The sequence below is a fragment of the Nothobranchius furzeri genome, chromosome 10 (genome assembly GCF_043380555.1).
Source record: "Nothobranchius furzeri strain GRZ-AD chromosome 10, NfurGRZ-RIMD1, whole genome shotgun sequence".
Lineage (NCBI taxonomy): Eukaryota > Metazoa > Chordata > Actinopteri > Cyprinodontiformes > Nothobranchiidae > Nothobranchius > Nothobranchius furzeri.
Window position 1 is genome coordinate 49,352,650 of NC_091750.1, and position 142,742 is coordinate 49,495,391.

General features: G+C 41.8%; 7 protein-coding genes and 1 long non-coding RNA gene across 30 annotated transcripts in view; 3 read left to right on the forward strand and 5 right to left on the reverse strand.

Moving 5' to 3' along the window:
* Nucleotides 1–232: 232 nt before the first annotated feature.
* zc3h12b (zinc finger CCCH-type containing 12B) lies at nt 233–7,565 on the reverse strand. Of its 2 annotated transcripts, none has more exons than XM_054730626.2 (6): nt 7,429–7,565; nt 2,859–3,655; nt 2,611–2,750; nt 2,263–2,497; nt 1,925–2,031; nt 233–1,820 (listed from the first exon to the last, which is right to left on the reverse strand). In XM_054730626.2, exons 2-6 carry the CDS (start codon nt 3,491–3,493, stop codon nt 397–399), a joined length of 2,541 nt encoding a protein of 846 aa, XP_054586601.2. In that variant the 5' UTR covers nt 3,494–3,655; nt 7,429–7,565; the 3' UTR covers nt 233–396. The 2 variants fall into 2 exon arrangements, with proteins under 2 accessions (XP_054586601.2, XP_015816542.3); XM_015961056.3 differs by lacking the exon at nt 7,429–7,565 and adding an exon at nt 6,560–6,675.
* A 1,380-nt stretch (nt 7,566–8,945) lies between these two features.
* Nucleotides 8,946–14,142, reverse strand: LOC107386576 (APC membrane recruitment protein 1). 2 transcript variants are annotated; one of them, XM_015961052.3, is made up of 2 exons: nt 13,920–14,142; nt 8,946–12,320 (listed from the first exon to the last, which is right to left on the reverse strand). In XM_015961052.3, the coding sequence occupies exon 2, from the start codon at nt 12,212–12,214 to the stop codon at nt 9,179–9,181; it is 3,036 nt and encodes a 1,011-aa protein (XP_015816538.3). In that variant the 5' UTR covers nt 12,215–12,320; nt 13,920–14,142; the 3' UTR covers nt 8,946–9,178. The 2 variants fall into 2 exon arrangements, with proteins under 2 accessions (XP_015816538.3, XP_015816539.3); XM_015961053.3 differs by lacking the exon at nt 13,920–14,142 and adding an exon at nt 13,732–13,868.
* Nucleotides 14,143–15,287: 1,145 nt separating this feature from the next.
* gab3 (GRB2 associated binding protein 3) lies at nt 15,288–26,037 on the reverse strand. The gene is made up of 10 exons (XM_015961057.3): nt 25,839–26,037; nt 23,440–23,740; nt 20,258–20,414; nt 19,723–20,168; nt 19,558–19,607; nt 17,875–18,121; nt 17,489–17,579; nt 16,153–16,237; nt 15,903–16,022; nt 15,288–15,747 (listed from the first exon to the last, which is right to left on the reverse strand). Exons 1-10 carry the CDS (start codon nt 25,908–25,910, stop codon nt 15,631–15,633), a joined length of 1,686 nt encoding a protein of 561 aa, XP_015816543.1. The 5' UTR covers nt 25,911–26,037; the 3' UTR covers nt 15,288–15,630.
* A 2,169-nt stretch (nt 26,038–28,206) lies between these two features.
* Nucleotides 28,207–29,148, reverse strand: LOC139072220 (uncharacterized). Its single transcript, XR_011521810.1, has 3 exons — nt 29,102–29,148; nt 28,372–28,527; nt 28,207–28,290 (listed from the first exon to the last, which is right to left on the reverse strand). It is a non-coding gene; the product is annotated as an uncharacterized lncRNA (long non-coding RNA).
* Nucleotides 29,149–29,209: 61 nt separating this feature from the next.
* On the forward strand, nt 29,210–38,636 carry aifm1 (apoptosis inducing factor mitochondrion associated 1). 3 transcript variants are annotated; one of them, XM_015961058.3, is made up of 18 exons: nt 29,210–29,420; nt 30,263–30,393; nt 32,231–32,336; nt 32,416–32,439; nt 32,654–32,755; nt 34,956–35,077; nt 35,164–35,294; nt 35,964–36,054; nt 36,174–36,258; nt 36,327–36,403; nt 36,535–36,643; nt 36,723–36,830; nt 36,925–37,013; nt 37,088–37,228; nt 37,440–37,582; nt 37,925–38,049; nt 38,193–38,380; nt 38,462–38,636. In XM_015961058.3, exons 1-18 carry the CDS (start codon nt 29,333–29,335, stop codon nt 38,531–38,533), a joined length of 1,932 nt encoding a protein of 643 aa, XP_015816544.1. In that variant the 5' UTR covers nt 29,210–29,332; the 3' UTR covers nt 38,534–38,636. The 3 variants fall into 3 exon arrangements, with proteins under 3 accessions (XP_015816544.1, XP_015816545.1, XP_054586603.1); XM_015961059.3 differs by having other exon boundaries at nt 34,959–35,077; XM_054730628.2 differs by lacking the exon at nt 32,654–32,755 and having other exon boundaries at nt 34,959–35,077.
* A 1,192-nt stretch (nt 38,637–39,828) lies between these two features.
* On the forward strand, nt 39,829–48,495 carry LOC107386581 (glycine receptor subunit alpha-2). Of its 2 annotated transcripts, XM_054730630.2 has the most exons (10): nt 39,829–39,989; nt 41,037–41,164; nt 41,831–41,898; nt 44,203–44,426; nt 46,771–46,853; nt 46,939–47,076; nt 47,154–47,368; nt 47,451–47,609; nt 47,904–47,999; nt 48,083–48,495. In XM_054730630.2, the coding sequence occupies exons 1-10, from the start codon at nt 39,931–39,933 to the stop codon at nt 48,353–48,355; spliced, it is 1,443 nt and encodes a 480-aa protein (XP_054586605.1). In that variant the 5' UTR covers nt 39,829–39,930; the 3' UTR covers nt 48,356–48,495. The 2 variants fall into 2 exon arrangements, with proteins under 2 accessions (XP_054586605.1, XP_054586604.1); XM_054730629.2 differs by lacking the exon at nt 39,829–39,989 and having other exon boundaries at nt 40,947–41,164.
* Nucleotides 48,496–51,057: 2,562 nt separating this feature from the next.
* On the forward strand, nt 51,058–55,344 carry nufip2 (nuclear FMR1 interacting protein 2). 3 transcript variants are annotated; one of them, XM_015961061.3, is made up of 4 exons: nt 51,058–51,301; nt 52,598–54,229; nt 54,596–54,628; nt 54,795–55,344. In XM_015961061.3, the coding sequence occupies exons 1-4, from the start codon at nt 51,154–51,156 to the stop codon at nt 54,845–54,847; spliced, it is 1,866 nt and encodes a 621-aa protein (XP_015816547.3). In that variant the 5' UTR covers nt 51,058–51,153; the 3' UTR covers nt 54,848–55,344. The 3 variants fall into 3 exon arrangements, with proteins under 3 accessions (XP_015816547.3, XP_015816549.3, XP_015816548.3); XM_015961063.3 differs by lacking the exon at nt 51,058–51,301 and adding an exon at nt 51,509–51,644; XM_015961062.3 differs by lacking the exon at nt 51,058–51,301 and adding an exon at nt 52,058–52,193.
* Nucleotides 55,345–75,717: 20,373 nt separating this feature from the next.
* msi2b (musashi RNA-binding protein 2b) overlaps nt 75,718–142,742 on the reverse strand; it is a 337,759-nt gene continuing 270,734 nt past the window's right edge. For 2 of the 16 annotated variants that reach the window (XM_015961064.3, XM_054730632.2), the window contains 5 exons: nt 135,786–135,860; nt 110,194–110,313; nt 93,853–94,032; nt 86,740–86,894; nt 75,718–76,004 (listed from right to left, as the gene is read on the reverse strand). In XM_015961064.3, the coding sequence (XP_015816550.1) occupies nt 75,951–76,004; nt 86,740–86,894; nt 93,853–94,032; nt 110,194–110,313; nt 135,786–135,860 (584 nt within the window). In that variant the 3' untranslated portion in view covers nt 75,718–75,950. Of the gene's footprint in view, nt 76,066–83,112; nt 83,185–86,739; nt 86,895–93,852; nt 94,033–110,193; nt 110,314–135,785; nt 135,861–142,742 lie in introns of all 16 variants that reach the window. The other 14 variants (XM_015961067.3, XM_015961066.3, XM_015961071.3 and 11 more) reach the window with 14 other exon arrangements.

Genomic DNA, 142,742 nt, shown 5'->3' on the forward strand with positions numbered 1-142,742 from the left:
CCTGTGCTTGCTGATTCTTATTATTTACTGAACATGCACCTCCATAGAGCTTCGTATCCAGTCGGTCAAAAGTTGAGGCACACTTAGACGTTCACTTCTGATGAACAGGAGCAAAGATGCTCCTGTCCAGGTAGCACGAATGTGTTATGAAAGACTTCTCTAAAACACATAAATCAAGGTGTCCCTTTGCATCAAATTTACAACACATTTCATATAAAACATCCTCTGTATTTTTTCTATGTGCCATCTTTGCAATCTGGACACTACAGGTCTCAGCAGAGACACGAGACAGAATGAGTAGCTCCTGAGGGCGGGTGTTGCACATGCAGCAACATTAAACAAGCGCCTAATTAATAATCAGATTCCTCCGGTCCCTCGTCAGACATCTACAGCTGCTCAGTGGCCTGATTTCAGTCTCGTAACAATGACAGCAGCCAGTTGCTGTGGATCTGTCAAATGTGGGTTCTTCTCCATGACGGAGTGGACAATGTAGGCAGGAAAGATGTTACAAAGGTTCCTGTAGGTTTGATACTGGTGATCTGGTATAACATACCGCTCTTGGTGTTCTGCTGCAGATGGGGTCTCCCACGGCGAGTTCCAGATTTGTTCCATTTTGTCTGGCATGCTGCGGACCATCACCCGCTCGCAACATGGCATCAGGCTGTTACTGAGCGGATATGAATGATATCCAAAAGACTCGTTCCCGCAAGGCAGAGGGTCCCAGCTCGCGTGCTGCTCGCGGCACAGCGGCGGTCGCCTCTGCCTCATGGGGTTGCTGTCGTACAACCTCGAGTCCGAGATGCTGTCCATGCGAGTCATACCTAGAGAGCGTGTTGGCTGCGAGGACAAGGGAGGAAGGACATTCTGAGTGAGTGGGTAGTCCCCGGGACAGCTGGACCGGGCTCCCACTGCAGCATGCTGAATATGCAGCGCCAGATGAGATCCAGGATGCTTCCGGAGACACTGTTTGGGCTCCTCGGGTCCATAACTCTGAACTCTAGAGAGCGCTTCGTGTCGAAAACCTTGAGAGAAAGCCTGCATCCTACTCTGTGCAGGAGCTTGCTGTTGCCCTTTGAGGCTCTCCTCCAAGCTGCTGTCCACAGAGCTTGGGTACATGTCCCCATAAGAGGAGAAGGAGTCACTGTTGGAGTGGCTGAGGCAGGATTCAGGGCAGTGGCTGGGATTCCTCTGGTACACATGCTCGTGCTCCATGCTACAGAAACTGTCTACGTTGTGCATGCTGCTCATGCTCATGTTAGAGAAGTCACTGTGGAGTGAGTAGTATCCATGATCGCTGACAGAGTCGTACTTTGGGAACTGTTCGCTATATGTCACTGAGGCGCCGTGACTGTTGGTAACTAAAATAGGGGGATACTGGACACTAGACATGTGCTCCAGGGAACTGTGTCCAAACTGCAAAGAACCTGGAACTGGACTGCTGGCAGATCGTGTGTTCAAGGCCCCAGCTGCGTGGCTCTTGGCAGGCTGCATGGTGGGCACGCTGAGAGCAGACACGAGGGAAGGCACTGAATTTGTCTCAGACTTCCTAACAACAGAGAGCGCCTCTGGAGGTTCGCAAGCCACCGAGCGAATGCTAGGATCGGACTGGCGCTTGGGTGCCACACGCTTGGCTTCAGAGTTGCCCTCGCCCTTCACAGCTGCTGGACCTATCCCACATTTAACTAAAGCCCCCTCGCTCATCGTTTTGACTGCAGATAATTTGGCAAAGGCTCGCAGTTCATCGGCCACAGACCGCAGCGGCTGGTTCACACGCTCAGGGTGGTAGTACTTGCACTTATGTCCGTATGTGCACTTTTTCCCTGTTAAAACAGAAACAACAGTCTGTTGAGTTGTTGAACATGACTCAATAAAAACATTCTGGGGGAAAATGCTTATTGGGAAACTGTCTAAAGGGTAAACTCACCATAGGGGCAAGGTTGCTTCTTGTGCTCTGGAACCACGGGTCGCTTGCGGAGGAAATTTTCAAGGCTTGGCCCATGTCTTCCCAATGGATCATCAGGTGGCATGAACCTACCAAAAACCAAACCATCGGAACAATTTACTCAAAAGCATCAACCAAATATTTTTGCAGCAAACAGAATAAACAATATCTCTCTTTTTGATGGAATTGCTGATCTAATGATGCCAGATAGCCTCCAACAAAAGAAATTTATAGCAGCAACTAACAAGTACACAAAATACTCTCAGCTGTATTAGATGTGAATGTGTTGCTGTAGCTGCTGGTTAAAGCAGAATCCTCACTTGTCATTAACAAATGAATACATCAGGAGACGCTCCTCTATGAACTTCTTCCACTCTGGCTTCTCGTTTTGAAGGTCCCTGTAGTTGTCATTTGACACGATAATTCCATCAGAATCAAACGCCAGCTTCACTATGAAGCGATCATCATAGCACACCACTCTTCTGCCCTGAACTCTTCGAGATGGGGTGAAAACCAGGATCTTCTCCTTTTCAAGTTTGCGCAAAATTTCTTGGTCTGAAAGACAAAGATGTGAACAACTCAGTAAAACAGCCAGTCTACAGTTGTTTCAGCGTTTTATCAGATGACCTAAATGCTGTACATGGGCCGGCAGCTGTCTCACTGAGTACCTGTGATGAGGGCGTCGGGTCTTGATTGCTCCTTTCTCCAGGCTGGGACAAACACAGTGATGTCTTTGTGTCTTTTCTCCAAAAACCACTCTACAGCGAGCTGGATACCACGGCAAGAGAACACCTCTTTGTTCCCGTGGCTAGAAAACACAACAACAGGTGTAAGGTCTGCTGACGACTAAAGGAACGGACGTCCATCCGACAGAAGAGCTAATGTGTGTCGATGCTAATGTTTTGGAGTTTCTTACCTCATTGCCACGTTTGAACCGTCGATGACGATGGGCCTGAGGTTATCAAAAGTATCCACGGAGTCGTCTTCCACTGAAACGTCCGGACTAACGTTCTCCTTCACACAGGGGGATCGCGGTATTACCGTGGCTGTGCTGCTGCAAGGTTGCGTCTCCGGCTCCACTTTGTTTCCGAGCCGAACCAACTCAGCAAGGACATCGTTGATCAACGCCGCAGCCCCCAACTTGCCGAGCACCGCCTCCACCTGCTCTCCCGAGTAACCCAACTTCAAAGCAAACTCCATCTTTGATTGGTACTCCCTCTCACTGGCAGATTTGATGCCCGGTGTTGCGCTGGAGTCCTCTTCTCGAAAATCTTGCACAGTGCTACTTTGGGAGAAGCTAGGCCGGTCGAGGCATGGGGAGCGGCAGAGCTGACGGTGGGGTTTTGTAACAGCCAAGGGCTCCCTCCTCTTACAGCCGCTGCTGCTGCTCACCGGAGCCCTCCACGGCTGGCGCTCCTCTGACTCGCTCTCCGAGCTGCTCCCATCCTCAGACTCATCAGCGGCATGCCAGACCTCTCTCGAGTCAATGTTCTCCTCCCTGCATGGGCGTTTTTCCATTTTGAGCTTCTCCACCATGGACCATGCTGTCATCACGTTTGTCTCAACACCTCAGCTTTCCACGCCATGCTTCCTCACCTCCACCACAGCCAGGGAATCATACTCAGTGTTGAACTTGAGCCCTTCTGGTTCTTTACGTAGAGCCAAAGTAAGGTGGTCTCTCTTATGTGAGTAGACAAATCAAGTTATGTAATCCTGTAGAAAAACAAAAACACAAGGGTCCGGGGACGATTACAAACAGATCGTTTCTTTGTTTTTACTTTCAAACTTAAGATATGTTTGGGGAAAAGAATTAAAAGTTTGAAAATATGTATGTGAATTATAAATAGAAAATTGCATTTATAATTATGTTAGTACACAAAGCATTTCAGCAAGACCCAAAAAACACGGACACGCTAATCTTCACCAGAAGGTCTGGACCTTTTGGATAAAACCAAACAAACCAGACCAGTATGACTCTCCCTTCAGCAAACTGGTTTTAAAATGAAAACCAGTTAGGTACAAAATGTGCTAATGCACCGCAGAACAAGCAGACCCTCTGTGACCGCAAAAACACCTTTCTGGTCTCACAAACAGTCACACATGGAGCGAGTGCACGAGTTAGCATAACCTGAGATAGAGTGGGCTGAACAGAGGACCGCTGCGCCTCCAGCCTCTGACAGACAATCGGAACTAAAACAGAATTCCACAGGGAGCACGACTGTTTCATGCTCAGGCGGCGCAGGGCTGCAGAGCAAACCAGCAGAATAAACCATGCAACACTGACCGAGCACTCCACACACACACACACACACACACACACACACACACACACACACACACACTGATGACCCAAACCATTTCTAAGTAGTGCATTTATAAGAGGAAACATTTGAATTCACTTTTCCTCGTCTTGCATAAAGTAGAGTACAGCCAGCGTCAAGCTTCAAGAGGCACAGCCCATGATGTGGGTTGCTTAGCAACACAGCCTTGTCATCAGCTAACTCCTTTTACCAGTCACGACTACTACAAACACAGCTCATCATCTCTTTTCATACAGCCAGAAAATGCAGAACACTTTCAGTCAAAGTACAACTCCACTTCAGATACATGGAGGCAGCAAATTTGATGGAGAAAAGAAAACAGATGATTTTTATGTAATCAGCATCAGAATTGGGGGGGGGGGTTACCTTGACTGCAGTATTCTGATCATGGCTCCTATTTCACCACAATGTGAGTGACAACAACCTCAGCAGATGCTGACATTAATGTTATTTTAAGGGTTTAGTCAGCATCTAAATAAAAATATCTTGTTTTTTAAGGGAAATTACAGCTTTCCTGGTGATTCCAACTTGTATGATTATTGCAAGGAAGAAACAGCTGCTTGGATGTCTAAACAAGCTCAGAGGAGCCGTTGTGGAGTGCTGGGAATCAGTGACAGGCACACAGGAACAGCTCACACTGCCTACTGCTATTTGAGTCATTTTATGACCGTATCAATCCACGTTCAATGTAGCAGAGCTCTTTCAAAGTGTTCCCTTCCACCTCCAGATTCACAAGCTTACTCTCAGCAAGGCCTCTGGACCATCTCCGCACACGCATCGTCTCGTGTGGATCTGCTCCATAGCAACAAGTCGAGCAAGACTGTGAAGCCATTTTTTACACTGCTGACTCAACACAGACACGAACACTACGCTCATACTTCCACTGTTACACGGGTGGTTTTTGATGGATACGTTTTTGAAACAAAAACTTTAAAAAAGTTACTTTCAGACACAGTGCATGTGGGAAAGCCGGACACGTCATCGGTGATGTGGTGTCTGCATCATTCCACATCAGTTTCACTTTGAATAATCTGCTGAGTTTTTACTGAGAAATGCAACCAGTGCTTCTGAGTAAGAGGCCTGAAAAGAAACAAATCACATCTTGATAATGTGAAGAAAGGATTAAATGGATTGTTTTACTCACTGATGTTCATTTTCTAATCGACACAAAATGCAGCTAGAATAAAAACAGCAGGAGACATTTGTGGATAAAAGTCACAATAGATGAAGCATCAAACTGGAAAATAAGAGATATTTCATCTGGGGAAATATCACATTTAATCTTGTGAACGTTGCTTATTAATTTGCCTTAAAAACACAAATTAAAGTCAAGGTAAACTGTCGTCCAAGGATCCGACCGAGCCAAGCAAAATATTATGATCCTATTAACTTTTTGGCAGATGATGGCACTCTGCTCCCATCGTCTGACTCACTGGCCCAGTGACATTTCTGCTGCTATGACTGGAGGGCTGAATGCTCGCCTCTAATCTTTCCTCTACAATCATTGATTTGTTTGTCAGTCACCCTCTCTCTCTCTCTCTCTCTCTCTCTCTCTCTCTCTCTCTCTCTCTCTCTCTCTCTCTCTCTCTCTCTCTCTCTCTCTCTCTCTCTCTCTCTCTCTCTCTCTCTCTCTCTCTCTCTCTCTCTCTCTCTCTCTCTCTCTCTCTCTCTCTCTCTCTCTCTCTCTCTCTCTCTCTCTCTCTCTCTCTCTCACACACACACACACACACACACACACACACACACACACACACACACACACACGGGAACTTTTAAACGTGGACATTTTTGAGTCAAAGCAAAACCCAAACATGTAGAACTTCTAAAATGTGGTTAAATCATCTTAAATCTCATGTTTTTAGAGCAGATTACGACAGATGGTTTCGTTTGTTCATCAATTTTTAATCTTATCTAATCTGATGAAGAATCAATACAGCATACATTTTCACTGACTTACTGCATCATAAGTTTCCATTAAACAAAAATGAATCACTACTTCACAACACAAACTAATCAAAATCTGCAGTTTTTCTTTATGCATGGATAGAATAATCATAACAAACTTAAATGTTTAATGTTTCAGACCACTTTTTGTTACATCCCTTCAACTGTTTACATGTTCCAAGTGCAGAACAACTCCAAACAACCTTTGATCTACATGTGTTTGCTCAATTTGTTCGTTTTAATCTGCTAAATGAAAGTACAAAAACGTGTCTGTTTTGATTTAAAGTTGTGTTTTCCCTTTAAGAGATCCAGCTAGTGTGCAGCAGACATTTAAAACAAACATTACACTCACCGACACCGTCGCTTCTGATTCGGTTCGGGCCGTTTAAAGCTCTACAATAATCGACATTAATCCAACAAGTTGACACGTCAATAAAACACCTGAAGTGATGTTTATCTTTAGCTATCTTGAGTTCATAATAACGGAATGGATACGTTAGACAACACATGACAAAAAGATTTCACGGCACTTTTCCAACACGTAAAAAGTGCTGCACGCAACGTAACATCCAGGACAGCATTTGATAAGAAGAAAATAACAGTTTGGACACCTTCGGGCCCGGGATGCGGTTAGCGTACGCTACGAAGCTATTTTAACACCACTCAGCCAGCTGAAGACTGCAGTGTCAACGTCTTAGCTCAATAAGTTGAGGTTAATTTGAGTTAAAGCGCTGCTCACCGGTTACAAATAGACACGGCAATGCTTATTTAGAGACACCGTTAACCTATCATAGCTTGTCAGGCAACACGGTGTTTTGTCGAACTGTGGTTCCCCCATAAAGAACCGCTTCCCCATCAGCTCCGCCCCGTCCAAAAGGCTAAGTCGGGGGCGAATTTGCAGCAAGCGCGCGCTTCTATCACCGGATGAACGGGGCGGAGTCGACGGGGAAATAGATCTCTAACGGGAAACGCAACTCGACACAACACCAGTGCTCTCTAGTTAACGGGTAACTTAAACGCCTAGTTGCTAATGTTAGTTAGCCTCAGTTGCTGAGCATCCGCTAACAAATTAGCCGGGATACTACCGTAAGCCCAGATAAAGTTGACGGTGATTCAATAAATCAGACGACGCTGAATCAACATCAGCAGATCACGACTCCACATACCGTGCGCGCACATCAGTGCCATGGTTGACTTCAAGCGGCGCTCTTCTCATCTCACCTTGTTGCTGTCATCCTCCGCGCCTGGAACAGTTCTGTTTGCTGCCATTGGCGCTGTCGCAGTTTGGTCCGGGTTGCCAGATAACGCGAGGGAAACAAGTAAATGACAATAAAAAGACTACGAGGTCAAAATACCTTCACTGTTTTAGGATTCATTTCTCCTCATCTCATTTTGAGTCTGACAGGCACGATTCAAACTAAAACCTAAAAGAGACACCATTTTATACCTGTGCACACGCTGCCTGCTGAAAAAGACAACAATATTCAGTTTAGCGTTTTTTTTACACGTGTTCATTTATTTAGAAAATAAATTTTATGACCTTAACAAAAGGTTTACACTGGACCAAATAACTGATTGAGTCACTTCTGTTGTAAATGGTAGGAAGAGCTCAAGGTTTATGACTTCCATGTGCATAATCACTTCAGCAGATTAATCTGAAACCACCATTTTAAACGCTGATGCAAATAATATCGATGTGCAGATTCAGATTTTTCGACTGTTGGACGTTTGTGTAACAGCAAATTAAAACACAAACAGAACAAAACGCACCTTTAGTCATGTTTATTTAGTATAAGGCAGTACTCTATCCAAACAAAACTGATGTTTAAAGAAAGCGTGACTTCAAAAATAAATCTGAAAACTCAAAACAATACTAAAATCCATTCTGTACACATTACAGTCTACAAATTGCAAATGGTAAAATACAAATTCAATGTTTGATTATTATGCTATCACACTTCATTTTTTCCCCTAGTGATACAACTTCTAGTCATAAGAATTTAAATTCAAAGTCACACAAGTTGTTCATTCAGCACACTTCCAGTAGTGTAGCTTTAAAGTGCATCGTTTTGGTAAAAGATTAGCACTTTAATTCACCAAAAAATGGAGAAGAAAAGAAAAAACAAGACATCTTGACAGACCAGTAACAAACTCCATAGCTTATTTATGAGCTTATTCCCAACTTTGTTTCACCACATTTTAAAAATAAAGATTTCTTAGGATCTCATCTTAATCATTTTAGCTTTTTCTGAATTTGCGTGCTAAACGAGCTAAACAAATACCAAAGTTTCTATTATATGTGAAGGACTACAGCTGAAGTTCATGATTATACATCATCAGTCTATCTGTACATTTCCTGTTCTCATGCTATTCAAGACCCAGCTAAAGGATCAGACCATGATAGTGTCGAGAATTTTCTAGAATTATAAAATTGGGGTCTGGGGTTTTCTAATTGTCATATATAAAATAAAATAAAAGGATTTGTTAGGCAAAATAATCATAACAGTAAAAGGCACCTCACTTACAGAGGGAAGAGTGGCAGTGAGATGTTGTAAACATGAACATTTCAAACATAAAAATGTATGTCTATAAAGGCAACGAATGGAGAAGCATTTGGACCGCCTTGTTTGAATGTGCAAGACAAATCAGACTGATGATACATGTACCTTTAGAGCAAAGTGTGGCGGTAGGGGAGAGACCCAGATGTGGAGGAAACACTTGGGTAGAAAACATTCAGAAGCCTTACGACGGGAGACCGTGGGCAGCCATGTGTGCAACTGGTTCTGTGCAAATGCTAAAACAGACAATCAAGCATCCAAGCCACATGAAGTCCTGTTAGAAACTCCACATGAAGTTTGTTTCACTTCCTGTTTATCACTAATCAAAACTAACGGTGGTGCAACAAAAACATCAACTCCCTTTGGATGAACGGTTTAGGGTTTCCATGAGATCCATCCTCTGTGACCAACCCTCAGTCGCAGCTTGCCTCAGGATGTTCACTGCAGGCCACAGGGATCATCACATCCACCAATATCTTTGACTCACCAAGGATGGCCATGCCGTCCTTAGTCATGCCTGCCTTTAAACCCCGATTACAGGACAAACCCTCCCTGCCCACCACTGGTCTGCCTTGATTGCAGGATGGCAAGTTAGAACTCTGACAGAAAAGATCGGTGACATCATCTGAATCCTCCATTAGTCCAGAATAAACAACGGAGCTATGGGGTAAACGAGAAGGTAGATGGCACTGTCTGCTGTATAGGTCTGTGCTCTGTGTAGCTGAATCACCACTCGAGTTGTCTGACACATCCGAGCAACAATGCTGCGATTTAGACTTGCTGTCAGGTGAGCAGGGAAAGAGCTTGTGCCTTACTTGGGGTTGACCAAGACCCTGGACCTTTTCGGTGAATTCTCCATCTGTCAAAGGAAGGCTTAAAGCCATTTCTGACCTTGTTTGCCACGATAAGGCCATAATGCCGTTACTGTCTCCAACCTCAGACATAGACAGGACTCCATTCTTTCTATAAAACGGTGAACATGCTCTCTCAGAGCCCTCTTCAGATTGAAGACGAGATACTAAAGCAGCTCTGTTCTCCCTGTGTGTGTCAGGCATCTTCAGCTCCAGGCTATCTGTGTCCAGAGACCTACTTCTCCTGTCCAGGGACAACGGACTCAGCATGGACTGGCTGACCCTCGTAAGGCCCAGGTGCCGTGGCAGGCTAGCGACAGCCCATGTGTTACTGATCAGGTTCTGCTCATACAGCTCCAACATTTGGTAGTCACTTTCAGCAAACGCGTACTTTTGTAGGTAGCTTCCTTCAAACTCCTCAAACGGTGAAGAAGGGTCTTCTTCGAGCTCCATGCGAATCTGATTATCGTATTCTCCCTCGTTGTGCAGATCCACAACATCAAACGTGACTATGGTGGGTAAGGCCTCCATGTTTGGAGTGAAGGTGGCGTTCGTCTCCAAGTCACTCAGCATCTCTGAGTGTTTCGTGTAATCCACAAGTGCCTGTGAGAAGCACACAGTCTGCCCGTCATCCACGTAACTGTTTGAGTCTGCAGACTGGGAATTTATATTTCTGTACGGTAAAGCCACAGGCTTGTTTTCCTCCAGATGTTGCTCCTCGGGTTCACAGAAGGTTTCAAAGTCTGGGTCAGACGTGCTTCCTAACGACAAACTCCCTCGCCCCTCCTCGCAGTCGGTACTCGTAGATTTTGTTCTTTTCTCAGTGGAAGCTGAAACATTTCCCTTTGCATTACATACATCTGGTTTGGCGTTATTCGTGCTGGCTGGTGTTTGCAGTTTTGAGTTCAAATTGCAGTTTTTGTTCGCTCTGATTTCCTGCAGACCCATTGCATTTTGAGCCAGCGCAGATGACTTGCTGCGTGTGCTCGGCAGCTCTAGAAAGTCGTCTTTGTACAACTCAGCGCTGATTTGTAAGCAACTCATTTCTGTAACAAAGACAGAGTCCGTCACATCTACTGGCTCAGCTAGGCAGTCACCGTGATATGAACTGGGAAGTTGTGACTTGTTCTCATAATGAGGACTTATGAGACTCTCGTCAGGGGCAAAAAGCTCATAGAGCGCGTCCCCGCTGTAACTGTCCCTGGGTAACCTAGCTGCCCTTAACCGGTCACTTTTTTCTTGCCCCTCATCAGGCCCGGGGGTGGTGGAATCATAATAGCCCTCGTCGCTGTTTGGGACAGACTCCTGATGCTCACTTTGAGGAGTTAAGATGTCAGCCATGGAGGAGGTGTCCACACCCCCAGCCTGCTGCGTGCTGCTGCTGTTCATCAAGTCCACGTTGTGAGAAGTTGTCAACTCAGCAGTCGTGTCAGTCTGCTCTGGATCACAGGCACAGCAGACCTCTTCTGATGCATTGTTCTCCCAGAACTCCCCAATACATGTTTCATCCAAATCCTCAGGCGAGGCCATTTCTTCTCCTCCGCCCTGATAAGTCAGATAACACGAGGCCCTCTTCCCTCCATTTCTGCTCCTTTCTCCAGAAACGGTGCTCTCTGTAAAACTATCATCCTCTTGATCTGCAATTATGTCCCCACAGCCAGTGAGGGAATCAAAGCTCTTCAATGATGCAACATCTCCAAAAATTAGGTTCAACTGATCGGATGAGCTGGCGGGTGTTTGAGACTTCAACGTGAACTCAGATTTCTCCTGGAGTTTCAGACAAGGCTCGCTTGAACGCCTGGAAGTCTCCACATACCCACCAGGAACTACTGACACTAAATCAGCATCTTCAAGCTGATCTCCACACACCTGATCATCACGCTCAGACTTTGGACTTTCTTTCTCGACACTATTCTCTGATGCTTTTGCATCCTTGTGACTACATTCAGGACCAATGGTGATATTACACATTACATCTACAAAATCAGGCACATCAGGTTCAGATCCCAGGCACTCTGTGGCATAATGTTTGGTGTTGAGTTGGATAACAGGCACCTCTTTCTTGCACTGAGTAGAAGGCTCAGTTTTATCTGATTCAGCATTCCTCTGACCTCTGTGCTGCTTAAAACTTTGAAAAAGACTCCTCAGACTTTTTCTCTGCCTGCCAAGAGTCAGAGATTTCCGGTCAGTGGTGTGGTGACTGCACTCATGAGGACAGCTGCCGTGGAGCTCTCCAGATGCACCGCTCTGGCTGTGGGAATCAAAACCTCCAGCTGAGACGCAGCCACCACCTCTCTGACAGTGGTCGTGACTGACCTTACTTAGCCCGTCATACGTTCTACTTTTGCAGACTCCCTTCTTGCACTGATTTTTACTCCTCCCCCCAAAAAAACTTGGTAAAATACAAATATTTTTACGAACTCCAAAGAATGTCAAGGCAGTCCTTTTGAATTTCCCGGATTTTTGAGACTTCACAGTAGTGTTCACTGGATCTGACTGAAGCTCTTCCTTGATGCCATCAGAGTCGGATTGCTGGTCGGCCCTTGGGGGGGAAGCCTTAGGGCCACTCGGTAACTCTTCCAGCTCGCGAGAAGCCATGGTGACTACATTCAGGAAGGCGAGTGTCTGAAAGAAGTCATACTATCTGAGCCTGAAGAATCAGCTGACGGTAAGAGTGAAGTTAGATTGTCCTCCATCTTCAGCCCTATAATAAGAAAATCAGAACCAAAATCAGTAAAAATGCAACAGTTTCAATGAGTGAAGTCAAGAATTCTATTATGAAAATGTTTTATTTTCATCTTTGGCATCCTCGAAGTGCACATTTTCCTCAATTGTTCACATCTCCACTTCCTTGCACATTGTGCAAACTGCATTTCTAGAATTTAGATTTCCTCTATTTAAATACCTACTATGAAATGTCCACAGTTTTAGATCTACCAATAGAAACACCATATGTTTGGTTTTGTTGAGAAACAGATCTAAATATTGAGACGTCTTTAAAAACAAATAAAGGGACCCAGGCAGCAATCACATATGTGTAATATTAGCAAAGCGCTAAAGAAAAATAGCTTAATAAAAAAAGGTTAGTTTATAATTACTTTATTAAATGTTCTGTTTCATCTATCTTGATATTTACATCATTATTTTGGTCAGCAGGTCGGGAAAATGGACATAATGGCATTAAAGTGAGAGAGTTTACATACTATAGCATGAGCATAGGACAAAATGCACTGCTACTGACTTAAAAAAAAACAACAATCTCTAAAGTTCACACGGTTCAAGTGAAAATTCTTTAAAAACAACTTTACAATTTTGTCAGTTTTGCATAACAATTAGTTTCATAGAATTTTATGGTAATTTATGCATCTAAATCAATATCTCCAAAAGGGGGCACTCCTGTTTCATATCAGGTCTTAAGATCTTTCTATTTCTATTCTCAGACAACCAAATGTGCATGAACCTCACAAATTCAGGAGGTTTGAGATGTGTTAAGACAATGGCAATCTCCTCCGTTCTTGGATGTGTTTGTACTAGCCCTTAGCTCATCAATCCTCTTCGACACAAACCATTTCTCTAAATAGAGGCCAGATTTACACAGAGACTGGTTAAAATATAATTTTATAAGAGTTCCGATTTAAAAAAAACAGTTGCCATGTAGCAGGATCAATTTAATTTAGATTCCTTTAAAAACCTACAGAGAAAAGAAGCCTTTTTAATGTAATAGCTACAAGTCATGCTTGCAAACAGATTAAACAATGGCTACCTAAGGTTTACATTTATTATAATGTGACATATTGTGCACATTTGGTTTGACTAAACGTTTCGTCTAATTTTAGATTTAACACCTTTAGCCAGCAGGTTAGACTTGTATGTTTTAAAACTTAGCCTTGTGGGATGTTTTAAAGGACAGAGTAGCTCGTGAAGCAACAGGCTAGATGCTATTAGCATAAAAAAGTAAGTAAAAGTCCAAACTTTTCACGAAGAAAACAACGAAACAACCGGCAGCTACATTTATAACGTACATCATTTCACAAACACTACAATTTACGACTGAAAGAAAACTAAATTCACACCACTAAGCTAACAGAGGTGGAATAAAACAACTTAGCAACAACCTGCTAGTGGAGGTGGGACAGCTTGTTTCGTCTCCAAGGGTGATAGGAAGCTAACTTGTAACTTCTGGCTGCAGCTGGCTGCGGGTCGAGCCAGGCCGCGGAGCGGAGCAGCTCCACCGGTTCTGTCGCCTCCAGCTGGCGCTAAGCTAGCCCAGGTGACCGATAACACCAGCGGTAATCACACTCACCAACGGTTCCTCCATAGTAAACAGTCCACAGACAGCGGTCCCCCTCGGATTGTGGCTGTAGCTTTGAGTCTGAACAATGCTCGCCTTAAGCACACCGCAGCAACAGCTGCAGCAAGAGGAACGCGGGGATTAGCCGAACCGTGAGTCCAGCACCGGTGTTCCGGGTCTGGTTCGGGCAGTGCAGCCCGAGTTCTCCTCAGGTGGTCACAACAAAGCAACAGCGTTTAAAACAGGGTGATGACTCCCGATTTGTAGATGACTCCCAAACCTCCATTCCCGGAGACTCTCTCTGCGCATGTCAGTGACGCAACACGTGTGTTACCATGGTACCCACGTTTAACAGATTAATTCAGATTCATGAAAAGACAGTGAAGGACGAAATGTGTTCCTCGAGCCAATCTCAATAAACGACTTAAAGTCAGCTAAAATCATTCAGTAGTGCAGCTGAAAGGTCAAAGGTCATGTTGCTCATGCTTTCAGGTGGCTGGAGCTCCAGCCTGAAGGAAAGCACGTGAGTAATTTGGTATGTTGTTGTTTACTTTAGTTCTGCATCTGCTTGGGTCTGTAACTTATGGCCCTGGAGTCACACGTGGCTCGCCGGACTTTCTTTTCAACGCATCATCGTAACTTTGGCTCAAATCATTTAAAACAGTCCTGCAAAAGTTCTGGCTCTACACCTGTATTTTATGTATTTATTTATTTGTTTTTTTCATCAATTGAGGGGAAAATGGCTCTTTTATTGCAACTGTTACAGACCCTATAGCGCAAGTGTCCTCCAGAGCTGCGATTCCTAAACCTTTTAGCTTTCAACTCATAAAATAAAAGCCACAAACATGCTAAACAATGGTTGGCCATTTAAGAGGGTGGTCAAGTTTCTGAGTACACTTCAGCTTAAATGTACCAATGGCAACTATATTAACATTTATGTTCAAGACCCCCACCTGATGCCCTGTTCCCAACAATGGGAACCAGTACTTAGAGAGAGGCTGCTGTTGGTCTATTTTCAAGCAGATCATAGTCGTCTTCTCATCAGAGCAGTTCCCAGACTGGATGTCAGGATGGTCACCAGTTTAGAGATTGGCCGTTTTCAGCTGCTTTCACCAGATCAACTGCTTCCCCTCCTATGATGAAGGGAGGAGGAGGGCTGTTTGTTCTCTTTCTAATTAGCAGAAAGTTTGTCTTAAAGTTAAGTCCCTGCAGAAAAAAAAACATCTTTGTTTTCAGTCAGCCTTCTGGACATAACCTGAGCCTTATTTACAGAACATGTTCAAATAGGAGGGAGCATGCTTAAACAAGGAAGCAGAAACCGTTTCAGTAAGCTGCATGAGCAGCCGGAACCGTTTCCTGTCTAAAAAGAAACCCAAACACTCAGAATTAGAGTTTTTATATTACATTTCCATACATATACACATTTTGCTTTCTTTTTAAAAACTGATTAGACCTTAGGCTACAGTGAACAGGAAAATCACAGTGATTGTGGCATAATCAGATAATATTTACAACTCAGTTCTGCAGAAGGTTCGTGCAGTTACCAGTGCAACATCTTGTTTTCTCAACCTAAATCAGCGCCCGATTGCTCCGTTGTCCTTTGATTTCAGTGTTTTCTTTCAAAGTGCTCTTTGTGGTTTCTGATCGTCGTGGTGCTTGTGCTCATCACCGACCTTCTTGAAACCAAAGGTTCATGATCGTGCGTCAGTCCCATGGCATTTATTTATGCTTTTGACTGCCGAACATCTGTCCACTCCATTTTGGTGTTTTGAAGGGCCTGAGTCTTTTTCTCATCCACCTGCACATAGTCCACTTTGTACTCATCAGACAGAAATGGCTTCTGGAAGACACGGAGAGCACAAGGGGAGATGATTGTGAAGATTTTTTAATAAAAATAGTAGCACATTTTTCACATTATGTCACAGTTCAGGCCTCAACGGAACTGAATAAATAATACTGAGTGAATGTTTGTCCTTTGTCTGCTAATAAATATACCTTCTGCACTGGGGAGGGGGATGCAGAGTTGAAATCCAGAGACAAATAATCCAGGTTTGAGCTTTTGGTCCTGGGTTGAGCTGGACCATCGAAGATGAGACAGGACAGCGGCCTCCGTTCCTGACAGAAAAAAAGAAAAAACAAGAATATCTCAATTAAAATGAAAAATGTTTGTTTAGCAAATTACTTAATTCCACCATCAACAACAGTGTGTTTTTTATAAACAGTGTGTTTTGAATCTAGATTTTACCGAAGCAGAACAGTTTATAGCTTCATCTCTTGAACTGTCCCCATTCTCGAGTCGTCTGTCAAGAGGTGAGAGGTTCACTGCGAGGCTATAATTACACAGCAATAAAACACAAAAAGAGTTTTAGTCGCATTAAAAATAACTTTAAAGGTGTTGAACACTCATGTAATCTAGTGATGCACCCATATAAAATCTTTGGGCCGATACCGATATCCAATATTAAGATCACTGTTATGGCCGCTAATCGATATTTGCAGATACCGATGTACTGACATTAATGCTTCTAAAATCAGAAGATTTTGTATTTTGGGAAAATTATTAAAGCTGAATTAATGTTATTAAGTACACACACCATACACATTTACAGTTCTGAGAGGATTTTGTTCACCGTTCACATGACTAAACAATTACACATCACCCCCTCACCCTCTGAAACAGGCTAACAAATGGAGACGAAATGGAAAAAATACCGGTTGTTAAAATCAGCCAGGTTTTATTTATTGAACAAATGCCGATATGTTAAAAAATGACTAACATCGGCCGATACCATATTGATGCCGATATATTGACTATCCTTAGTTTAATCCATACATTTGCTGCTGTCTCTGGTAGGAATGAATGCCTTGCAAGTCGTACAGGGGGGCAGAAGTGCCTGGATCAGCATGGACAAGTCTCCTGCAGCAGAGAGGCAGCAGACAGCAGGATTTGGAGTCTTAATTCATGATTTTTGGACATCTTGCCTCAGACTGGATAAACGCTATGCAACTCCACCATCACATGGATGTTTTACCTCCACAAATAACACAAGGCTGGAGGAGCTTCTGCTGGGTGGTTGAGTTGCTAATGCTAATGGTTAGGTTCTGCTAGCCAAGACGTTAAATGCCGTTTCCTGGACACTAAACCCAAAACTGCCTTCTCCGTCACAAGCCAAGATGGGTGAGTCCAAGTGACCGCTTGACATAGATCTGTCAGGCTTTTCAAATCCTAGAGTTTCACCGTCTATTTTCTATCAGAAGCTAATGCAGAAGATAGGTGTAGAAGGTTTTCATGTCCAGCCTGCATGAAAAACTCAGAGTAACCAATTATAATAATAAATAATCATTTTTCGTGTTCCACACCTTTAAAGTTACAGACAAATAGAAATTGTATAATTGCTAATTGTATAAAATTGCTAATTAAAATGATCCGGATGTCTTGTTGTAATTAATTTAGTTGTAGTTAATGTTAAAGCACCTTTAACTACATAAATCTGGTTATTTGTATTTTCAGGAATAAAATAGACTAAATAGCTCTATTAGGAGTCATTTATGGTTCATACATGTGTGTCGTTTTGTCTCACCATGATTCAATAATCGCTCTGCTTAAAGGAAGATGAGTGGGACATTCGGTGATCGTCGAAAGGCCCCTCAGGTCCAGTGGTGGAGGTCGAGCTGTCGAGCGAGAAAGGTTTCTAATTTAGGCAATTTCTAACAAATCTGTGGATCAGACTTCTACACAACCTTTTCTTCTGGCCTCTCTCATAAATCAGTGTTGTGGAAGCGCACAGTTCAGTTGATCTTATCAGTGAGACATTTTGAAAGATGCTTTTTTTTGTTTAGCTTTTTCCAAAAAGAGACGAGAGATTATGAGTCTAATGAGCCAGATTATACGAGTGAAGTTTTGTTTGTTTGTTGTTAGAATTAAGTTACAAATCTCCAAAAGAGGACCCTTCAGGCCTGATCTCACCTCTCCGTAACCGAGGCTTCAGGTGCCGGTGGATGGGAGGTGGAGTGAGATCTTCAGGTTGGCACACCAGTGGGCTGAGAGACGAGGAAGACTCAGCACAGCTGTTGGTACCGAGGAAGCTGGCAGTCAAGGGGCTCATGGGGATGTAACTATCACATTCGACAGATGTTAGAGAGGGGGAAGGAGACGCCATGGGGACGTACGACTCATCCTGGTAGCTTTGAACTTGTCTGGTGTTTGAACAAGGCTGCAGAAACACAAAATACCATTGAGAGGTGTGTTTTTAGACCGATTTTCGTTAATTTCATGCTTTTTTTTTTGTTTAGCACTCGCCAGCTTCATTAATCTCATGTGTTAAACTTAACAAACTTATCAAGCAGTGGTGCCCACAACGGGTAGCCACGGGGGTCATGGCCACCACTAGAAAATTGCTGCCACCCCTCAGTGAAGGGCCCCTCTTGCAATAAATCATATTCATGATCGCATGAACCATAAATTCATCCATCTTCTCTAATGAAGACAAACCCCCAATAAAAACAGATAATTAATGAGTAAATGAATTAATAAATAATAATTTAAAAACACATATATAGGTCGCTGCTGCTCATAATTTCCTAAGTGTATTTTTTGTGGATGTTTTTGTGAAGGCAACAACATAAACTCTTAAAATCCTAAAAAGTAAATTTTGAATTAATGATTCAGATAACTGCTGAATTGTCTTTTTCTCTCATGTTTGTGTCTAAAATTAGTGGTAAATGTGTATTTTTTTTAATTGAAAATGAATGAAGGGGCATTGCTCAGCTACAGGCTAAACTCTCCCAGAGTTAGCATAAGGCCCGAGTCATGCTTCTGCGTCTGCGTCAGTGCGGGGACACGCAACACCATTATCCATTCTTGCGAGCCTGCTGGAGAGCCCAGCAAGGACGGACGGAGTCAAGCTCTCTTTTCTAAACATCTGTCCGTAAAGATGGAGAACGCAAGCTTGTGATTGGTCAGGCCACCGCTGTCTTTACACCGCAGCTATTGCGCTCTCAAAAACATAAAGAGAGCCGAGGATAACTAGCGGCAGACACGGAGAAGCTTGAAGAACACCTCGCGAAAAACTCTAAAAATATGAATGTTTAATTCCCCCGTGACTGGAGGAGTGAAAAGATGCGCAGCAAACGTTTTATTTGTGGACGGAAATGACAGGAAACGTGGGTTTAGAGGTGGCGAGCGCATGAAGAGGTGGAGGAGAATGAGAGACAAATTTGTCTGTGTTAAAAAGTCTCTTAAATACAAAAAAATCACAATATAAACACACAATCTTGGACCAGATACATGACAGGATACCACAGAACAGCGCTACGCCCTCTACTGTCCTGGCGGGGAATTGCTTTGCAACACTCCCCAGGAGATGGAGAAGTATGAGGGCAAAATGTCTCCGTCTGTGTGTGTGCGTGCGTGTCTCTCCCTTTCGGAGCTGACGGAGAAGCATGACTCAGGCTTAAGGCTTGATTTGGTGGGCCACCCCAAATCTTTCACTGGCCACATCTGAACCCCACCCCCACATGAAAAATTTCTGGGGGCACCACTGCTACCAAGCACAAATTCATATAAAACACAAATTGATCTTCTCAACAAACTGTTTGGTCATAAAGGTACATTTCAAAATAAAAGTCCATCTGCTGCTGTTGAGCTTACCAAATTAATACTTTGTCTCCTGGTCCTCATAAATCTGCTGTCAGTGTTACCTATAAACCAATAAAAATGTGATTAACATAATTTTTTGCTGTTACACTCAGCTGGTTTTTATTTAAATTAAATGTAGCATCTTGATGCCTTTGATGTTTTAAGTGCAAGCCTCACTTGTCCTGAAGTGGTCCAGACAGGACAGCGAGGTTCTTCTGGAACAAAACGGGGCACTGACTGGGAAGCTCTGCACAGTCGGTGTCACCGACCTTTGAACTCTGCCATCGTTCAGCAGCTCGAGCAGGTGATTGGGTTTGGGTGGGAGAGGAGGTGGAGTTTGCAAATCCCCACTGGACTCAAACGCAGCAGGTGTGTAAGGTTTGTCAAACTGGAAGACGCTGGTAGTGCAGCGAAGCAGTGGAGAAGAGGAAGAGGACGGTAAGCCTGGGAAGGTGCAGGGAGCGCTGAAGGGAGGATGGGTCATTGTTCCTTGTGGGAAAAGAGACGGACTGGGAATGGTGTGAGAGATGGAGGAAAAGGACGACTCGATGAGGATGTCCTTGGTGGCTTCGTCTGATAACCTCTGCTCCAGAGAGATGTCAGAAGTGGAGAAACTGTCCCGTCTACAGACATGAAATAAATGAAAACAATGTTTTAGTTAACCATGAACAACAGCTGTGGCTTTAACGTGTGTTTTCTAGGTGATACACACCTACTGGTGCTCACACTCCCTGTCTGACACTGAGACAGGAAGAGGTAGTCCTGTGGATGACCTGAGTCTGACTGGCTTGCTACAGAGACTCGGTCAGAGCTGTCCACAGAGGGCTGATTGGAGGTGGGGGTGAGAGAAGAGCCCTCTTCTGTGCTCTCTATTAGAACACACACACACACACACACACACACACACACACACACACACACACACACACACACACACACACACACACACACACACACACACACACACGCACACACACAGAAGATGTTTTTATTTAATCTAATTCCCTCAAGGTCATCAATCTGTGCTAAGCTGCACAAAAACAGCTTTACATTTGCTCTAAATCAAGTGAGTGGCATTAAAAGAGGAATTTGAGGTTTTTTCCCTGTTAGAGACACACTTGTATCCCTTTCCTCTTTTTTGTTTAGCTATTCTGTCTCTCTTTATGTCTGTTTGGCCCTCTTTCAAAAATGTGCCTCATTCCATTTCACTCAAGGCCTTGGAATCAAGGCCGCCCATGGACAGACGCGTTATCAAAAAACCTTCACAAGGCTTTGAATGTTCTCAGAAAGCATTTCCTAGCAGATGTTTCAGCTCTTTTGTGAGCTCAAAACAGCCTTTTTGTGTGTTTGCAAGACTCAAGAATCACTTTTCTTCTACTTCTGCTGAAAAAGTTTGTTTTAACACTAATTTACGATCAAATAATCCAATTCATTAATCTATGTTAGCATGTGGAGCATAATTTCTGCCTAATGGCCCCCCATGTGTGTGTGTGTGTGTGTGTGTGTGTGTGTGTGTGTGTTTTGCTGATTGGACATGAGATTCAAGCAGTTCCAGTAACTCTAGACCGTTGGTCTATCTCCTTCATGCAGGCTGACTGCTCTCCAACTGACAAAATGCCTGTGTTGCATTTTAATTTGATGAAACAGCAAATCAGCAGCATCTTAACAGTCATTTGGGTCTCTGCAGGAACAGGTTGAATGTTTAAATGAGACATACAAACTTTTTAATAGATTCCAGCTGAATTTGGTCACATGGCTCCCTGCTATCTTCTCTGATGCAGCAGAAGCATGTCGAACGCGTTTAACTGATGGAAACATCTTTGTTGCTTGGGTGATGACTGGATCACAGATAAAACGTGAGGCCTGGTTTTGTCTCACCACGATTAAACCCCTCACTGCTTTCAGCAGAACATGCATCTGTAGTAATTTCAGGGAAATGCTGTCTAGTTAGTCCATGAGTCTAAATAGAGCCACACGCATCCAGTGATGGTGTCGCTGCAGCAGAGAAGAATGATAGGAATCTTTGAGGTTTTAACCACAATTTGATGACGCCTGATCGTGAGCAGCTGAGTTATAGAAATGTTTATCATCTTGTTTCACAGAATACTGTTTAGCCCTTTTTAACAGAGAAACAGATCTTTAATTAGGGCTCCGTTGAATTCTTAAAAACAACAAACACAATATCAGTTTAAAGCTGCAATTTGGAGTTTTATCCCTTTCAGGAATAAAGCATGATTTTTAGAAAATCTGTAAAAGTGATTTAATGTTTAGTTTTTATTTTATTTTTTTTTTGCAACATGAATTGAGTGCTACTCAGCATTAGCCAATAGCATTGGACATCTGCTTACATACAAAATGTGTGTGAATGTTTGTGTAACCTAGATATGTGAAGAATTGGTAATATTGATAATGGAAAAGGAAGTTCATAAAATATTTATTTATAAATGAATAAACATCAAAATGCGAGAGAGAGAAAACGTGTTTTAGCTCTGTTGGACGGCTTGAGGTGCACATTCACAAACAAGAGGCGTTGCTTCCAGCTATCATCATGGAAGTAGAGTGCAACACATTTTCTTCTGCCTCTAGGTGGTGCACTCTGACAAAAACTCAGTTTTTCTGCTTTAAAGGTGTAGTATGTAAGCATAAAGTAAGATTTCTACGGTGAAATAATCCCAAAACATGCCTCAACCATGTTGGAAGAAAGGTCATACTGAGACATATTTAATTCGCAGCTGGCTGGGGGGTTATCAGTTTTTCTCCTTTCAAAATAAAGTGAGCTACTGTTTACCATCAGTGAACGGTGCAATGTCTCCTGCAAGCTATTGCTGCAGCGCTGACATTTTTAATTTGACTATGGCCGGCAAAAAGTTACAAAGTTGTTTAAAGATCCGAAGCAAGTAACAAAAGTGAGCTGAAAGTTCTTTCTTGTACCCCTAAGAAGCCACACCATCTTTTTGTTTTACTCTTATATCAGGTGAAGCAGGCTAGAGGCTAACATTGAGCTAACTACGTTAACGGTGAATTAGAAGCAAAAAGTTGGCTATAAAAATATCTCAAGCTACTTTTAAATTACAAATATTACAGTTAAATGTGTGTGTGAAGTGAACAATAAGTCAAAAGTGGCGTTTTACTGCCTTTAATGAGTCGTTCAACGCTATAACAACAAGCTAACAGCCTGACGGTAAAAACAACACTTCCTCTATGCTGGAGGCATATTACCGTAATAAGTGTAGTAAGTGCTCCGTAACATAAAACACCCAAGAGTGCTAGCAACAGATATGACGATGTATTTATCAACTTATCAACTTACTGTGTATGACTCATCTTGGCTCATCATCTAGAATGTTCTGGTGCTGATCTGTAACTGGTAACAGCCACCAAACTCACAAAACCAAAGTGAGAGAGAGAGAGATTGCAGTAACCAAATTTGACCACAGGATGTCATCTTACTTTATTCTTACATACTGCTCCTTTAATGTCAGTTAATGTCAAACATATTCCCTAAAGTGCACAGGATGCAAATCCACATCTAAACTATCTGTCCCTTTGCATAAAACTGATCCAAAATGAACAGAAAGTTGTTGGAATAGCTTCACCCATTCACATTGTTTTCCTGCTACAAAACACTGTTTTCACAGATCTTATAGTTGTGTAAATGTTGACCAAAGCTGGTGTGAACAAACACTGATCACCACAGCTGTGCGTTCACAGCAGCAAACAGTGTGTGAAACCTGACCTGTTCCTGGTAGTAAACAGAAAAGCACAGTAAAAACGCAGCTCTGACCTCTCAGATCGCTGCTTCCTCTGTGGTAACAAGTAACACAAATGATTAAGAAGCTCCTAAAGTGATGTTTTTAATGTGGGTGTATTTAGGAGCTGAATTTCAAACTCTACCTGCCTCCTCCAGGCTCCCAAAATGACAAATCTGACTGATGCTTTTGATCCAGCTGTTCATCTCCTCCTCCGTTTTGGCCACGAGGTAGAAGATGCGAGAAGATGTTTTCACCACAAAGAGGTGCTTCCCGTGAAAGTCCCGTTTGATGCGAAGCTGCCCGTTGAGCATCTCCACCTCGCACTCCTTCAGGTCGATGGTCCTGATGGGTTTTTTGGAGTTTTTGTTCTGGTAGTATTCCAGCACATCAGGGTTTCCACACATGCGGCCCCGTCGGAGGACAAACCAACGTTTTCGCCATGCCTGCAGGTGGAACAGACAAAATTTAAATGTTTATTAGTCTGAACTTATTCTCCAGTGAGTGATGCACGTTGTTCGGTTTAAAAAAGCTAACATGAAGATAAAAATCTGAACACTGCAGCTTATTTTGCAACAGGATATTTTTTGTTTTGTTTTGGTGAATAAGAGGAACCTCAAGTCTGATTTCCCAGAAGTACAAGTAAGAGGAAGTGCACTGTATTTAACAGAAAATGTTTATCACAATGCAGGAGTTATTTTTAATATTTTGGGTCAAAACTTTGAACTGAAAATTAGCTGAGAAACCAAAAACCTAATTTAAAGCTCCAATAATCTGCTACTCAGTGTCATCTCAGACACAAATGAGCATTTTTTAAATTATAAAAGCAATTTTTTACTATATTTTAAAAACCATTGCATTGTAAAATGCTTTAGAGAGCAGAACGCGAACATGTGATCATTTCTCATTTGGTTTCTGTGGCTTTTTGTGTTTCAGGGCGGATCTTCTCCAGAACCTTTTGTGGTGTGAAAACTTGTTTTTGTTTTTCTGCGTGTGGCTGATCCACTCCTGCACAAATCAGTCAGTAATTTATGCTTCTTTACCACGAAATGGGTAGACCCAACATGCTTGCTGCTAATAACGCTAGCAGGTTTCAGAGGAAACCATAACTACAGATGGCAATTTGATCCAGCAGGTGTTCCCAGTATGCAAAGTCTGAGCTCTTGGGAAAAGAAATGTTTTCTTTATGTTGCATAAAGTAGAATGTAAATGCAGAAAAACTGGTGTTTTTTCTTGTTTCTTTTATTTGAAAGACAAAATTTCTTGTATTAACAGAAAAATTATAAGTAAATTTAAAAATACATTTTACTGTGATTCTACACTCTAAAAACAAAAAGTTGAATTAATTTACCAAGTTAGGTCAACTGGTTCTACTCAATGCAGTTGCTTAAATGGAAAGAATAATAAACATTTATTTTAACGTAACTATGCATATTATTCTTTACATTCACGCAACTAGGTTTAGTGGAACCAGTTTCTTTTTCATTTCTTAGAGTGTAATTCTCTTCTTTTCTGCCATCATGTGACTTAAGTTCGCTCTGGTCAACATCTTGCCAGTGCTGGTGACAGCTGAATCATTTCAAGTGGGTCATTTATACATTTGCAAAAATGCCTCACTCAGATGGATTAAACTTCCAGCAGGTATCAACTGAACGGGAATATTTAATTAAATGATCACTTACCAAAGTCTTAAAACCAGCTTTTTTGTTGTGTTTTCAATTCAATTCAATTCAAAAATACTTTATTAATCCTAGAGGGAAATTGATCATGACAAGAGTGTTTCGGCAAAATCTGATTGTTGCATCACAAAGAATTCAGTCTTGTGCACCAACAACCACAATATTAGTGATGAATTGTGCAGAAACACAGCACATTAATGTCATTTGGGCTGAAATATTTGAAATTTTCATACTGTCACATGCCAGTACCTGACATTTGAATGAGGCAAAAAGACTGCCTGTCTACCCAACTGTCTGAGTAGAAGAAACACACACACACACACACACACACACACACACACACAGAGAATGAGCAGTCTTTGCATAGCATGTCACAATAAGCTTCTATTTCCAGTCTCAAACCCATACTCCATCACACACACACACACACACACACACACACACACACACACACACACACACACACACACACACACACACACACACACACACACACCCTTTCCTTGCACTGCTGTTGTCAAATGGCCTTCCACCTCCTTCAGAGGAAGTGCAAGCAGCCGTCACAATGCTGGAGACTATTTCTGCTCAAGTGTCTGACTGCTGCTGACTCTACTTCCCATGTTTCACAATGCACACACTCATCACACAAACAAATGGCATGTTATCACATGACCCCCGACAAGCACACAGCACTGAGGGCTGGATGCTCTTCAGCTGAGACACAAACACACACCGGAGTTGGATCTATCGGTGTCGGGATGTAAAGATGGCTGAGTTAGAAATGAGCAACTCCCACACAGACACAAGGTTAAACAGCTGCTCTGACAGAGGGCAAACACAGATGCCTGATGGCTGCCGTACTCACAAATCTCTTCAGTTTCTTCTCTGGAGGAGATTTGATGAGCCAGCCCGTGCACACCACATCCCCAGAGCTCATCTTGACTGCAGAGTGTGTGGTTCTGACGGCAGCTGCCTCTCCTCCTGCTGCTGCTGCTGCTGCTGCTGCTGCTGCTGCTGCTGCTGCTGCGAGACTGAGAGCATATCCTGTGTTCTGGTATTCGGCTCAGCCACTCCAAAAGGAGGAAGTAAGACCGATCACACTCACTGACCAAGAGAGGGAGGGCGGGCTAGACTCGGTTAGAGGGGGAGAGAAAGAGAAGCATGTTTAGTCGATGGAGCTTTTGCCTCAGGGAGAGTTAATGTGGAGAAAAATGCACAAATAATAATAGATTTAGAGCCTCGCTGATCTGGAACAAGAGGTCACATTTATGAAGAAGTCCCTGATTCTACTCTACTGCTGAAGAGTTGTATAATTTCGTTGCACATCCAGTGTGGTTTTTGAGTTCTGCAGAAACAAGAAAAAAAACAAGGTTTTACTGATTAAAATTACAGCTTTTCCCCACCTAATCCTTAAATATGAACAGAAACAAATACATGAAGTTGGAATGTTGGTGCAAACAAAGGTTAACAGCATGCCACATGCTGTATAACTTTATTTTCTGCCTGCCATCTGTTAAACGGCATGCCATCTGTATGTACAGTCTATGGTTAAAAGATAGCATAAATTTGAATTATTTACCAGACAGATTTCCAAGGAAAGGTATCTCGTTCTTGTGTCAACAGGCTGCAAACGTTACTGTTTATGTTTTAAACTTCACAGAGACTGTTTACATAAAGGCTGCTCAAATTTTTATTAATTTTTTTGCTTGTAATCTGACATCTTCCTCAATGTCTCTACAACAATAAAGCCTCTGTGCAAGACGTCTAACGGTACAGCTAAAATGTAACATTTTTGTCTTGCTGTCTACAAAATGAATGCATTTTCTTTTAAACATGCAGCACAGGTAAAGGCTTTGGTTCCCCTCGAACCTGGATCTAGATTCTGCAAGGGCGGATCTAGAGAGGATCCAGGGTGGGTCATGCCACCATCACAGCAAGAATGGACCCCCCTGTGCCCCCCCCTGCTGACGCAGACTCTAAACATTAACTCATTCACTGCCAATGAGGACTAATGTCGTCATTTTAAATCCAACCGTTCACTGCCAATGACGACTAAAGACGTCATTTACATTTTTTTACTGTTTGGGCATCGGAACGAGCCCCCGCACCGAGAGAACAAACATCTCAGCTCTGAAGCCGATCTTCATCTGCATACATCACACGTCACATGATCAAGAAGCAGAAAATCCACACGTTAGGAGTCTGCTGATCACAATTCAACAACGGATTATGAAGGAACGGATAACGCTCTAAACACACAGATTCTTCCTGATGTAAGAGGTGAGTCTCCGCTTTGTTTTGGTTGTTTTGGCATCGACATCATCCTAGCGCGCAACGTTCTGTCACTCTTAAAAAACAGTAAAAACGGCGAGAAATGCTGGCAGTGAAGGCCTTTAGCGATCAGGAAACGGCTGGCAGTGAATGAGCTAATTAGCACAGATTTTTTGTGATAATTTATTCTAATGGAAGGTGTGGAACCAAAGCATGAGAATGCATTTATTTAAACCTTTTCACTGCATTTTTGAGCATTTTTACTGTTCTTTGAAGAGTCACACAACATGTGAACACCAAAACTACCAAAAGAAGGAGTAGACTCTATTGTTACATCAGGAAGAATCAGCTTGTTTCCCCCATCTTTCACAATCTGTTGTTGAAGTGTGAGCTGCAGAAGCTTCTCTGGTTAGCGCCTCGTTTTAGGCATAGCAGCGTCCCAAAAGGATCTCCTAATACATGGATCGTGTGCTTCATGATCACATGACATGTGACACACATGGATGAAAATCACCCATAGAGCTGTGATGTTTACTCTCAAGGTGCGGGAGCTTGTTCCCAGACCCGCCTCGTTAAAAAAACGCAGTCGGACGACTTTAGTCGTCAATGGCAGCGAATGAGTAAAGTTGAAAAGGCACGCTGAGACAAATACTTTCACGTTGCTGGGGATAATGCTGTGTAATTTTTGCAACGTTTTATTTTGAAACGTATTGAAATGCTGCTGTATCTAAGCCAACTGTGGAATTGTTGTATTGTTTTAATTACACACTAAAATTTCAAATACTTAAAAGCAATGATTTTAATGTTTTCTTACAAATGTGCCTCTAACAGAGCAGCAAGCCCAGCTTGCTCCCTAATATTCATCTAGAACCTCCCCTGAGTGGTACCAGGCTGGTACTACCAGCAGACTGTCCTGAACCATAATGAGCCTCACCTGTTTCAATTATTCTTCAACTAATGTCACTTTTTATTCTTCTCCTGTTCTCTCCTCTTGGTATTTTCTTTCAGCATGGATTGCAACGTCAGCTTTTCCACCATCTACTGATCTGCCATAGAAATACTTTGTAAAGCACTTTCACTTTGTTGTTTTTATTAAAAAAAGGAATATGTAAATGTGGACCTTTTACCATTCCAGTTTTTCATTTCCAGTATTTTTACTGTCACATTTCCTCCTCATCTACATTGTGCAAGTCGGTCCAGATGACATTCAGACTTAATCACAGGGTCGTGTCTCATTGCTCTGAGGAACAGCGTCTTCTGTGTTTTCCCCAAATACTGAAACACTAATAAATACGAATAGCTTTATTAAAATTAAACTTTGGTTAATGTTCGTGTCCTATTTTAGAAGACCACAAAAATAACTAGAATTAAAAATATTTAAATGTTATTTTGCACAGCACTATAAAGAACACGGCCTGCATTCATTATTACAATTTATATTTTTATTTACTCAGGATACAAGACAGTTCCTTCTACAACGTGTCACCTTTTAAAAAAATGTACATGCAATTTTGGTAAAACTTTATTTCTCATATCTTCATCCCCCTATTTGTTTTGAATTTTTTTTATTGGGAGTGTTGATTGACCAACTCTAGGGGGCAGCAGCACGAAAAAGCTTCCTTTACCTGCAGAAATCTCTAGAAGAAGAATGAGTTTACGGCAGTCACCAAAGAGCCTTAAAGAAAGACTTCCTAGTAGACACCACTATACATAACGTTACAAATACAGACCTACGTTACGTTAACTGAACATTCAGATTTTAATCACAGCGCTGTTGTTTTCTGTTCTAATATTTAAAATAGTAAGGAATAAAATATAAAATAGAATCATTGAGTTTTTATGAAGTCAAACGTGTACCTCTGCCAATTCGACGCCATCTTTCTTTTTGTTGCGTATCCCCATTTAGGTTCCCCGTTAGTGACGCATCTTCATCTCAACATACTCTTTGGAGTTACCCATCACTCCACTGAAACGTATGACCTGTCTCTGGCCTTGGCGTGCATTGCGGTGCTGTATTTTCTGTAACTAGCTTTCTGTCCGACCTGTGGGCAGGTGAAGCGGGCGCTGTTAAGGCGGAGCGGAGCCAAAATGCTAACAAGTAGGGCTGTTTGTCGCAAGCTAGCACCTCTCATTAGAACCTCTTCAACAGTGTGCCGGCAGAATGTGAGAAGAGCGGGTAGGTGGAGGAGTTATCTTGTTGTCTTCTAGTTAGCTGGCTAATATCCAAGCATTAGCTGTATGAAATGACACCGCGGTGAAGTTAAATGACAGTGAAATTACTGAACAGTGTTTAGGTCGCGTTAAACTGGCCGGACATTAATTTAGCCTCAAAGTTAATTATTAAGTGTTCATTTACAGACATATTTACAGATTATAATCTACCCTGTGCTAGTTGGCAGTGTGCCTCTGCAGGAGTTGCACCATTCATTTGTGTGGCCTGTCAAGATTTTCTCAACATGGTTTCATGGGTCAACTTTTATCATAAGGACTTTCCCCACTGAGGGAGAGAAAGGGAAAACAAGCGCATGTGCATTAATGTTGCAGGCAAATTAGGTTCATGAAAGGTTTGATAAATTAAGTAGGGTGCTTGTTGTCAATATATTTAATTTGCAACTCTTTTTTTTTGAGAAACTTTAATGAATCAACATTAGAATAAAACTGAGCTGATTAGCTCATCCAGAGAATTATGTGGATTCCACGTTTGTATTTTGGTTTAGATTTTAGTGAGTTGGTACATAATTCAATATGCAGCATATTATTTATCTAAGTTTATATTTTCCTAACATTTGAGCATAAAATCTGAAGAAACTTTTATTTTCATGTCTTTGTTGTGACTGTTTTCATGCTTTTTTAATTTATTAAGCAAATTCATCTCTGATGTTTTGGTTTTGATGTAAAGCTTAATTGTCATACAGTCACATTCTAATAAATCCATAAAACAATAATGTTCTGTACAGTTAAATGTTTTTAAACTGACTTCAACCAAAGTCATGCGTTTTGTTCTTGTTGTGTCTGCAGGGTTGAACAATGCCAGAATACCTGCATGTGTGCCTGCAGCGCATATGTCCACTGGCCCGCTGGGGGGAGGTGGAGACAACCTGAAGTACGCCCTGCTGGTCGGAGCAGCCTTTGTTGGTGGTATAACTTATGTGAGTAAATGTAGTTCTTCATGCAAATGCTGTGCAATGGGATGTTTTGACAACAGAATTATTGCATCAGGTTATTTTTTGTTTTAAGCTTAAATTTCGCTAACTACGCTGATGCAGGTGAGTCTGTTTAGAAGCGCCTAATGATGAAATCCACCTTAAAGCTACATTAACAAATCTGCGATACAAGTAGCCTAAAATATTTTATTCATGCCTTTTAACAACATTCTAACATTGTATAGCTGTAATTATGTTGTGGAAATTAAAACAAAAACATAAAATTAAGTGGTTCTCTTGCATTTGTGGAAAAAGCTCCGCCAATAACACGGCTTGATCCGAAAGCAACTATTGGATCATCCGATTGTCGGTCCTCCACTCACTGCGGGTTTCTGACATCAGGGGGATGTGGCCTAGGGGGGAGGGTTGACAGGAGGGGGTGAGGGTTCTGCGACTGTGTTTGTGATTAAAAGCTAGCTTGTTTAGCATATTTGCCATTGCAGCTTTAAATGTTTGCTGAGTCTTGTGGCTAACACACTGCCATGTCAAAATAAAATCCTTCATCGTGTGGGACAACTTAGTGAAGTGATGGTTCGGATCTTTTTAAGCGGGTTCCTGCAGAATTCTTATGAACAATCAGTATCTTACTTGCTATAGATGGCTCTTTGAATAACCTAACCCTAGGTCTGCGCTGGGGACTTCAGCGGAGTGGGACAGCAGCGGAATGTCGCTGCTCCAAGTAGAGTCCATTATAGTCCATTTTAGGGGTTGATCCAAACCAGATGCAGCGTGGGACTTTTCAGGAGGCAGCCTGAAGATGGGATTTGGTTCTATTTATGCTGTGAACCGCTTCTGGGATGCATCAACTTCTAGGGGTGCACCGATTGCATTTTCTGACTCGAACTTGAGAAAAAACCTGACTTGCCGATACCGATTTTGTCCCAACTAAAATCAGATGACATCAATGTTTCAATTTCCTTTTATTGAGAAACCCAATATGAATACTCATGAAACAATACCAGTTTCAACTGGACATGAGGTAATGTTCTCAAATATAAATGAACATCTTTAGCTTTGCCGTTTAAACTACAAAATCATATTCGTTCCTTTAGACCTTCATTTTTCTAATTTTGAAAGCAAAACGTGCACCTGTTTTGACACACCTGTCCAAAAATAAATTATTCTAGCAATGATTTGCTTTAACATTAACTAAGGGTGCACCAATTGCAGTTTTTGGCTGATAACCGATCTTGGGAAAAAAACACGAGGTTGGGGCCGATGGATCGGAGCACCCCTATTAATTTCCACAATTAACATTGGGCTAGATAGGAAGTCACACACAGTATCAGTGTAAAACGTCTGGTAATTTTCAAAATAAAAGTCTTTTGCAGAGATGCTATATCTTAAATGTAGATTTTTTATTACCCTCTTAGGAGTTTTGAAGCTTCAAAAACATTATTACCACCATGAATGAGTGAAATACAAAAATATTAGTGACTCACCAACTGATTAAAGATTCTGGAAAGCAACTGTTGGAAGGTAACAGGAGAGAAAGTGGGTGCAAGCCAATTCCCATCAGGTCAGTTGTAAACTGGGCCATGGACATCTCCTTCAGTGGCAGACGGAGACATCCCAGATGTAAAACAGACCGTAGCTCATTCATTCTCACTGCAGCAAGAGTGTGTAACTCCACAGTTTAACTGGTACTGGCATTATCTCCGTACCTGTGGAATATCTGCATGTCCGTGTCCTTTGTGATGTTTCCTCTTGGAAACTCGATTTTCCATTTTATTCATTGAATGTGTGCAAGTGTTGCTGCTGACCTGGTGTTGCTTTATAACAGGCAGTAATAACCCTGAAGGGAGACCAACGGAGATATGAGACGCGTTTGTCAGAAATATCAACGAGACGGCAACGGTCAGCCACACCGGTCCAGACAGAGCCTCCAGGTGAGCAGACCTACCTGCTGAGAGAAGCTGACAACTCATGTAAAAAAAAACTTTTGATGATGATTATTCTGTGTTTTAGCTGTTGAAGCCACGACGACAGAGGGTGAGTGACTTCTTATTGATGAAGGGGTGGATCAGCTGACTCTAGCAGCAGCACACACTTCAGCTTCCTCTGTGTTTGCACATAAAACAGCAGGTTTTGGGACGTAAAAGTGAACTGCTTTAAAATCTGAATCGGTGTAAATCTTGTAACTATCAGCACTGTTTTCCTTTCTTTCTCCTTTATTTTTGCACATCTGAACTCTCTCCCGTCTCAGCCGTCTCTGAGCCGAAGCTCGAAGCTGCGCCTTCACCGGAGGAGCCGAGACCCCCACCCGAGGTCGCCGCAGCTCCCAGTGAAACATCACCACAACCTCCAGGTTTTATTTAGATTTAAAACTCAAATACAACATCCCGTTATGCATGGATGTTGAGTGGTTGTTGTGTCCAGACTGAATGTTCCTGCATGAACCGTGACCTCACCATAAGTGAAACCTTTTTCCAGTTTCCCTTCAGCCGCTGGAAACTCGAATGCCGTCGACACTTCTGTTTTCTTACTGCAGCTGTTGAAATCTGTCAGCATGTTCTGCAAATCTGCTGGCTCATTATCATCTCTTCACTTTATTCTGCATTTTTTAAGAGGAGAGGCGTATTGCTACTAATCTCATGACTTTATTCAAATTAGTACCTGCTTAATTAAGCTCATTTAAATGGTAAAATGTTTTGTGATGCACTGATTTGGTGTGGTAGAAAATCTGCATTTTTGTGTGATTTGATGGTAGATTTATCATTTTTTATGTTAGTAAAGCATAAATAATGTGTTACTCCTATAATAATCAGAAACTAACGCCATGTTCACACGTAGCCATGTAACAACTTCCCTGCCCATCTAGGAAAAACCACTGGTCATCACCTCCTCGTTTTCAGCAAGTACATTTGTGGGCTTGCCAAGCCTGTAGGGGGCAGTAGTTTCCCAAATCATTGGCGTCTTTCCTAAACAACCTTTCTCTAATGTGGAATAAGTAAGTGGCGGGCAGTAACCGTCGTCCTTCATCTGCGTTCTTCTACACAAAGCAGTAAACGAGCTGGTCACAAGTGAATGTAAACACAAGCGTTTGTGTCGCCGGCGAAACCTAAAAACGTGATTATTTATGTCTGCAAGCAAATGCTGACAGCAGAGAATTCGCAAATCTCAGTTTATCTTCACTTTCACGTGAATGACGGGCCAAACCGAAGTAAAATATCTACATTTTGTTGGATGACCTACTCCGTGTATACAGAGTCTGGCTTTAACCAGATGAATGAATACCTCTTTAAATGTTCAGGGACAGTGTCCGTTAATAAACATTTAACAGTGTAAATGTACCCAATTATAGCCAAAAGGTTAAATCCAGCAGCAGTGCCAGGGCCCCAGGAGATAACGATGGCAAGCCCCCAGGCCCGCTCCAGGGCAGGCTGGGCTCGGAACTCAACGGCCTGGGAGAAGAGGTCGCTGAGACCCGACAGAGCCCAGAGCGAGCAGGCAGGTGCCAAAAACCAGCCCAGAGCGAGCAGGCAGATACCAAAAATCAGCCCAGAGCGAGCAGGCAGATACCAAAAATCAGCCCAGAGCGAGCAGGCAGATACCAAAAATCAGCCCAGAGCGAGCAGGCAGGTGCCAAAAACCAGCCCAGAGCGAGCAGGCAGATACCAAAAATCAGCCCAGAGCGAGCAGGCAGATACCAAAAATCAGCCCAGAGCGAGCAGGCAGGTGCCAAAAACCAGCCCAGAGCGAGCAGGCAGATACCAAAAATCAGCCCAGAGCGAGCAGGCAGATACCAAAAATCAGCCCAGAGCGAGCAGGCAGGTGCCAAAAATCCCAGCACCAGACACGAGAGCTGCAAATACGCATCACCCACCAGCAGGAAATGTGACAGGGTGAGGGTAGGTCAAGATGTTGTAGGGCCACAAGATGTCCCAGGAAAGTGGAGGAGTCCAAGACCCTACCTGACAGTCACACACAAACACTGTCACACACTCCCACCCTCATGCTCGCACGTAAACACATTTAACCTACAGACACACAAGAATACACACCATACACCCAAACACACTCTGGTCCTGGTACTCCTGCCCAGAGAGTTAACCCATTCCCGGACACTAGAGATGGTCTCGTTCTTACTGGGGTAATGATGAGCAGGCAACCCGGCGTAACGCAGGGCAAAGCGACCCGCCACCCCAGACCTGACTAGATGGTCAGCTCCCACTCCTTGCCTCTAGCCCCGGGCAGCGAACCGAGAACAGAGGTGCTTGCTGTTATGGAGTGCACGCTGCAGGGGATGGGGCAGTGCAGACATCTTCTGGACCCCCAACTCCCCTCGTACCCTCTAGATGTGAATGTGCCCACCCCCAAGGTGTGCATTTGTGCCGAATGTCGTTGGTGGAAGTGTTTAAATAGCAAATAAAAATTGAGGCACAGGCCGCCACGTGACTGCAGAGAACCAGATCCATCTTTTCGTGTAAGCAGTAAACAGATCATGCTCTAATTTTTTAACTCTGTCTCTTTCTTCCTATCCTGCTTTCTTCTAAACCAACCCCCAGCAGCAGACTCCACGCCCGCTCCACCCCAGCTGCCCTCACACGCCCCCTACCTCCTCATAGGTGGAGGCACCGCCTCGTTCGCCGCTGCCCGGTCCATTCGAGCCAGGGATCCTGGTGCCAAGGTCAGTCCCGACTCTTCTCTCAAACAGAATATATCTGGTTTTTCCTCTAGTTTTATCTGTTGGATGTTGTTTTGTGTTGTTTCCAGGTACTGATAGTGACCGATGAGCCAGACCTTCCGTACATGAGGCCGCCTCTTTCTAAAGAGCTGTGGTTCTCCGATGACCCCAGTGTGACCGAGACGCTGCGTTTCAAGCAGTGGAACGGCAAAGAAAGAAGGTGAGTTTGATGTGCTTTTAACAGCGTTTGAGATTCCTGCATCTTTTCTGTCATTAATTTAGACTTCATACTAACTAGAAACACTCGTGTTAAAACGTTACAGCTTTTAAGTGCAGTGGGGAAGTGTTTAATCACATTTTTGATTACTTTAGTATAAAACGTTAATTTAATCGGTGACTTTTGATGTAAAAACCACAGTTAATCAGTTTTCTAGTTGTGTATTTTCTACCTTGTATGAGTTTATATGAACTATTAGCCAAATATTTTATGGTTTCTATTAGGGCTGTCCCAATCAGGTTTTTTTGTCCTCGAGTCCGAGTCATTTGATTTTGAGAATCTGCCGATACCGAGTCCTGATCCGATACTTTTGATACATAAAAAAAAAAATAAGAAAAGGAAGAAACAGTTCCAGAATGTTTCTTATTTTTTATTTAATTACCTTTTTATTTTAATTTTTAACAACAGATCACTTCTGTGAGGTAGCTTGAACAATCAAGTAATAAATAACATAAATTCTTCACTTTTGGGCTTTATTGCAAATATAAAAAGTCTAATATAACAACTGATAGCACTTCAACTTAAAATACCTGGCAGGGGGCTATTTTGCCTCGGCCCCCAAATGAAAATGAAATAAGTCCACCCTTTGGGACTGTTGTGTTTTTCTGACAGCATCTACTTCCAGCCGCCATCTTTTTACATCGATCCAGAACATTTGACCGGTGCAGAGAATGGAGGCGTGGCGGTTCTCGTTAACAAAAAGGTTAGTTTATGGTTCTGTCCCTTTTAGCCCCAACTGATATTTGTTGTTTTTTTATGTCAGTTCGTATCCTTATTAAAATTCACAAATGTCAGCTGTTGTTGGCCAAAAATCTGTTTTAGGTGGTGCACATGGACGTGAGAGGAAACAAGGTCAAACTGGACGATGGCACTGAAATTTCATATGAAAAGTGTTTGATTGCCACGGGTAAGCAGTTTTGTGTTTAAAGGACCACTTTTGGTAAAAATTAGTTTAATTTAGAGTTTTGTCTCCAGGTGGCGTCCCAAGAAATCTGCAGGTGATCGAAAGAGCCGGAGAGGAGGTGATGAAGAGGACCTCTTTGTTCCGCAAGGTGAGAGTTTGACCACCAGAGGGCGATTTAGATGTATCCTCATTCTATTAGATGGAGAAACTAAAAGCTCTGAATAAATGTGTGCAGTTAATTTATTTAAATATAAACATAAAACACACATTTTTCCTCAGATTGAAGACTTCAAATCACTGGAAAACGTCTCAAGGAAAGCTGAGTCCATCACAATAATTGGGGGTGGTTTCCTGGGCAGCGAGCTGGCCTGCGCCCTGGGCAGGAAAGGTGAGACTGAGGAAGTGATGGATCACATCAAACTGTTTATCTTGGTGTTTTTGCGCTGATGTCCCGGTTCTGTTTCCAGCTGCTGAGTCTGGATTGGAGGTCGTACAGATGTTCCCTGAGAAGGGCAACATGGGAAAGGTGCTGCCTGAGTATCTGAGCAACTGGACAACAGAGAAAGTCAAAAAAGGTTTGATTGGACATCTTCCAACCAGTTTGTCAGCTAAAGAAGTTTTTCCTGACTTTTCTCATCGACTCTCATTTTCTTTCTGTCCTTCCTCCAGAGGGAGTAAAAGTCATCACAGAAGCTCTGGTGAAATCTGTGTCTTACAGAGACGATAAGTTAGAAATCCAGCTGAAGGACGGTCGACTGGTAGGTTACGGTTTTAGCTCCAGTCTGATCGGGACATCAAGCGTCAGGGTTTTATGGATTTTCTGGTGTTTCAGGTAAAAACGGATCACATCGTTGCAGCTGTTGGGCTGGAGCCAAACGTAGACCTGGCTAAGTCGGCAGGGCTGGAGGTGGACTCTGACTTTGGTGGCTATCGAGTCAATGCAGAGCTTCAAGCTAGGTCCAACATCTGGGTGGTAGGTTCAGTTACCAGTTTAAACCGGAAATAACGTTTGGTTAAGTAGCCCTCTAAAGAACAACCGGTGTTTCACAGCTGTTTTTGTAACATTTGGCTACGGTGCCCTCCTCTGGTCAGATAATGCCACCATTTTCACACATATAGTTGAATGTTTCTGCTGTCTTCATTTTTCATGCTACTCACCCTCTCTCTCTCCTGTTCCGAATCAGGCTGGAGATGCTGCTTGTTTCTATGACATCAGATTGGGACGCAGAAGAGTTGAACACCACGATCACGCCGTAGTCAGTGGGAGGCTGGCTGGGGAGAACATGACTGGAGCCAGCAAACCGTACTGGCATCAGTCTATGTTCTGGTGGGTGTAGTACTATTAGCTGTTTCTAACGTTGGTGCGTTTTTACCTTTGAACGCCTCACTTTAGGGACTTGAGTGGATTTCCTAAAATATGATGCAAACAAACCTGGAGGTGTAAAACTGCACACGCCTAAATCTTGACATATTTCCTGTAGTCGTTCTGTTTAGTTTGGGAAAAAGTTTCCAAAATGAGAAATTTCAGCAGTAGAAATGAAAACCCTCAAATGAAATGAGGGTTTAAGCCGAGGATGAGTGCTTGTTAGCGCCTGGCCTTCCTGACACAAACCTGCCTGTGAGTCCCGCTGAGGCGGTGAGCGCTCTGAGACTTTGTGTTCCTCCACAGGAGCGATCTGGGACCTGATGTTGGCTACGAGGCCATCGGGATCGTTGACAGCAGCCTGCCAACAGTAGGAGTGTTCGCCAAAGCTACGGCCAAGGACACACCTAAAGCTGCAACTGAGAAGTCAGGTAGAGGAGGGCAATGATAGCATTATTTTAGCATGCATGGATGATCTGTTGCCAGTTGTGTTGTTAAAGTATGTAAAGATGTTCTAGGGATAACCGAATGGGTTCCAGTGTTGTGAGTCAGGCTTGTTCTGGTCGTGTTTTAGGGACGGGGATCCGCTCAGAGAGTGAGACAGAGGACACGGCCGCCAGCCCAGTGGCCTCTGCAGCACCCGCTCCAGCTGTGGAGAACAAGGACGAATACGGAAAAGGAGTCATCTTCTACCTGAGGGACAAGGTGGTGGTGGGCATCATCCTGTGGAACGTTTTCAACAGGATGCCCATCGCTAGGAAGGTACGAGTTCATCTCTGAGTTACTGAACAGAACCACTAATCCCACCTCGTTGCGCTAAGCTGTTGACATTCTGGTTTCTAGATCATCAAAGACGGAGAGGAACATGCAGATCTGAACGAAGTGGCCAAGCTGTTCAACATCCACGAGGACTGAGTCGATCACCCTAACCTGAACTCTGGCAGCGACTGCCTTCTTGATTTAAACATGGAAACCAAACAAGAGGATCAATGTAAATTAAACTATGTTGATATTTTCATATTTGGAGTTTGTATCTGCTGCTCTTGTTGTCCTTTCTGTTTTTGGCTGTTTATACCTTCATCCCCCCCCCCCCCCCCCCCCCCCCCGATCAAAGCAGCTCTTTCTAAGAAAAGCTGCAATAAAAGCTATTTTTAAATGGGACTGAAGCCGTTATTTCCCCCCCCCGGATGACGACGGCGATGAGCAGATATTTTGACCTCTACTCTGAGCTGTGATTGGCTCCATGGTTGTTAAAGTCTGTGTGGTTGAGCTCATCTGTCCTGGGGAGTTTTAATCAGAGCTGCACTTGACGGGTGACGGCTTCAACCACATTTGAGCTAACGAGAACTTTTTTGTATCACCGCGGCATCGTGGGCCGTCCGGCCGTGAGGCGGCACCTCTCCAGCGTGCTTTATGGTGCGAGGGAAGCACTTCTGGTCTAAATCCAACGCACACGTCGACAAAATGACACTGAAATGAAGCTTGGCCTACTTTTCTTGTCCCGGGGTCAAAATGAGCAAGCATGCAGAAATGTTTTCTTTCTTTGCGTCGTCTCCTCCCACTTAAGGCATCTTGTTATTACGACAACTCTTGTGTTTTCTCCTCTCACACTCTCTTGATCTCATTTGACACTGGGAGCTTCGGAGCGAACTGTGGAAGGAAGCTTTCAACTGTGAGGCAAACACGTGCAGCCACAACATCCCAGCGCGTTCTTTTGACATTAATTTTACACGAGCAAACCGCTGAACTGCTGCCTCCTGTGCGGAGGAATAATAGGAGCTTCCACATCTGTATCTGAATTTTACTGCCCAGTGCTGCTGAACGTGAACACCGTCTGGATGTGTGCAACATGTATTTGAATAATTTAGAACATAATGCATGGAGGATAAAATACTTAAATAAGTCAAATTACAAAGACTGATATTAAAGTTGTGTATGATTATCTCATAAATAAAAAATAATAATAAATAAGCATTTTAAAAGAAATTATACAATAGTTTAATGTATTTCTTTGTCATTAAACTAGATTTTATTTTATTTTCTGTTGGAAAGCTTTTAGACTTCAGCCGGTGGAGCCGCTCCGCTGGAGAAAATGGTGCTGTGTCTTTAAGGGCTCTTGCTGTAATTCAGCTATCACATGGCCATGAAAAAGAGATCAAGCTTGAAGTCATCCACAAACAGACGGCGGAAAAAAAACTTGAATTCTGAATAATACAGCAGCAGCTTCCTGTGTTTTCCACCTGATTCTCAGCCCAGAAGACGGAGTCGGGTTGGAGAGCTACAACAACTTCTGCTTCTCTCTTCATCTTAAAATGCCTCTGAACAGTTTCTGCTGGCTCTGGGCTTCGTCTGTCTTTTTTCTACAAGGCAGGTGAGAAATGATTTATCATAATTAGACCGGTGAGGCATGTTTGTGTTGCATTTGATCTGATTCGACACTTTCAATGTTCAGATTTAACATGATGAACTGAAGAGTGCAGGAGGCTTGTCAACATCCCTGCTGAATAATTTATTAATCTATAATTACATCAGGAGTATGGGGTACCATTTGTAAAGACAGAGTCATAATTTAACAACAGTATAATGCATTATTTAGACTGATCATATGAGAAAAGAATAGGAGTTAATTTTTCTGTAATTTTCATATTATTCACCCATTTATAAATGTTCAAGTTTCCAACTAAATATTTAGTTAGCAAGCTAAATATTTTTTGTGAGACCTAAATATTTAGTTTATAAAATATTTAATTTACTAACCAAACATTTCATTTGAAGCTAAATATTCACTTTGTAAACAAAATGTTGAGCTGCAAATTAAATAGTTATGTTCCTAAATAAAGATTTAAATCCCAGCTAAATATTTCTTTTGCTAAACATTTAGCATGCAAAATCAATATTTATGTTTATCCCAAAAAACAAAATTTTACCTGAAATTTAAACATTTATTTTGAAAAATAATTTAACGTGGAGATAAATATTTAGTTTGCAAACTAAATATTTATCTCCAAATTAATTATTACATTAAATAATGATTTTACTAAATAAATATTTAGTTTGTAAAATAATTTTAAATATAAAATGTTGCTTGCTAACTAAATATTTATTTGGGAATTTTAACATTTACAAAAAATATGACATTAAAAATTAACTCCCATTTTTTTTCTCTTATAATAGTCTAAATAACCTAAGTTTTGACTCTTTGACTTTACAAATGGCTCCCCAAGAGGTGAAATGCATGATTAATGATGTGAAAAGGACTAAAAATGAACTTTAAATGGATAGTTTGGTATTCCGTTCTATACTCTACAAGCCCTATACCAGAATTGAATCCAGTTCAAATTTAAATCCAGATGTTTAAAAATCGACAAGCTTTAACAATGAAACTAGATGGTTTTTGGCCCGACCCGTCGTTTGGCAGGTCGGGACTCTGTAAAGAGATGAAGTCCCCCAACAAGACACCCAAAGCCCCGTCTCCGTCTGACTTCCTGGACAAACTGATGGGACGCACATCTGGCTACGATGCTCGCATCAGACCCAATTTTAAAGGTGAGTCCTCTGACAAGGTGTGACTTTAGAAAATAAACACTGTGCTGCTCAACTAACAGCGGAGCAGCACAAACCATCCACAGATGGTGTCAGGAGTGAGAAATGCTGCAGGAGATCAGAATTTCACACACTTTTACATTTTTTCTGCTATCATACATTATCAGTGTTCTCGTGCTGACCCACAGCCGTGGGTAACGACTCCCTTTGCTCCTCTGCTCTGACAGAACAGTGCACTCACTCCTGCATGTCGCCCCACAGGCCTGCTTCGGTCCAGTCTTGAGCCCCGTTCCTGAGTGAGGCCACTAAATCCTCTCTGACAGACTTCACCCTTAGCCTCCAGGGTTGCACTCCATGTTTATTTCATACTTGCTCCACATGCTTGTCAGCGCATTGCCGGGTAGATCCCAAACGATTATCTTTAAATATACTAATGTCACTGACGCAGAATCAATAAATCATGGCTGCTGGAAGTGATTCAGTGAAATATTTAAATCTTTTGGGGTCTTCAGATGGATTATTGTAACAGGAGCAGACTAGATACGACAGCGTGGTTTTAGTTTGTGTGTGGAGTGGATGCCACTCAACAGGAATCTGCTGCTGGTTGGTTTCTGCACATAGAAAACATCACATCCAGTGTTTGAGGAGCATTATGTTTGCTTCTGTCAGGTCCTCCTGTGAATGTCACCTGTAACATCTTCATCAACAGCTTTGGATCCATCACAGAGACGACCATGGTGAGTAATTCCTGCTTTTTAATGCAGCAATGTGAAAAAGATCTAATGAAAGTGTTTGATTTTAGTTTGCACGTGTGAAAAAGACCTCATAGATGTGGAAGTTAGCTGTGGAGTCAAATGGGAACTGAATTTGCTCAGATTGATAATAAATGTCTTTTCAGGGCGCCACACAGAGAACGGCTCCAGTTGAAATCTGATCACGTTCAGTCTGATTCATTCCAGTCCAGCACAGACAGGTTTAGTTTCGATATAAAGCAATGTAATCCAGTTTTATTTGTATTTTAGCCAATGGGAAGGAGGCTGAGGAGCAGATGAACATATTCAAATTAGCAAGAAAGAAATGGAAGCTAAAGCTGTGGTAGCATAACTAAAGGGATGGGTCAGGGTAACTAAAAACCAGCTGTTACTTTAAACTTTGTCAAAATAAAAGGTAATAAAGGATAAAACAGGAACTGAGTTTAGAAGAAACAAGCATGCAGTCCACACAGCCTCTGGAGAAGAAACCATTTCATTTGAAAGCCGCTGCTGACGAGACACGCCTCAGCAAAGTCGTGAATCTCAGTTTGTTTGGAACCGGGGTCATCACATTCGGCCTGAAAGCCCCGCCCACTCACACACAAACAAAGTCATAGCAATTTCTATATATTTTCTGCATCAAATAGCATTTTAAACAAAAGAAAATTAGAAAAGAAAAACGAAAACATGCAACAACAAATTAGGAACTGCTTGAATTATTAGGAATAAACACATGGACTCATCTTTTATCAAGTCTCAGAGCTACATGGAGATGGGCGGGGCTTAAAACATATAATGCAGCCAGCCACTAGGGGGCCTTTCAGTTTCCTCTGGCTTCAACTTCTGCAATGTGGCAGTTGTATGTTATTGAATAAATTGATGGAGTAAAGTTAATATTAATAAGGTTCTTTGAGGAATATATTGACAATATTGAATAATTGTTTTTAAAATATGCACATAAACCTCTGTTTTTGAACAGAATACTTTATTATTTACACAATACTCTCTGACCAACGCTTATTTTAGAACAGATTTTAAAAGGAGTTACCACAATAGTAGTTTTAAAGTCACCCAGTACAACATTTAAAAAGAGAATAAAACAAAACCTCTGAAGCCTCAAATAAAGATTTTATTTTATTTTTAGATAATAAATGTGCTAACATTTCTTTCAGTGCTGTAGGAAAACTTTTAAATCTGATCAACTTTCACATGCGTCATGTTTCGGAAGATGATAATAAAATGGAATATTATGCTAAAGGTTTGCGTTTCTGAATAATGCTTCCTATTAGCGGAGCCGCTTCACTGAGTCGTGTCACAAAGCATAAGAATAATATCTCACCACCCAAGGAAGATGAGCTCTCATCCTCTACTGGAGCCAAAATACTACAGAGTAGTCATACTGTAAGTAAATGTACTGCATTCTGAAGAATTTAGGAAGTAAAGCAATCCTCCATCTGTTAAAGATGGAAAATCCATTCTTCTGTAAAGTACAACCAACATCCAAGGACTGAGGTGAAAGTACCATGTGGTCCCTGAGGCTGATGCATTATTCATTCATCATGGCATTATTTCTGAATCATCAGTCTGAACACAAAGCTGCGTGTTTTCATCGTAGCTCCTGGAGCTGAACTACTTTACTGTACGAGTAGTTTTATGTGCAGGAGAAGGAAACCCCTATTCTGACCCACATCCTGCACAAATCTGTGATTTTTATGGTCGACTATCGTAAGCGTAGTGGAGCAGAGGTTTCTGGAATTGTTGCTAAAATCCAACAAGGTACACTTTAACAGTGTTTCCTTTTAGTTGCATCAAATTTTGTGATTTTATTTTGCAATAGCAGCTGCATTAGTGTTGTGTGAAAAATCTCAGAATGTTTCTTTTATATTTTATTTTATTTTATTAACTGTGACGCTTCAGATTGCTTCGTGAGTTTTTTTCCTGCCAAACTGGATGGTATTCTTTATTTATGACACATGGAAGGTGTCTTTTTAACTTTTGATTTATTCACATTTGGAGTAAGGTGACTAAAATACCTCTAACTGGAAGCCTTTAAATTTTAATTCATGAACTGGTGAGTGCTGTTTACTGTCATTCAGGTCAGGAGCACTTATGTCCGTCCGTCTTCCTGCCTCCTGTTTTTTGTTTCCTCGCCTAAAAGCTGAAGGTTTATATAATTATTGCTTCTGTTCTTAGTCCTCTCACTTTTATTAGCTTTGCATAATATTCATAAATGTGTCTAATTCTCAAATTGACCCTTTTATGTTGATTAACCCTGTCTGCATACTGTAGGACTACCGGCTTAACGTGTTTCTTCGGCAACAGTGGAACGACCCACGACTGGCTTATAAGGAATATCCGGACGACTCCCTGGATTTGGACCCCTCCATGTTGGACTCCATTTGGAAGCCTGACCTGTTTTTTGCAAATGAAAAGGGAGCAAACTTCCACGAAGTTACGACAGACAACAAACTTCTTCGGATATTCCAGAATGGAAATGTCCTCTACAGCATCAGGTGACTGGTGTGAAATGGTTTTAATAATATGCAATCGGGCTCTCCACTTAACAAGAGCTTCTGCATCCAAAGAGCTGACATCTAAACTTTAAAGAGCAAGTCGCCCCCTACCAGAGTCTCACTCCACTCCCACTTCCTGTTTGAAAAATGCAACAAATGCTGTTGCCTGGCAGACCAAGAGGGTGGAGTTGCTAACAAATACACACACGCGCGCACACACACACACACACACACACACACACACACACACACACACACACACACACACACACACACACACACACACACACACACACACACACGCACGCACGCACGCACGCACGCACGCACGCACACACACACACACACAGGCTCACGACGACAATGTGACATCATAATGTACCAGCTAAGGTCATAGTAAACCTCTTAGCCAATAGCGATGGCGGATTTAAACTCAAATGCAGTGCAGAGTTTTTACCTGAAGATGGCACAACACTAACAGTTTTAGGCAGAACATTTACATTTGAACTAAGATGCACTAAAGTGCCAAAGTATTCACTACGAGTGTCTACAGCATGATTAGGCACTCATTTATGGAGTTTATTAGCAAAAAAAAAGTTGATTTGGGGGTGACTTGAACTTTAAGCTCTCTGCCCGCCCTGCTATGTTTGTCTGAGCTCATTTGTAATTGCACCATCCAGCACGCACTGTAAACAAGGTAATGTTGGTCCATAACTGCAGGCTAACACCAAATCAGGTCAGTAAAGTGGCGCTAAAGCGGTGAGGCAACCAGGCATAAAGCTGAGTTATACAAGACGTCGGCTTCCTGCTGGTTTCTAGGAGTGTGTGTTAGCAAGAATCTGGCGATACGATATGATATATATATATATATATATATATATATATATATATATATATATATATATATATATATCACAACACAGGGGACACAATAAGCTATGTGACGTTTGCCATTTTTAAAATTGAATTCACTTTAGAAAACGCAGGCCTGGCGTTTCACAATCAGTGAAACGCCAGGCCTATCTCAATGTTCCATCAGAATAGAGGCTGTAAAAATTCAAATGTGTAAATACTTCAATAATCCCAGGAAGAAATTAAATGCTGTAGAAACACATATTGTTTCAAGCAATAATAATACAGCAGGTCTGGAGAAGCCTCTGACTGAAGATGCTCTGTTGTTGCTGCACGGTGGTATCATGTTTTATCAGGTTTATGTTTATCGATCCCTGACTCTGATGCTGCTACCCTGACAGGCGATGAGCCAAGAGACTCTCCTCACCATAGTTATAGAAGTCATGCAGCATCTTGCTGCAAACCATGAAGGACCTGAGTGTTCTGGAAAAGTACTCTGCTGTCAAAACTGCTGCCACCTAGCAGTCAGAGTTTAAATTGCACCACACAAAAGAAATTCAGTTAATGTTTGCATGCACATTCCCAATAAAATATGAATACACTGCTTTTAAATGTTGAATCAGCATCATAACGCATCATAATATTTCCTACTTCCCTACTGGTTTCTGAAATGAAGGCTGTCCTAAAGTTTAAAGCTCAGACCTCAGCTTTGATGTTGCAGACTTGGTCCTGCTGGCCCATGGGTTTGTGAGCTCTCTGTGCCCTGAGTTCTGCCTGCAAGGCTTTCATTCCCACTTGAGACCACTGCAAATGTATTATTAAATGAGTAATCTACCTTTAAAACCACATGCACGTTATTGTTGTTTAATATAGGGAACTTTGTGGTGTTTAATGTACCATGAGAAAAGCCTCTGTTGTCTCAAACCTGCTTTCCCATGTAAATTAGAAATGCTGTAATGGCCATGGAGAAACAGTTTGCTCTGAGAAAGTTGGTTTAACATCCAACCCACTGTGACATTGCCTGTACCAACGTTAGTCATGATAATGCCAACTGCAGCCTGAGCTACTGCTAATGCTAACCTGAGCTACCTCTGATGCCCTTGCTGGATAAGAAGAAAATAACAAAGAAGAATGTTGGAGCCAGAGTTCTCAATGGTTGACCCGAACCTGGTTACGCAAAAGGACGGGGACAACCAGTCGGTCCATTTTGGGCATTATTATGGGATTGGCCAGCTCTGACTTCTTTTCCTAAAGTGACAGAGCTCTGAAACGGCTCATTCTGGAAGGCACTGAAACTGCCAAGAATAAACTAATGAAACTGCTTTATGTGAGAGAGGTTTTTGAGCAAAGAACTTCACAAACACATTTTATGTAGGTCATGGAGCCAATATGTTTGTTAAAACGTCGTAACAGGTCTACTTTAAATGTAACCTTTGACCCTGGATGAAAACACTCACATGAGGACACAATAACTGCTGTCTCTGTCCTTCAGGCTGACTCTCACTCTTTCTTGTCCGATGGACCTGAAGAACTTCCCCATGGACAGCCAGATGTGTACTATGCAGCTGGAGAGTTGTGAGTTCATCTTCTAAAGCCATAAGAAGGACACAAACTTTGTCAGTGAACATGCTGCTCTTTGTGCACCTTTATCCACCTCTAGTTGGATACACGATGAATGACCTCATCTTTGAGTGGCTGGATGTTGGAGCAGTGCAGGTGGCTGATGACCTGATGCTCCCGCAGTTTGTGCTGAAAGAGGAGAAAGGTCTTGGCTACTGCACCAAATACTACAACACAGGTATGTGACACGGAGCCGGACGATGTCCTAAACTCTGGGTTTGTCAGCATCTGCTGACACTGTCCTCCTGTCTTCAGGCAAATTCACCTGCATCGAGGTCAAATTCTACCTGGAGCGCCAAATGGGTTACTACCTGATCCAGATGTACATACCTAGCCTGCTCACCGTCATCCTGTCCTGGGTGTCCTTCTGGATCAACATGGACGCCGCTCCGGCCAGAGTGGGGTTAGGGATCACCACTGTGCTCACAATGACGACGCAGAGCTCAGGCTCAAGGGCCTCACTGCCGAAGGTCGGACTATTTATTTAACATTCTACAGAACTACCCTTACAGAGTTTACCCTCCTAAACACATTATTTTTCTGCTTCTGTAGGTGTCCTACGTCAAAGCCATAGACATCTGGATGGCAGTGTGTCTTCTTTTCGTGTTTGCGGCGCTGCTAGAGTATGCAGCTGTTAACTTTGTTTCACGGCAGCACAAGGAGTTCTTCCGACTGAGGAAGAAGCTCAAAGAGCAGCAAAGGCTGAGGACTGTGAGTACAAGCCACCCACTCAGGCCCTCGGGCAGCTGTCACCTGCTATTGCCTGCACCCAGCTATGCAGGAGCAACAGTTCAGCTGCATGCTGCGCTCCGACTGGGAAAGGCAGCCAGCAGTGGCCTGTGGTTAATGCAAGTCACCTCACTTCACTGTTGGTAAACGTTCTTGTGTCGGATATTAGAGAACAAAGGGGAGCAGAAGTGGGCTGAGTCTACCATCTAGGAAAAATTATTTCCTAAATAAAGCATCTGTTTATTATTAAAAGTTGTGTATTCTCTTCTCTATTAGCAGGGCAGCAGTGACAGTAAGGTGAAGGGAAATAACACGCCAGGGAATACTCCGTATCATGGGAGTGTGAGCCAGCGTTGCAGCGCCTGTGCCAGGGTGTGTGCCGTCTCGCCGTTCAACCAAACAGCAGGTGGTCAAACCCCAAACTGGGTCTCAGTAAGTCTGGTTGTGTTTTCCAGGAGGAGGAGCTGGCCCATCAGGGTTTTCTCTTCCAGAGCATTGGACTCGCTCTGTCAGCAGGAACTGCACCAGAGATGGATGCAACCCCGGTCTTTGCCGACTTACCTCCTGGTTTAGGTTTTTATGAAATCCGGCGACGCTTCGTGGAACGGGCAAAAAGGATCGACACCATCTCCAGAGCTCTTTTCCCCATGAGCTTCCTCATGTTTAATGTCCTCTACTGGCTCACCTACAAGGTTCTACGACACGAGGATGTCCAGCTCACACTGTGAAGACACCCCGAGGACGGCAGACACGACTTCTCTTCACTGAAACTGACAGACTGAACGTCCCTAGATAAGATGCATTTTGACTGCATGCAGGATGCCACTGCAAAAATCTGGCTTTTATGCAACTCTGATGGTTTGTTTTCCATTTTATTTCTGCCAGACGTGCACTTTTTAAAATTTACAGTGAGTCAGAAACGATCAAATCCTTATATTCCAACTGAAACAAACAGTTATTCTCCTAAATGTCATGGTTCCAAACACATCACTGAGACATAACAGATATCACTGAGCTGCACTTACTGCTGTGTTGTTGTCACACTTTTATTTACAGGCTTGACATTTCTACTGCATAACTCTAGGAGTGAATATATCTATATTTTTAAGACATTAATATTTTATCTTACAGAAATTATCCAAGAAAAATTAAATAATAAAGTCTGAAATAACAGTGGATCTTCAGAATGTCTTTTATTTTGAAAAGACAGTGAGCCCTGAAGTAGGTTGAAAAGCCAAAGGAAAGATGTTGATTGACTGCTGTCCTGATTCATCACAAGGAGGACGCTGCAGAGGCAGCTTGGACCCATATCACAGGTTCTGAGAGGTTCTGCTGAGGAACCAACGTCTCCTTAAGGCTATGGTGCCTGTCTGCTGCAACAGGTCCACTATCACGGTCCAAAAAGAATCAGTTGCACAACCATCTAGAGTAGGAGTCTGCAACATTTACAATCCAAAAAGCCGTTTTTCTCCTCAAACTTTGTTTAGAGCTAAAAAGGAGTTTAGAGCGTTAGTGGTGGTCAGAGGGGCCGACGGCGCCAAATGGCAGCCTCGCCTCTGTCAGACCTCCCCAGGGCGGCTGTGGCTACAAGTAGCTTACCATCACTAGCAGTGTGTGAATGTGAGAGTGTGTGAAAGCGTCTTTGGGGGTTTTGAAAAGCGCTATATAAGTTCAATGCATTATTATTATTATTATTATTATTATTATTATTATTATAACAGGAAGTGTGGGTGGAGTAAGACTGGTAGTAAGGTGACTGACTTCAAACTTGCATTTTTATTTTATCCACACATTATTTCTTTATCATTTCTTAGAGGCTGACTGCTTAGTAGTGCATTACATAATATGGTTAAAGCTGTAATACTTTGAATAATAGTTTATTAAAGCTTAATAATGCACTACGTAACTTAATAAATGGATCCTTATTGTAACGTTTTACCAAATTTACATTTCATTACAACCTAACTGCTGAAAATAAATAAAGGATACAAAAAAAAATCTAATTCCTTTTTTTGTGTGAAACTTAAAGTGCTAAACAAATTACTTCCCTAAAATTTGTTGATACATCTAAAACTAAGAAATGGATTAAAATAAATACGAATGCTTTAGTACTTTTAATGTTTTAATTTTCAGTCAGAATAAGCTGTTAGTCAGAAATATTAACATGCTTTTTAGGTGCTTTACACTAAATCCACACTTCCATGAATTCCTTTCTAATCTAAAATTTCACTAAAACTTTTTCTCTGAGTTAATAAAAATATCACAGCAGAAAATGCATCTTAAACCCCTCGATATCTGCCAGAACACCGTTTTTATTTTAAAGATACTGCATGTCTGTGCCCTGGAGAGAACCCTTTCACTAAAACCTGTCGTTTAAAAAATAAAACCTGCCTTTAAATGAAGCAGTCATATGAATATTTTATGTCAAAGTAGCAGTCACGTGCACATTTTAAAGGTGAAGTAGGGCTGCACATATCAGCAAAAAGTGTCAGGCTAAAACAGGCGTGGTCTATTTTACTATAGATACTTAACTTTCACAGTTTTCAGACATCAGTTGAGACATGTTGAAAAAAGAAAGAAATGGTAGAGCTAAATTATATACGTGTGGGTTTTATTCTGAGTCCAGAGACAATGGTGAAGTTAGGTGATTCATTTGTCCTTGTGTTTCCTTTCCTGCTCTAAAGCGAGATTAGAAAATTATATGTTTAGCCGCTAGAGGGAGTCACTGGCGCGACTATTTAATTATTACAACTACCACAAGACAACAAAAATATAATAATAATAATAATAATAATAATAATAATAATAATTATTATTATTATTATTATTATTTCATAATTACCGTTGAATAAATCAAAGCAATACATAAATAATATTGATATGCTGTCTATCAAATAATCAGTGTTTTTATTCCTTAAATGTGGCTCTGTGTGATTCCAGCCAGGTAAAGCATGTAAAAATAAAAATGTGCATGATTTTACAAACACGTCAATTTTTCTTATAATAAGCTGATCATATATGCATTAGGCAGCAGCAAGAAAATTTTGTATAACGCAAATAAATTAACTGCTTTTCCATTTTTGGAGGGGGCTGGTCTCTTGTGACCCTAATGTGTCAACTAGCTGGAGACGTGGCAGCGCCTCGGGTCATATGATTTAGGCTCTTCCACGAACCCCACCCCGTTATTTCACACTCCATATATATATATATATATATATATATATATATATATATATATATATATATATATATATATATATATATATATAATTTGAAATCACTCCCGTGTTATCCTAAACTTCTACGTGTGCGCACATTTTAAAGTCTTATGAAATACTCTTTAAGCACCTAGGAGTTGATTCTAAAGGTGGGTTTCAGAGGAGTGACCACCCAAAACAGGGCCATTTTTAGACATTTTACTGCTGACGTTTACAGAGGCTTCAAATAGCTTCCGTTTGACTCTGGTAGTGATTGGACTGAGAGCTAATAACACACAGGCGGAACGCGTCCGACATTCTTCACTTCAATGGAGGAACAGCCCAAAGATCGGGCACAAGACAGGCACTACCACCACCACGGGGAGGACAGGAACTCTACTCAACGCACAGCTTGTCTGAAAAATGATCAGAGCCACTTCCAGTGCCAGCATCAGGAAACGCAGACGAAGAAAACAGGTCGGGCCGCCCTGAAAAGTCGGCTAATGTCAATGAGCCGACTAGCATTCGCTAGCTAACGTAACTGGGAGCCAGCTAGCTCCTAGCTGCTGCCCCGAATAGTTTTGAGGACGGGCGGAGCAGCTGGTTAATCAGACAGATAGTCAGCCAGTGTCACACGAGAAACCACACATTATACTCGCTATCTGCTGACGTTGCGTGAGCGTTGTCGCTGCTGGTGGTTTGACAGATCGCAGATTGACCTTGTGCGCCGGTGCCGTGCCGAAAAAAAGAACCCTTTATTAATTTTTCTAATATAAATGTAGATACTTGTGTCCTCAGCGGTCCAGAAAAACACGAGGAGGTATGTCATTTGTAACTTTTACTCGGTGTATTGGTAAAAGAACATACCTTGGGATTAGCTTTCTGCGCTAAGAGTGCTAGTGATGGCAGGGGCGCTTTTTTTCGGCACAACACCGGTTTCACCGCCTAATTTTAAATGGCTTATGTAGCTGAATATGTTCTAAAACACCGCTTATGTCCCTCTGTATTCTAAACAAAACAACTCTTCTGTAACAGTGGCCTAAATTGTACTGATGTTATTCCAGTTAGCTCTGTGCAGTGTAGGAAACCGAGCCGGCTCCGCTGGAATGTTCTGTGCAGCCATTTCCGGTCGGCCATGTCAGAATATCACAGTTAGCTAACGCAACACTAACCGGCTAGTTAGGAAAATATGGACAACAACGACACGGTGGACGTTTTTTTACGCGTCATTGTCGACCGGTACTGTGGTGTTATCGTTGTCCGCTACTAGCTAGGCGATATTAGCAGACATTAGCCATTTGACAGGCCCTTTTGAATGTTGTCTGGAGAAGCCACGCAGCTGATCAGGCTCTGTCAGCATTAAGCGAACGTAAGCTGACAGTCGCTGTAAAATGTACATTTGCTAAATGAAACTAATTGTTTTGGCTGTGACAGGAATGTGAGGTGTGTTGTGCCAATAAATGTTACTGGGGTGGAGAAGCACTGTGGAGTAGGAAGTCCCACGTTGACACAGCACTTCCCACGAATCTGAGCCTTCAGAGGCCTAGTCATGATGCTTCACTGTAAATCTGTGCTTCCTGTATCCATCCACCTTTCCTATGCGGTGTGCCATTAATACATTGTGATAATTGTAGCATAATAAGTGTTTGGCTAATCTTAAAACATCACTTTCCAAGAAACTGCAAACCATAAACGTATAGTTGTTAGATTTTGTGGTGTCTGTAGAGTCCTATCATTTCCACATCGTCTTATTTTCTTTCCTTTTTTTTTTAGGCAATAAAAAATTAAACGTTGGCGACGAGGAAGGAGAGAGGAATCTACGTCTGTCTGATCCTGTTGGTATGTCGCTTCCTTCCCACGGCAATGGTAACAAACATGCGCACAACGCCAGTCTAAAGCAAAAAGGGGCGCAGAAGCTCTACACGCCTGCTCCAAAAGCGAGCAGCAAATTTCTGGACCGTAAGAAGAATATGGACTTTAAAAATGACAAGGAAAAGACTCTGGATTTGACTCACGATGACCTCCAGAGCTTGGATAAGAAAGACTCTGTTTTGCTTCACAACGGTGTCGTAAATTGTGGCTTCATTACAAATGGCTATTCTAGCAGGGACAATGATGGCAGCGGATCCGAAGGCGGGTACACCACTCCGAAGAAACGCAAGACCAGGTGTAACAATGCCAAGAACACTGATAATGTGACAAAAGAAAAAGAGAGAGACATGCAGCCCCGCAACACTACACAGGAGCTGGGGGCTTTGAATCCTGAGGCGACTGAGAAAGGCAGATCTACCCAGTCTGCTGCCAAACGAGCTGTCGTTCCCGAGACTACAGTGGGGGAATCTCAAAGGAAAAACTCCGATGGCAAAACAGCTGGCACCTTTGGTAAGAAAACAGAGGAACGGCACAAAGGCAAACTCTCCTCTCCTTCAAAGGAGGACCCGTGGACTTTGTTCAAGCCCCCTCCCGTATTTCCTGTGGACAATAGCAGTGCTAAAATCGTTCCTAAGATCAGTTATGCAAGTAAAGTAAAAGAGAACCTCAATAAAGTAGCTCAAAGTGGAGAAGTGGTTCCTCCTCCCATGAGACTGTCTCAAGTCCCGATGTCTGCTATGAAAACTATCACCTCAGCTAGCTTTACTAATGGTCCTGTTTCTGGAAATGGAAACGGCTGCCCGTCTGCTGGCACCTTCTTCGTTCCTGCTGCTAGTTGTATTCAATCAGCCCTGTCTGTCCCAAGTGGCGAGAATGTAGCATCTTCTCTGGAAAGTAACTGTAGCTCAACAAGTCCTGTAGATGGAGACGCTAACGAGCTTAAAAAGTGTACTCTGTTAATCTACCCTTTAAATATGCAACCTGTGCTCCCTAGTGCTCGTCACCTCGACCCACCGGCTGCTAAGACAAATCAGAAAGCCCTGGGAGACATCTTCCAGAATCAGTGGGGGCTCTCTTTCATCAACGAGCCCAACCTGGGGCTGGAGGGAGGAAACGGGCATCCTCCTGCTGAGGACCAGACTTCTGGGACTTCTCCAAGTGAGAGTCAGACTGTTGAAGACAAGGTGGTCCTGCCGTGTTTTGATGTTAGCCCAATATTTGTAGAGCCTGGAACTTTGTTCAAAGACTCTGAGAGAAGGACTTGTGCCCCTTGCCAAGCGTCAAACGCTCGTTCTCCTGCTTTTGAGGAGGAGACAAAGTTCCCGCCATTTGGCCAGGACAAAACGAAGTTTGAGATCAAAGGTTCTTCTGTCTCGGCTCTTTGTAAAGACAATGGTGCTAAGCCTGTTCAGGGCCAGCAGACCACTGTGCTGTTTGGCTCTTCTAAAGAAGTGGTCCACCCGAACGACGCTAGCAGGAGGTGTAGCTGGGGGCCCTCTGACATTAAAGCTGCTGTCGCCTATCACACTAAAGGTAACGGTGTCCGCTTCTATCTGTAAAACATATTGGTGACAATATGGCGTCCTGTGAATGGGTAATAACTGGTGTGTGTGCCAACTAAACTAACCCCAGTTTGCTGTTATTTTCCAAGCTTTCCTCGTGTGACAGCCGAGTGTGTTGGTTAGATTTCCTAGAAGTTGGTTTACAGCCCGAGTGACCTTTAAACTCCAACTTCAACTAGCAACGTTTTAAACTTAAGCATGACTTTATAACATGATGGTTTTTTTTTAAAATTGCATTTGAACATTTTGTCAACTTGCCAAGTTTTTAACTAGAGGAAACCAGAGAACACACCAGAGATGCTGAATTAACACATTTCCGTTTTTCTCCCTCAAACAGAAATGGAATCCATTTTTAACGTGCAAAAACAAGGTAAATAAACCGTTTTAAGTTTGACTTTAAAACTTGCTTTGTGTTTGGGTGCCCAGCATCACTAGTCATTGGTTTTAGTGGTTTTTGTTCAGTGACGCGGTCATGAATCCCACGTGACTGTGGGAGGGATGTGATGTTGACAAACCTTTCTTCTTCTTTGCTGCAGATCCAAAAAGAGTAGTGGTTTATGATGAGACCAAGGATGGACCTGATCAGTGAGGTAGATCTACAGTTTTCTACCTGGGCCGACGAAAACAACAAAAAAAAGTAAAAATCATGTTTGATGTGGCGACAACTGTGAAAACACTGACAGCTAAGCATGATTTCCTTTGGAATCTCGGGCGTACTCAAACTTTAATTTTTTGGTGGGCATCAAACCAACGGACACTCTGGATGGACGCTAAAGACGAGTCGATCGGTGCCTCTCCACTCTGACAAATGGACAAATGCAACTTCCTAGCTGTGGTGGTCCTTGTCTCATGGCTTTTAATGGGACAGTTTTCTGGGTTTGACAAAGGAAGGTGTCCTTGACCGCACCTCCGTAAGCCTTTATCCCGTTGAACTGTGGCGGCTTTGTGGCCCAGCTGCGGGACGCCTCGGTCATGTTCGTTCTTCATGCATTCAGATGAGTTCACTGTAGATATGTTAGTCGTTCCACCTCCGTGTGCAAGCTTGAATTCATGCTGAAGGAAAGATCTGTAAAAAAAAAAAAAAAACAGCCTTTATGTTGTGGAATAAAGGTGTCGGGAGTTCCGCTGAGACGGAAGCCTGTGAGGCTCCATGCAGGAAAAAGGAGAACTTTGTCTTAAAAATCCTTTACAGGAGAAACTACGCAGAGCCCAGAAGTTTTATATGTATTACCGCTCCTTTTTATGCTGTTTTCAACGGAACTAACCCGAATATAATTTGCTGTATGACCCGCCACCCCCACCCCACCCAGCTCAGATAGTGATGGGTTTAAAGGAAAGCTCCGCCCCTTTAACATCAGGTGTGCTTATGACACCACCAGGTCTCTGTTAAATTCAGAAGTTTTGAAACATTTCACACAGACGGTCGTCGGATATTCACAGGCTGTTGTCAAATTCCGGTTCTGGGTTTCGGAACGGCCCGGGACAAGAACCACTCACTTCTGAGCTGTTCTCCATTCTCTGCTTCTAATTCAGCTGCAACGCTCAGGATCTCTCAACACTTCATCTGGTCCGCATTCGTTTTCAGCTCTTGTTTATGGAAACCGTTTTTGTTTACAGGTGTAAATGAGTCACTGTTCATCACAACAGTAACACAACTATTGCAATATGAACCTCGGGTCCCCAGCTCGCCACTTTGTGTTGAAATGTGAAGACGGGTGGTGTCAAACCTTTTGCTGTGGATTAACCTGTTAGTGTGCAATAACATCATAAATGTGTTATGCGGAGCTACAAAACGTCCTGAGATGCTCGTGTAGCCTGCAGTTTAGTTTAGGTTATTATTTTTAGTGCATCCTCACTTTGTTGCACAGTTTCCTCGCTCCTTCCTCTTCTATTTGTCTCCAGGTCTCGTTAAATCTAGGGAATAACTTGGAGATCCCAAATTATCCCAACTGCCTCCCGGTTGGCGGCAACATTGTTTTAATCCTTAAGAGCGGATACGTATTTTTCAGCCTCTCCAAGAAACGGTCCTGAATTCTGTTCTGATCTGGCTAACGTGTGGATTACTGGCACTTTATGTAAACAGATGACCTTTATCTTAAATGCTATAGAAATCTATGAAAGAATGGCTCTGCGCTGTTACTTAAAACATAAAAACGTTGCTAAACACAGAATTACTAAACGAAACTCAGGTAGTGTCGATAAGCCATGGATATACTGATTATTGTGTTTTGCCAAACGGCCCCTGTCCTGTAACGGTCTCTTGTTGGAAACACGGAGTCGGAGACGCACGACGTTCGGAAAACGCACCAAAAAGAATCTTTGGATGAAAGTTTTTTTTTTGGCCTAAATAGTTTTCTTTTCTTTGAGAAAGCACAACATGTTTTCTGTATCTTTAACCGTGTTCTCGCCATCTTTGCTGGTTTCTTTTCGTGTGTGTGTGTGTGTGTGTGTTGGTTTTTCTTTCAGAGGGCTAACTTGGTTCTATCCCAGTTCGTACCCGCCTGTTCACAAAAGGTTGGAAGTGCAACAGCTTTTATTGAAGTTTTTATAAAGGCTGTCATGATGCTCTAGTTGTTAAAAAGCCTGTGTGTGTGTGTGTGTGTGTGTGTGTGTGTGTGTGTGTGTCACTACAATCTGCTGTTCTGATGAAGGATGTTATTAAGTAGCATTCTCTCCTTTTTGCCACAGTTTAGTCTGATTATGTGAAAACAAAAACTTGATCCAGTTAAATAGAAGTAAGTCTGGTTGTTAACAGGGTTAAACTGTAGTCTTAATATTTACTTTATTAGCCACCCCCCATTTTTAAAGCACTTATTGTACACAGCAGCAATGAAGATCCATTTGTTCAGATTTCATATTACGGCTGCAAACCAAAGTGTGTGTGTGTGTGTGTGTCTGTGTCAAAATCAGTTTATTTCCACTCTCCCTCTCACCAGGATGTGCAATCACCTGAAGGATGCTGATGCTGGCTTCCAGGTTGGGAGCGATGGAGTGTGTGTGTGTGTTCGTTCTTCCTCTTATATGCAAGTTCCTCCCTTCTTTAGAAGCTCTCCCCTCCCTCCTTGTTTCATGTTCAGGTGCCTGTGTGAGGCGGAGGGGGAGAACAAACTAACTTTAACGATACTTGTGATTGTTCAAAAACCTGCTTCCAGCATATATCCGTGCCATTTGATATCCCTTTGCTTCAGTTTTCTAACAGCTGATCCCAATCTTCTTTTCTTGGAACAACGGTGAGAAGCCGCACGCGTTGGCGTATTTTTATAAAACTTTCTGGGTGTGTTTTTATTTTTATTTTTTCTGTTTTGTGGCTCGCATTCAGAATCGCGACCTGAAGCCAAAATCACGCTGAAATGGGGGGAGCGGACGGCTGTGTGTGTGCTGGTGTATACTCATACCAGACCTTATCAAAATAACGTCTCTTGTAGCAAATAATGATTTAATTTGGACTCATTTATCGCGTTAATGTTAACACATTTTAAAGGTGTTTTATTTTAATTTCTTGACTTATAGCCTAATTTATCCATAGCTGCACAGGTAGACTAAACCAATAAGTGATGCAGAAAGTCCAGATGTTTTATATTAGATGTTTTAGTTGATTGAGGCTGATGTTAAACCCCTCCCTGTGGGTTTTATTTGACCCTATTGGCACCGATCTTTAATATATTTGAACATTTCTTGCAGATTTTACACAGAATTGTTGTAATTCTTCACTTTAATTGTGACGAGCGTTAAAATCCACTGCATCTAGAGTTCCTAATATATTTTATTTGTGGTGTCGATCGTCTTCTGAGGGCAACTGAGGTTTTACCGCGCAGGTGCTTTCGCCAAAGGTACACTAATCAGACGTTCGGCTATGGAACGGCGTGATGTCATCGATGGTTACGCGACATGCTGCTGGGTGAGGGGGAGACTCTAATGTAGCAGCTGAATGTCTCGTTTAACTGTGTGAGCCACGAGAGCTCCTAAAACGATTTAATCTAAAAAGGTGAATACCGAAGTGCTGCTTCTTCATCCGGTTATCGGTCACCCGTAACGGGGAAATGCTGGACGCCGTGTTCACGTAAAAACTCTCCCTCTTTTACACTAAAGGGGTTTTTTGTGTTTTCAGGACTTAATCAGAAGACATGATGCAGGCAGGTTGTGGTGAATTACATTTTAATTTCCTCTCAAATGATGTTTGAGCTTATGCTTTTTAATTTCTTTGCCCGTCTTGTATTACTTTTCCATCGGCTTTGGCTCGGAGCGACGAGGCCGTCGAACTTCTGTCTCAGATGTCTTACAAGTTGGCATTTCTGTTTTTCAGTGAGCCTGATTTATTTAAAAAGTTCTTTTGTCGAATTTAACAAATTGTCACATTACAATGTTTTTTTTAAGCATGATGATAAAACCCCTCAAATTCTGAAAAATGTAATAGTCAATAAAAAAAAGCAACTCCCATGTTCACTGTTTTAGTTTTCATTAAACTGTCGAGCTTTCTGGAAGAAGGTGACGTTTTTGTGTTTTTAATTAGTAAAGGTGGAATTTTAGTGTTTTTCTTCTGCTTTCTGCTACAGATGGAGCAACTTAAAATTGGATCTGTTATTTTCTAAAGTTTCAATTTAACTCCAGAAAAAAGTTTTCACTGAAATTAAAATGTTTATTTTAATGACATTGAAATGGACGACTTAAGTTGCAGTTGTCACAACTCCATGTATACATGGTCTTTAGATGCTTTTACATATAATCAGTTGGTTTTATTCCTCTCAAGGCGTTTGACAAAATAAACTGCTACTGAGCTCAATTCATTATGCCAGTTAGTCAAACGTTTCCTATATAAGAAATCCAGCAAAATGATTTGAGTCACTGACTTGTGTCGCTTTACAGCGATCTTCATAATAGGCAAGCATGTAGCGACAGTGGAGAGGAAAACTCCCTTTAACAGGAAAAACCTCCCAACAGAACCTGGCTCTGTACGAGCAGCCATCCGCCATGACTCACTGGGGGTTTAGAGAAGACTGAGCACACACACATGTCCACGACCAGTGTGATGTTTCTGTTGAGAGGAACCCGAGCTGGACTGGAGGTTTAAAAGGGACGGAGACGGTGAGACTGTTGTCCTCTGTGGTGCTGCTGGGTGGGGTGTTGGTCCAGGACCTCCCCATCAGTTAGAACCTTTACTCAGGTTATGAACTTTAGGTGGCAACCTATTAAATAAACTTAAAATGTTATCATGGCTCATATTCAGACTCAATCAGGAAATCACGTGTTGATGTTTTCATTTAAAATGGTTCAGATCAAAAACAACAGATGGACTAACCCGGTCAGAAAAATGGAGGTAAAACTGAGTTGGTGCAAAAACAGTGAAAATGTTGCAGATCCTGAAAGAGAATTTCACAGCGCTGAAATCTAGACAGACTGTAGAAAAGGCTGAAGGATTGTTCTCTGCAGGTCAGTCTAGCCACGCTCCATTGCTGCTTCAGCAGTTCCACCATTGTACATTCACACAAGTCAATCTGGCTAAAAGAGCCATTTTCCACTCTTCTGCGCCTTAATACGAATCTCAATGATGTTGTACTTTAAGTTAAATAGAATAGATGTTATTTGTCCCACAGTGGGGAAATTCACTTGCTACAGCAGCACATGCACTTGAAGAAAAGCAAGAAGAAAGAATAAGATTACAGGCAGTAACCTTCAACCACCAAAAACAACAAAGAAATAGAAAACTTGTGTTTCCATATGGGACACAGACATAATGTACATCTGGTATTGAATACACACTGAATATTAATTACATCAGAAATCGCTTATGCCACATCACCACAGAATCTCCTCTCCCCTAGCGTAGCTGCTACCTACCACATAGCCAGGTTTGTGGTGGTTCTTTCCTCCTGGACTAAGAAGCTTACGGCTATTTTATCTCAGCTTTTCTCCCAGTCTGGCTCAATGACGTCACTTTGGTGATGATGCACAGTTAATAGTGGGCTGCATGGTGGCACAGTGGTTAGCTTTCTTGGCATCAGAGTGTGTCTTTGAGATTCACAGACGTCATATGTGAGTGAGATCCATGGCACAGGGTTAGAAAAACAGCATTCATGTTTTCACTTGTAAAGTAGACGGGCATAACTTGGGCTCCCTATAGGATGGTATCAGCTGCAAAATGATGAAAGAGGAGAAGATCATCTAAACTCTAGGAGTCATGGCAGAAACTCGAGCCTTTTTGCACATAAAATCTTTTTTGCAGGACCAGCTCTACCAGAGAAATCCTCTGGAGTCAGGATGAATTGCCTATATTTGTACATAAAGTAGTTACAGCAGTCTGTTTCTGACTCAGGCAGCTGCTGCAGAAACTAAATCAGAATCAGAAGGGTTTCATTGTCATGTGCGAAAAATTACAACATTAGGAAGTTGCTGTGCTACTTGAGGAAGTTGCTGTGCTACTTGAGGAAGTTGCTGTGCTACTTGGTGCAAAGAAGAAGATAAACATAAGAAGTAGGAAGTATGAATAAAATATAAGTGGCAATACTTAAGAGAAATGGCTACTACATAAAAGACAGTGTGGTGATGAGAGCAGACTGAAACAAACTGGAGAATAATAAAATACATTTAGAATAGTTTAAATTTGTTAAACACAAACTCAGTGTGTGGAATAAATAACAGCAAAGGCTTGTGTTTTATTCTGGGAACTTTGAACTGGTGCGTGGTGCATGTGCATGCATGTACGTGCACACCACTGTGTCAGAAAAACATTTGTAAATTATTTTTGTTGCAGTAGTCAGGATATTATAATTAACCTTACAATACCGAACTCGTTTAGTTAACATGAAAACTTTGAAAATGAAAGTTTCCAAAGAATTTTATTTTTTTTATTCAGGAAACATTTCTCCTAAATGTTCTGTCTCCTCAATGGTGATCTATGCCTAATCTATGTGTGAGTGAAGCAGGTACTTCCATTTTAAATAAAACTTCAACATCCACAAACTAAAGTGACATTTCATCTAATTTGATAGGAATAAACTCCAATAATTCAATTTTTACTTGATAATCTAGACCAAACAGGAGTTTTGTGAACAGAGCTCATCAGGAGCTGACTGCTTGTGTTTGGCGCCCCCTGGTGGATACAGCTAGTAATCTGTTTTCATGACAGAAAGCTGCAAAACTCGGTTCTCTTTTCTTGTTCATATCCAATAATCACACCCGTCAGATGTCATTTCAACAAGTTCCTTTTTCTTAAACCTTTTTATATCCCTCAGGGCCCTAAATTTGACCCATTTTAAACTTAGACGAAGCGGTTTTATGTAGGTTCATACAGAAAAACTCTGAAATTGTAATTTAAAATGACCAAGATTAATATCTAAAGATAACCTGCATAGTGAACTGATCTAAAGCTACATTCAGGTTGATTATGCTAACTGTTGCTAATGTAAATTAAAAATACAAACTTAATTTGGTTACAAAGAAAAGAAAAGATCAGATTATTCCAGATATTTCCTTTATTGTCTAAGCACATCACGTTTAATTAACATCAGTGATATCTTCTGCCCCAAATTTAAGTTTATCACTTTTTTTGGCTCTTTTTCTTATTTTGTTTTATTCCACCAATAATCCGTCCTATGGTTTAATTTGATTGTGAGCTCAAACTCACTCAGCAACAATGAATAGAAACTGATTTTATTAGGTAGAGTTTGATGTTGGTTTCTGAGGAGCAGCATCACAGGCTTTGTAGATCAACAGCTCCCTCTAGTGGAAGGAAATTGAACACACAACTCTTGAATGCGTTCTGATGATAATTTATTATGGGGACTTTCTGACATTTTTAAAGGACGCGTTTAGTTTTATTACACTAACTTGTAGCTGAACATGCTTCTGATCTGGGATGTTTGCTGGTGGCTCTGGAAGCTGTTGACTCTTCAGGGCGTCTTTCTGCTTTTTTACTCACCTCAAACACACACATTTTCCACTCTGCCTGAGCGGCTGAACCGGTGTTTACCGCCTCCCCCTGGGTCTCACCTTGATTGCTGTGTACTTAGGGCCACCTGGGGCTCGATGCTTGCGGCTCTCAGTGATTGTCCGGAGCACGAAGGTCAGGGAAGGGTTTGAGCTTTAAATCAAGATTTAGTCGGAGTGGCTTCCGAACAAAACGTGAGATTCCTTCTAATCCTGCTGCAGACGGGATGAGTATCAAGGGACTGATTGAGCAACAAACAGGAAACAAGCAGAAATCTGCAGATAAGATTTCACTCAAACTCTTCCAGAATCTGCAGAATGTGATTATTTCTTGTCTCTCTACATTTATATTCATATTTTGTCAAATTGTTCCTAAACCTGCAGCTGCTGGTTGTGCTTTTGTAAGTTCCAGCAGCAGAAGTTTGGCACAGGTCAGAGACGTTTGTCTGCTGAGTCTTCACACGTTCAGATGAGTTTCTACATGCTGCGTGTTCCTGATGGGAGGGAGAATTAACCTACCGATGAATATATCAGTTCCGAGCAGACGTTCAGTCATCTAAAACTTACAGCTACAAGTCTGTGGCTGACCTGGTGTCCGTCGTGGGCCCTGGAGCTCTGATGTTAAGCCCACACTGAGCTCAGCATCAGAGGGCATTCAGGTGGAAGTGTCGAAACGATCTGGGAGCGAACGGATGGAGTTTAATATGAAAACCAGGAGAGCAGGAAATAAAGTGCACGGCTCCCGTTGAGCCGGTGAAAAAATCTGTTGAGATCTTTGTGTTCTAGGAGAAGAAAGCAGGTGGAATATTAAAATTTAGCACAAACCTCAGAATAAATGTGACAAGATCCACTAAAATGTGAATGCTGCTGCTAGTGACTCATTAGGGTCGCCATGGTAACCACTCAACTGCACAGACTGGAACTTAAAGTAGCTGTCTGCATTTTTTCTTTAATCTCATGACACCATCTAGTGGCTGACAAGCGTATCACATCATGACCTACCTTTCATTTCAGTATTGACGGCCGAAAGCAACGTCTCCCGTTCACAAACGCGCTCCTCTAGCTGACGAAACAGAGATGAAAGTACATTGTTTTGCAGTTTTTATGCTCATGTTATGTTGTTTGTATGCAAACGAGTTCTTGACCTATCAGCAGCAGAAGGGCCAGGTGGTCCCAAGTTTAACTATGTGTTTGCCTAAAGCACGCATGTCCTAAGTGTGGCTCAGGGGCCACCTGTGGCCCTCCCTCGGAGTGATTTTGTGTGTCCGCCAAACTCCATTTCTGGAATGATTTTATTTCTGCTGCAGGTTTTTGATGTAATGTGATACTTTGAAACATTTTTATACTCCAACCTTTAATAATATGTTCATTATTATCTGTCAGTGTGCCCCAGGGCAGCTGTGGCTACATCGTAGCTCATCACCACCAGTGTGGGAATGTGTGTGTGAATGGATGAATGATGCACTGTAGTGTAAATCGCTTTGGAGTCCTTACTCTGAGAGGTGCTATACAAGTGCGGGTCATTTATCATTAGGAAAAAACGAGTCAGTCAGCTCATGGATGTGAGTCCACTTGGACAAAAACACCCATAACATAATCTTTTTGGCCTAAAAGGGCTATAAACTTGACCCTTGTCCTAAATGGTTGGTCTAATGTTTTTTATTTGGGAGGAATGACAGATTAAAGGATCCTTTGCTTCAAATTCTAAAGACAACAACAAAATGTGAGCTTGAGGGTGAACACACTAAACTCTGGAGGAATTTGAGAGAAAGGTTATCAGTCGTACAGCATCTAGATTTGGTAAAAAACTGGATTATAAGGATCATCGGCAACGTTTAATAAGAAATTCTCCTCAAAAGTCTTAAAATTTAAACTGTGATTGTGTAAAAAACTCCAAACTATATAAAAATACCAACACTGAATCATGCTTTTATTGTGAAGTCTGAGTGTCAGGGCTGCCAAGGGGGCGGGGCTTTCTCACCTGTTCCACCCAAATCCCATGCTTGTTTTGTAGAAGATGTTCTAAATCTGCACGAGGAGACATGAAGCTGAGGATTCTGGGTAAATATATTGGTCCCATCAGCAGCGTGTCCTCCGGCGGTTCCACGCGGTCTGAACCACAGAACCTGTAGCGTCCTGCTTCCTTTTTCATCAGCTCTTATATTCTGTCAACATTGTGCTGCTGTGAATGAAGCTTTGTGTGCGGGGTGGGGGTGGCGGTGGGGGCATTTGGTGCGATATGGCCCATTGACTGCTTTTCCATAGCTCAGGAACAATAATGAGATTTTTTTTTTGTCAGAATATCAGTGCCACCATTCAGCGCGCTGATTGTGTTTATGAAATTGTGCATACATCTCTCAGTGCTGGAGCAGGGGATGGGAAAGCTATTTTCCAAACATTAGCAAATTGTTTTCTGTTATTGTGCAGAGATTGATAAGGGTGTGTGTTGCCTGAACACACAGGGAGACACACACAGATGAAGAAAAGCACACCCGAGCAGGAGGAAAAAGCCCAAAACAAAACGCACATTTACTTTACAGCGCATCAACACGACTCATTTATCTTTTAGAGAGTAACTAAATGGAGTAGTGTCTGTTCCTGCCATAAAACTCTATTTGAGGGAGGTTGTTGTAATCACTTACCTAATTTATCCATATGCATCATGTGTTTGATGTAGCGTTGCGGCGTTGCTGCGCCGCTGCTAAATTTCCCTGATGAGAAATAAAAGTGACTGGAAGCTCAACCCTGCATGTCTGTGATTCCTCACAGGCAGAAACTGAGACAAATGGTGTGAGATTTCACAGAAATCCCCTTTTATCTGATTACAAACCTCTGCATGGCCGTGTTAACCAATGAGAATGAGTTCTCTACCGTAACACATGGTGGGTTCAGCACTCATTGGTTTTTGCAGCTAATGTAGAGTCAGAAAATCTGATTTTCTGACTTTTGTTCTCTTTTTTTGTGATAAAGTCTTTGAAAACAGCACCAGTGTATACATCTATATTATTTTCTGATTTAATCAGAGTTGGAATACTCTGTACTGTGATATGATGGATTTATCAGGCCATCAAAGACATTTTGAGGATATTTCTGAAATATATTTAGTTTTTATTGCCTAAATAACACAATAGTCGTGAGTGTAAGAACATATCGAGGAGACTCAGAAATGTTTGTGTATTGTTATAAATGAGAACGTTTCTGTGCCAGTGCAGCAGCTGTTATAAATTCAAACATAAACTTTGCTAAGCTGAAACAAAAAACATGTTTAGACATATAAACTGTCGGAAAAAAGTAGCGAACTAAGATCAAAAGAAATGTTAAAGCTACAGCCAGGGGTTCATTAAAGGCCAAGCTCACTGAGAAAAAGTTTTTGTTATTTAAAAAAAGAACAATTTCAGTAATAAATGTGGAAATGGTCTTCTACCCATCTTTAACGCATTAGCCACCAATAGAAAATAGACGGAGAAACGCAGATTAGAGCAGCTGATGATATTAGCACGTCATATTGTCAAATTAGCAGTCATGGACTCGCCCATCTTGGCTCGTGAAGGGGAATGCTGTTGGTTTAGCATCCAGGAAAGAACTGGGCGTCCTGGCTCGAAGAAGCTAACCATTAGCATTAGCAACTCTACAACATGGCAGAACTCCTGTAGGCTTGTGTTATTTGTGGAGATAAATAAAATCAACATTGGAAGGCAGTGGTAGCATCTTATATATGTATATATCTCATACCAATACCAGGCTTGAGTATTGGTCTTAAACCAATATAAGGATTGGATATGGACACAGTACTAATAATAGCATAATTTATTAGTCTGCTACCAATACCAGAATCTGTCTAATAGCATTATTAGGATTGGCTATTGGTCCAATACCAGTACTAGGATTGGGCATTGGTCTAATACAATACCAGAATATGTCTAATAGCAATACTAGGATTGGGCATTGGTCTAATACAATACCAGAATATGTCTAATAGCAATACTAGGATTGGGTATTGGTCCAAGGATTGGTAGTGGCCTAGAGTGTCCGCCCTGGAAATGGGAATTCAGGGTTAAAATCCCAGTCGGGTCATAAGACCCTAAAAATGGGACCCAATGCCTCCCTGCTTGACACAGCTTTAAGGGGTTGGATTGGGGGGTTAAACCACCAAATGGTTCCCAAACACAGCCATAGCTGCAGCTCACCGCTCCCCCAGGGGATGGGTCAAATGTGAATATGTATTTCACCATTGTGTGATGAATTAATGGGACTTTAACTTTATCAATCCATTACCAATACAAAAATCAGGTATCGGCCCCAAACCAGGATCAATTATTGGTCTAATACCAATAGGATTGATCTATTACTGTGATTTTTTTTTTACTATTTGCGTTTGAGTTACAATAAAAATTTTTTAATGTCTAACATTTTATCATTATCTAACAAATTACACTGTGGAGCATGAAAACAGAACCATAAATCAGGTGAAAGATGCAAAAAAAAAGGCCCATCTCAATAACTCATAGAAGCGTGTTTTCCCCACACCTACACATGATTTCGATGCTGGTTTGGGAATCACACAGGAACCTCGCCAGTAACAGAGGTCCTATTTTCCAGGTAAAAAGGCCCAACTCAGACCAGTGATCACTGGTAATCTGGTAATCCACTGACAACGATCCCATCAACACCAGTACAGCCTCTTCTCTCTCCTGGCCATTCACTTTGTACTTCTGCTCTATCCTCCGGTGATAATTGTCGATCTAACCTGCCCTCCACAGTCCGCTGCTCACTAGTTTGCTCCAAGGCAACTATTGATTCTGGAGCATCATCAGATCCATGAAGACAATAATGATGAACAATGAACAGACAGCTGCATCCTCTGTGATCTGGGCCAAAAGTGATGGCTTTTGTTACCAAGGGATGCTTCATCTGGAGCATAACAAGAGGGGGAAAAAGAGTCAGTCAGCTCAGCTCATGGCCTTCTTTTCAGGCTGCATACAGCCTGCAAATCAATAAGACTGCAAAATATTTGAAAAACCTCCAGTCCTCCGGGAAAGCGAGGGTTTATTCAAGATAAACACGAACTTGTCAGGTAAAATTCCAGATATTCTCTGTTTAAATCAGTAATTTAACACAAAACTCACCTGAGAAAAAACAAGGTGAACGTGTTAATGAGGTGTCACAGATGCCACCCGAACGGCACAGAATGACAATTTGCTGATCCTTGACCTCGCATTAAATCACAATTAGCATCATTTATATTAGAGAATAATGAATCATATCAAAGTAATGAGATTACAGCCATCTCATCCCGCAGAGTTTGGAAAAGAAAATAATTGCATTACGAATCACATTTCATGAAGTCATTTAACAAATGTGTTGACATGGGTCATATGAAATCTGGCTTTAATTGTTCTCAGCTACGCCTAATTCATTCACTCTGCAGATTCAGGATGATCTGACTCTGAAACGGCTTTCTGATGTTTTACTGATAAGAAACCAGATTTGGTGATGCTGATTAAACTTCCCACACCCATGGCACCCTTCTTAAAGAACACTGTGGGTTCCTTATTTAATGGTAAGGTATGGATGATTTTATCTACTCCTTTGTGATACAAGGAGGTGCTTCAGGTTTGAAAACAATACAGCTAACTTGTTTGTTTCCAGGGATCCACACACACGACTCCATCTGCGCTCTCGGCCACAGACTGTTCGCTGTTCCCAGAAGGTCATTTGGTTAATGCACATTTGAGTTTTCATGGGCTCTTAACTAGTTTTTAATCAGCAATTATTAGCAAATTGGAAGGCTGTGCAGGCGCACGGCTCTCTGCTGGCAGGAGAGTGCCCATCAATGTCACGTCAATTTCCATGCCAAAGGCTACATTAGGCCTGGAGTCTGGCAGGAAGCAGCCACCTGAGTGCCTCATCTCCCCATCCACAACAGTCTCCTCATCAACTATTGACTCCATTACACAGCACTGTCAAAAAAATTTTCCGCTTCAAAAGAGGAGCAACCATTACATGGCTGTGCGGGGAGATAATTTAGTGATGCACATAAAAATTAAGTGCACATCCACTGAATGTTGCTCATTACTGCTGTTGAATTCCTACAATGCCAGGCTGGTGTGAGGGAGAGGATCAAGGCTGTTTTGAAGGTCCAAACACAGAAGGATTATTCAGACTCATGTGCTACAGAAATAGCTGTCATTCTCACCCACACCCAACCTACCTGTAATTGGCAATTAGACATGCCAGCATTTCAGACTGGCTCTTAATTATCGTTATTAAATGCTGAGGGGCCCTGAGGTGTCCTCGCAGGCTGGGGGGGGGGGGGGGGGTGCATCTCCTGCAGTACCACATGAATATGCATGGCAGACAGGTAGTCAGTCCTCTTGCAGTTCTATCATCCACTACTTCTTCATCACACCTTTACCAGCGCCATCCTCGTTGCCGCGGTGCGTCCTCGCCTCACTGTGGCATTTCTGCACTTGTTTGTGTCTGCCGTGGAGCTGTCACATCCTGCCTGTTAGAACTGGCCCATGGGAAATTTACACAGAGCTGCTGGTATGAGGCGAGGCCTTTAAATGAGCCAGCGACAAGCAGCAGCAGAACACAGCGGGGAAAGTTTGTGTGTGTGAGGTCCTCGGCAAAAGTTTTGAGAGTTGGATTTCAGTAAAACGTTAGAGGAAAATTAAAAAGGAAACTTGGTTGAATTCTGTAACCTTCTTTAGAGGTGTGAATGAATGAATAAGATTCAGTAGAAGACAAGAGAAAATGCAGCTTTCACCCCAAACCAAACCCAGCTGGAGGAATTGTTTGCATTTGGCTACATTGAAGGGTTTTCCAGCGTTAAAAGTAATAAAAAGTTGTTTCCTGCTGCTCTGCCCTACTGGTTGAAAGTGGAATTACAACCCTGCTGCAGCCAGCTGTATCTAGCGCTAACAACGAGCTAATGCTAAAATAAACCACGACGTAAAAAGATCCACACTGTTGGACAAAAATATTATTACTTACAAGTCTAGTAACATCAAAGCCAGGTCACCATCCATCTGTGATTTTGTAGCCTCCTTTAGCTCCCTCAAAATTATGTAGGCTGCACTTATGTCCACTCTGGTTTTAGCTCTTTGCTTCCCCTCCCAGAAAAATAAACTTCTTTTTCTTGTACCTTTTATTGGCGAACTAAAATGCTAATCACTAGCATTACAGCCGTAAAGCAGGTAAATAGCTCCCCCAGGACACCTCCCTGCTCCACAAAATAATAGTGTGCAGATTTGGTCAGCAGAGGGCTGCAGAGTGGTGTAAAATATGAAACTGGTCAAGTTTCTAACTCAACAGTCACTGAGATCAATGTTAAAGCTGATGATCCCCTTGAGAATTTTGTAAATAATTCAATCAGTTAATGGGAATCAACTAGGTCCTTAGTGATAAAACAGCCCCAGACCATCACACTACCACCACTGTGTCTGGCTGCTGCTATGATGTTCAGGACAGTCTTCTCTCTGATGTGTCTTGCTTTAGATGATTGGGGTTATTTTGTTATTGAATATCTTTAGAACACAGAACTATGTGTAGCTTTTGGAGATCATTTGGCCCACTTCACTTGCTCGGATCTATGAAAGTGATTTCTTAATTCTCCAATCCTCAGATTTCTAAATTAATTACGATTAATCATAGTTAACTCAAGACTAATTAATGCCTCAAACTTTTATGAAATTTAACAATTTAAAAACAGCAGCTCAAATTTTATTAATATTTTGCTGTACATTTTTGTGCTCATATTAAACATTTAAGTGAGTTTAAATAGAAATCTGTGAGAAAATACTTTTTTTTTGCTCCGTAGAGATCGATTAAAGTAGGAACAAATGTGCTCTGACGATAAAAAAAACGAATACAATTACCATTATTGTGGTCTTTTGCTAAAACAGTATTTCTACTTCAAAGTAAACTTTGATTTCACAGATTAAACCAGCTTTCTTTTCTCCGCTGTGAGCTGACATTTAACTCCCATAATGACTGCTGATTGTCTCAAAGTTTCACCAAAGACCGGAATCTGTGCGTTTAAGGGCCTGAGAGTGTGTGGAGCTTTCTCACCACAATGGAGCATTTAATTAGCACTTAATTAAAGGCAGGTGGACTGGAAAGGTCAAGCAGTTTGGATTACAAGTTAAAAAACACGACTGGCTGGAGCTTCATGGCTCTCACTGTTCATCAGTCACCAATTCTTTGGGCCCTTGGTTTTTTTTAAACCGCATCTCCACTTTTTTGCGTTGTTTCTCTAATGAGCACTTGTAGATTTCTCTGCCAAACGGAGACAATCAAAACACCCCAGCCGCTAAATTGGATCAACATTGTACAAAATATAAAAAAATAAACCCAAAACACGGCTGCAGAGGGCTCTAAGGTTGTGGAGCGTCGGCTGTGAAAAACGCGGCTGAGAATCGGATCGATCTCAGTCAGAATAAATAGATCACCTTGTCTAAATGAGTGATGAAGCTGCCAGCCTGTTGGTCTCACCTGACGAGCATTAGAGTCCCTGTCGCTGAATTTCACAGCTAAAAATTCACACTGACCATAAACAAAAGGCTGTTTTTAGACATTAAAGAACTTAATTCATTGAAAAAATCAATACAAATTTAAATCTTCAAACCCAAACAGATCCTAATATGTAAATTTTAATCCTCAAACCTGTGATCAGAGTTAAACATTGATGGATATTTTGTTTCAGAAACTAAAAGTTCAGATAAGCAGCATCTGGTCATTAAAGGTGAATAAAAATGGTTTGTTGTGATCAATCTTGTGAGAAGCAAAGCCGTCCACCGTTCAGTCACAGAGAGAGACCACTGAGGGGCGGCAGAGTGACACGGCGTGGCTTACTTAGCCCCCCACCCTCCATCACCACCACATTCACCTTATCCTTAGACTCTATTAATCCTGATGACTTGTGGGTGACCTGCAGCAACCCGGGGCGCTAACACGCCGGCTGTGTGGTCCCCTCTCAGAATAAAAGCTTCAGTTTGGACTAAAGATGACGAGTCCGTCTGCCGCCGTTAGAGAAGCCCCTCTGAGGCCGAGACATCAGAAAAAACACAAAACAATCATATAACAATTCAGTTTATTTTAGTTATTTTCCAGACAGACACATCAATTTCTGGACCACAGTAGAGGATGGAAACCTTTCACAGACATTTTTTTTGTCAATATTATTATTTGAAAATACAAATATAAAATTAGACTTTCCACATTTGATATGTGAGAGACCCCCATCCATCATCATCATCATCATCATCATCATCACCACGATTATTTTTTCTTCGTATATTTTACAATAGGGCTTGAGCAAAGCCATATGATAACCTGAAAGATGCTTTCAGATGTCAGTCAAGTCTGTCTGTCTCTCGCCATAAAAAGTCGGTTAACATAAAAAAACAGGGGCAAGTGTTAGGAATGGGCAGTGGGGAGTCCGAAGGGCTTCCAGGCTCCCATCTCACACACGGTGCATGTGTGTGTGTTTGTGTGTGTGTGGTGGTTGGCGGGTGGGGGCTCGTGAACGCTACCATGATGACGTATGAACTAGAATGACCCTGGGTGTGTATGTGAGGAATATTTAGTATACAGCTGAGGTCTCCAGTCTAATAATAATATCCAGACCGATATATATTCATGACCACACACACACACACACACGCATACACACGTGTGTATCTAGTCATGAGGATGGGCGAGGTGGTTTGGACTGAAGGGACGTCCACCCTAAAACACGACCTCACACAGGAACTTGTGTTATTTCTGTCACAGAGTCTGCGTGTGAACACGACCCGTTATTTATACGTCCTGTAAGGAGAGATCTGAAACCACAAATAGAACGACTTAGCCAATCCCTGGAGTCTGGCGCTGTGGTCACTCTGACTGGTTCCAGTATCTCCCAGAGATAAGGGCACATCGACTGGTCTAAAACCATTAGCACCACTTTGAATAAGATGGATTCTTTATTTGGACACAAATCCGGTTACGGTCTAATCCTCAAGCCTGTTAGGAGACAGCAGAAGCTCGTTCTCACGTTCAAACCAGCAGAAGACAGAAATATCAGAAGTCCGGGCTGTTTCAGGATGCCTTTATTCCCACAATTCATAGGGAGATTTATCGGTTGGCCATTGCCTAGCACTTGCCTCGAGATTCAAGTTTAAATGGATACGGTGGTACACTACAAGTGTCAACGCCTTCCAGGTTGACTTTTTTCTTTTTTGATTATTTTCTTTTATTTTTTCTTAAACTGAGACCCTCCCCTCTCCCCGGATGGATAATCTAATCTACTAAGATGTGTAACATTCATCAGCTGTAAACCGCTGTCAGTTTTGAGATTAAACGAAATTACAGCAAAAGAGCCATGCTACCTTAAAGTCCAAGCTGCGTGATGACGTAACAACACAGGAGCCGGTTCCGGTGTGCTGAAGGAGGGAAAGTGAACCGTCTCAAGCTTTTTTCTCTGTTTAAATCGTAAACAGGTTAATTCAAGCGAATGGATGTCACAACAACTAATGTGCAAACGTAAAAATTACAATTCTGCAGAAATATTTTTCTTGATATTTTACCAATAAAAGGATTAGGCAGCTGTTGTTTTGGTTTTTATTGTTTTTTCATTCATTCATTTCCTGTTTAGTTAATTTTTGTCCTGGATGCTTGTTTAGATTCATCGTTTTCTTTAAATTATCAACACTTTACTAATGAATCCATTAATGTTACTTCATCCTCATTATAGTAACAGCAGTACGTTTAAAAACCAGTGAGGTGAATAGAATTACATAGAAAAATGTTGATTAGGTTTAAGTAGACTCATTAAAACAACTAAAGCCAACACTTTCTTTTTGCTGCCTTTTAATAGTTTTAATCTCAAGCATAGCAGTGAAGCGCTAGCAGGCATAAATGTAACTATTTAATGCTTTTGTCAGTAACACTGATGCCAGTTTCAGCTAACATTAACCGACTCACCAGATGTAAAGTTGTTTTTCTATCTAGAAATAATAAATCTAGTCTGAAAACATCCCCAAACGTACAAAAATAAACACAGTTGAACTTTTCTTTGACTTTTCTGTGACTTTGACATGGTTTTAGCTTGTGTCCCTCTTGGAAAACGACCAAAACGTCAGCTTATCTAGGGTTAGCATTTAAGGTAGTATGGCACACCCCCTTTTAAAAACATTCAAGGGTGGGGATCCAAATAATGCCGTGTGTACGATTCCACCTTACAGCAACAGTTCCTCCATTGTTCATCCATGAGAGCTTTGGTTAGCTGAAACTCATGTTAGTGGCAAAACCAAACAAAAACAAAGTCAAATAAATCAAACATACAGGGAATAAATTAGAACGGATCTCAAATAAACCAAAACTAAAATCGTCTGTAAATATCAGAACATGATCGTTGAGAGAAAGCTCTATCTTGACTGGTCCTAAATCCACTATTCACTACAAGTATTATATAAATGAGTCCTATATAACATCTACTTTGTAATTACAGGAGATAGAAAAAGAGCGCGGGGGGGAGGGGAGGGGGGGAGGGAGGGAGGTAAATATGAGAGAAGGGAGGGTAGAGCGAGGGAGAACAACAAAGCACTACACTGGTATCAAAGACAGCACTCTGTTTACAAGTTAACTGTGATTTCTTTACACACTAATGAATGATCAACAGAAAGAGGAGAGGATGGGCGATGTGAAGAGAGAACGTAATGGATGCACAGTACATTTTCATAGTATAATACAATTATTAATATATAAACCACAAAGTATCAATAAAACTCTGATTAAATTGGAAATCAGCAAAGAAGCGCCATTTTTTAAAACTTTTGTAATTCTTTTTTTAAAACATCTGAACATTACGAGGGTTTAATTCATTTTTTATTCTTTTCTCTGAACCGATCACACCTCCACATCTTTAGAAGAATCCAGCATATTTATTACCTGGTTGTTTAGAAATGAAGAGAAATGAAGCAAGAAGTGCACTGAAATGAGAACGACAAACACGTCTGCAGCGGCACTGATGAATCTACAAACCAGAGTGCACTCTGGAGGATAATATTATCATCACCATCGATAAATCGCGTATTGTGTAAAATCTGGTGCAGCGACAGATAGTGAATAATTCAGTGTCGTTTCATGACCCTGTAGAAAGATCCTCAGAGGAGGACAATGGGTCCAAATATACGAAGAAACGCGACGGCAACACATCAGTTGTTAACGTTAACCCTAAAATCCTTCATGCTGTCCCAAAGCACAGGGCCCTATTTTTTTTATTTCTCTTTAAAAATCCAACGTACACATGTGCAAATAGGAGAATGGCCTGTACTTTACAACTCACAGTGCAACGATTACTCGCTCGATCGCCTTTTTTTCTTCTTCAGTGTTTAGAATAAAAGGAAACCCGCCGATGACTCCGGTGACAGAACCCACAAAGGCTGAGGTATGGTATCAAAATGTCCTAATTCATTCAAAAAGAGCTGATTCAAAGAACGAGCAGTAGAGTATAAAGGCTCTGGCACAGAGCCCAGGTATTTGTTTTGCTCCGCGAAGTGAATCGGGAACAAGCAGGATGAAACGAACAAACAGTTAACAAGTTCCTCTGGAGAGTAAAAAAGTGTCAGGATGCACGGAGCTCTGCAAAACGCCTGCTTCAAGTTCTAATCGTCACCTACGATGTGCTTTGGATTCAATCGTTCAGCTTTTTTAAATCAACATTTAGACAAAAAATACCAATCATGATTTTTTTGTCTTGTTTTTTATTTATTTAATTTTTTTAAACGACCATTAATATTATTTCTCAAAAAACTGTAGCTTGAACTCACCGGTCATAAATTTGCTGGTATGACTCGTGCTAAAATGATTCCTCGTCAGTATTTACAGAGCCAGTGTGTTTCTGTCCGTCTGCGGGCTTGTTACACCGTCTTCCAGCAGAAAAAACAAAACAAAACAACAATAGAATATTATTTACGACTTATTTTTTTCTTCTATTCACGCGCTATAACACGATCTTTTTTGACACACCATCACAAAAATATGGTATTCTCTCACTGAGTCGGTTATATGCAGTGACTGGAATAATATGTACAGCTACATCTCTTTTTCTCAAGTTTGAATTCACAATGTAGTTATATGAAATTTGTTATAGCATATATATATATTTATATATATATTTATATTTCTAAACAACAAAAACAACACTTATAAAAAAGGACCATAAAAATATTGGAGTCCTCTTTGTATTGCCCAAAAATAGGTAATTATGGTTTACAATGAGACATCACAGAAATGAAAAGGGTTACTAAAATTTATTACTTTGATACTTTTGTTAAAATTTCAGTGGTTTATTTTTTTCTCCAAGTCTTTCCATAATGAGTGTCTTCAGTTTTTTTTATTCTTGTTTTTGCAGAAAGAGCGACAGGAAACACCCTGACCTTTCTGCCTTTACACTGACCAATAGGAAGGTGAAGACATGACTGCAGATGTTCTTGGCTGTGACCCGCTGTGTACTTCAAACAAAAACAACAAAAATTTACACACTATTAGAAGGTAGAATGACAAGAAAAAACAAATCCAGCTTAAAGAAAAACAATGCTAAAGAAAAAAAAACCCCAACGGAAACAAAAGCTGAGAGGAAGGAAATCGGTGCTCGAACTCGACGTGAAACATCGTGACCAAACCAGGTTGTAGTTAGGAGGAGGTTTGGATTATAGTACAGCAGTTGTTATTTTTCTGAGATGACAAACGGTTTCTTTTCTTCTTCATATGGTTCCAACTTGTCACTGGTTTAGCCGTCGGTAACGCTGTAGTGCTTGAAGTTGGATTATCGTCACCTGCACACAAAGCCAATTAGAAACTTCGTCCTGTCTGTCCCGGGCCACCAGATATACCCTGCTGGGTAATAAAGGAAAGAAGAGCAACAAGAAAACACAACTGCATTAGAAACACTGCATTCATTCATTCATGAAAGATGAATGTGTTAATAATGTTCCTGCTGTAACATAAGTGTGGATAATTATAAAAGGAAAATAAATTTGTTGAGACATTTGGTAAAAATGTAGCTAAAACTTTTCAAATCCTTGTGAAACTGCTTGACATTTTATCAGAAGTAGAAATGCACATTATTATTGATTATGACCTTTTAACAAGTTATTTGAACCGTTCTTTTTCCAGGGTGAAATGATCATTCAGAGAACACATGAGAACCGGGGAAACATGTCTACATTTATTTCCACACAGGGTCAAAAGAAATCTTCAAATAAGTTCTGCTGAAGGTGGTAGGTTTGAACCTGATGAGGCGGATTAATCCTTGTTAGTGATCCAGACTGACTGGAGCTGGTAGCTAACAGATGTTTTTACAGCATTTACTAGACTGAACAATGGTCACCAGTCAACCATGGATGAAAGGATGTTCAGGAACATCCCAGGAGCCGCTAAAGCGGTGTGATTTTCCTCTCGTGAGATGATCTTTGGGCTCGTTTGGGCTGAGTTTGGGCTTCATCGTGAGGTAACCAGACACGATGAACACAACAAGCAAGCACCGACGCGTCTGCCCAGCCATTTTCTTGTCTAAACACGTCCTCTCGTTTTGTTTTCACTCTATTCTCAACACAGAGCAGCAAGGAGGCATGTTTGTTATTGTTGAGCCTTCTCTGATTCTTGAGTGAGTGTAATGTTTGTTGATTATAAATCACACGCTTTTCTTGCTTCATGAGCCTTGGTTTACTGTCACTCTTCCTTCCTATTTGCCTCGTAATGGTCTTCTACCTCCAACCCTCATAAACCCCTGCATGTCCTCATGCAACTACGGCAAGCCTCAAGGACAATAGACACCAATAACAGTGCACGTTTCTGGGGTTTTCTTCTTCTTTGCAGATACAGAACAAGACAAACATTGAGATTTTTTGTCTTAGTGACAAGATGTTTGTAGGATTCTGTATCAACTGTCAAGAGTCATGCTGTGGTCCTGAAAGTGGACAGGACCACCTCTAAATTCTTCAACTCGATGTTAAACCATTGAGATGGTTGAAACCCGAACACAGCTGGGTGCTTCAACAGGTCGAGGATACTCAACCACATAAGAACTGGCTTCTAACTGGATGAAACAGGTTGACATTTAGCTTCTAGGTCTTCCCAAAGTCATGACCTCCACCCAACTGAAGATTCATGGAATGTAATTAAAACCCAAGTCTTCGCCAGAAAAAGGATTTAGGGATGTGTTTTGACAAGAACCTGGCGATACGATACAGTGGAGTCGATACTATATGTATATATATATATATATATATATATGTGTGTGTGTGTGTGTGTGTGTGTATATGTATATATATATATATATATATATATATATATATATATATATATATATATATATATATATATATATATATATATATATATATATATTAGGGCTGTCAGTCGATCAAAACAATAAACTAATTAATCTCACAATTATCTGTAATTAATTGTGATTAATCGCAATTTATCTGATCATTAGCCTGGCTGCTCTTACACTTTTTTCCAACTTTATATTTCACAGTGAAAAAATAAGTTGTCACACACTTCATGGAAACGTTCAGAGAACCCACAAATAGTGGCTTTCAAATGGTTTTGTTACTTTTTGCAAGTTTAGAAAAGAAGCAGATGAGACAGCATGTCTGATAATTAAGTTTTTCATTTGATAATATTAGAACATGTCAGTAATGTCTGAGGGGCTTTTACAAAAACTGTATAACTAATACTCCTGGACAGGGCTTGGATTACACAGAGGCTTCCGGGGAGCCCAGTTATAGGGGGGGGGGGGGGGGGGGGGGAAGGTTCTGTTTTGCCTTGGCCCCCAGAATGCCTTGAAACGGCCCTGGGTGTGTGACAGAGTTTTGAAGGTGATCTGAATTGTATCAAATTTATAAATATTACATGTGTATAACTTATTGTTTTACACAGGTAAAAATGTGTAGTGGAGATAAATCTACCTACATTTTACTTTTCAACACTTTGTTTTGTTTTCTTGTTTTTTAAAACTTTTTTCCTGTCCTGTCTGTCCCTCATCTTCCTGCATCTCCTCTAAACTCTCCAGAAAAACTGCTGCCTGGATTCTTACTTTTTCAGATCATCAGTTACTTTTGAGCAGGTCAAAGGGATCTCCTGCCACAAAGCCGAGAGCGCATTTCGATGCTGCGTCAGTGAGGTGAAATTACTGCAGCACAGGTGATGAGCTCTGCTGTAGCAGAGTGCTTCAGGCACAAATAAGACAGAAAGTAGTGAACATGTGCGGACATGAACGATCGTGGATTAATTATAGTTTTTTGGTTGCGCCACATTGAGAATGGACCATGCGCTGGACACAGCTGCCTGGAGCGCACCAACGATGTGACCTGAGAGTGAGAATAATCTCTCACAAGGCACCGTGGTTGCAGAGGATGACAGGTGCTTGCATGCAGCAGGTGCCAGTCTGGAATGTGCTTCTTCTCTCTTCAACCACCACTGTAATGGACAGTGTCCAATATCCATTTTGGGCTCTGCTTTGTACCTATCTAGACAGCGCTCCATGGACAGCATTGTCCATGCTAGCAAGCTTTTCCTCTCCCTCTCTTTTTCTGCTGCTGCTTCTAATCATTTCCAGCAGGTCAGACACCAACATAGCACAGTGTTGCCCCCTCCTTCAGAGCCGCTCACGAGTTAGGGGTGTCGGATTATGTAAAAATTTTAAAACTGCATTAATTACGTTAATTTATTTAATGCATTAAACATTTCACATTAATTAACTAAATGAACACGTTATTTTTCACAGTACTAATATATATATATATATATATATATATATATATACACAGGCCCTTCTCAAAAAATTAGCATATTGTGATGAAGTTAATTATTTTCTGTAATGTACTGATAAACATTAGACTTTCATATATATGATTCATTACACAAAACTGAAGTTGTTAGCCTGAATTGAAGTAGCCTTTTATTGTTTCTAATATTGATGATTTTGGCATACAGCTCATGAAAACCCAAAACTCCTATCTCAAAAATTTTGCATATTTCTTCCGACCGATAAAAGAAAAGTGTTTTTAATACAAAAAAAGTCAACCTTCAAATAATTATGTTCAGTTATGCACTCAATACTTGCTCGGGAATCCTTTTGCAGAAATGACTGCTTCAATGTGGCGTGGCATGGAGGCAATCAGCCTGTGGCACTGCTAGGGATGAGTACCGAATTCGGTACTTTTTAAGGTACCAACCGAATTCCATAGTACCGACCGAGCACCGATTCACGTCATTTCAAACGGTGCCTCGTTTCGGTACCCGTCCTTCATAACGAGAACTTGCCAAGACAGCTGCGCATGCGCAAGAGCGTTATGTCGTTGCTCGCTGCGAGCCAGTTGTAAACAGAGCAGCATGGTAGAAAGAATGCATGCTAAAGCTTGGGTCCACTTCACTAAATGTGATGGGTAACTGGGTGATGATGAAACCAGCGACAACGATCTAAGTGAGACATCCTCATCTGCTCCGGTAGGTAAATAAAATGTTTAAGATAACGTTAGCTTGATATGTTAGCTTCCGTTTCGCTAATGGTGCGTTCGCTTTCTCCTCGGAACTCCGAATATCCGACTAGAAGAATATGAACGCGCTCTAAAGTTTGGCTTCACTTTACTAAATGCGACGGGTGATTGGGTGAAGATGAAACCAGTGACAACGATCTAAGTGTGAGGCATCATCGTTTTAATCTGCTCCAGCAGTTAAATAAACTGTTAAAGATAACGTTAGCTTGATATGTTAGCTTCCATTGCCACCGTTGTTATCAGCTAATGGTGCGTTCGCTTTCTCCTTGGAAATTCAAACTTCCCAGTAGGAAAAATCAAATGAAAAAAGACGGCCAAAGGAATGAAGATACACAGTATATTTAGTTCACAGTAAAGATGTTTGCTTCAGTTTAATTATCAGCTTATAAAACTACAAGGACGATGTTAAAATACAAACAGTTGAATGTTATTTATCGTGATATTTATCAAAAATTGTTATATATTGAGAAATATATATTTAATTATAAAAGAGAATTAAAATAATAAACACTCAAAAGTATCACAATTGGTACCGTTAAGTACCGGTATCGATTCCTAGGTACCGGGAATTAGTACCGAATCAATTCAAATGTCAAAGGTACCCATCCCTAGGCACTGCTGAGGTGTTATGGAGGCCCAGGACGTTTCAATAAAGGCCTTAAGCTCATTCAGAGTGTTGGGTCTTGCGTCTCTCAACTTTCTCGTCACAATATCCCACAGATTCTCTACGGCAGGGGTGTCAAACTCATTTTAGCTCAGGGGCCGCATTGAGGGAAATCTAGTCCCAAGTGGGCCGGACCGATAAATTAAAAACAACTTCAGATTGTTTTCTTTGTTTTAGTACAATCCATATAAAACAAGCCTGGAGCCTGAGGACAGTGTTTCCAAAATAGTACAAGTACAACACCTGAAGTGTACTTGAAAATTTGAAAAACATTAAAAATCAATAAATAAATAAAAACATTCCTTAGTGATTCAAAGAGCTTACAGATAACATGGCTAGATCAGTTTCATGCAGCACTTAAAATACATTTGACTCACTTTACTTTTACATCTTTTTGCTTTCGACAGCACATCAATATCAGAAGTCACTTCCTGAGTGGCGGCCAACTTCAGGATGTGATTCAAGTTCTTGTGTGAGCCTTGAGCGCAGCTTTGTTTTATTTATACTCATTACAGAGAAAACTTGCTCACAAAGATAAGTTTATTTTAACTCTACATTGTAAAGTATGAAAATAAACCATCTCGCGGGCCGCATATTTGACACCCCTGTTCTACGGGGTTCAGGTCAGGAGAGTTGGCAGGCCAACTGAGCACAGCAATACCATGGTCAGTAAACCATTTACCAGTGGTTTTGGCACTGTGAGCAGGTGCCAGGTCGTGCTGAAAAATGAAATCTTCATCTCCATAAAGCTTTCCAGCAGATGGAAGCATGAAGTGCTCCAAAATCTCCTGATAGCTAGCTGCACTGACCCTGCCCTTGATAAAATACAGTGGACCAACACCAGCAGCTGACATGGCACCCCAGACCATCACTGACTGTGGGTACTTGACACTGGACTTCAGGCATTTTGGCAGTTCCCTCTGCCCAGTCTTCCTCCAGACTCTGGCACCTTGATTTCCGAATGACATGCAAAATTTGCTTTCATCCGAAAAAAGTACTTTGGACCACTGAGCAACAGTCCAGTGCTGCTTCTCTGTAGCCCAGGTCAGGCGCTTCTGCTGCTGTTTCTGGTTCAAAAGGGGCTTGACCTGGGGAATGCGGCACCTGTAGCCCATTTCCTGCACACGCCTGTACACGGTGGCTCTGGATGTTTCTACTCCAGACTAGGCCCACTGCTTCCGTAGGTCCCCCAAGGTCTGGAATTGGTCCTTCTCCACAATCTTCCTCAGGGTCCGGTCACCTCTTCTCATTGTGCAGCATTTTCTGCCACACTTTTTCCTTCCCACAGACTTCCCACTGAGGTGCCTTGATACAGCACTCTGGGAACAGTCTATTCGTTCAGACATTTCTTTCTGTGTCTTACCCTCTTGCCTGAGGGTGTCAATGATGGCATTCTGGACAGCAGTCAGGTCGGCAGTCTTACCCATGATTGCGGTTTTGAATAATGAACCAGGCTGGGAGTGTTTAAAAGCCTCAGGAGTCTTTTGCAGTGTTAAGAGTTAATTAGTTGATTCAGATGATTAGGTTAATAGCTCGTTTAGAAAACCTTTTCATGATATGCAAATTTTTTGATAGGAAGTTTGGATTTTCATGAGCCGTATGCCAAACTCATCAATATCAGAAACAATAAAAGTCTTGAACTACTTCAGTTGTGTGTAATGAATCTAATATATATGAAAGTCTAATGTTTATCTGTACATTACAGAAAATAATGAACTTCATCACAATATGTTAATTTTTTGAGAAGGACCTATATGCATATATATATATATATATATATATATATATATATATATATATATATATATATATATATATATATAGATATATATATATGATTGAGCCAGAAACTTCCATGATTATCTAAAAACATTTCAGATATCACCCTGACAGCTATAATTAGCTGACTTACATTTAAACTGGACATTTGCCCCTAAAGTAGCTGCTGCCGGCTCCTGATCCCCCATCCTTTTGAAAATACCACGCTGCATTCTGGGAAGTTTCTGACTGAGAGAATGCAACAAGACACCTCACATGTATCCTTGGTCAGTTAGCTAAATGGCAGACAAACGAAGGACAGATGCCTCATTTATCATGATGGTATTTTAATGTATTGCTTTCTTACAACGGTGCAAACAAGAGACAACAGACATTAGTTAGAGGGCTGTCAGAAGCTTGTTGGTGGAGAAAAATATTTAACCAAATATATTTAAGTGGGGATGTATGTTTTTTATTTATGTTTATTATTTTGACCCCGTCTGAAAAAAATAAAAAAGTACAAACTTGTGAACTCAATTTTTTGTTTTTAAACATGACAGAATTATTCTGTTTTGTTATTATTCAAGTCGGAAAAAGAACATTTCAATTTGGTCGTTAAAAGCCCTAAATGATGGATATCAGGCAACAAGATAAACAAATCCAACTCTTACATGTATTCTCAATATGAAGCCTATTAGATTCCTTACAGAAAAATGATTTGTTGTAATCATGAGCACTTTTAGGATATCAGCACAAATAAATGAAGAGCTGGTAGTATATGTGTGTGTTTCTCTGGCACAGACTGATCAGGATTAATTAAAATGATCTGTCTGCTTTTAAAAAACTCTCCACCACACGGCCGTACTACCAGCTCTAGCATTTCAGGAGGGCTGACACAACAAAGAGGAATGCGATGAAGACATATTAGAACAATGCACAGTAAATAAAATGCAATACCTCTGATGAGATGGCAAACCGGCCACCTGTTCAATGGTATCCATTTGTAAAAGCTGTCGCAATCAACGGGCCCTAAAAGTGTACAGTTAGTGCGTTGGTCAGTATGCATTTCAAAGAGAGAAAAGTGAGTATCATATCAACTTTTGATGTCTTTAAACAGCTAGCATGAATGTTTCAGATGGATTGTGTGGAGCAGCGGAGCAGGAGGCTTCGGCCGTCTTCTGTCATCCTGATGAGAAATCCTCCAACTGGAGGAAAAGTGATTTTAACGGTAAAGATATTAAAAAGTTTTAGTTGTACTAAATAAAGTAAATGACTCATAAAGTATTTAATTATTAAATTAGCAGAAGTTTCATCTCTGTGCTTCTTTAACAGTGGAGAGTCCAGGTTATGATGCTCACAATCCCCATTCATGCTAACGTAAACAACTGATTGAATCTGAGAACAGGCAGAGAGTAAACAGCGCTCAGTTCTCATGAGATCAGCTATCAGGAACACACACAAAAAGCATTTTCAGCAGTTGTCTTTATCACCTCCATCTACTAATTGTGCTCTAATTGTCTTGCATAAAAAGAAAAACAAAACAAACCACGTTAAGATCATTGCTGCTGTTTTCCGACCGGCTAAAGAGGTTAATACAATCAGTGGAGCGTGAGACAAAAGGGACAAACGAGTGAGTCTGAACTCATCCATGAGGATGTGACATATAAAGATTATCTGCACGTTGGGCTGAACAACATCCTGGGTAAAGGAGAGGAATTATAAAGCATATTTTAGTTCTGAATCATTTCCTATTTTAATGTTCTGAATAGAGAGATCATCTGGCTGAGAGCAGGAAGTCAGACGGCGGCTGCTTCACCTCTCTGCTTTACTGCTCTCTCTTTTCTTCCCTTTTTTGACTCACTCTGCAATTCTGAAGTGGTGATTTAATATGTGGTAATATCACAGACACAAGCTGACACTCTGTAATGGAATCCCAAATCCTGGCTTGAACTACACGGCTGTAATTTAGCAAATTTCTGACTGATCCGCTACATAAATGAGCCATCTTTCAATGTTTTATGGCAAAAAAGCCCCCCCCCCCCCCCCATTTATCAAACTCTGCTGTGTTCTGTGGTTACAAACTGCTGCAAAAAAACAAAACAAAAAAAAAAAAACAATAGGAACAAATGGCTTAGCATCCATCTATATGCTATTTGCTGGTAATTCTGCCTTGAAAAAGAGCCAGCGTGGTTTTCATGACAAATATTTATTTAGCTTTCCACACTGAGCCCAACAGATTATGGCACACAGCCAATGGGGCTAAAACAATTAATGATGGAGGATTTGCTTAGAAAGCAGAAAAAGACAACAATGAGGTATTTTTTGTTTTTGCATGCATATCATAAATCAATTATGCAGCTTGCATAAATTAAAATGACCACTTTTCACCCTCTGGTGACTCGTTTTCACCAAACGACACCATCCACTAAAAACGATGCACGAAACGTCCCCAAATGTCCTAAAGCACAATCTAAGGCAGATACAGGAAGAAGTAAATGTTAGTTTTGGAGGAAATCTAAGGTAATGATGTGCATTAATTACCTTTTCGTGGGTTTCAACACAGCAGCACAAACGTGCTCTCCTCACCCGAGACTTAGAACGAAGTGCTTAATTACGTGACTAATTATTTAGCGAGGTCAGAGCTGAACCAACTGTAAGACTTTGTGGACAACACGGTGTTTAATGTTTCCTGTTCAGGCCTCGCAGCAGAAGACTTTCAGCAGCAGACGAGCTGAAACACGAGGAAACGGTAAGCATCTGCCCAGAGCTCAGAGGACGTGATGCATCCATCTCAGTGTGGAAAAAGCTGCTGGAGGAGGGTTTGTATTCATATTATTACCAGCTGCATGTGTGGAAAGCATCATACAGGTCAGCAGAAACGAGCAGGAAGCAGCAACTTTAGGGAGAAACAAAACCTGCTTGCAGGTTTCGCCTCAGTGATGCTGGGTCTGCAGCCGCTACCGGGGATTTTAGCACATTTAAACCCTATTTTAACAACATATCAAATTATGCATAATATGTTTTTTAAAGCTGAATGCTCATTTATAATTTGATGCAACATATCTGGAAACCAAAACAACTCAATGTGTTGCATCAGCTCTTCCTAAACTCTGTAAGAACCTGATTAGAGTTAGTCGCAGACATGCACACGGACAAGCGAGCACATTTATCACAGCTCAAACTATCCTCCTGATGATGCTGAGGAAAAGCCTGAGCAGCACAGCCAAATCTGCTTTGTGCAAACAGAGTGTCAGAAAGACCCTATTAGTACTTTTGTGCACCAGTAATGGTCCCTGCATAAGCGTTTAGGGACGTAGGTAACCAATTACTTGTGCCGCAGGAAATTTAGATGTTTTTCTGTTTTTGCCTGACACATTTTCAGCCACTCAACATTTTTAGGTCTCCTGTAATTTATTTCTCTTTCATACGTTTTCAAATGTATGCAATACTTGACAGATCTGGACTGCAGGCAGATCAGTTCTGTCGTTATGAAGATCTGCAGCTGCAGAGATACGTTTTAAAGAAAATGTGTGAACGGTACCTAAAACTTCACGAACCTAAATAGCTTACTGTATTTCATTTTTATTTTTAGCACTAAATCAAGTAGAACTACAAAGAAAATCACTGCTGGTGACAAACACAAAGCTTCAGGTGGCAAATAAAACTATACTAAATTGTAATAAATTAAGGTACTTTGTGACAAATCTGCACCTGTACTTGTTTCTGTATGAATATCGTTAAAAAGGTGAACAGTTTTTGCAGTTTTGAGACGCGCTGCATTGTTAAAGGGAACATAATATGCAAAAATCACCTTTTGAATAATTTTATGCTTCCATGTGGGTCTCTACTGCCTCTATGAACACTCCAAATGTGGAAAAAAAACCTATCCATTTTCAGTCAGTGTTTGTTTTTAGGAACAGTGTGCCAAAAACAAGCTGTTTAAAAAAGTTCCAGTTTGTGATGGCACAAATGGGGAAATGAGCTTAGGGCCACCTTTCACATGGAAGAGGGAGCTGCTGCCAGAAGATCCTGGATATTGGAGCTTCTCAGCCTCTAGCAGCCTGAGTGTGGTGGGTGGGCGTGGCCCACCTGTTATTTTATTAACAAGACAAAGCCCTGAAATTAGTTATTCTGGAAGGTACTGAAAATGTCAAGAATAAAACTGCTGACACTGCTTTATGTGAGCATGATTTAGTGCTAAGAACGTGATGTTACATGTTTGGTACTGACTATAGAACTATTATAACTTAAGAAAAAAAGTCATAATGTGTCCTCTTTAAAACTCCCCATTTATCATAATTCTGCGTCTCCAACTAGCAGATACGATCTTTTGTTTGTTTGACATTTTGAAACTCAAAAATCATTTATTTTTATAATTTATGTTGTCTTGTTTACTAATTAATACAGAGCTCAAATAACTAGTAACCCAATACATGCGTAAATATTATCTTCTTTGACACAACGGCCCACCCAGCCCTTTAATAGCAACCAGAGTCAGACATGGAGTCTGTCAACAACCCAGTGGTAAGTATTTCATAATCCTCGAACTAACTTGTAATGTTGGTATTGTGATGTCAGACTCACCGTGATGCTGGGACCAAACCCAGAGCCGGGCTGAGGACTAGCAGTGCTGATGTAGTTGCCTACAGCTGACTCCTGGTTGCTGGGCCCATACAGGTCAGCCACAGGTCCGGGACTGTTGGTACCAGGGAAGCCTCCGGGCCTGGAAGGGTTGGCGCCTGCACACAAACACACCAAGGAGCAATGCAGCAATGGAAGACCTATCAGAGACTGGTGACATGCTAATTTGCTCACTCAGGTGGAGAACACGACTGGATTCATACATTCATCACAAAGGAAATGCTTACAGCTGAAGTTTAGAGGCACTGAAATTGAGAAAGTGAATCCAATTTGAACTCAGATCTACTCTAAATAATGCAGGATTTAAACGTTTTACAGTTTATAACTAAAGCTGAATCCAGTACGGTATTCTAGGTAGAATCTACATGCTGTGTGTTTTGGGCACAGGGTAACATTCACTTTGTGTTTTCATGCACAAAACAAAGCAAGCACATAGTTTACCATACTTCCACCATGCCGATAAACTACCAGGTTGCCGAGTTTCCATGCATAATGTGAGGGAGTACTTCTAAAATGATATTTTTTATCAAATAGAAAGATTTTGAACTTCACCGGAGCGCTTTGAACCCAAACGTGTGCAAGTTCTACGACCTGATTAGAAGATACAAACAGGAGTCGTCTAAATATTGTCTGTGCCTGTGGTCTGCTGAAGCAGCTTCCAGCAAAAAGCGAAAGAGAAGCTTGTCAGGCAGAAGAAGGAGGAATCAACCAGCAACATAAAAGCCTGACCCGGGGTTCGCTAGTAGGTCCCAACTCAGCGAGAGATAAAAGAGATATACTGTACACGACTTACCACCTTTGCCCTGTGAGTAAGAGCAACTCAGACCAATAAAATGTCTTTTGGAAAGCCATATGCCCACTAAAGGCCAAAAACACCGGCGATACGGGGAGGAAACAGGCAGGGAGGAAGAAAAACGTGCTGATCTCTTTAACAGCAATCTCCTTTGCTGTCAGCTTCACATAACCCTCCGCCTCACCCTTATTCACACACAGACTGAGGAAAAGGGGGGAAAAAAGCTAAAGCTGCACGGCTGCGTTGAAAAGAAAAACCTTCCGAGCTACGAAAGCGCTCGATTTTGTGTGTATGGGCTGGTGAACCCTGCGATGCCTGAGAGGAGGTCTTTGTAAGACACATTAAAAACAACATGGAGTGACTGCAGTGCATACGATGTGTTTACGTACACACACACACACACACACCCGAGCTGTCACCTCTTTTAATGTGTCACCGCTCTATCTATCAAAGCTATATTAGACAAGTTAACTCCATTTAAAGGCACTTCAAACACACTTTAGATATCCATTTATAGCACTCGAGGAAAATGAAGAAATCTCCCTAAACACACATCTGGAAGAGTCGACGCTGCTGTTTGACTATAAGAACTTTAAACAGCGAGCAGCTAGCGCTCTTATCTCGCCCGTGCAGCCCCCAGAGGGATGGCTTATTATATAATTAAGGATTTTTACAGTTGAAATGGCAATTCCTATTATCTGTAACTAGTGATTTTTACTGGAGTATAGCACCCTCCTATTTCTTCATGTGAAACCATTTTTTCCCCTTTTAATTTAAAACCAGGAGCCTCACTGGTTGTGGATTTAGCTCTGGGAGCTAAAACCAGGAGAAGTGTGTTGTTGTTCACACTGTGGAACATATTTATGTGTTAGTGTTCTTTATTGCCGACGGTGGCACAGGAGTTAAGTGCTCGCCCCGTAATTGGAATGTTGCCGGTTCGAGCCCCGCTCAGTCTGTCGCTGGTGGTGCACGGCAGCCTCGCCTCTGTCAGTGTGCCCTTAGGCAGCTGTGGCTACATCGTAGCTCATCCCCACCAGCGTGTGAATGTGCGAGTGAATGACTCTTCCAGGACTCTTGAAGGCGCTATCAAATACAGGCAGTTTACCATTTATTTGATCAAGATCTGGTTTTTTGTTGTAGTCTAGAAAGAGTTTGAAGGTTAACAAAAGATCAACGAGAGGGTCATTCTGTCCAAAGAAAGACGTCGGTCAAGAAGGGAATATGGTAATATACATAATATGGCATAGATTAATTACATGTGACAATTAAAAAAAAGGTCATCAATCAACTCTGTGTGTGTAGCAAAAGGAAGATGCAGCAGTAGATTTGTGAGCCTTTTTTTATTTATAAAGCTGAATATTATTAAATTAATTCTAAGTTAGGGTAGACAATCACCAAACACAAAGAAATTAGTTGTTTTAAAAAAACATTTAGTTGCAACTTATTTTAACAATAGTTGTCAATATGTGAAAAATACTAATAAAGAATCTTATTGTAGGTAAAGTAACCTGTGGTGTACCACAAAGGTCGGTATTGGGAAGCCATTTATTTGTATTTTACATACTTTTTATTTATGGTGAATTTAAAAGGCTCAGCTTTATTGCTTTTTGGGATGACTAAAAATATTTTTTCAATTAAATTCTGTTTATTTAAATAGCGCCAATTCATGACAAGAGTGATCTCCAGGCACCGTACAAAGTAAACATTCTAATTCAACCTACTTACAACCTACTCATTGGCTTCAGTTACTTAATCCAATTAGTTAACAGTTTCCTACCTAAGAAAAATCCACAGATTACATTGGGTCATTAACTAGTGTCAGTGACTTTACAGCAATTCTCATACTAAGCAAGCATGCAGCGACAGTGGAGAGGAAAACGCCCTTTTAACAGGAAGAAAACTCCACCAGAACCTGTTTCAGGAGAAGCACACATCTGTCATGACCCAGTGGGGGTTTCACAAGACAGAGCAGACACACAAAAATATAAACATTCAAACTAGCATCTTTTATGTTAAAGTAAAAAGTCCATAGCAGGAGAGGGAGAACGGTCAGTAGTTTGTATCAAGTCATCAATAACTGGCGACAGAGCTTTTTCAGGGGCTGACCCTCTGGAACAGTCTGAGATCTTCTCAGAGCATGGAGAGTTTTAAGTATAAACGTATTGATTTGACTTGGCTATTAATAATGGTTGATTTATGCATCTATTCTTTTTATCTAGTTTACTGTGATTTTATTGTTTGATCTTGTAGTTATTGTTTTATTCTCAATTAGCAATTTTATTGTTTACTCTCATCTTTTTACTCATGGTTTTATTTATATTTTTGTTTTATTCGCCATAATTTTAATGTGTCTTATTTGGGCAGGCTTTATTTCATGGCAATGATTTGTTCAGCACTTTGGGTCACACACACACACACACGCACGCACGCACGCACACACACACACACATTATTTTTTATTGTATAATATAAAACGCAGTGTTGTTTTAGGATCAAAGTAAGTAATTGGCTTAATAAAAGGAAATTGTGCACTACAATCGGGTGCTTAGAAAATAAGTGTTAAAATCCTAAAAGGGCCGAGGATAATAGGGAGAGAGAGGGAGGGGCGTAAATAAAGCGTAGCCTTTTTTGGTAAACAATTATGAGTTTATTAAGTGAAATAGTTTTGTACATTTGTGGATTAAAATAATTTTTTGTTATTTTTCTGTGTTTTCAGATTTGGTCTGAACATATCGTGATGATTGATGGAATATCGGCCATCAGCTTCCCTAAAGATGAACATCGTTCTCCTGTATGTTTTCACCTATATTTACCTAAAGTAACTCACATACTATGTCACTGATCGTACACATCAGGATCAATCCAAACCAGGGCAATATGTGTCATCATTCCAGTTCTAGAGTTCAAAACAACTAAAAGAGAAGCAGCTAAAACGACAGTGACTCACTGGCTCAGCAGGTTGCACAATTGTTTCTAAGAATAAAAACATATTGCTGAATTTTGGCAGAGCTTATTCTTTACTTTCCAAGTGAAAATATGAAGAAAACAGAGCATAAGACAGAGACAAAAAGCAACCTGTGCATCATTTACCCACTAAAATCCACATCAGGTCTCCAAAATACAAAATAAAATCAATTATCCATAAAATCACCTCTATTTACTTTAATCTACTTGAAACGTTCAAATAAATGGCATCATTGTTTCTGATTTTGATATAATTAGTGTCAAGGTTGGCTGCAAATAGAAATTCCATTGCACAAACAACACGCACCTAAATCAGGTTACAATGCAATCAAGCTCTGCTGACTCACTCAGGATTTGAACGTGTCCTCTCAGGCGAGACGAGCCTGTGCTTTATCAACCGAGCAGTACCTCAAGAGCATTTCAGGAACAACGCGTGCATCATCCGCGTCCGACACAGCCACTCCCGGTAGAAGGGGAGACTTCCAAAACAAGAGCCTCTCTGCTGCGACGGCAGCAGTGAAAACACGGTGAACTAACACCTTACAACAAATTCGCACAATCAGAAGAGACAAGAACATTATTTGGCATTTGTCGTGATGTAAGGAAATTGTTTCCTCTCTGTCATACAACTGTGCATCCAGCAGGATGAAGAGAGTGTGCTGCCTCATTAGCGCTAAAGCAAAGCGACTGCTAGAAACTTATCCAAACATCTAGGTCATTATCCTTGCATTAGGCTTGTCTGTGGATATTCTGCTGGTAGTTTTGTTAAATTTAAGTCCTGTAAAAATGCCGACAAGTGCTGTGTGCCAACACTTCAATCACGAGGGCGAGAGCTGGCCTGCACTTTCACTCGCCTCACCATCCAAAAGGTCAATACTCTATTTAAAAAGGATTTTTCACAGGAATTATTAGGAAAGATAAGCTGCAAAGATGTCGTTTCTAAAGGAAGGAAACGTTCTAAATGTGTAAATAAATACTCTCTTATCTATGGTTCACAGCTTCCGGAACAGCCTCAGTTTAGAGAAACGCCGTTTTTATTTGACAAGCTAATGCAATGTACTAACCTGGTCTTTCAAGGCCACAATCCTTCATGTTTTAGAGATTTCTCAGCTCCGACATTCCTGATTAGAATCAATAATTAATTAACAGGCTCCTGCAAAATCAGAGGACCTGCAGAGCAGGTAATCCAAAATGTTATTGGAGGGCAACAATTAAAAAAATGCTAATTCAGAGGATTGCTGCCATCCTAAAACAACTCAAACTTCCAAAAAATTGTAATAAATCATGCAAATTGTATTTTATAACCCTTTAAAGATGTGGTTTACTTGTTTAATCAATACATTTGCAGTAGTCTCTAGTAGGAATGAATGCCTTCTAAGTTGTACTCTGGGGGGAAACGCTCAGATGCGTACAAGTCAGCTGGAGAAGATAGTAGCTTTAGACCAGAAGCTACTATCTATTAGAGAGCATAACAGAGTCACCGCCATCTTGGATGGATGTCCTCACTCTCCAAAGTCAATGCAGAATGAACATCTGTCTGGTTTATGTGCAGCCTACTATTGCAACAATGGGTGTACTATTGAAAACAGATCACGTGGCACAACTATTGACTTTTTGTGCCTACCTGATGGGATTGAATATATTTAAGTATTTTGTTTAATTATATTTATCTTGTAATTATAATGCCATAGCATAGGTCTGAAAAAAGCTTGATAAAATGTGCTTTTCAGTTGGGTAAGTACCTTCCTCAGTAGAAATTAATGCACTGGGGGCGAATGGAGACCCAACTAAGATGGCGGCCAGCCACTACGGCGGCTCCAGTAAGCAGCACCAGTCCACGGGGTTTCTACGTATTTATGCCTGTGCTTCAAATGCCACAATCTGAAGTCTTACTTCCTGATATTTGCACATCTCGTCTCTGACTGGATAGCAGCAACGCAACTCTACCACTGCATCTTTTTTCTTCATGCAGCATGGACTTTTTATCTCCACAAATAACACAGGCCTGAAAGAGTTCTGCCAAGTGGTGGAGTTGCTAATGCTAACAGTTAGCTTCTACTAGCTGAGACGTTCTCTGCTGCTTCCTGGACACTAATCCAACAACAGTTGTGTGACATAGATCTGTAAGCCTTTTCTAATCCTAGAGTTTCTATCAGAAGCTAATGCAGGAGATAGGTGTATAGACTATAATAATCAGAAATAATCATAAAAAAATGGTTTTTCAGTGTTCCACACCTTTAAACTGCATTCAAATGTGCATTACATGGACATTTCTACCAGAAATATTCATAAATTACTTAATATTCTGTTGTAAAAGTCCTTGAAAATTAGTCGTTATTACAAAACTGGTTGTAAAATACCTTTCACATGAACTAAGATGAAATCTAGAGATGTTTTAAAAAGGCAGCAATACTCAGTGGACTCTTTTTCTCCAAACAGAGTCTGTTCAGCAAACAGAAAAACAGTTTTAAAGTCAGAAATCTCCAGTCAGCACTTTCTGATGAAATAAAAACATTCCACTAAAACAGACGTTTCTCTTTTCTTTCAGCATCAGAAGAGGACAACGCTGTCGCTTCATCAAGAAGATCACCATGAGCTCCTCATCAAAACAGCATTTTATTTTATTGCAAATCATTTAGCTAACAATGACTGCTAGACCCAGAATAAATTCATAATAATCCCATTATGTTCTGTGCTATTTCCCTTCTGCTTTTCACTGCTACCGTTACACAAAAAGAGAAAATGAAGGAAAGCACAAAAGATAAAAGGAGTGGTACACCAATGGCTGTTATGTAAAAATGCTCTCTATTAACAACAATCATGCCCACAAGTTCAATACTTAAAGGGTTCAGCTGAAAAATGGCCCTCACTCCCACCCTTACTTGTTTTCTGTCGCTGTAAAAAAAACACCCCATAAACCTGTGAGTGGTTTGAGAGGCCAGCGTACTCTCTGACATCATCATTAATCGTTGTCTTCACATGCAAAAGGAGGATTACATTCTCTCTGTGTGTGTGTGTGTGTGTGTGTGTTGACCCCTTATAGAGCAAGCAGGGGCAGGAAAACAACTCTAAAAAGAAACAGCATTTAAAAAAAAGGAGGAACATGCAATGCTATTTTGTCAGCAAGATGTTTTTATCTCATATTTTTAAGGGGATAGATAAATATACAACTTCTTGTCTTAAGGAAATAAAAAGTTGTTTCTTAATAAAGAAAAGATTTAATCGTCTGCATGGATCAATGTCATGAATCAAAACTGAAAAGTCCAAAAAGTGGATGAGATAGATGCTCAGATACAAACCTGGGTTCTTAAACTGATCCGGGCTGTGTAGGTGCTGGAGGGGGGAGTTGCAGGCGGAGGTGGCATGCTCACTGTGCAGCATCTGAGCCGCTTGGGGCCCCAGGGAGCCATAGTCAGCAAAGGAGCAGGGCCCCCCCCTCTGGTCACTGGGCGCAGAGTAAAACCCATAATCGGGGAGGCCTGGGAGATACAGTATAGGGTGGGGAGGGGGAGGGGAGGGGACTCCATCATTGTGGAAATCAACTTTTTGTCAACGTCAAAGTCAAGTGTCCAGATTATACCTTTTGGTTGTGTCTGCTTTAATTGGACCTCCCTGCCCTCCCTCCCCAGCAGCTCCTACCATGTGTCCAGATACCCCCCCCCCCCCCCCCCGTGTTGGATGACACATAAATCCTTTCCACAAAAGATGCAATTAGTTTAAACCCTTCATCCCTTGCCTCTTTTCAAATGGACCAATAACATTAAAAAGGAAATAAACAGGTTGGATATTTTGGCATTCACATAATTGGCCTGTCCTAAAGCAGTGATAAAGGACTGAGATACAACTGAAGAATCATTTAAAACAAACAAACAACAACAGGTCAATACATTTCTCATTTTCAAACGGTCAATTCCTGGGTGACGTACCTGAAGGACGGAAAACACATGGCACTAATCAATAATCAATCCGCAGCCTCCTTTCAGCCCAGTAAAAACTGATAAGGCTTTTATGTGAACGAGATCCAGAGATGTTCATGTTTATTGATGATAAGCGGTCTGAAGTGCTCTAAGTACTCGGAGCGCGTCTCAAATTGGCCCCTTTGAACGGTTCTGCCTTTGACACAGATGGCGGATTATCAACAGTTTAGAAAATGTCTTCGTGCAATAAGTTGTTCCGACGTTTATGGCTTGTTCTCTTAATCTGAGACAAGCTGCTCATATAAAGAGTGCAATTAAAAAACTGCTCCTTTCTCACACCTCTTTGATAACAAGAGTTAATCTGGGACTGCTGACGCCGGCTTCTCCGTGCTGGGTTTCCCTCTGCTGCTTGTTTCTCTCCGTCTGCGGTTTTAGTGGTTTTTATTTTTATTATTTGGGTTCTGGAGCAAATAGCCATTCAAAAGCACTTCACCTTTACCCATCCAGAGTGAGACAGTCCACTTCTGCCAAATGAAATGTAAGCACCAGCCATGTTTCTATCCGCCAATGCTTTTTAGCACTCTGATCTCACCACTTGTGGGCTGTCTGCCCACTCATCAAATTATAGGCTCCAAATAGGGCAGGCTTCCCACGTACGTCACATAATGCCTGACACATTGAACAAAGCTCAAGAAGCAATCATTCCATTTACTTCACTTAGACAAATGTCACCGAAAATTGATTGGCCTTGCTAATGAGTAAAACTGGATCAATGGAATAATTACAATGGGGAAGAAACGTCTGACAATAGCACAAACCCAGTTATTGGGAATTCATAAGGAAGGTGCTCCATTTATATCACACATTTAAATTATTGGATCTAAGCAGGCAATGCTTTACCTCTGACAAAAATGCACTTTTAATGTGTTTCACTGAGACGTGGCTGCAGGAAGCAGGCTTCATGATGCACCGCTCCACTTTTTATCATCAACAAGGGTTGAATTGTAAGTATATAAGACCAACAAAGTATAATAAAATGGATTATTCCATTTTGAGTGGCAATTGTTTTAGCAAGTGGTGTCCAAACTTTTCAAATTAAAAGTACTTGAGCCACAAAAATATGACTTTTTAAAATAAAAAAGCAAAATTTAATTTTTTTACCAGCTCAATTATGCATTACATACACAATATTTCAATGAAATGAACATTGTAGAGTTTTTATCTGAAGTAAAGAATCAGTAAATGTATGTAGAAGTGAGACATAAAACTTGATTTTATTGTTTAACTGTTTTCTCGTTTCTTTGGTATATTAAAGTGACACTAAGCCATTTTTACCCATTTAACCAATTCCCCTAAATGTGGGGTTCAGTGATTGTGTTAGTAGAAACTTTACCAACTTCACATGGAACAGCCCTTTGCTGACCTATCGCGTCATACCCGTGTCACAACCCGTGCACGCGCATTGGGTCCACAGCGCGCGTGTGAACGGGACTCGCGCGCGTGTGAACGGGACTCGCGAGCGAAAATATACATGGCGAGAGGTCATTTGTGCACTGAGAGGGAGCAAACTGTGTCTGTGAGCGCACAAGGATGTGCACAAGTGACAAACCTGCGTGCGCGCGTTGTCAACGAGCACACGGCAGAGGAAAACGTGCGCGCGCGGCAGCCTCTGTGCGCGCTCGGCAGCCTCTCTGCGCGCTCGGTTTCTGACTCCTGCTCGCTCGGCTGTAAGGGCTTTTGGCACTCTGGAGGCGTGGCCTGTGGCAGATCTTGTCTGTCCTCTGATTGGTTAGTTCACCCCGCACTTTACCCTCTATCTATATAAAAAAGTCTGATGTTCAGTAGTTGCTGGCATAGCTCAGCTGGGAGAGCGGGTGACTCTCGCCCCGGAGGATCCAGGTTCGAGTCCGGGCAAGGAAAATGTAGTAGACGTCATGTTAATTTTTCTTAATTTCAGGTATTTTACAGTTGTGACCGTTCAACTGTCATTAAACGTCCGAATGTTTGCTGGGCAGTGTTTTAAAAAGTGCACATAAGCTAGATGGTTTTAACCATATAAAATTACATTTTTTGTGATACTGGAAAAATACATACTGAAATAAAACTACTGATTGAAAACTTTATGACTGTGGTTGTACAATATATGACTCACTAATACACTGCAAACTCCCTTAGAGTGGGGCTTCCAGAGAGAGAGAGAGAGAGAGAAAAGTTCTTGCCTCATTAATGAATTGTTTATTTTTTTCAGTATTTAATTGACAAATTATCCTTTCAAATAATTAATTGATGAGTTACATAATTGTCCATTTCATAAAGAAACTGCATATCAAGCTTTCATTCAGATGACCTTCAACAGTGCTGCACCCTGCTGAGGGACATCCGAGTAAAACCTTGAGATGGCCATTTTCTGTTCACTAACTTGCTTTAGTAAATCCTTACTTTTGTTAAATAAATCAGTTGTTGAACCCCCACTCCTCTGTTTGGTCTCCTTTCTTATTACAGCCCACCACTTCCAGTCTGGGTTGTAACAATCTGCAGACAGATTTCTGAGTATCTCCTCCTTTACACAGATCCTCACTGAGCCATGTACTGTGAACAAATAGTTTCTCCATGATATTATCCAGCAAGGTCCCGTTTTTGTCAAAACAAGGGTGAGGTAATGAAAAAATAGAAATATTTCATTAAATTAACATTTAAATTATTTATATGCATCATTAAAATAAAAAAAAAACATGTTTTGAAATATATAAAGTGCACCAAACTTGACTAAGTCCATTCAACAATTCTAAATGGACAATTATGCAACTCATCAATTAATTATTTGAAAGGATAATTTGTCAATTAAATACTGAAAAAAATAAACAATTCATTAATGAGGCAAGAACTTTTTTCTCTCTCTCTCTCTCTCTCTCTCTCTCTCTCTCTCTCTCTCTCTCTCTCTCTCTCTCTCTCTCTCTCTCTCTCTCTCTCTCTCTCTCTCTCTCTCTCTCTCTCTCTCTCTCTCTCTCTCTCTCTCTCTCTCTCTCTCTCTCTCTCTCTCTCTCTCTCTCTCTCTCTCTCTCTCTCTCTCTCTCTCTCTCTCTCTCTCTCTCTCTCTCTCTCTCTCTCTCTCTCTCTCTCTCTCTCTCTCTCTCTCTGGAAGCCCCACTCTAAGGGAGTTTGCAGTGTATTAGTGAGTCATATATTGTACAACCACAGTCATAAAGTTTTCAATCAGTAGTTTTATTTCAGTATGTATTTTTCCAGTATCACAAAAAATGTAATTTTATATGGTTAAAACCATCTAGCTTATGTGCACTTTTTAAAACACTGCCCAGCAAACATTCGGACGTTTAATGACAGTTGAACGGTCACAACTGTAAAATACCTGAAATTAAGAAAAACTAACATGACATCTACTACATTTTCCTTGCCCGGACTCGAACCTGGATCCTCCAGGGCGAGAGTCACCCGCTCTCCCAGCTGAGCTATGCCAGCAACTACTGAACATCAGACTTTTTTATATAGATAGAGGGTAAAGTGCGGGGTGAACTAACCAATCAGAGGACAGAGAAGATCTGCCACAGGCCACGCCTCCAGAGTGCCAAAAGCCCTTACAGCCGAGCGAGCAGGAGTCAGAAACCGAGCGCGCACAGAGGCTGCCGAGCGCGCACAGAGGCTGCCGCGCGCGCACGTTTTCCTCTGCCGTGTGCTCGTTGACAACGCGCGCACGCAGGTTTGTCACTTGTGCACATCCTTGTGCGCTCACAGACACAATTTGCTCCCTCTCAGTGCACAAATGACCTCTCGCCATGTATATTTTCGCTCGCGAGTCCCGTTCACACGCGCGCGAGTCCCGTTCACACGTGCGCTGCCATGTATATTTGCGCTCGCGAGTCCCGTTCACACGCGCGCTGTGGACCCAATGCGCGTGCACGGGTTGTGGCACGCTTTAAACGCCATACTGACCAACAGTTTTCAGGAGTGGATAGGTGCTCTAGGGGGCGCTCTTTACCTGTTTTTACAGCTGTTAGCTATTTTGTGCTGAAGCTAATATAAAGGCTAACAGTTAGCCTTTTCAGTTCACCGACTGTCAATTAAAAACAAGAATTAGAAAAAAGAACAAGGTTTGCTTTTTTTTTGCATCATGGTGGAACCTGGAAGTAAAAGTCAGAGAGTAATGTCTTTGGAGGTAAAGCAAAGAGCAATGTGAGGGAGCCAAAGGAGGCCATGAAATCACAGACTGATGGTGGCCTGGTTTGTTTCTACTGGGCTACTGGAGAAATTACAACAGAACCACCTCTCATGTGCAAGAGAGAGCTGCAGCTGGAGGAGTGGCTCTACTCTGAGCCCCTCTTGGATATCGGAGCTTCTCAGCTTATAGCAGCCTGAGGAAAAGGCAGGTGGGTGTGACCAGCTCCAGTATGTTATTTTTACATGACACAGTCCTGAAATGGCTCATTCTGGAAGGTACTGAAAAGGTCCAGAACAAAACTGCTGAGATTGCTTCATGTGAGAGGGATTTTGTGCTAAGTACTTCATCAACATAGTTTTAAATACCATAAGACTATCAAACATTTTGAGTAGGTGAAGATTTTAGAACTCAAATGTGTTGAGTTAGTTCAATAGTGTCCTTGTACTAGAACTCAAACTTTTTAATCAATCTGAGCAATTAATTTTGTTAGTAAGCATAACTTAACTAAATAAAAAAACAAATTAACTTGAATGAGTAATAATAATAAAAATTCTGAAATTATTATTTATTATTTTTTATATTATTCTTTACCTGTATGAAAAACAACCACAAACAAGCAAATTTGGTGGATTTCAGAAATGAAGAACTGGTGGATGAGGTGCATTGTGGGTAGTCATGTTTTTAGTTATTCTGTTCCATTATGGGGTGTTAATGCATGTTTATTGTGGGGGGTTCTTAGCTATTACTTCAGTCAGTGTTGCAAACGTGGTGTTACTTGTTCTATTATGTTGGCAACATAAGTGAGGAGGTCGGTCGAAGGAATGACTAGGCTGTGCCGTTCTGTTTTTAAAATTGTGGTGGTTCACACCAGATGATCTGGACTTAACTTTGGGTTTTCCCACTCTCACTGGCTGTCAGTAGCTATGGGTTTGTTAGGTATGCAGGGTTGGTGTAAGCTTCCACCTTCACCTGCCTGCCACATTGTCATTTTTAATTAAATTAATCTCTAACAGTGTAGGGTGGTTAACATTTTTAAGTATTTTATACCTAATTTAGATTAGTGCTATAAACTAAAAATGTCCAGCATTCTGGTGGGTGGGCCACCCTTCACACCCAGAGACTCCATCACTGGCTTGTCTTTGTCTGTCTACAAGACAATTCAGGGCAACACACCTCTCTATCCGTCCTCTCTTCTTCACCTCGCCCAAAATAAATATCACACTAGGTCTAGTGAATACATTAAGCTTATAGTTCCCAAAACCTCTAAAAACTACCTTTGGCTGCAAATCCGCTGTGCAGAAGCCTTTGATTGGAATACTTTACAAAACACCCTGAAACCTGCAACTTTGACATCTATTACTACCTTTAAATCTAAACTTTATCACTTTTGTAACTGACTGCTTCTCCTGTTGATCACCAGGATCACACTTATTTATAGACATACATTAACACACACATTCACTTGACTTTACAATGTAATGGCTTCTCTGCATGCATGCGAATATGTACCCACATTTCTCAATTCCAGACTCAGAATTTTTTAAAGCCTGCCTACTATTCTATTTATTGTAATTTTTTAGTTCTTGTATGTTTTAAATTTGTTTTGCTTAAATGTGTTCATGTCTGTTGCTGTTCTCTTGCACTGTTTTCCGAGGCTCTCTGCCAGCTTGTGTTTGTAAATGAGAAGTTGTTGTCAAAAATTTTACCAGGTTAAACAAAGAAAGAAAAAAAGAAGCAGAGAACACACAAAAATATATGTACTTTAAAAATATACATTCATCTTTCTTAAAAATATGAAACTACAGCAACTAAGTAGTGTTATTTCAACAATTTCATTAACTCAAATTTTTTGATGTAATCAGTTTCACCAAAAATGTTGAGTTATATCAATTTATTGAGTTTTACAGTGTGATATTTCTCCTTTGAAGTAATTTTTTTTCTGCGGTGACTGTGCTCTATTTACAACTGAATATAATGAATAAAAATGTGGTGAATAACAAACACTTAAAACGATTCTTTTTATTTATTTATGTATTTATTTTTGACAGGCCTCACATTACCGAATATCTCAAATAAATAGAATTGAAACTTAAGCTGGGGGACAACTGAAATTGCATTAATAACACCTCAGACCACCAGAACCCTCACAACACAGGAGAACTTTGATGTGGATGACTGAGCTTTAGAGCCTCTGTCAAAGCTTTAACATGAATCATGGAGAAGTCCACAGCACGGGTTCAAAACACTTCTGATTTATAAAGTTCTCTCCATGTTTGATCTTCTCGCAGAGCATGCCACACCCCTCCTGGCTAACGTTTTACACACTGTGTGCTTGGCATATGAGAAGTGGCAAAGCTAACGATGCTGAACACAACAACAAGCCAAATATGGACAAATGGTTACAACATTAAGCGTTGTGAAAGTGCTGTGGCGAGGACGAAAACATGAGCAGAGAGACTGCAGGAGACAGCAGATGATGTAATCTGGGACACGACTGGACTCTGGGCTGCTGGTCGTGACTTCCCCGTGTTACCTGAGTGTGTTGTTGTCAGCTCAGCTGTTTCCAGGCAACAAACACGACACTCAAAAGCATTCATGCCGATTTCTCCCAGATTCTGTCTTTAAACCTTCAACCTTCTCCGTATTTATTAACAGATTTTGATAATCTGTTTTAAATCTGTAATTTGTTTAATGTAATTATGTGGTTTTTTAACAGGATAAAATGGATTTGTATTAAACTGACAAAAATAAAAAGTCATATTATGATGAAATACAGGAGGTTTGAGTTAAGTATTGTTTTATTTACAGGATTAATGTCTATTATTTACCTCCAGAATAATGAGTATTTTATTTGTGGTAATAATTTTAGTTTAACAATAGCAACAGGATGCTTAAAACAGTTCATAATTTTTTGATAATCAACACTAAAACTAAATCTTTTTGAAAAAAAAAAGTACAGTTCTGTTAAATTTGTGTCCTTCAAGCCAGCTCCAGAGCACAATGAGGACCAGGCCTACACATTTCAGCGTTCAGATCTGACAGCTACCACATAGCGGGCCGGTGATGGTGGGTGGCGGCTCAAGCTACAGAAATGTACCGCCGGCCTGCATGGTGACTATTTTTCTTACAGATGTCACATCGAGAAACGTTTCCTGACTTTATGTGACATTTGAACCAATAATAAAGTGTGAGGAACTGGCAGCTGGCATGCTGTTTCATTGTCTGTGTGTGTGGGAGTTCCAGGTAAAAAGCCACACTCAGGCGGAAAAACGAGACGCGCTCAAACACAAACACACACATGTTCCTGAGCCATATATTTTCATCAGTGGCTATCTGATCAGTTATGCAGCATGGCGGCGGGCAGAGTGAGCTCACAGCTGCATTAGTATCACAGATCATATCACTGCGCCTCAGACCGTCCCACTATTAATATTCACACAATCTATCCGGAACAATGGGCCTTTCTTGGACTCCTTTTCTTTTTTTTTTTTCTGCTGGTCACTAATTGGATGTAATTACTCATCTACAAAACAAATGAGCGTGTTGAGGTTGCCTTGGAGACTAGATCAGGGGACCCAGCAGTGCGAATCGTTTGCAGGGCTTCATTTATACTGATAATTATCTCCCCTGCACCCACCCCGTCTCCAACCTGCCCTCGGTGACCAGCGCTGACTGTGAGGCGATGAGGGGGGGCTAGCAGTCATCAGTTACTGACATCATCGGGGTGGATAAACGCCCTGCGCTTGGACCCACTTTGCCAGGTGACTGCTTTTAAGGAGGAGCCGCAAACTTTAAAAGTGCTACTTTTCTTTTTCTCTCCGCTTGGAAAATAACATTTATCACACTCACTTTGGGAACTTAAAGATGTAAAAAAATACAGAAAATATTCTAACTTTTTATTCTGAATTGTGACCATCAACCAAATATTGACTAATGAAACTGAATAAACATGAATAAACCTTTTATTTGCACACTCAACAAACACCAGGGCCCGGGGAATATAAAAATCCATCTCCAGGAGTTATTCTCATGTCTGCACGCGAGGACTGACTTCCTCCTCTCTCCCCTGAGGCGGCGGCGGCAGCCAGATTCCTCGGCAGCCATCGAGCTACATCGCTCTACAGAAGATGTCAATAAACCTGACATGTGGCCTCTCGACTTAGCTTTGAGTACCAGAGCTACCATAATTAGCTCCTCCATTTTCACCAATGTCATTTAAAAATAGCACGAAAAGAAACGAACAGCTCTTTTGCCGTCTGGCCTTGCTTTCACTTTCCATTTGAAATAATCTTTTCTGAATGAATGGCTGAGTAATTAACAGCACTAGACACCCTTTTCAGAGAGCACAGACATTTCATAAATAATACATATTTAATGTCTTTTCATTTTGTGTTCAGAAAGGCTTGGCTAATGAATTTTAACAGATGATTTCTTCTTGGGTTTACTCACCCATTCTCCAGCTTCTGTTTTCTTTACTTTACATTTTATTCCTGCTTTTTCCCTTTTTTCCTGCTCTTATTTTCCCAGTGAAAAATAAACCTATTTCTATTTAACTGCAGCCGCTGTTGGAAAACGGCTCTGAAACGCTACAGGATGAAACATCAGTTCGTGTTTTCTTCCTTCTGAGGACGCTAACAGACCACGCTAAATGATTTAATGCAGATTAGATCCTGTGAGGGATCTGGTCTGGTTGGGACTGAGAAAGGGCACTCGGTTATCGACAGTCGACTCAGATAATCTCATCCTGAGCAGGTTCAGAGATGACAGCGTTGGCCTTTTGACTGGACTTAAGCGGTCTGAAGGAATCTGTGACTCACCATGAAGCGAGGATCTATGTAAAGAGAAACTTAAATTAAAGGAGGATGATATTTACATCTTTAAAATGAATTCAGAGTGTTTTATGAAAAAAAAAGTTTACCTCAAAAGTCTACAAAAGTGAGAAAAAAGCTTTTTTCTAAGTTTCTTCAATGTTTTGTCTGCAGCCCCTGGAGGGCAGAGCAGTGACGTCCCTGAAGGCCTGTAACCTCAGAGCATCTGCTCCCAGCAGCTGTGAGGAACTCCAACTTTGTGGTGGAGGAGCAAAGGGATGCCTCATCCTCCCTGATGTGTCAAATCTTTCCCAAAGCCTGAGACAAAAACCCAAACAGGCAGGACTGGCTTGGCATGTCCGCTCATGTTACTCCACTTCGAATACATTTAAAGTGCTCCTGGCCTCGAGCTGGACTCCACAGATTAGCATCAGGGACGAATGGACCCGAGCTCACTGAGAACAGGGCTGATGAAGTTCTGTGCACTCCCTCTCCTCTCCTCATCAATGTGTTGGGAGGAGACTGATATTAACTTTAATTTGAAAGTGCCTGTCACGTAAGTTTTTTAAGTGGAGCAATAATCTGCAGACGATAAAAATAAATAAATTAAAAAACTGGCACAGCCATCTTTATTAATCTATCTTAATAACATGTATTATTATAATGCACCAGAGCTAAAAAATAAAAAAGGCAGTGAAATGGACTTTTAACTGCATATTATTCAGTACTTGTGTACTACTGCTGAGTAAAGTACCCATCACCCTGAACAATAAAGCAATAAATGATCATTTATTCTTCAGACTGCTCCATAAACTAGCCCAGGCTGTGCGGCTCTGATTATCCAAACAAATCCCTTCCTCTCTTTCTGTTCTTATGCAGAAATCCATCCCAGACACAAAGTGACCACCCTCCCTGACCTCCAACTGGACCCAGTCCAAGCTCCAACCACATTCGGCTGCAGCTCATAAAGCCGAGCACGGGCTGGCTCCTCTTAACCTCCAGGCTAGGGTAAACTCTGTGCTGTAGCCAGATCTCTCTGATCTACTACTTGCCTGAAGCTACGCTCTCTGAAACCGCTCTGCCTCTCTGAAAGGGAGTCAGGACCGGTCCTTGTTGTGCAGCGTGGAGATCAGGGCAGCAAAATGTGTCTTTAAAGCCTGACTCAAGCCCTGCTGCTGCAAAGAATAACAGAAAAGTATCCAGACCGACATCATTTTAAGCTTTCTAAAATAGATAAATGATTTTTTTTTGCAGGCACGAAGAATACATCTATCCTGCCTTCAAGTGGTCATTAAATAACCTTATTGGAATTATCAGGTGAGTGCAAAAGCACATTTATTATTATTGTTAAGTTATTAATAATATTAATAACATAATATGCTTTTTACCAGATGTAGTTAGCTCTTTGATCAGCCTCAGTTTGGAGAAACGGAGACCAATGCTACTAGTCTGTTAGCATAAATATTTCTGCATACATGGAGGAACTTCCTGTGGAAATATTATAATACATCTGCTGGAATAATTGTGTGATACAACACGTATAGAGGTGTAATGATACGCCTAAACTCCCGCGTTCGTCCGACGTCGGTTTTAATCTCATGCTTCGGTACAGAAACTTTACTTGCAGTAAATTCTACAAAAACATATAATTGTATAAAACAAAATGAATAGTGTAAAAGAGTTTACACATTTTCCATTTAGGGAATGGCAGCATCAATACTTGCTGTAAGTGAAGTAACAGGCTGTACTTCTGAAAATATTTTTCATCTTTAGGAAATTAACTTTAAATGCAGCACTAAGACTTCCAGCTTGTAGAGTTGTTCAGGTCCATTCAACCTTCAGCATTTTTAATAGAAATATTCATTTGTCCACATTGTCTGCTGAAAGGACAGATCTGTTGAAATTTCTCCAGCTGTAGAAAATATCCTCTCACTAAGGACAGAGGCAGCTCCTCTGGCAGGTGCCGTTAACCTCTGATTAGCATCGTTACGGTTGCTAGGCAACAGGACATACGTCACGTAAAACCATCCATTTTCACAGCCGCTCACTTCTGGTCTTCTCAGTCAACGGCAGGGCCGGCCCAAGCCTTTGTGGGACCCTAAACAGGTTTCCCTTGGGGGCCCCCATATCAACAAGTCAACACCAGATGATTCATCATTCCTAAAGCTTGGTTTATGCTTGACGCATTCACTTTCCGCTTGGTGATGCGGCTCGCGGCTGGAACACGCTTCACAACTCGCAGCGTTTATGGTTTATGCGGCTCGTCTCTGCGGTGAGCCAATATTCTCCCAAACTGAACGGGGCAGCATGGAGCTCTACGGCATGCAGCCAACACTACACCATAGTAAAAGTAAAAATGACTGTTTACAACATGGCATTTCAGCATTTTTAACAGCGTCCTCGTCTTTTCCGACAGTGCGAGCTATTTCTCTCCAAGAACTATTAACAACATGTTGATCACGGTGATCTCTGAGAGCTGAATCATACAAATGTCTGTATTTACGAACCTCTGCCATACTAGTTCTTGCCGGTCCGCCATGTTTTTCTGCATCCGACCGTCCGCGTGGTTAGAAATTTTCCTAGGTGCGCGTTGCGGAAATTTTGGGCCATGCGGAGGCGCGGTGGAGGGGCATGGTTGTTAAAATGACGCAAGTTTTCCGCGCGGAGCCGTGCGGACCTCGCGGACGCGTCAAGCAAAAACCGACCTTCAGCTGGACCATTTGTGTAATGTTCCCACTACCATTAGCCTCTTCTATAATTAGCTTACATAAAACTCGTGTTATTGTGGATTTTGATTTGAACTTCATCGGAGCAGCAAACCAACAGAAACGCTCAAATTAATTATCATTTTAAAATGAAGAGTGTAACTTAAGTGTGGTATATTATTTCTGCTATTTGAAAGAAACATCAGCAGACAAACACAGAATTTACAATAGGAAAGTTAGGTTTACTATTTTTCGTTCTTAAAATTTGAAACCTGCAAGTCTGCTGCACTACAAAATGAAACCAAATGACACTATAGAAAATAACACAGATAAATTGTATTTTTTATGTGAAATATAATTTATTTGGTAATATTTAAATTCATTAAACATTTTTTACTCTTGTCATCTTTGTGCTCTTAGAGGCACCCTGGTGATGTGGGGGCCCAAAGCAGTCGCTTAGTTCGAATATGCTTTGGGCCGGCTCTGGCCAACGGAAAACCATTTCTGGTAACCACACACACCGATGTGGACTGGGTCATTTTGAAAAGATGTAGCACTTGCATTGCTAATGGCTAATGTGTGCTACAGAACTACGTATCCATGTGGGAACTTGGTACGCTTTTCTACCAAACTGAATGTTCCGTACCCAAAACTATGAATCTGAATTTGTGCACCGTTTCACCCCTAAGGTGTAACAGTTTATAAAAACAGCATTTGCATAATCTGCATTGACAGCTTTGAGACTAAAGTCGTTTTAGAAAGGTGGTAATTCACTTCGGTCAACTTGAACTAGCTGTTAGCTTGTCAATCCAGTCAGCTTCTCCTTACCGAGGCCATGCAAAGAGCGATAAATAACTTGTGAGACATTCTTAGAGAGCTCCACATCAACAAATATTAAAAACCTCTTTAAGAGAGGAAGCAAATGTGGTAAAAGTACCAGAAAAAGAGGACAACTTCTTTAGAAACTCAAAAAATACTGCACGTTCTACATCTTTAGTGAGTTTTCTTGTTTTGTACAACTGTTGGAGTGTTTAGGGTGAGAAGCAGACCGCGGTGAGACATCCAAACTGCATCATGTCATCTGCAGTGGTCTGTCACGGAGAGGGAAGTCAGCATGCTGTCATTCCTGTCTGTCGAACACTGGGAGTGGGGTGAAAGTGTCCTCTCTTGGTGATGGAAAACGTCTCCCACATCCTCACAGCAATCTGTGACAATGTGCACACAAGGGTCCCTCTCTTTATTTTTTAACCATTTATCCAGTAATCCTTAGGAGCATGGAGTTCCTTCCCTGAACTGGGATTTAGTAATTAGCTGAGACCCCCACTCCCACTTCAGGGTCAATGCAGACAAAAATACACACAACATGTGGTGCTCTATAGGAACTGTAGGTGGAGTCAAAGCACAACGAATCCTCACTTATAAAAGGCCTCTTTCAGCAGCATATAAAAAACCTATTCTCTCTAAAAAATTAGAGAATTTAGCTAAAAATGAAGCGGGCAGAATTGCTATTCCTGGGCCGACACTGGGCTGACGGCTGCAAATGAAAGCATGAGATGGGACGGAGATGCAGCAGCATCCCCAGACGCTGTGCATGGACGAAGGTCAAGTCAAAACAACCCGTGTCCTCTGTTTGGTTTGTGGCGGTGAGAGCACTCAACGCATTAATTCATTCAGTCTGTTATCGGCCTCAAATCAGACATTATATAAATATTTCAACCATTTGCGGTCAAAAGCCAGAAGCTGGAGGACTAGAGCGGCCCCATCACAGAACAAAGATGACGTTTCTTGTTTGATAGCAGTTAATTATCGTAACAATCGCCACGATGCGGCTACATTGTTCAAATCACACACGTGTCTTTTATTTTGTTGCTATTATTTATTAAACATTTAGAATTTTCAGACACATTCTGCCACATGCTGACGACTTGTGGACGTTTCTCTAAGTGATTTCCTCTTTTAACCCCCCCCCCCCCCCCCCCCTGGCTGTTTAAGTACACAAAAACAGGCCCACAATGCGACTGGCTGCCTCTCAAACGGCCCACCTCTTAGCCTCAGCTCATAATCATTTACTCGCCTCTCTTCCATTTGCAGCTGTCAGAATTAAACTGTATATGATGGCTGCCACCACAGCACCCCAAGTCTACGTTTCTGCTTCTAAGTGAGGGTCGTAGCAACTGCTGGACAAATTGTTTGTTTTGAAAATACAAATTCAAACAAGCTGATGTGAAAGAATCTGACTGGCTTCCAGTGTTTCCTTTGTAAATGTGAATGAAGTTCAAAGGACAGGAGTGAGTTTGCACACGCGAGAACATGCAAACAGACCTCGACTGCTGCCCGCCGTGCATTCGCATCAGTTCATTCCACGCCGCTACACGTGGCACCAAACAGCACTCGCCTGCTAACTTTTCATCTGTGAGCCGCTGCACAAATCAGACGAGAGCTGGGCAACAATCAAAAGCTATTTTCTTCAGCAAGCTTCTAATGGTGCGCCTGATTAGGAGAGACACTCTTCCCCAAAGAAGGGAGGCTGTGTGTTCAGTCAGGGGAAGCCTTTATTGACAGCTATTGGATGATCTACAGTTGTAATGGAGGAAAAAGCTGGATGTCTAAATGAAGCCGACAAGCTGATCAATGCTGTTTTCGACAGAAAGAATCAAGCTTCCTGTTTTTGTGTCATGAACATGATGTCAGTGTGTTTCATCGTGTTTACATTTAACCTTGTTTCCTTTTAAAGGCACCAAGAAGAATAAAACATCTGTGTCACAGAGGCTCGAAAGTGTCCGGAGCTTACACTGTACGAAACAAAATGTTGAATTTAACCAAGTCATGTCAACTGGTTCCACTAAACCTAGCTGCTTAAAGGTGTGGTTGACTACAATTACATTTTTAAATGATCATTTCTGATTATAATCGGTCACTCTGAGATTTTTCACACAGGCTGAACATGAAAACAGTCTCCTACACCTATTTCCTGCTTTAGCTTCTGATAAAAAAAAATAGATGGTGAAACTCTAGGGTTTGAAAATCCTGACAGATCTACATCACGCTGTCACTTAACATTCATGGGCTCAACCGTCGCGACTCAACGAGGAAGGCCGTTGTTGTTTTAACATCCAAGAAACAGCAGCAGACGTCTCAGCTAGTAGAAGCTAACCGTTAGCATTAGCAACTCAGCCACACAGCAGAAGTTCCTCCATGCTTGTGTTATTTGTGGAGATAAAACATCCACGTCAGTGGTAGTGTCGAGTTGCTGTTACTAAATCCAGAGCCAACAACACGTGCTGTTCCAAGAAATGGTGCACCGGTATATTACCCCCCCCCCCCCCCCCATATTTACCATATACACATAACGTATGAAGTATATTACTCTTTAAATGTAACTAAAACTAGTTACTTTTAGTGAAACCAGCTGACATAACCTGGTTATGTGAATTCAACATTCCATTTTTTACAGTGTAGGTTATTACCTATCAAAAACGATATGGCATTACAAAAAAAAGACTTCATGACCAACAACTGAAGTTGTTCTTGATTTTTCTATTCATGTCTAGTTATAGTTATATTAATATTGTGTTTCATATCAAATATAGTTAAAAAAATACAACTCAAAAATCAAAAAAATATTACTTATTTAAATTTTAAGAAATCATCTCATTCTATAAAAGATCCAAGTCAAAAATGTTATTTATTTTCCAAATGCAAGAGCCCCTTAAAACCTCCAAGTAAACTGATGTTTATTTTTTTTACTTTCTTCTGCACCAGAGTTATAATTAAAGTCTGAGTAAACATCTAAATAAGCATAAATGAGCCAAACTCAAATTACGATTTGAGGTTTCGCAGATCTTGTTGATTATTTTTGGGTGTGAGAGTCGCCATTAAACCTCAGATTAGTTTGTTTTGAGTAAATTGCAATAAAAAGTTCTAAGTGGTTTGCGTTGAGGACTTAAAGGGCCTACGGCTACGACTATGAGGGAGAAGCAGAGCAGGAGAAGTTGAAGAGAGCAGCAGCCACACAGAACATGGACAGAGCGTTTACCTGGCCCTGTGCTCTGTGGGTACGCCAAGTAGCCGCCTCTTCCACGGGCCCCCCTACCTGAGCCACGCGCTGCTGCTACTGCCGCCGCCGCCACCGGTCCATATGCTGTCGCCGGGAAGCCTGCAGGCACATACACACACATTGGCACACACGCATCACTTCTTGCACATGGATGAGCACGTCCCAAAGCTACAGGAGGATGTTGATACCTGTGCTGAGCTGTGGGATAAAACTATAGCTGTCCGAGCCAAGGGCTCATGTCAGGGCGAAATCTAGCGGCAGACACCAGCGAAGCTCGCTGTGACATTCAAAAACCTCGTTGTGTGTGTTAAACCACAGGGAGATTTTAATGGATCACCTTTTCAGGTGGAGGTCCTGCACATCTCAGTGCTGGGATAAAACTATCACACAGACAGAATGAACAGGGAAGCGACGGACCGATATGGGTTTTCTTCTACCGGCGTGTAGAGGTCGTGGTCAGCCAATGGCCGATATGTGCTGCTGCTTTTGTGTGCATGCATGCAAATATATCACAAGTAACAGTGCATGCACAGCAATTCTGTGCTCAGTGTTAAAAAGGTCCTTCACTGAGAAACCATTTTTTACCTATTATTTATAAAAACGATCGGCCACTCTGAGTTTTTCATGCAGGCTGAACATGAAAATAGTCTCCTACACCTATCTCCTGCATTAGCTTCGGACAGAAAATAGACGGTGAAACTCTGGGATTTGAAAATCCTGACAGATCTATGTCACACTGTCACTTCACATTCATGGACTCACTCATCTTGAATCACAACGGGGAAAGCTGTTGTTGGTTTAACGTCGAGGAATCAGCAGAGAACGTCTCGACTAGTAGAAGCTAACATTAGCATTAGCAACTCCACCCCACAGGAAATCTCACAGGAGATAAAACATCAATGATGCAAAGCAACCAGTCAGTGCGTTGCCTTTAGCCAATCAGAGGAGAATAACACCCCAAATCCTGTCGTTTAAAATGACTTTCTCCTCTTGCTAAATTCTGCATGCTGAAACAGGTGCACCGGAGCTTTTAGTCCCCAGAGTACGTCTTAAAAAACATTCATTCCAACTATAGACCACCGCATATATTAGAATGTGAGTGAAGGACCTCTTTAAAATCACACATTTAACTAAAGTTTATCAAATAAATCAATACTGAGCTAGTTTCTGTAGGAGGTTACTTCCTGTTTAAGGGTAGCTTTCCTGTCCACTGTTGCCACATGCTTGCTAAATAGAGGGGATTGCTGTAAAGTCTCTGACACAACAAGTCACTCGATGCAATCTGCTGGGTTTCCTTACATTGGAAACTTTTAACTAACTGGAATCGTGAACTGAACTCAAAGCACCGATAATTTGGTTCAATTGGAGCGCGCACTTTGTAAAGTGTGAATTGGTGCTACATAAATAAACTAAACAGAACTGAATAAAGTGACCAAATATTAAATAAAAACAGATTTGAAAAATGACATTTCAGTTATGTTTTAATGGGGTGTATGGTGGGATCTCAAAGTAAATTTCACAACTCGTTCAAAATTAGGACTTCATCGCAATACAAACTTTTAACACTTTTTAGGACCCTGCAGATATTTTGTTTAACGTGACATTGTGTAGTTTTTACCATTAATGTCTGGAATCATCCATTGAAATGTTGTTGTAAATGAATGAAGATACCCAGTTGTTGAAAAATAACATGTAACCATCAAAATCTGTTCTAAAATACATGGGAGCAGGTCTACGTCTCTGGGCAACGCCATATTGGATCCCATGTTTTCTTCTATGGAAGCCTGTGAGGACAGAATGCATTTACTGATTTGTAACAAATGGTTACAAAACTTTCAGCATTAATAAACGTGGTTTTTTACACATTTACCTCTTCGCTCATTGTCAGTGATGAAAGGGAATCTGACATTCTTGTTAATTTGCTGGAGGTTGCTCTGCCAAGGATTTTTGACCCTAATGGCCATCCGTTGGTAAGGTCTTACTTGAACACAAAAATAATGCTTGCTTGCAGTGATTTAGGTATGTACTGCCACTTTAAAGTGTTTATCAAGCGGAAGCTTTTCAGAAACGTAAATAGACATTTAATGAAACTCAAGAGCAGCATGGAGCTGACTGTATGTGCTAAAGACGTGTATCAGTTGACCGATATACCAGTCTGACCGTAAAACAGAGGGCCACTGCATAAATAATACACCCATGAATCTTCTTTTTTGTCTTTTTCTGAGATTCCTCCAGAAAGGTGCAATCCCGTCTAAAACTAATGTCTAAAGCTGGAGTTTCTGATTCTGACAGTAACGGTTTGGTTCCAAGGCTCTTTGTATCTCCAGCTTCAGATAAAAGATTATAGACGCCTTTGAGCTGCAGACATGGCCATAATAGCCCCTCCTCTAGGGACTATTGATGCTTTTTGTTCCGAGTGCTCCCAATTATGGCGACTTTCAATGGAATCAGAATAATCCGGAGTAATGCATTCTGCATTTTTGTTGGGATTTCAGGTGGAGGATCTATAGCGGGAGGAAAAACATTTCCCACAATCAGATGGAGCCATCTATTTGAAGATTTGACACTCATGAAAGATTCAAATCTGCAACAACGGCACACATCTCCCACGCCTCTGATTTACACGACTTGAATGAGACCATTGAAGCTTCAAAGTCTGTTTATATATATGTCCCTGAATCCGTCCAAATTGTCAGTTACACTTAAGAATTAGAAGGATTTGATGTAGATCCACTTTAAACGTGTCTGATAATTCCAACAAATATCAGCCCAATAATCAGACTGTAATTAAGCCAAAGCAGTATCTGTGGATTGTAATTACATTGTTGGCCTTAATGAACAATGCCGCTAGAGGTGGCTGAGAGAGGCTAGTCCATGCCCAGGGCTGATGCTCCTCTCAGCACAGGAATGGCATGTCATTAGTAGTGATGATGAGATTCCTCACTCTGGGCTCAACACCGTCTACGCCTAATCAGCCTCCTAAAATTATCTCCACAGGAACTGCTTTCCTCACTAGCAAAAAAAAAAAAAAAAAAAAATTAGCTCCAAATTCCCTCAGTTGGAGTTTTTTCTTGATAGATATATTTTATTCCAGCTGTGTGTGCGGGTGTTTCGCCTTGGCCGTATTCTGCAGATTGAGGTTTGGGGCGTTGCAAAATGGCACAGGACACCTTCGAGGATTTTTGCTTTTTGAATGCTGCGGAGGTGAGAGGAGCACCAGCAGGTGACCTATTTTCTGAGCCAGCTTTGTTCTGCTGCGGCGCGAAGAAGAGGCTCGCACAAAAGACCAATGAGACGAAGGAGGAGGGAGGGGAGGTGAGAGGGCAGGGTCAGACGAGCCGCAGTCGAAGGGAAAAACAGAGCTTTTCATCAGCCAGCCGAGAAGGAGGTAATTCACAACTCTGCCAACACAATATGGCCACGAGTGTGCGCGTCGGGTGTGAGGAGCCGTCATGCTGCGACTGGCAGGCAGGTGAAGAAGAGAAAGAAACGCCACTTCCTCCAACAACTTTTGGCTTGGGAGAGAATATGAGGCTGGAGGATAGGTAACGACAGAAGTTGACCGAAATCAATCATATTTGTGCCGCGGCGACGATTTCAAACCACCCAAACTATATATTCTCTCCTGCTTTTCACAAAATAATAAACAAAAAACTCCACAGCTACACCGATGCACCCTCGCCTTTCCTCAGCAGTGTCCCCAAGGTTGCTTTGCAGAGCAGCGCCCCCTCCTCCCCCTCTTCTTCCTAAGTGCTGAATCTATCTTCCCCTCACCGCTATTGTCATGACACCCCCAACAGACCCGCTGGCTTGGAAGTTAGTTGCGGGCAAAGTTGTGGTGAGAGATTAACTTTGCAGGATTAGGTGGGTTAATTAATAGATGGCTGCTGCTCATTGTTTTGTGCTCACTCTGTAAGAAGCCACCCAAGAGAAGCGCTGCAGCATTAAATCAATTTCATGGCCCTTTTATTACTGAGGAGATAAAGCCAATATTTAGCTTTCAATTCTTCACAATTATTGGGCCCCTGCTTTGCCATGAGTGGCTGCGCTTGGCTGGGGACAAGGACACATCTGTTTATGAGCTGCAGAGGCCCGAGGACCTTGGTGTGTGGACTCCAGGGATCTGTCCTCAGCTTTCCCTCCTCAAGCCAGAATGCACAGAGATTCCTCGGAAGGGTGCAAGGAAAGAGAACTATAGTTTGTTTAAGGATGAATACGTTTAATACCTTTAATGCTTCTTTCTGACCTAAAGGGAACATTCAGCAGCACGTCAAACTGTATTTTTCTGACTTTCCGAGGTGCATCCCAGTTCCTTCTGCAGCTGCACCTGTGTTTTAGGAGTCTCTGTGAACTTGACTGTAGAGAAGTAGGAGGGAGACACAGTAGGGGCAGTGTCAGTACTGATCAAACTGCACAGTGCAATTTTTGTGTCAAGGCTTCCTAGGATTTTTGCTAGTGCCAGACTGGGTCAAAAGCTTTGTTTTCTCCATTACAAAGCTGTCAAAGCACTTTAGGAGCACAAGGATATTCAGCCGAGTAGAGAAAACGAGGTGTGTGTGTGTGTGTGTGTGGGATTAATTCCAGCCTCCACCATACTGGCTGGTATACTTTTCTAATATTACCATGTTTTCAAGCTTACTTTTTTGTCACAACAAAATTGCCAAATGCCAGGTCCTGTACACGTATTCTCAATTATTTCTTTAAGTTGGACAAACAAACCCTGACAATGCCACATTCAATTCAATTCAAATTCAAAGATACTTTATTAATCCCAGAGGGAAATTGAAGTTTCTTTAATTAATTTATTTATTTTCAATTCAAAGACTGGAACTCCTCTCACTGCAAAGTTTTCGACGCTCCTCTGCAGACCTTTAATTTTCAGCCGCAGACTCACTCTGCGATTCTATTACTCGGGAAAACGTCAAGTTGAAAAGTTGTTGCATTATGCATCAATAAGGTCCTATTTATGTCCTACTAGTCTGACAACAGCTTGACTGATGTTAATGTAATCTGTACTGTTCTTTGGCCCCAAACTGCCAGCAGCAGCTCCCCTGTCATTGACAAAGGAGCTCCATCAGTCACAGAGCACTCCCCTCATTTCTGCTATAAGGAGACTGTCAACTGTCTAATGCACAGGACACGCCCGTGGACAGGAGACGTGTCCGTGGAGGCCGCACGGATCCAAAATGGTCATATATGATGACATGATTAATAGATGGAACCTGGAAACAGGTTTCAATTAAATTCTCTTTCCAAATTCACACGATCTTAATAAGAGAAATGAGCATAATACGAAATAAGAAAATCCACACAGACAGTGTGAAACATGCGCTTTCTGATTGTCACGGGATTGTTGTTAAAAAGCGTCGATGTTCTGGCAAACAGGCATTTCAGGCAAAGCTGCTTAACGCGGCAGCTTGGTTCTGGGGGGGAGAAAAGAGGCTGGTGAGCAGAACAAGCTTTTCAGCCTGCAGCTACAGTCGATTGTGAGGGCAAGATGGAAAGAGTGAGACAGATAAACGGGGACGAACAAGCGGAGCGAGCAGCAAAGGAAGATGAGAGCGGACAAGTGAGGAGAGGAATAAGATAATGAGAAACAGTGGCCAGGACACAGGTGTCCGAATCATTTCCATGGAATGACAGAATAATGTGGTTTGGAATAGGAAAATAAAGAATGCTACAAAACAAGATCACATTATACCGTAAGATGCCTTTACACCCAGAAAAGATAAACACATGTAGCCACATTTCACTAAAACAACAAAACATATTCTGGATTTAAATCATCCTGTTTTTGCTTAAATTTAATTCAATGCACTGGTTTAAGCTGCAGCTATGCAAAATATTACAGTTTTATAGTTAAAAAAAAGAGATTTTAGCCTAGAAATAAATAAATAAATATTTTTTTCCTGCCGTAGCTCAACATTACTCATATGTGTAATACATTTGCAGTGGTATCTAGTAGGAATGGATGCCTTGTACGTCATACTCTGAGGGAAAATAGCTCAGAGGCTCCTGTTTGAAGACGAAGACATCACCTGGAGGACAAAGTAGCTGCAGGCGGCAATGTTTGGAGTCTTATTTCCTGATATTTGGACATATTGCCTCTGATTGGCTAACAGCAATGCCACTATCACTGATTTGCAACGCTGATGTTTTATCTGCTGTGTGGTGGAGTTGCTAATGTTAATGGTTAGCTTCTACAAGCCGAGACAGTCTCTGCTGTTTCCTGGATGCTAAACCGACAACAAATGGATGAGTCCATGAATATTAAGTGACAGTGGGACATAAATCAGGTCTATTTTCTATCAGAAGCTACTGCAGGAAACAGGGGAAGAAGACATTCTTGACATTCAGCCTGCATGTTTAACTCAGAGTGACCGATTATAAATCAGAAATAATCATTAAAAAATGTTTTCTCAATGAACCACGGCCACACCTTTAAAGGGCAAGGTGAGTAAAGGATGCATGACTCACATGTTGTTACTAGAGAGGGACTCTGTACCCACATACCAGAATGTAACTCTCACACTGTACACATGGACACTTTATTGCACTGCCTCTTTGACCTTCAGGTTCATCTTATGCAGATTTTTTTCTCAGAGAACTTGGACTTTAAAGTTTTGTTCTTGATGGCAAGAAAATTAAAAAGTAAAAATTTTCAGGATCAGCTTGAATCACTCAAACACAAATGAGCATTTTTCAAAATTCTTTACAGTTTAATTAAGAACCAAACACATAGGGTTTTAGTGACTTTAGTGATATCACATAAGAGCTGGATGTTTGTTTCTTTGCTGCTACTGTATGACACTAAGCAGGACAAGCCAGCAGAAATAAGTCTGTTGATAGGTCATAGCCGAGGCAGTGAAGCACACTGCTGTCTTCTCACAGGACGAGGCAGCCGATCCGTCAGAGACGGAAAAGCGACTCCACTCACCAATAACCTCCGTTAAACATCGAGAAGCACACCCGCACAAATGAACAAAACAAACCAAAGAAAATATTTATCAAAGTTACAAAAGAGACAGTCGGTCCGTGAGACGTCTTTTCATCTGCAGACTGACAACTGTCCCATTGTTGTTATGTTTCAGCGCTACTTTGTTGTTGCTGAAAGCATCTCGGGCTTGTTGTTATCAAAGACATAAATCAGAGCTGCAGAGAACCAGGTGGCTTTCATATGAACTGCTGCACACATGCTCATGTCTCACTTCTCCTCTGATCAGCAGAGACCTACGGTTATAAGCCCAGATTTCCTCTCACTGAACATATTAAGGCGGCTTTCTGGAAACGAGCCAAACAGAGAGAAAGAGCATTTACATGCAGATCCTTAATTCAATTAGAACCAGACTAATGCAATACGCATATTATTGCAACTCTGATGTAAACACCTTAACCAGGTCCTCTTACTCACATTAAAGGTTCTAATCAGAATAAGCATAACTCGATTAACGGAGCCGGGCTGCTTGTCAATCATTCAAATTAATATTTCTATCTGTGTGAACGTCTTCTGGCTTTCCGTGCACGAGCCGCAAAGGTCACACGGAGAACAGCAGATACTGTACGTCCCCGACGATAACAGAGCAGAGGTGATGAGGGAAAATAAAAACAACTACAGTAAATGAAGAAGCTCCATAAACTCATCCAAACAAACAATTCATTTAACTGCAAAAGCCGTGGAGTGGTGTGTTATTTAGTAAATCAAAACAAAGTACTTCCAAAGTGCTCCAGGTAGCAGTGGTGCCTGATGCTGTCAGAGCAGCACAAAGGCAGCCGCTTTCAGAGCACCCACCGTACGGTTCTGTTCAACACACATTCAGAACCCAGTTGCTGCAGATTTCTCAGCTAAACATCCATGATGCGGATCTCCAGTTCCACCACATCCCAAAGGTGCTCTACTGGATTGAGATCTGGTGACTGTGGAGGCCGTTTGAGTTCACTGAACTCGTTGTCATGTTCAAGAAAGCAGTCTGAGATGATTCAAGCTTTATGACATGATGCATGATCCAGGTCCTTCTCCTAGCTCCTGTATCATAGCTGGAAGCCCAAGGTCTCATGAAGAGACGAGACTTTTACTCTCTGAATAAAGCTTATCTTTCTTTTCATAAATGACTTTGAAACTTCATATAATCATATTTGGGTGAATGAAAAATGTGTTTAAATTATTTGAATAATTTGTCCTATACTATACATTGTGAGTTAAAATGAATATTTTTCCTATAATGATTCATTTCAGATCTTAATTTACACCAGATTAGTATTTGTTGATTTAATAATTTAATCTATATGAACACAATATCATAATATTATTATTATGAATGTTAAAACATTTGTGCTTTGCATAATCTGTATAACATTTTCACTTCACACTGAGTGAGGGAGCGATTCTCTGAGATCTTTGGTAACGCCTTTGAACTTGTCAAATTCTGATTTGTCTAAATTTGTCAACAAAATTTAATGAAAACATTTGCAACCATCCTCTCTTTTGACTCAAACTCAAAGACTCTGCACGATTGCGAGTGCATCAGATGCAAAATAGATACGCCAGATTCCTGCCGTCAACTGGAGAGTATCTCAGACTAGATGGGTCGCACTCGGAGTTAAACTACGGGATCCATTGCCCAGAGGTCCACTCTACCGTGGCATTGTCCATACCGACCTCTTGACCCCCTGGATCGAACGAGGACCTTCAACACAAAGGGTGCGTAGACTTGGCACAAACGGCGTTGGATGGTTGTATGAATAATCTCGAGTCCAGTTTATCAAACCATACAGCCAAACAACCTGTCCACACGTAGCCGGGGATCTGCCAAAACGTAGATATTTTTCTACGTTTTGGCCTGTCATCCACGCAAAAACGGAGTTTTTTCACACGAAAACGGATCTTTTTAAAAACTCCGGCCAAAGTGACGATCTGCGTTTTCTCCGTTTTGGGTGTCTGCGTGTGGACAGACAAAACCGGAGTTTTAAGGTCCGCAACGTCACTTTCCGCGACAAAAAAATGCTGACATCACGTGTGCGACCTGTGTTTACACTAGCCGGCAGCATGGATGCCTCAGAGCTGCGCTTGCTTTATCAATTGTCCAAGCGCTGTTTGCTTGTTTGTTTTTGCAAGCGGAATTACTGCTCCTTGCAGAAGACCACAGACGAAGGACGAGGTTAAGAACGGGGGGAGTACTGCCGCCTACAGGTCTGGCATGTCCTTAACAACGTATTTATCCGGGTACGTGTGGACAGAGTTTGTTTTTAAACGAGGTGGTGTGGATGCAAGTTTTTGGAGGGGCGGATATTCGTTTTTAAAAAACCCGGCTACGTGTGGACTAGGCCTTAGATACTTACCAGGTTTTGCTATAAACATCTAGTTTACATTCCATCATTTCATCCATTATATTATTCTGTACAACCATCATTTCACTCATACTTTGTCATGTATTAGTTTAGAAAAATAGAATTAAATTCATTTTTATAAATCTATATCCTTGACTCTGTCTGAATTAATATGAAGTGTGTGCTCCCTGAATAGTCAAAGAACCTAAAGGTCAAATTAAATCAAATATTAAAAGACCAATCAGACTGATAATTAATATCTTACAGGTCATTTAATAAATGTAGCTGATCCATACCGCTACACAAGCCACGTTCAAAGTCACTTAAATCACCTTTCTTCCCTCTTCTGAAGCTCGATTTTAATTGCAGCAATTCCACTTGACCATGTCAACGTGCCTAAATGCACTGAGTTGCCACCATGTGATTGGCTGATTAGTAATTAGCGTTAACGAGCAGTTAGACAGGTGCACCTAATAAAGTGGCCAGTGAGTGTATATATCTAATAGATCTATTATTATTATCACGGTTGCTTCACAGCACAAAGGTTAAAGGTTTGAATCCTGACGGCGCTTGTTCTGTGTGGAGTTAACATGTTCTCCCCGTGTATGCGAGGGTTTTCTCCAGGTTCCCACGTGTCCGGTAGTTTAGAGACTCTACAGTGTCCCTAGCTATGAGTGAGTGTGTGACTTGTTGCTTGTTTCTGTGTCCTTGTGATGGACTGCAGACCTGTCCAAGGTGTCCTTTGCCTTCCGCCCAACACCTGGTGGTTATAGGCACCAGTGACTGAGTGAGTGTTTTTGGCTTTATTCTGTTTGATGATGTGAACCTGGCAACTCAAACCCATGGTATAAATGTAAATGCACTAAATTTGGCACACTGATATCATGGACTCACTCAGATTTATGTGGGTGGCTTTTAACAAAACAAGACAAATGATAAGAGATTCAAGAGTGTATTGCTGTGTGTACTACTGCTGTGAATTGTTGAATTCTTTGAGTTCATGTGCCGGAGCTGCTGCTCTTCTTTTTTAAGTCTGTGGTAGCAGTTTCTGTTTGTAATGAAACTATTTGGCACAGTAATCCTTCGCTATTAAGACCTCGTGGCTTTTGATTGTGGAGAGAAATGGTCAATCACAGCAGCAGAGTGAGCCCAGAACACAGCAAAGCCTGGCTTTGTGGAGGTGATTGAAACTATGAAGCCTGGGAAGAGATATACCTGGTAAATTTTCAACTGGGCAACCACTCAGAAGCACATAGAACAACAAATAAACCTGCGGCTGTCTCTTTATGACAGTTTGACACATCTAATTGAACCGTATTATCCAAACACAACCAGCGGTATTGAACCTTCTGAAATCATAACCCTTTAAATTAACCGATGAGAGCGGTGTGTATCCTCCAGCTACCAGATGGTAAACATAAAATAATCCCTGTCAGGAAATTGTACCCCTCTGCACAGGAAGGGTAAGGGTGAGGAGGGGTTAAAGCACTGGCTGGCGCTGCTGGGGTAAGTAATTTGCTTAAGGACACTTCAATAGGGTGGATCCTTTCTAACAAGGGGGCTCAAGCCAAAGCTCTTCAGCTGAAGAGCAGTCTCCCTCCTAACTATAACGTCGGTCACAACTGGCTTGATGGACGGCATGGCTGTCCTACCCGTCTCCATATCTGCAATAATGAATATTAGCATGCCCGCGAATGCAACGCAAAGCTTCCTTTCTGTGATGCTGTGATGTTTTGAGCTCAGAGAGTTAAAGCTTAGTGTCTTACTTTAGCTCTCAGAGTCAAAAGCACCATTTCTTTGTAGCTGAAGTGTGTGGCAGCATAGCATCAAAGAGGACAAACTAGGCTCTTTATTGAAGTGCAGCCACACTTTCGACCTCTTCTTTGTACTCCTTCCCGTGCACTTCAGTATAAAGGAGAAGCGCTCCTACGCTGCAGAAGTGATATAAACACATTCGGCTTCAACACGAGCCTCAATATAACCCCCAGCCACTCACACAAATGCAGTGGTTAAAGAGAAACACAGAGGGAGTGAAACAATGACAGGCTTTAAAAAACGGCTGAATCCGTCAGAACAGAAACGTTTAAATCCGTTTTGCTGAGGGAATTCTGAGGATGAGACGGGAGCACGGTTCGCAACCTTAACACCAACTTAAACAGAGACAGAGAGGTATACAGAGGAGGGGGACACAGATGTCTGACCTTGCAGTGGTGCTTATATAATGGTCTGCTTCAGTGCATTTAACTGCAGTACTGCCTTCCAACTAGGAATCAGGGAAAACTAGCATGTCTCTGCAGCCCAATCTCCTCCGACATCAGCTCTGACACTCCAGAGAGAATGAAACGGTCCTGTGAGCGCCGAGTGAATCAGCCGCTATGCCCCTGCCCATTTGGTCCCCGTGGAACCAATCGTACTAATTAAACTAGACTACTTAAGCCTCCTCTCATTAGAGTCCAAGTAAACAGCTTTAATTTTTTTATGCATTTTAATGTCCATCTCCTTGTTCTAGGGGTGGTAGTGGATGGGACAGATGAGCAGGAGGGGTGGTGTTCAGGGCTTCCCTTTCACATGCATCAGGGGTCATTCTACCTCTCAAGCCCGACGAATGTTAACATGTTTGCAGCTAAGTGTTCTTCAGCCCCAGACACATGATCTGAGTTCGTTTGCAGGCGTGTGTGAATGCATTTAAGGTAAAATGTTTTAGCAAACACATTAACGGTGGCAACACTAGGAGGAGAAACTGAATCATGGGGCTGGGACGGATTTCATTCTATTTTAGCCATGCTCTACATTACACAATCTAGCACTGCTCCAGATACCAGGGGCAAGTAGGGTAAAATGTGGCATGACCCAAAAATAGCACTGGCTTCCACTCCACCACCAGAGCTGCAAACGTTTCCACGTGGAGTGGAGGGATGCAGAGGGCTTTATCCTATGATTATGAGGAGATGTGTATGAATCCATATGTCGGTCCACTGGGAACAGAGAAGAGCCGAGCAACTGGAGGGCTATTAGCGCAGTCAGCAGGAGGGGAGGATGGAAGGAAGGGGCAGCTGTGTAGAGTCCCAGCAAGTAACCAACTCCCCGGGCTCGAAGCTCTCAAACAGTGGGTGGCATCAAAACAACAGACACTACTCTCAGGCACACATCTCGCCCTCTTCTGCTGCTTTATCTGCCTTTTTTGTTCTTCTGCTGCTCTCCAGCAGTGTCCAAAGGTGGCAGCCACGTACAGCGCAGGACGACTCCAGTTTCATTTCTAGATCTGCAGCTCAGCAGCAGAGACATTATAAAGCTTTAGTGTCGCCACTTTGCCTCTTACAGCACCTCATCTTCTCCACCACAGGAACCAGGGCTGTGGGTCTCCATGGCCACAGTCGGCCTGCCTCTGTGTGTGAAGACGCACCCGCTGTCCTGGGGTGAGTTAAGGTCGGAGGAAATGAGGTGAGTTTCCTCTCTCACCTCAGCGTTGCCTTTGTATGAGGAGTTTAGCAGAACGACGTTGGAGGAGAGGCCACTGGATATCTCATGTCTTCATATGTTGGATCTAACCGAATGAGCCTTCCGATGTACTTAAAACCAAGAGTGGATAACAGGGAACTAAGCTGATCCAGGAGCAGTGTGGATGCACACACAGACATAGACAAGGCTGTCCGCTGACGTCACCGAAGAACACTCACTACTGTCGCTGCAAATGGAGCCACGGCCTCAGAGAGCCTTTGTGTGAGATGTGGGCCTGTCGTGTGTGTGGTGCATGTGTGTGAAAGCTGCACTGCTGTGGAGTCGGTGAGTCAAACAGCAAGCAGAGCAAGACACCCCCCCCCCCCCCCCCAGCCTTCTCTGCCATCACACACACTTCTGAGTGCCAGTTTTAGTCATGAGTGTGTATCTGAGTGTTCAAGTGTGCAAGAGCAAGATGCGTTGTGCACGGTCGATCGAGTGTGTAAGATCACAATTCCCATCGTCAGGGCCTATTTTTAGGCCCAACACTCGTGGAGTGGCCCGGCCTCCGCAGACCCATTGGGCTAATGATCAGCCGTGGCAATTAAAGGCAATCTGTGAGTCAGTGTGGCATCAGGAGGGCCATCTGCTTCCAGCCCTGTAGCACTCACTCTGGCCTGCGGGACCACTTGCCGGGGTCACAGCTCACCCAGCTTGCAGAGAAATGGTCAGAAGATCTGGGGAACAATCTGCCATGCAACTCAAGATCAATAGAAACCTGCTCGACTGAGAGAACTGTGCTGGTGCCAGGGTCTCGTGAGTGCCACGAAGACACAAAAAGCGGGATTCATCTAGTGGAGGACGGTGTTGCATGCAGCCGTGACACGGGTACACTCCACATCACCCTCAGGGCAGTGATTCTCTCCACCTGGTCCACTGCTGCAGCCAAGATGTCTACTGACTGGAAAATATAAGATACTCAGAGGGTCAGATGTGTTAATAATGACTAGGGTTGGTGTCCCTAACCACATTATCATCTACTTGGAAAGTAATTAACAGCAGCTAAGAAGAAGGGACAGAATGTTTACCAAACATCTTCAGCACTTTTAATTACTGGCACACTGGGTTCAATATGGAAAGAGCCACTATCGCTTTTTTTCTTCTCCCCAAATCAGACTTTCACACTCAGAATATCCTCCGGCACAGGACTTAAAAAATACACAACACGCAGGAACCCATTTTTGGGATGAGACAAAAACAGAGAACAAAGAGCAACCAAATCAGCTCCAAATCCACCAAGACCTCACTGATCTTCAGGATACACAGGATGCAACTCTATCACCAAACAGCCACCTTTCCTCCTCGCTCGCAGGCTTCCAGATGGGCTTCAAAGGCTCACAGCTCCACACCAGTATATCATCCATCTCAATATATTTCTATCTCCTAGCTGCAGACAGTTGCTAGACTCTAGGAGGCTAGCTGGTATTTCAGGCCAATGCTCGAGTGTGACCTCTGGTGCATTTATTATGTGCTTGGCTGGCTCTGCTGCTGTTTATAGGGGCATTCACCTCTCAGAGGTAGCCACTATCATCTCAGCTGCACAGGTCAGCGTTTCTCCTTCTCAGGGGGCCACCTGCTGAGAGGGCAGCTGCTACTTGTGCCTTTGTATTCTCTCTTACAGGGAAAGTAAGGCTAACAGGTCAGCAGCTTTTTTATCACTATTATTTACAGCTGTATGGAACACATTGGTGTCTCTGTGGTCAGCCATGGATATGGGTTTTTTCTCTACCTGAAAACCTGTTGCTTAACCTCATTTTTCTGAATACTCACCTGCACAGACACGGTGTTTATCCAAGCCATGAAATATATAATAACAGCTACATTTAGGGAGAAATCTGAATATGCATTAGCAAGGGAAGGCAAGAATCTCCATTAATATGCATTTTAATTTGAAACAACATGATTGATTCTTATGCTGCTGTTCTCTTGCACCTGAAAAGCACATAGAATTGCTTCTGTGTATGAAAAGTGCTACATGGAAGAAGATATGAAGAAAGGTTCCAGGCGGGTCCCTGACTCTGACTATTTCGAGAGAACATTTTCTAAGATATATTCAAACTTTCAAATTCCAGCCACATGATAGCAGGGTTCTGTGGCTCAACATGCACAATTGTACCGTTGGGCATAGAAAGGCTTGCCACTGGGACAGTACCCACCATGTTACTACTCTTATAGCCTCAACTGTAGGTAATAGATAAGTAGGTACCTTGTAGTTTGTGCCTATCTTGGCATTTTCACATCTGGCCTAGCCCAGTCAGGTCTTGGTTGGGTCGGCCCACTCCCATGGTCTGGGCTTTATATTGACAACAAAGGCTCAGTCGACAAACCAACTTTTGATTTTAAATCGATATCTCAAGTTGAAAGTGTTCAGACCACGTGAGTGTTTCATAAGTCCAGTGGACGTCATGTCTAGTTAAGTTCTTTCAGCCAAGCCAAGTGAAGTAGTTTGCTTTGTTGAATCAGGTCAAATTATTCAAGCCACGTTAGGTCAAGTTTCCTGTCAGGTGAAGTCATTAAAGTCAATCATCTTGTGTTGTATCTAGTTGTTCAAAGCAAGACAAGTAACAGAGAAGCTGAATTCAATCCTCCTGCAATAAATTCGCTTTAATAATTGACTCCATCTGTGTATTGGCTGAAACCTTGGGTTCAAATCTCTGGAACTTGTACCCTAGATTAGAAGAGCTGCTTGATTGTCTCATGCATTGTTTTGTTCAGTCACTCATTTTGTTCAGAATGTTGTGGAGCTTCAACCGCTGAGCTAACCAGCTGTCAAACCAAGACGGTCTTCTGACATGACCTGTGCATAATTTTACTTTTTACTGCTTGAGGAGATCAATGTACCTTTAGGGCCCTCAACAATTCAATATTCAACCATAGAGGGTAAGTTCAAACTGTACCCTGGAAGCAAAAACGTGCTCCTTTTGTTTCCTTATGTAGAGAAAATGGGAAACCGTACACATTTTAAGGCGTGTTGTAGACGTCCCTGTGAAAGCGGTGAGATACTGACATTAGTGTGGATCTACAAAAAGCAAAATATCCAGAGGTGATTTTATTTCCTATTTGTTGCCGTGGACGGACTTAAATCTTGAGCTAGAATGAGCCACTTGGAGAAGCAGGCTTCAGTTAGATGACTAGATAAATGACAACAGGACATGTAAACAACCCACCAGCAGCAACATTCTCACGTGAGAATCTGCCTTTCTATTGCTAAGGTAACCCAGAATTACCCACTGCTCCCTCCACTGTACCCCTTGATGTTCTTACTCCTGATCTTCTACTACTCTGATCTTCTACTACTTAAGAGGCTGACTCACTGCACTTGAGATGCTGTTTGTCTGTCGAGATATCTGAAATAGCTGGATGAGTTAGTGTTTTGTCTTTCACTCACTCCGCCTCTGCTTCTTCCCTGATGGGACCCCCTCTAACATCTTCATCCCTGCTTTTCCAGGGCAGAATAATGACCTCCTAGTAGCAGCCCTAATGGAGCCATAATGGTCATTTATGCCAGAGGAGGCTCCGAGGGCACGGCGGTGGAGGCAGCGAGTCGCACAGGAAAAAGGGCGAGCGGAGAGAAGCTCCTGGTAAAGTCTCTCCTCCTCTTTTCTCCTCACACAACTCCGGAATCTCGGCTTTTGAATGAATACAACATTTATATGTGTGTGCAGATTCAATTGTGCACTCATGTGCATGGAATGAAAGGAACCGATACAAGACTGGTTAACAATGGCAAAGTACAATATGAGGGGTGTATAGCTGCTATTCATGTTCACTTCTACAGCTTATTCACAAGCATAATGCACATATACACACTACATTTTCTTTTTTAATTACATTTTCTCCAGACAAGCTTCTTATTCATGCACACAGCGTAGTCACAATAGAGCGCGCTGCTATTCTTAAACCTCTTCATATTTCTTCTTCTGTATTTGCTGCCACTGCTGGTAGAAAAGGAGACTTTACATAACCTAGCATGCATATGCTTAACTCGCACTTATTGCTAAAAACCACTTTCTGTCTAACATTTGCCTTTTTATTATGCTCAAGAAACCTTCACTGCATCCTGTCTCAGTTTTAAATAATCAAACACAATTTAATGTAGCGTAAAATCACAAATAAACATAAACCTTTTAAAAAAACGTGTCTCCAAATTTCCTAATCAGGTGAAGTCCTCTAAATTAGACACCTGACTATATCACAGCAAATCCTGTGATTGTTCCTCTGGGTGCTGCAAGCTGAGTAACACTATTGTGCATTTATCGGTGAGCTAATGTTAATTAGAAGAATGCATAAATATCAGTACAGTACAGCAATGTCCCTGATGCCTCGTCAGCATCTGCTTCCTGTTTCTAGCTCCAGTTTCAGCTGTGATTCTTGGTCTAAAACTGGAAACTAAACTACGACCTTCTGTTCAGATATGATAATTAAGCTCAGATCTCTGCAGGCATGCATGATGCATTTTGTAATCTCTGCTCAAATGAGATTAAAAATGGTATGATAATAGTCATAAAGATATACAGGGAGTGTGTTTTCGCACTCCTAAAACAGGAAGCAATAATCTCCCACCTTTTAAAACCACTCACCTATTTTAGCTCCTTAACATCTACTTAGTAGTGCACTCGTTCACGTCTAGAATCGAGGAATTTTCTTTTTCTTTTCGTCGTCGTCGTCGTCTTCCTCCGCTTATCCGGGTCCGGGTCGCGGGGGCAGCATCCCAACTAGGGAGCTCCAGGCCGTCCTCTCCCCGGCCTTGTCCACCAGCTCCTCCGGCAGGACCCCAAGGCGTTCCCGGACCAGATTGGAGATGTAACCTCTCCAACGTGTCCTGGGTCGACCCGGGGGCCTTCTGCCGGCAGGACATGCCCGAAACACCTCCCCGGGGAGGCGTCCAGGAGGCATCCTGACCAGATGCCCAAACCACCTCAACTGGCTCCTTTCGATCCGGAGGAGCAGCGGTTCTACTCCGAGTCCCTCCCGAATGTCCGAGCTCCTCACCCTATCTCTAAGGCTGAGCCCGGCCACCCTACGGAGGAAACTCATTTCGGCCGCTTGTATCCGCGATCTCGTTCTTTCGGTCATTACCCAAAGCTCATGACCATAGGTGAGGATTGGGACGTAGATCGACCGGTAAATCGAGAGCCTGGCTTTCTGGCTCAGCTCCCTCTTCCCCACGACAGATCGGCTCAGCGTCCGCATCACTGCAGACGCCGAACCAATCCGCCTGTCGATCTCCCGATCCCTCCTACCCTCACTCGTGAACAAGACCCCGAGATACTTAAACTCCTCCACTTGAGGTAGGACCTCTCCCCCGACCCGGAGGTGGCAAGCCACCCTTTTCCGGTCGAGAACCATGGTCTCAGATTTGGAGGTGCTGATCCTCATCCCAGCCGCTTCACACTCGGCCACGAACCTACCCAGCAAGAGCTGAAGGTCAGAGCTGGATGAAGCTAGGAGGACCACATCATCCGCAAAAAGCAGAGACGAGATTCTCCTGCCACCAAACTCGACACACTCCACACCACGGCTGCGTCTAGAAATTCTGTCCATAAAAGTGATGAACAGAACCGGTGACAAAGGGCAGCCCTGGCGGAGTCCAACCCTCACTGGGAACAGGTCCGACTTACTACCGGCTATGCGGACCAAACTCACGCTCCTCTGGTAAAGGGACTGAATGGCCCTTAACAGAAAGCCACCCACCCCATACTCCTGGAGCGTCCCCCACAGGGTGCCCCTGGGGACACGGTCATAAGCCTTCTCCAAATCCACAAAGCACATGTGGATTGCTTTTTCTTTTCATGGTCAAATAACTCTTAGCTCTAAAATCTGACTATTTAAGGCAAGCTGAGTCTGGCTGCTGTGTGCTTCTTTTCTACGGTTTGATTCCTGCCATCCAGCAGCAGAGCGGAGCCGTGTTCACCACTACTCACACTGGATCGTTCTTTTATCTCTACACTAAAGCGGACACTTCTCTAAAGTACTGAGTGTGTTTTAGGTCTCTTTTGCTGAATGAATGCTGCATACTGAAAATAACATCTAATTTATGGCTATAAACAGGACTCAGGGAATTTTGGGTTCCACTCCAGAAGCACAGCAACTCCCATCCAGGGATGTGAATCCAAGCAGGACATTCTATTTAGCTCCTGCCCCTGTAATGGCTTAGTCTCCCATAGGACCCCATTCTCATGAAACAATTATATATTTATATATACAGTATATATATTTATATATTTATTTCCCAACAAATGTTTAGCAGATAGTCAAAATACTAGACTTTAGTTCTTAAATATGAATAAGAAGTAGGTGAAGTTTGTTTTATAGCACTTTCACAGATGAACTAGAAAATAGGGATGTCCCGTTCCAATATCAATATTGGAAGTAATTTGATACTGGCCCAAAAACAGTGTATCAGATAATATCGGGCGGCATCAAAAATCTCCGATATAAGCGGTCCGTTAAGGTTCACAAATTTTGCAACCAATGGTTAAAAAAAATAGTAATTTCTTCATACTTACCGTTATTGGCTCTCTTTCTCCGATTGAGTAATATCACTTGATCACGCCTTTCATACATTCCACACTACAAAATAGGTAAAAGTATGTGTGATTTGTGCTGATATCATATCAGATTCTTATCGATATCAGTCAATACTGAAGGCTGCAATATCGGTATCGTATCGGAAGTGAAAAGGTTGCATCGGGACATCCCTACTATAAAACACAAAACTCAAGATGATTAAATAAACAACTAAGTTAAATGATCTAAAAGCTCAACTGAGCAAAAATGTGTGAAACGTTTCTGTAAAGAAGGGTCAAGTTTGACTTAATCTAAATAAGAAGTAACTAAAGTGTGGATTACCATCACCAATTCAAATTTTCACACCAGCATTTATAATTTTGAGACATTTCTTAAGTGATGGAAAGAGTGCCTGATTAACTGGTCGAAAACACTCCGTTCAGTCCCAAGGTCTGACTTGACAGCTGAGAGATTATTACCGGAAAATGTTCCGCTTAATCAGACAGAGTTCAGATGAAGGAAGTTAGATTTGAACTAATCTTCAATCTCACGAAAGTCTGATTTTTTGAGGAGCTCGGTGTCCCAACAACAGTAAAACTGGATGTCATCGGCATTACGACAATAGGAGGTGTTATATTTACTACTAATCTGTCCAAGAGGAAGGAGATTAAGTAAGAAAGGAACCGTCTCCAACACAAAAACAACAGATCAGTGGTGGGATCAGGTTCCTGCTTCAGCACCCGTTTTTTTCATGTAATAATCACTATTGACCCAATCCACTGGCAGTTTATGAAACCCGCCCAAACAAGCTTGGACTCATCTTTTCATGCAGTTTGTGACGTTTAGCTTTATACAGTCTAAAGCTAAATAACAATACTGCTTGCTCAGCGTGCACATAGTGCTAACAGAACTCAGTGTCTTGTAAATAAACCCAAACCTGAGAAGGTCTGGTCACGAGGAAACCACAAAGCAATGTCTGGTGCTCATCACCAACACAACTGAACAGAAAGCTTTAAAAGTCAGATTTTCAAACATAACAAACAATCAAGCAAGCCAGATTTTCTCTGGGAAATAAAAACGGCTGATTAAAAAAAAAAGACTTGTTCTCGTGGTGCTCCTAATTGGCCGCTCGTCTTTACCATTTGTAATTCTGAGGTAATGGTAAACACTGCTGCTCTCTTGATTGTCTCTACACATCCAGCAGACAGTAATGTGTTTGAAATTAAGTTTCAATTCAAAGTGAAGTTCACACATTATGCTGAAATTATGCAGTCACAAGGTAAACACTGTGTAATTTGCAGCGGCGCATATAAAACGCAGCTTAGAATTTTAAAACAGAGCACAAAATCAAAGAAGCCATCTTTATCAAACCTTCGGCACCGTCTGCCTCATCTCAAAACTCATACAATAGGACCAAAACACGTGGAGGGATGTTGGTGCAGATGGAGGATATACAAAATAAATGTTAGAACTGCACCGGTATAGAGAGGATCTAATATCAATACTGCTGTTATGGCCAATTACCAATTTTATATGTTTAATATATATTTCCCTAGACTTCTGACACCATGTTAAAGTGAGCACACCTTCTCTGCTCAACCAAACACAATCCTGCTCTGCTTCACGATGACTGTCACACACCTAAACACATCCCACATGGTCAACGGCCTCCCGTCTCCTTCCTGTAACACAAACGGCAACAAGAGGGGAATAAATATTGTTGTGAATATCGGCCCAGTTTTGGTTATCGAATGGATACAGATGTTGATGCAGATTTATCACACATCGCTAACACTTACACTGGAAGCATCAGTGGCACGGAACGGCAGCGGAACATCCCTGCTACAAATAGAATCTGTTGTAGTCTATGGGGAGATTCAAACCAGCCGCGGCGTGGACATTTTCAGATGCGTCCCAGAAGCAGCACGCCATGCCACGCCACGCCACGCCACGCCACGCCACTAAAAACAAGGCTGGTTTCTATTTTTGCCATAAGCCACTTCTGGGACGTGTCAATTTCTGCAGTTTACATAGTGCTAGACAGGAAATCACACACGGTTTCAGTGTAAAACCTTCAGTCATTTTCTAAATAAGACTATTACAGTGGTGCAATGTCATATCTATGTAGATTACATGTAACCTAATTACTTTTTTACTCCCAGCATCGTTAAAGAAGGGCAGTGGTGTGTTTTTCATGGCTTTAATCCTGGTAGTGGAGAGAAACAACATCAAACCTTCTTTTTGGTTTAATGGTGGATGGCACAAACAAACTGTGACCTTTGAAGTCTCGAGGTATCTCTCAAGTCCAGCTAGGAGCACGGCGGTCAAGCCGCTCCGCGGCAGTCTCTCCTGGTGTGTACCGGCTTGCAGCGAAGCTCGCGAGTACACCATCCTGCGCCGCTGATGCATCCAATGTGAAGTAGGGGTAATACATGTTTTCTTCTCAGGTCTGCATGGTGGAGTAGCTGGTAGCACTAACTGCATTGTTGGTTCTTTTTAAAACACAGAAAAGGTTTCTTTTCGCCTTGCTGCTGACAGTTTCATTCACGGCTGCAAACTTCCTCAGAGCTGACGCTGAGCAAGTTTGCAGCCGCGAACCAAACTGTCAGCAGCAAGGTGAAAAGAAACCTTTTCTGTGTTTTAAAAAAGAACCAACAATGCAGTTAGAACAGCAACACAGCAAGAACATACCAAAGATGTTTAAAAAAGCTGGTAGCACTGAAGAAGAAGAAGAAGAAAATATCATTTCTATAGCGCCTCTCAAGATAAAAATCACGAGGCGCTTCACAAAAACAAAAAAAAAAGTTAAAATATAAAAAAGCATTTAGAAAATGTTTAAAAATATATCTAAAATGACGTTGCTCCGTAACGAGAAAGCTGACGGTTGAAATCCTGCCAGCGCAGCCTTTCTAAATACAGTGTTAGCATGTTCCTCTCATGTATGCATGGATATTTTCTAAGCGCACCGGTTTCCTCCCTCAGACCAAAAACATGCACATCAGGCTGCTTAGAGACTCTAAATTGTCCCTATAGGTGTGTGTGTGAGTGAGTGTGTGTCCCTGTGACTGGACAGCTGTCCAGGATGTCCCCTGCGTCTTGCCTAATGACTGATGGAGATCCACTGCAGCTTCTCGTTACCCTACTGAGGATGTTGGGGACAAGATAATAAATGTATGGATATTTTCTTATTACATTACAATAAATTAGTCTTTATTCATGTTTTTTTATTTTTAAACCACTGCAAATGAATTTTATCTTCCAGCGATTAATCCTGTTTGTGTCCTGTAGAGTAGAAACCCTCCTTTGTTGCTTTTGGATGAGTTCATAATGTGTTCCTTACCCAGAATCATACAAACAATAAATAAAAAGACCGCCTCTCCACAGGCTCGCACTCAACATTAACACACACTCATTCTTAATTCCCTCTCATTTGATCGACTATATAAAATATTACACAGCTACAGCACTTTACATTTATGCCTGGCAGAGTCACATCTGTTGACAGTGTTCGGCAGGACTTGGCACATAAACATTTAAAGCACCTCATTAAAACACTAATAAATGCCACTGTCTCGGGCAACGCCTCGGCTCTCCTCTGGGGCGATGCGCTAATATTTGCTCGCTTGCATAAACATGTTTCTGACAACCAGATGATCTGATTAACATCAGCGGTTGTGATGATGCGGCAGGCCGAAGCCTTAAGTGCATTAGGATCGCTACGCTACGGCGCCATCGCTTCATATGCAGGTTGTGTTTAAATAATTAAACGCATCACTTGTGATCGATCTCTTTGCGTTTACTCGTCAATGATGGAAATCAGTAGTTTTGTATTTTGTTTGTCCGTCTTCAGCCCTTTCCTCCATCCCCGCTCAGGGTGAGTTTATTTCTCTGGTTCCAGCTTTGGTTTCCTACCCTTAAACTCCTCTACAGCAGCGGAGATGTCAGCTTTGATTTTTCTCTCTCTCTCTGTAGGTTGTATTGAGTTTTTCTATTTAATTCAGTGTTTCATCACTGATCAATGTTTTATCACTGTTTTATCTCGACAACCGAACAATTGCCTTACCATTATCTTTCCTCCTGTAACGGTGGACCCATGAGGCTTACTGGGAGTAAAGGAAAAAACAATCTTTGAAAGGCTGCCTGGAGCTAATGCCTGCTGGATGTGGTCGGGGCTCTGTGTACAGTAAGAACCCAAACCGAGGATGACTTCCACATCTCCCTCAGCAAAGACACTAGTCAATATTTGGCCCGGGGCTGTTTAATTTAGACAAGAAGTTTGATTCATACATTAAAATTTCCAATTACCTGTCAACAGTTGAACGAGCCCCGAGGAGCCCGTTTTAATCACACAGCTTTATCTAACTCTTTAAATTGAGTTTAACATGGATAGGATCATACGTTCTGCCTCAGGGAAGGTGATACGACTTAATTTGTTGTAAATAGTCAACATTTTAAAAATCCATGTTTAACTACTCCTGCAGAATACTCATCACTCCGTTCATCCCTTCTCATTTTTAACGTTAGGACGTATTCATGGATCATAAAGGACTGATCAAAGATGGAGTTAAATCACTCCTTTGCAGCTTTGGTCACTCAGAACCAGTTAGTATGTATTCCTACCAACGCGCGTGTTTGGGATGCGCTTTTGACATGCAGATGAGCAGAACTGGAACATTTTTGTTTTATTTGTTACCAGCTGCACAGTGTTAGACAAACATGCAGATTAATAGTAGTCCGAGCATTATTTGCAATAGTGGTATTCCACACAGTCGTATCACAATTACGAAGTTTTACATTTATAGTGTGGTCCAAATGAATGTTTCATAGTTAATCTGATTGTTGTCGGGTTAGGGTAGCCCGTGGATTTGGGATGTTCTCAGAACTTCAATACAAAAGAAATAAAAAAAATGTTGTTCTATTGGAATCATGAATAGTTCCCCAATCATTTTAAACAATTACTATCTTAACTAAACTGAATAGCTTCCAAAACAGCCTTAGTGTAGAGAAATAGTGGCTACCTGACAGTGATGATGAGCCAAAACTAAAGTACACTTCAGTTTTTCATTAAACAAGCACAGTTTCAAATTCATGCAGTTTTTTACTAATGTTTAAATCCATCATAAATTTTCTACAAGCAAAAACATATTCAGCATCTAGATGTCAAGTCCAGCAGGAAGTTTTTAATATTTCAGCTGCAGTTCTGTGTTGATTGGTCTCCTCGACCCAGACTGGTCTGGTCCCTTGGTTAGTGACTCTTCTCATTTAGCTAAAAGCTGCCACAAAGGTTGACCTGTGTGGTCACATTGTGTCCATCCTCTGTGTTTAACCACTGGAATTGATGTGATGGTATAGGTGCAAAACGACATGCGGGTCTATGTGGAACCAGTCTAGGCTGTGTGGTGCATTCAGCATCCTCTGTCGCATAAAGCTGTGGTCTAACAGAAAACCCAACATATGCCTGACCGGCAGGTGGTCGCAGCTGGACCCCCGTCTTGCCATTTCTGAATCTATTCCACAAAGATTATTACACAGATCTGTGGTGCTCTAAGATTTTTCCCCATTCCATCTTATCAGTGGAAAGAATGACGTCTGGAGTGGCAAACAAAGTAAGTGTGAGGTTCCTAAATAAAGGATGAAATTGACAGGATGCCTGTCTGAGTGACGAACCAGCAGCCCTCGTGCAGCTCGCAGCTGCGCCTGCTCACCTCCAGAATTCACGCCTCTCCTTTGGACTTCCATTAAAGTGCCCGCCACTCTGAGTCAACACTTTTAATGCAGAAAATGACTTTATTTTCCATTATAAGCACCACATTTAAAAATCTGCCTACACAAAGAGCTGCTCGTTTTGTCCACCTCTCCACGGAGGAATTTGCATACACTGGGCGGCTGGAGGAGAAGAAAAGGAAGACGAGGAACTTTCCCCATTTCAGACATTTGGTCATGCTGGTGTTCAAGTACAGGATAAAAAGCAGCGAGCAATTTACTCCGCTATAAACCTCGCTGAGAAACCTCGACACGTAGCGTATTTATAACCTGGAAGATTATTTGGTGACTGATGTGTATATTGATGAAGATTTATGTCTTTGGATTTGTGTGTGTGTGTGTGTGTGTGTGTGTGTGTGTGTGTGTGTGTGTGTGTGTGCGTGTGTGTGTGTGTGTGTGTGTGTCTGACTGTGCTGCTTGAGAGTGCAAAACAGAAATCAGGTGGAACGTATATTTTAAGATAGCCTTTAACTCACCAGGAAACTGGTAGCTGTAGCTGGGTGCGAATCCAGTGTATCCTCGACCGTACGTTGCCACAATGTTAGGGTAACCTTTAATAAAAGATGAAAAGAAACCAGCAGAGAATTAATCCAAAAATTACATGAATCATAAACTCACATCCTGTTTAAAAGGATTCAGGCTCTGAAATTCCTAATAAGGTCTTTTAATTCAGCTTCTTATCTTAAAAAACATATTTCCCATTAAAAACCCTAAAAATGAAGCAGCTGGAACATTATCTTTCATAAACAAAACTCCTTTTCATGCAGATTTGTAGAAAGATACTTCTTAAAGAGGTGACACGTATATTTACAGCTCACAATGTCGACTGGAGACCAGTTTAACTGCCAGCAGAGCCTCTAAATCATCCTGATCAAGCTGCTTTTGTTGCTTCTTCTAAGGACTTTGTCTCAGGACTGCTGTCAGATATGACAGCGATTAATCATTCAGTGGATAATTCTATACAAATCCTAACTTTATCGGTAAATGATGGTTAGAAAAGTTGTATTTTAGCTAAATTACATGTTATATAGTTTGATAATTACACAAGTTTGCTTTCCATTTCCTCCGGAGATGGACCCTGGGAGCTGGCGCCAGATTTTCTACTCTATCACCACTGTTCCTACGCACAGGCTCTCTGCCACTTTTAATGGCAGCATGTAATAACATTTTAAAGCCGGCTCCTGGGCGGAAATGATGCCACCTCTTTATGATCGGAGCATCTTCATGATGGAAGAAGAGCTCATGTTTAAATATGGGTTATTACTCTTTATAAGTAATAACAGCGCCTAGAGCCGCACTCGCTGTAACTCACTTTAACTGGTTGAATCAATGTTTGAACCATTATTATGATAAAAGACAGATTTGGCTGTATTTTGAGTTTTACTAGGATAACTAAAGCAAACATAGACGTGTACATCAGCACATCTCACCACAGAAATGACTAAATCTATCATTTATCTGTATTTTTAAAATAATAATTTATCAAACTATCACATCGCTGTAATTGTCTTTTAAAGAGTAGTTCAGATCAGCTGCAGTAGAGTTTAGTGAAAAATGTTCAAACCAATTAACTGATGTAGGGCACTCTATGAACAACCTCCGCTCAGTGAAACAGAGATCAGGCATGACAAGATTGACAAGCTAATGGCTAGTCGAAATGAGGCCAGTTACAAAGGGACTCTTGTCAATCTTTAAAAATCCTCTTATAACAAAAATGAAACAAGATAGAAATTACCAAATGTTAACCAAAAGTGACATCTCTACAGCTAGCCACAATGCTAACAATTATTGATTCCCTGTAAGTTATTGTGTGTTGATACATTTATGGCAATATGGAGGTCTATAAAAGTGTATAAACTCTGTTCACAGGTGGGCTGCATTCCACCGGCTGTTCTGTTATAAATGCTGACAAGCAGAGCTTCTAAATGGAACTCAGCCCCAGTTCTCACATCCGAGCCGGTCTGAATGATCTCTATTTCTCCAAGCTTAGGTTGTTCAAAGACCTATCTACGGCAGGTGAGATTTTATTTGTTAGTAACTTCTCTGCAGAAGCACACCTCCAAACAAGTTCTCATTTAGCTGCTTCTTTTATAAACGTGTTAAATAATTTCTATTCTCGGATGTTTTAGAATTAAATGTTACGTTTCCTTTCCAACTCCTTTAGATGCTTTGTTCTGCTATTATTTTGTAGTTTATGCTTTATTTAAGTCTTCATTTAAATCAAACCAGAATTTTTGAGTCGAAATGAAAAGATGTGTATTTTTTCAGAGAAAACATCTGCACAGAGGAGCCCAGATGAAGACGACAGTGCCTTGACAGCATTCTCTAAGCGTGTTTTAAAACCCCTTAACGGGTTGGAGGCAATGCAGTGGGGCCAAAAGATGATCTGGTGTCATTAGAAATGTTTAAGAGTAGCAGATGTATTGTTCATTTGCTGTCAAGATTCTTATTACAACCACAGACCAAGCAGTTAATTAGCTGGACAGTTTTCCGACAGAAGCAGCTGTGGGCAGCATATTGAGGAACGATGCGAGGGAGAAACACACGAAATATGAGACACGTTAAAGGGTGAGTAAGGGAGGAGACGTCTGTAAGGACTTAATCTAAACATAATTAACCCTCTAATTACTGAACAAGTTTTAGTCCATATCTGTTAAGGCTGCTATCACTGCCAGCCGTTCATCTGGACTGAATTAGCGAGTGGGATGAGGGCGACAACCTTTGTGTTTTTGAGTTTATTGTGTGAAAATAACTCCTAACAGACGGACCTGCTTAACCTTTAGCTTTTGATTCTCATTAGCAAACAAAGTGGCGGCTTTAACTGTAAATTAGGGCTGTCCAATGCATCAAAAATACTCAAAATCTTATTTTTAAATAACGTTTTTTTTAATGATAATAAGGCACTATCATTCGGCCGTTGTAGTAAAGCTAATTGCGTATACTCATTTAAACAAAAACCTAGTCAAAATACTCTTTATTTGTTTTAAATCACAGTTTTTTATAATGAATGTTTCCTTGCCTATAATTAAGTATCCTAACTTGTTTGTGTGATTGTTAGATTTTCCTCCACACATGAGCCATATTGCTGGCTGCAGTAATTATAACTGATTAGCCTTATTTTAATGGCGAGGGCCGCTATGAGGAATCGAGGGTTGAAGAGCAACAGTCTGGGAGTCTTTGCTCCAGTGTGTATAATTAAACATTATTCAGTGGCTAAAGGCACATTTGATCAAAGGTTTGAACCAGCTTTTATGGAAGGCTTTAAGAATGCACCTTTAAAGCTAACCAATCATTTGAACACAGCTAAGGAGACGGACGGCTGAAGGTGTGAGAGCAGAACGAGAAGGAAGCAGGAACTCTGCAGCTTCTTTTAGCTTTTCTGTGATTATGCTTACGATTACAGGCGGGAGAGTTTTGCACTGACTTTTACTGAGCATCTCTTCTGTGTAATGTGCACAATGTGATGTGGTGTCTGGTGATAAAAGCATATCTGTGTGCAGATTAAAACTATATAAAATGTGTGTTTTTATGTGCAGAATCCAAGACTAAACATTGTAAAAGTTTGCAGCAGTTGTTTCCAACCCCCGACTTTCTACTGGGTGCATAAATGCCGTGTGACGTCTGAAATAAGCCACTTTTTTAATCGACGGATGTGTTTCTATTGGCTGCAAAGCATCGCTTCCCAGAAGAGTAGTGTTGCATCGCTCTGCAAAATTTCTGCTGCGGGTCTATTTTACGCGCCACGATTCCAGAACATGGCAGCCAAAACAGCTCAGATAGAACGTCAAATATGAGAGCAGTGTAAAACATCTGGTACCTGGTGCTTATCTCCATTTGCTTTATTAGTTAAAAAAAACAGGACGGGGCCTCATTTATCAAGCTTGCTTACGCACAAAACAGGGTCGAAAACTGCGTAAGCAACTTTTCACGCAAATTTTTGGATTGATGAAACAAAACTTAGCGGAAAAATGTGCGCAACTTTAAGTTGACTAAGGACCTGGCTTACGCACGTGTTGGACATGGAGAGCACCTGCAGTGCTGCTGCTGAGAAGATACAATTATGAAATCCTGCAGCATTATCACTTGTACTGCTTTGTTTTCACACAGAACAAGACCCCCACACGCACACACACACACGCGCACACTCACACACGCACACAAGCGGGCACACTCACACACACACGCGCGCACACACACACACAGAGCCTGAAGCGCAGAATACGGAATGCAGAATATCAGCAGGGGGACAGATTGAGACAGAATGTCACGCTTCTGTGACAGTGTGAGTGTCCGGTCACTGTGACCCGATTGATCATGCGCCCCTGACTACTTGCACAAGGGAGATCTCCATTTGACTGACTGGTGTAATGTCATGAAATGGCCTGATTTTGAGACCCACAGGTCAAATCCACAGCCAGGTCAACTTACCCTAGCTATGACACAACCTACAATATTTCAACACATTCTCACTCCCAGCACGTCAAAAACAAACGCTTGGTCAGCCACCCTACGCGTCAAGACCCCTGATGCCGAAAGTGCCCTTTGTTGTCACTTATGTGCGAAAAGGGGTTTTTCCCTTTTCTGACTGCAGATCCCAATGCATCGTAAAACTGACGCGATGGGATGTCCGCAGGAGGCAACGCGAGGGGGAGGTTTCAACTACCAAGGTGGAGGTTAAAAGTAGAGGGTATTTGTAACCTCCCCCTCACCAGATGGTATGTTCTAACATTCCCCTTGGGCGGCAAATACGAAAATTCACAGTCAGAATGCATGGGAAACAAACGCTTGATCACAGTGAGAGTAACGCTTTAGGTAGCAAGAGGGTTAAGGTTAGGATGAGGGAGAGGGGAAGGTTATAAATAGCAAAACGTTAAGGTTTAGGTGTGGTTAAATGAGCTGGTTCCGCATCAGCGGACATCCCATCTCGTCAGTTTTACGCTGCACTGGGATCTGCAGTCAGAGAAGGGAAAAACCCCTTTTCACACATAAGTGATGAAAAAGGGCACTTTTGGCGTCGGGGGTCTGACGCGGAGGGTGGCTAACCAAGCGTTTGTTTTTGGCGTGCTGGGAGTGAGAATGTGTTGAATATTTAGCTCACAGGAGACTGAAAGCCTGAAGCTCTGGCAGAGATAATGAAAGATAAACAATAACTTTCTTTTCCAAGGTTCCTCACAGAACTCTTATCTAAGTCTTCTTGCTCACAGAAGAAAAGAAGAGAGAAGATTTTTTTTAATTAAATATGAACTTCTAAAAATTACAAGCTGGATAATCATTAAATAAACCTTTGTTATTTTTCCTTATAATAATTATAAATGATGAAATGTTTCAGTAATCTGTGCTCAACGATGTTTACTTGATAAAGTCATAACATTTGCACTCACACAAAGACAGAGTAATGTTAAGTTAACGCATGACATATAGTTTACCTTTTGCCCAGATTCATAGTCTCCAGATCAAAGAGGGTGTGTTTCTGAGATTCTTGGTAACATCTCTCGAACTTGCCAGCCCCTGATTGGCTGGCCAAATCATAATATTGATTCCTTAAAACTAGATGGCTTTGAGTATTTTGTCAGTTCGAGAGCAAGCTTCAGACCGGCCATCTTTAGCAAACCTCTTCAACCAGCAAAGATTTTGACACATCGTCAAAACCTTTAAAACGTTTTTGCACCTGCGGAGCTGATAACAAGATAGTTTCCTGCAGAACAAAGCTGATATTGCAAAACTCCTTCAGAGTTATTTTTAAGATGCAACCAGTTTCATCAGTCGTTGTGACCCGGAGACATCTCAGGACCGACCTGGTTGCACTAAGGTTTCTCTACCCATCTCGTGCATGGGGTCATCACTCCTCCTGACATCTCGGACCCAGACGGGGGTCTCCAGAACGGGTGAGGTAGAAATTCAGACAAATGGCGTCTTGATGTTTTTAATAAGAAACAACTTAGCTTATTTGCAAACCAAATTCTTTAAAATCCAGGACTCAGCTCTCTGTGATACGGAGATTCTGATTACATTATATTTACACATAAGTTCCAGACACCATCCTTTAGTTCGCATCCACTCACAGTAAATAGCAGTTTAAACAATTTGTCAAGTCCTGAATGTTTGTAAAATAAATTCTTATTTTTATAAACCTGACTGTTTCTTGAATTGAAGCGAAGTGTGTACAATTCCCTAATGAATAAATTAATCCTAGAATCTTCTGACTAAAACAAATAAAGACCAGGCAAGGGGATATTCTATATTTAAATAGAGTATTACAGCTTATTGGTCTCAAGTAGAGTTAAAATATACATACTGAGATAAGTATCCAGTTCATCCAGCACTACACTGGTTAGCGTGCGTGACTTTCACCCGGGAGTCTGAGGATCGAATCCCGATTGGACCTTTTTTTTTAATATCCGCCACAGATCTCTCTGAAAAATTCACAACATTGACGGCTTCAGCAACACTGTGCCACTCTGAGGATCTTCTCTTATTTGTTTTGCAAAAGCACTTCCTTTCATTTCTCCACCTCACCCACAGGTACATCAATTTCTGCTTCTGTGAAATTGCGCTTCCTTGATCTGCCTTGATCTACGGTCGCCATCGTCATTGGCGGAGCGCTGCAACAGCCGGCTTATGTATATGCATGAGATCCACAAGGCCCTTTGCATTGACTATTTATGGCAGTAAGTGGGCGTGGTGAGGGCGGGATGCGACTAAATGTTTGATAGATCACAAACCTGCTTGGCGTAAGTACATTTTTTTTGCTGAGCTTAAGTACAGTTTTAGTAAGGATTCTATGCAATGTTTGATAAATGAGAACCCTGGACAGTACAAACATATATTTCGCATCTGGAAAGAAAAAAAACTGCGATAAACTATTTTTAGAGGTTTGCACTCGTGCAACATCTTTTCCACTTGCTCATATTTTGCCTGATGAACGTTAAAGTGAGCGCATTCATTCTGGCGTGTGTGACCAGGTCTATGAACGGCGCTCTCGTGCAGCTCGAGAGCTCCAGATCTCCACGGAGCTAACGCCTTAGCTAAAACATCCTCTTTACCGTGGGCTTTATAAAAAGTAAGAGCCCACAAACGCGACCGCCATGGGCAGCAGTGGTCAGCGCAGCATCTACTCTTTTATGTCTATGCTGTTGAGGACGGACCTCTGTAATGAACAAATGTACACTAATGTGAATAAATGAAAATGTTTTGTTGAAGCTACACTGACAGAAAAACATGTCTGAAGATATTTCCTGTTATTGCGTTTACATTATATGCACTACTAGTGTTTGTCAGCGTGTTTCAGTAATTATAAGACCTACTTTTGGTTTTTATAGATTCTAACAGAAGTTTTATGCTGACGCTACAACTTTTTGTGCTGTGCTAAAATCTACGCCCTTTATAGCACCAGTGCTATAAGCTCAACCCTGAGAAAAGAACATCCTCGGAAA

Bases quoted from the DNA above. Each gene is read 5' to 3' on its own strand.
- aifm1 (XM_015961058.3), top strand. From the start codon at position 29,333: ATGCTAACAAGTAGGGCTGTTTGTCGCAAGCTAGCACCTCTCATTAGA. The intron at 29,421-30,262 runs GTAGGTGGAGGA...TTGTGTCTGCAG, and splicing joins GCAGAATGTGAGAAGAGCGG to GGTTGAACAATGCCAGAATA. The intron at 36,831-36,924 runs GTTTGATTGGAC...TCCTTCCTCCAG, and splicing joins AACAGAGAAAGTCAAAAAAG to AGGGAGTAAAAGTCATCACA.
- LOC107386581 (XM_054730629.2), top strand. From the start codon at position 40,969: ATGTTTAAAAATCGACAAGCTTTAACAATGAAACTAGATGGTTTTTGG. The intron at 44,427-46,770 runs GTGACTGGTGTG...TCTGTCCTTCAG, and splicing joins AATGTCCTCTACAGCATCAG to GCTGACTCTCACTCTTTCTT. The intron at 47,369-47,450 runs GTCGGACTATTT...CTGCTTCTGTAG, and splicing joins CAAGGGCCTCACTGCCGAAG to GTGTCCTACGTCAAAGCCAT.
- LOC107386576 (XM_015961052.3), bottom strand. From the start codon at position 12,214: ATGGCTTCTCGCGAGCTGGAAGAGTTACCGAGTGGCCCTAAGGCTTCC.
- nufip2 (XM_015961061.3), top strand. From the start codon at position 51,154: ATGGAGGAACAGCCCAAAGATCGGGCACAAGACAGGCACTACCACCAC. The intron at 54,230-54,595 runs GTAACGGTGTCC...TCCCTCAAACAG, and splicing joins TGTCGCCTATCACACTAAAG to AAATGGAATCCATTTTTAAC. The intron at 54,629-54,794 runs GTAAATAAACCG...TCTTTGCTGCAG, and splicing joins TTTTAACGTGCAAAAACAAG to ATCCAAAAAGAGTAGTGGTT.
- zc3h12b (XM_054730626.2), bottom strand. From the start codon at position 3,493: ATGACAGCATGGTCCATGGTGGAGAAGCTCAAAATGGAAAAACGCCCA. The intron at 2,498-2,610 runs GTACTCAGTGAG...TTTGTCTTTCAG, and splicing joins ACCCGACGCCCTCATCACAG to ACCAAGAAATTTTGCGCAAA. The intron at 2,032-2,262 runs GTGAGGATTCTG...GGTTTTTGGTAG, and splicing joins TATTCATTTGTTAATGACAA to GTTCATGCCACCTGATGATC.
- gab3 (XM_015961057.3), bottom strand. From the start codon at position 25,910: ATGAGCTCTGGGGATGTGGTGTGCACGGGCTGGCTCATCAAATCTCCT. The intron at 20,169-20,257 runs GTGTGTATCACC...TCATGTCTGTAG, and splicing joins GGGAGTGTGAGCACCAGTAG to ACGGGACAGTTTCTCCACTT. The intron at 19,608-19,722 runs GTGAGGCTTGCA...ATTGGTTTATAG, and splicing joins TCTGGACCACTTCAGGACAA to GTAACACTGACAGCAGATTT.